Source organism: Amphibalanus amphitrite, unplaced genomic scaffold (assembly GCF_019059575.1).
Source record: "Amphibalanus amphitrite isolate SeventyFive unplaced genomic scaffold, NRLGWU_Aamphi_draft 001002F_arrow, whole genome shotgun sequence".
Taxonomy (NCBI): domain Eukaryota; kingdom Metazoa; phylum Arthropoda; class Thecostraca; order Balanomorpha; family Balanidae; genus Amphibalanus; species Amphibalanus amphitrite.
The window spans coordinates 40968-166560 of record NW_024882496.1 but is presented as its reverse complement, the minus strand read 5'-3'; the positions used below and the strand labels follow the sequence as shown (position 1 = coordinate 166560).

Genomic DNA, 125593 nt, shown 5'->3' with positions numbered 1-125593 from the left:
ATCATTTTTAACCACCCTCCTAGGAGTAAAGTTAAATTCCATTGCAGGTTAGTCGTACCCACTCTCAGCAAAAAGAAAAAAGGACTGATCCGGCTCTAACAAATTACCCGCGTAAGGCGTAGCGCATCACAACAAATCGACTCCCAGTTTATCATGTTTACACCTAATCCAAAATTTTCATGGCCCCACTCTCAGCGACCTTCACGTGTAACCTCTTTCTCGAGACAATGCCAGGACAGAATGGTGATTCGACGTCAATCCGTCCTTTCCATCTTCAGGATAGTTGAATTTTCCTCCACGCCTCATCCCCCTGTTCCGGGCTGGACCGGCAACGTATATCGCAATCGGGCAGCTCACATAGGAGCGCGCCTGTAGCCGGGTGCAGTGAGTGCTTGGTAGGGGGGAAGGGGATGGGTCATGGGTGGCGGCTGCCCACTGGCTGGGCTCAGTCTCCAGTCTACGATTGACCGTGTCTGGTCAGACAAATGTCTCCCCTAATTCCAATAATCCTGCTAGCTCTAAAAATGGTCTGATTAGATAAAAAGCCTATCAAAGTAAGAAAACAGGCGTATACTCCACATCAAGCAGCTTATGAATCTATGCGAGTTATGAATCCTAAAAATTATTATTTTCCCATGGGTCCGCCCTCATTACCCCTGCCGAAGGGCTCAGCTACCCTCAGAGGGGGCCTATCCCACTATTTGCCGACCCTCAGTTATCTTTTCTAACGTAAATGCTGGTAGTCAGCAGATTCTATCCAGAGAATGGCGATGCCTATCTGTCGCCTGATGCCAGAATACATCCCCGTTATTCATTATTTATGCACAATGTACATAGTACATCCAATTTCCAAAGGACCTAATTATCTCTCAGCTCCGTTAGCATCGCCGACCGTTTGATGCATGGGTCCTTTTCCTACCATGCGATTTTCAGATGCATGGGAACACATTGCTTAGTGAACGAACAGCCCGAGGCCGAAAATCTGCGAGAGAAAAAGAAAGAAGTGTTTGTGGCTGTTTGAGCCAGCAAATATGAAATGTGTCGCAACATTTTACGTGCGAACGCACCTTGCACTAAACATACCTATATACGTCCCTCATGGCATAGGCGGCGGAGCGGGGGGAGGGGGCACCGGGGCACCGTGCCCCCTTGATTTTGCCATTTTAACATTATCCCGATAGGCGTTGCATGGAAATGGAAATGGAAAGAATGAGACCAAAAGTCAGCAGTGCTCCCCCCCTTAATTGAAGATGTTCCGCCGCTACAGCCTCATGGCTACAAAATGAGAGAGAGAAAGAAAGAGAGAGAGAGAGAAAGAGAGAGAGAGAGAGAGAGGGGAGAGAGTTGGGGAACGAGGAGGAGAGGGAGGAAGATGGGGGAGAGAAAGAGAGAACCCACAGCGTATCACGAGTGCAGTCTACTGTTGATATTCATACTTCCGCTACCCTGCCAATGTGCCCATCGTTGCGTTTTCGCAACACCGCTGTCTTTCCGATGTGCCCTTCGTTGCGTTCCCGCAACGCGACCGTAGTCATATTTGAAAATAGTCACAAACCCTTTTTGTAGCATTATTTCTTAACAAAATGCATATCTACGCTATTGTAGGGACTCTGCAGAATATGTTTACACAATTTTCATTACGATATTATTAAGCACTTAGCCTACTTATCTTGGTTTTCGTGACGTCATCACTCACAAAACCTTCGACTTCCCTCTGGGAGCTCTAGGCAGTAACTTACTGGCCGCACAGACTTGTAACTGCGTAGTATCATGCGCACAACCATGCTACACACGCTGAAACTTGTCTCATCGGTTAGTCTCTTTTACACACTTCTCAAGCTTCGATCACGTCGACGCTTGCTTGCGTTGCGAAAACGCAACGAAGGGCGTAAATGGGGATAGGGACCACGCTGGTCCCACCCTGCAAGTAAAGGGAAGAAATTTCTTGAACACCATAAAGCTGCGGGGGTTGCGACCAGGATAAATGGTGGTTTCTGAGCCTGGCCGCAAACTTGGCTATCTCAACTCAAAACTAATGTTAAGGTGGGAGGGTCCCTTTAAAAAACACCATTGACTTGGAAATAAAAAATTGACCAAATAACATGCATCGCACAACCCTGGTAAAGTTGGGTTCATGTGCTGACCGTTGGTGACCTGACCTATGACCTGACCTGGTATTATCAGTGACCTCTTATAGCAACATATAGGGGAAAGTGGGGTAAGACGGTCAGGGTAGGTAAGACGGGCACCCCTGCTGCAGACCAAACCAATAGCGCTACGAGCGAGAAAAATTAGGACCAGAATTGCCTTTCCCACTAAACACCACCATTGAAGTCTAGTGAATTTATCTCAGTCGTTAATCTTTTATTTTGATTTCTTTAAAACACTCATTTCATTGAAAACATCCATGATGTAGGGGAAGTTGGGGGAACGCCGAATACTTTTTTTCTGACGCCCGTAACACGCAAGGTAGACAACATAAGTTATTCTTGTTGGCGTCATTCGAGAGGCCAGTCTTTTGCCTTTCAAACATACCAGGCGCATTTGATGAATTCGCATACCGTTAAGCGCACAAACTAAAAATATCAAAGAAGTGACTTTTTCGGCGTTGCCCCGGACTGCGGGGAAAGCCGAAAATGGGAAAAATGATCTACGGGGAATGCCGACATTGATGTTTTGCCACTTTATCTCAAACTTTATCCAGAATTTATCAAAGCTGACACGCGTTTTAAGAGCTTGAGGACGCTTGGTGCACACTGGAAGTTATAATTGTGTGATATAATAAAAAAAATGTCAGGTAAATAATTCCTTATAGGTAACAGGCCGTTGTGTCGGTTGAAAGCGTAATTTGTGTGACTAAAAATTCGCGTTGCTATTCTACAGCAGTAAAGTCCACGTAGCGTGCTTTAACGTGCGTAATTGCACGTTTTCGGCATTACCCCAGCCAGCCATACTTTCATTTGCAGGCCCATAACTTTTCAACGTGCCGTATAAATTTCAAATAGGCAGCACACTTATGCAAAGACATGCTGAAGATTACTTGACCGAATTGGCCAGACAAACGGTAGCATAATATATATTTAATTGCCCGGTCCGAACACTATACCAGACATTATTCGGTCGCTTTCCCAAGGGTGTTTTAAAATAATGTCCGAACGGAGTGAGGACATTATTTTATCGAAAATAGCGTCCGAACGGAGTGAGGATGCTATTTTCGAAAATTGCACGAATGAAATGAGTGCAATTTTCGCATTGAATGTGCGAGCCTGCGAGCACATTCAATGAAAACACCCTTGAGGAAAAGCGACCGTATCATGGCTGGTATAGTATTCGGACCGGGCAATTAAATTTATTATAGTAAATTTTTGGCACCGAGCACCAACGCATCTCTGAGAAAGAGTTCGCTTTTGGGCTTCGACATCAAGGAGGTGCACGGAAGATAGGGTGGGGGGGGGGGCAGCAAATGGGTAAAGCTTTGGGCGTATAATGAAAATTATTGCCAATGGCCTTTAACACACGATTGGCGAATAATGAAATTAATCTACCACTTGGTCTCCCTATACCTATACAAAATGTATATTGCCTACCACGTCGTATTTTACTCTAAATTCATCCCCGATTTCTCAGATATTTCCTGGTAAACATGCGAGACGCGTCTGTTACTTTTATTAGCTATCATGCTACGAAGTAATTGCGAGTGAGGAGTAGGCGTTGCGGAGACATGCTTTCAGCTTTGTCTTCATTAGTGGGAAATTGTCGTTGCGTTCTCTCCTCTTTCTTATATTTTGACATCCAATATCCATGAAGGTATGATAACAAGCGTCGATCTTACTACGAACACTGGCTCCTGGCAGTGCTGTTCTTCCCGTTTTGTAAGGGTCATCGTCAATGGCTCTTTTCACTGGCTCTTGAAAACTACATGTGCCTCGAAATCTGCCTTCTAAATTTATGCGTAACCTGCTAATCCATCTCTTTGAAATAAATTTGAAATAAGTCATCACATTAAGGCTGTGTTCTTGCCAATATTCACTTGTCCACCTGTTTCGCAATTCACTTTATTCCAAGCTACAAGCAAGCTACGAGCTTCCATGACCGGATTTTTATTGAGGTTTCAGTCATCGAACGCATTGTTCAACAGGGAGCTTTTGAAGAGAAGAAAACTGACGTATAATGAAATTAACCGCCGTGTTTTTATGCATGGGTTTTGATAGGCATTTCCGAGTTTTGGCATCGACTGAAATTAACCGTCTCTCGCGCTTCTGGCTTTCAGCAGGCCACCTTTATACAAAAATTTAACTGAACTTTTTAAACATGCGTCGGTGGCAAAAATGTACTATAATGAGTAAGAAATGCAGCTTCAAAGGCGCATGTAGTACAAGGAACGCGTACCTTGAAAACGCTCTTGGCGCCCTCACAGCCGAAGTATTCCGAATGACGACTCGTAACAAACATGCGATAATTGTAGTCACTTAAGCTTCAGAGCATCACTGACAGGTGGCATCCATGTCTTACGGTTTTCGAAATATCTCGAATTTCGGCTTTGCCCCAACTCCGGCATTGCCCCAACTTCCCCTATTGTGCAAGCTTTTGTGTGCAGCACTATAGAGTTAAAAACTCGCAATCACTTGTGGTACACTCATATGCCACTAGTGTTCATTTACCGCGGATTTTCTTTGTCTGCATCAAATTGTCCACAGAAAAAAATCGTGCTGAACTTCTGACATTGAGTTTGGGGTAAGAAGGGCAACTATGAATCAAATGGGTCTGTAATGGTGAAAATATTTTTGTTGCTGTAGGAAAAAAAAGAAGCATTTCTAATAAGAATATGCTCGATTCCGATACTCACAGACATGTTAGCAATATTCCTTCGGCACAGTTTATTATCGAATAATGAATGTGAAAAAGGTTCTAAATGGCTTCTGAGCTAGGGCCTATATACGAGCATACGCCTTCTGCACGAAGCTCGTATACATACTGCCATTCCGAAGCACTTGAGACCAACGAGCGACTGCATCAATGCGGCTAATCTCGGGCATTTGTTGCGAGTTGTGCTGGTCGGTGAAAGAAGCTGGCCGTCTTGCCCTACCCATGTGACCGTCTTACCCCATGGGGTGGGGTAGGACGGGTTTTTGCAAGGTTTTGCAAAAATAGCTGCAGTTTATTTGTTGAATCAGGTCTAAGTCTCATCTTCTGGCAAATAGAAGTAAAATGTCTAAAAAAGGGTTTCACTCAGTTTCCCGTTTCTATGATGTTTCTAACGGGCCGAAAAATGGCTCCAAAGTTAAGGTGCCCGTCTTACCCCACTTTCCATACTTGGCAGTAGGCAACTGACGCCCTATCGCTGATTTTCGACAAAATGCGTTTTACTCGATGTTATAGCGCATTCCCTAGAAGACCCGTGAACGGTGAAACATTTTATCTTTGACCTGACCTGTGAGTGACATCATCGGTGACCCCGAGGTCACTTGAAATTGGATTTGCTCCGACAAATTTGACATGCATGGGTTATCGAACGCCGTTTGAATTAATTCTACGGACCCGTCAAGTAGTTTCGGAGATACGGAGGGGGAGCAAACATGCCCCGCCCACCCCCCGCCCCCCGCCGCGCGAAAGGTGGCCGGGGCTGGGAGCCCCACCGCCTGCCGGGTTAAATGAAATGAACAGCAGGTAGCAACTTTCCATTGCAAGAGCATAACCCAGCTTCTGTTGACCACCATGAATTTGACCACCATGATACCATTTTTAGGTTTATTGTGAAACAAACCGTTTCCTTACAAATGAGTATGGAAATAGAGAAACATATTGACCGTAATCGGCGCGGCGTTTCCCTTTCTAGTTTCTACCTTGCTCAGCATGCACAAAAATGCAATGGGCATCGTTTCAGACAGGAACTTTTCGTATACCTCGCTCAAAAATACGCACGGCCAAGCTGAATTGCCCGTCGAGAAAGTGCAACAGCGCTTACAGCTGACAGGTTACTATTCTTAGTCTTCATAACGGTGATTACCTTCAGAATCACTTTGGTAAGCGCAGCTCAGCCCTCACCTTGACTCTGGACTGCTGCACCTCTGATCCCAGAATGACGTCTGTACCTGTCAGAGGCGTGGCTCATTTCGGTGTCAAATGTCAAAGGCTCAGCCGCCGGACGGTTCTCCGAAATCGACAGACCACCTAACGGTCAGTTGGGAGAAGGACTACCTTTTCTAGTAAATCGCCAGCCGTCTACTAGCAGCATATGAGCCCAGTGACGTATTTTGGTGAGATCGGTAGTTGGAAATTGAAGGTTCAACGTTCCGTGGTCCTGACTGAGATGCGGCAGCTAAATTTAAACGCCGATGCTGCACAATGAATAATTACGAGCGAGCGAGCGAAGCGAGTCTTTTCAATATAACGGAAAAATCTCAGTATGAGCGGCCCTATTTTGGAGCTATTTTTTACAATTTGGGGGTCAAAATCAAATCAATCTATTGTTCTATTAGAGACATAGTTCTATTATAACATATATTCCGTTTTTAAATTCTCAAAATTTTAGATTTTTTAACTGTTTTCCAAAAATATAGTTCTTGGAATTTTTAGGGGTGAACAACGCATTTATGAAAAATCTGAGATAGCCATTTTAAAGAACTCGTTGAGCTGCGTCTATTCATGTCCTTAATTTGCAATTTGCTTCTAACCTTGATTTTTGGCGATTTTTAAACATTTACCACTTTTTGACTGAAAACGCCATGTAGTTGCATCACTAAAATCGATGTTTTGGACAAATTTTCTTAAAAATTACACAGGAGACGTCAAATTGATGGGGGAGAAGGTATGCCAAGTTTCAAGTTGATAGCGTAAGCGGTTCATGAGTTATTCAAGAAAAACGGAGGGGGGGTCGGATCCGACCCCTCCCCACCCCCCAGGCGGTCGCCGGTTAAACGTTCGGCGAGTTTTTGGTTTGGATCTGTTCAGCCTCACGCGTTCAATACCTGGTTGCGTTTGCTGTTCCCCGCCCAGTGTCCATGTATCCGTCTGGCCTCAGAGCGCTCTCTGCGTGTCACCTGCGCACACAGCTCGGGCAGCTCGGACCGTCCAGGAGGCGTGTTTGTGGTTGGCCGCCGGCTCGGCCGCCGTCTGCCGACCCTGGTCGCGAGGGAAGGCAGCTGCCGGTACAGGCAGGCTGCCAGTCTGTCTGTCTGTCTATCCGGCTGTATCTGTCTGTCCGGCTGTATCTGTGTCTGTGTGCCTTCCCGTCCGTCCGTTTGCCTCTGTGTCTGTGTGTGCCGCCCGCCTGAGCAAACCCGAGTGTGGCGGACCGTCAGCCCCCCCCCCCCCCCGACCAACCGGGTCATTGCCAAGGTGTGCTGACATACTCGTAAGTCCGGCACCAATAGCCCCCGGTCAAGGCCCACTGGTGGGATATCACTGCTCGGCAGCAGCTCAGCCGTTTTAAGCCGCCGGTTTTTAAGAACAAATGCTCGAGAACACCGGAAGGACATCATCATTGCGTGTTTGTGGTTGGAAAATACAAGCAAGATAGCGCAGTGAAGCTGGAAAAGGACCAAGCATAGTATTGCAGTCAGCTATAATACAACGACTGTCTGTCCTCATGGAGCGGACATTCCGGCCTCATGTAACGGGCAGGCACTTACTCTGGCAGCCACATTTTACCGTATATAAGTGAATAAACATATGGTCACCAGTAAGTGAAGTTAGGATTGGATGGGTGTGGATTGAACTTGAAAGAAACGAGAACTTAACCTCAGAGGGACCAAATGAAACGTGTCTTAAGCTGTAACTTTCCCTGTATTTCAGTTGAGACAAGTATAATAACACGGAACAAAACCTATAGACGAACGCGTTTCGGCTAAATCGCCGTCATCATCGTCAACGCGTTCGTCTATCATTTTTGTTGCGTGTTATTATATGTAACTTTCCTATTGCCCACCCAATCTCCACATCCAACTATCGATGCCACGGTGTCCTCTGGGCCTCTCGGTTTGTCCGGGTCCTGAGGATCCACCTGCACTTCTGCAGGCACACTGAGGCGCAGCCTCGTGCAATGTTGAACAATGAACATCCAACAGGAAAACTTCATACATAATCAATGCATTAGATAATCAGCTACCCATTCGCCCATCCAACATGTTCACTGCAACAAAATTAGACGGCCTCTGAGTGACACAACAAACAATTGAGCTTGGACGAAGAACTAGGACAAGCAAACCCCACTGCCACCCGAAACTGACATAAATTTTCCCGATAACGTCTGTGCGATATTCCAAGTAAAATCACATGAATTATCGTCAAGGGGCCGGTAATAAAAGGAACAGTCACCATTGTGAAGTCGTCACCTCAGTCTTACGGCAGCGTATGCGGGGTTTTCCCGCGCTGTACCGCAGCGTTTGAACGTTCTTACGGCACATGTCAGCTGTCTTTGTTATCCTCAGTCTACAGATGTGTGACACAGGAATTATTCCAAAGAGGGACGTAACAGCTGTAATGATACAGGGCGCAACAATGATCACGTCGGAAGTCTGTTTGCAAATGATGAACCTTTGTCTTACAGCTGTACGGCTACTGTTGCCTTTTATTTATGTCATACCTACTTGTGATGCAGTGTATGTACAAACCAACCAGGATGAAGCACACCTCATATTTACATAGTCTGACGCCTATAGTCTAGTCTGATAGTCTGATTGATAAGGTTAGGTACTCGTTCTATCGCACGTTTTTGCAAGTGCAAGTATGTTGCATCAAATGTGCGTGACAATTTTGCTTTACCTTGACCATATTTTAATGCCTATTAACTTCTTTACCTGAAAATCCGCGATTAAAGTGACGGCGTTCACCGCAAGGCGACGGAGCTTTCCGGCGAACCTATATCGCGTGCTCTGGTGATTGGCAGCCGCCATGGCCAGGTCAGCGGTCGCTGACGTCATTGGCTGATCGGTGACGTCACCTGTGATCAGCCGGTGGTTGGCGGAGATCACATCAAGACAACCAAAGTCGGCACCTATAGCAGGTGAAAGCTTAGCCGCCGAGATAGTGATTCGATCGCAGAATACCTGGCACTTGCCTTCGCCTTCGAAGTAGAGATTATCCGCCAGCCAGCCACCACCTAGGCCCAGTTATTAAATGACTGGATGAATGACCCGAGAATGCCTGGCCGCAGTGCAGGTTTAACGAGTTATGCACGGAGCCTTCTACAGAACGTATAACAGCATCAAATTCGTCACCGTTTCTGCGTCATCGCTAAGGTTTCACCGAGAGCGGGGGCGGCCGGTGCGCAGCAGCTGCGGCGAATCGTGCGCACAACGGGGGCCGCTGGGATTACCTGCCGTCAACACGGAGCCCAGATTATAAACATCACCGTCGTAACCCATGGGGCAACTGGAAAACGGCATCGTTTTCATCCGAGCCTGCAGGCCTGAATTGTAAACCAGTAAACACATCGGTGGACCATAGACTTGACTGTGCACAAGTCTATAATAAAATGCCGCCATGAAAATACACCGGGTGAGAAACTTTCCATTTTAGGCCGTTAATTTTTTTTTCAAATTCCTATCAAATACATTTTGTATACAATAAAATCAACGTTTTTATCGAGTGTTCAACAGCACGAGTGGGCTGGAGTTCCCCATGCTGCATTAATTGCTGTCTCACGATTTAGGGAAAACTGCACCCTGACGGGACGGTGGGATGTTTTAGCACCCGGGACCGGTTCGTATTCTGCCGTGTCATTCTCAGGGCGTCAGCAAAATCGGCTGGAGAGGCGAAAATTCACCGAAAACTGTGAACTGAAACAGAGTACCTATACCATGAATCGGCTCAACATGATATCCGTAAACATTACAAGGCGCAAAAATACCATGGAGTGGATCGCTGACGCGCATAAATAGAGCACTAGGTTTTGTTTGAAAATTTATCGGTATTCGATGTGATCAGTTTTTGGAGATATTGTGGATAGCCGTTGTTTCTTTTCCTTTCAATCCCAACCCATGCACGTGCCACTGTACGAGTACTTTGGGAATCGGCCGTGGAGATCGGGATATGAGCCCCGCAGCTCCCCAGCAGGCAGCCACCGACTCTGTCCAAACGGCGGGGGTATAACAGAGCTGGCGACCGCAGCGACAGACGAAACGATAACACGAGCTGCCGCCGCACCGGGCGCAGCGCAGGAGCCGGCGGACTGAAAGGGCCGTGACGAGGCGGGAGCTGCAGTCACTGCAGGGTTATCACTGCGCCGGATGAATGCAGGATTAGCACTGGTAGCGTTACTAGGTGCTCGGCCCTCCCTGAACAGAGGGGCGCTGGCCTTCAGCAGTGTTAATTCTGACAATATCGATAACGATGTGACAGTGGGGTTGTCCTGATTGGTCAATGATAGATACATATGCGAAACTTGGCTGGTAGCGCTGGGCCGACTTCTTTATGGTTTGCAATCAGCAGTTCACCTTTTATTTTACTTCACACTAGTGGGAAACGTTTTTGGCTCTCATCTATCAGCCAATCTTTTTTGCGTGTGTGAAAAACTTATTTTAAAATGACCCTTTTAGACATCCCATGAAAACACTGTCCTATGTCCATCGTAAAAACGTAGAGCTACAAGAAGATTACCACACAGTACACATGTTCCACGTCAATTTGAAAATTCGCCATGCTTTTCTGAACATGATCAGATCAAGAACCCCTGCACCACCCTGCCCCCTATACCGCCGGTTCAGCTTTGAAGTTTGAACGTATCGGGTTGGCCCGCCCGCCGAGGCTCGGCTACAGGGCGGGCGCCGTCCGTGCGGTGCCCCTCCCCCTCCCATAGGGGTTTTTCGCGATAGCTCGGAACACGCTGGAGATAGAGAGCTGAAACTTGGCATACCCGACCCTTGGTTCAAACTGGATCTTGTGACACCAACCGCATTTTGCGGTCAGGTCACTTATCTATGACGTCATATGTGAACCTCTGCACGGTCCTCAGATGCTTCAACTTCGCAACGCCCTCAGTGCCAGAGCAGCTTTCACAAAGAAATGAAACTTACAGGACCTAGTACCTACTCTCCAGAGGTCTCACAGCTTGTATATCCCGGATTTTTCCTAAAGGTCACATGAGGTCAGGTCGGTTATGTGACCTCACCATTAGGTATGAGTCAAAAGGGAAAACGAAGCTGCTATTTTGGCACCGGGAACGATTTCAGACTATCTCAAGCACACAGAATCGTGATGTTATGCACTCCTTGCAAGTTGCGAGTTCTCATGCTTCAATTTTGCATTGTTGACCTTGCGTGACGTCATCTATGACTTCACTAAGATCACAAGCGTTTTCGTCAATAACTCCCGATCGAATTGAGCTAGCAAGTCGGGAAAGCCACCAATGGACTTGGGAAGACCTGCCGAATCGAATGATATGCAATATGACCTCCTTTGAATAACTTCGTAACCTGGGGGCTATGACCTAATCTTGACCCGCGGTCAACATCTGAACTTGATCTCACCCAAACAAAAAGTATACCATTGGACGCGTCTGAGCGAGGCAAACATGATGATGCTAAAATTGCGGCTCTGCGGTCATTTTTTGCGAAGTTATTTACCAAAAACCGAATCCGTACTTTGGGCCACTTGACCTGACCTCAGAGGTCAGCGGTTGACTTGAGACCTTAAAATCGGGTACCAGTCGCTGAGTCTCGTATCGACGCACACGCTCGTTTTTTCCACCAGGCTCTAGCTCCATCAGGGGCGAAACAGCGGGGGGTCGTACCAAGCCCCCCCCTCTTCGGTCGGCGCCTATGTAGAAAACGAATGGGTCCGACGAAGGTAAGGTGTCAATTTTGAAACCAGAAAAGCATTTTGCGTGGATCCGAGCGGCGCTGGGATTAAGTTCGCGCTAAAGTGGTGTTTGGCCACACTGTGCAGCTGACGCGGCTAGGCGCCGTTCTGAGCCGCAGCCGGCTGGCGGCTCCGGGTACCCGTCACGTCGGGAAACTCCACCCACAGACGACCGTGACGTCATCACCCTGAGTGGTGACGTCGCCGTGCAGTCCACCCGGCCGTCTGGCATCAGTTCGCCGTGTGAAAGAAATGGAAAACAACTAACCACAGACGGACAAGCACTTCAAATTGTTCCCAAGATGTATGGCACATTATCGCTCACTGGCCCGGGGAGGGCGTTTTTCGCCCCCTCCCTGACGAATATTTGTGATTCCCGAGCGCATAGGGATAGGAGCGCGAAGCTTTCACCTTTCCTCCCTTCAATTTCACATTTTTTTATAGTAAACAATTCGGACCTATCACCTATCCCCCTTGACGTCACAGGGTCGATTTTCTTAGACCCTTACACAGCAACTTTTGACATCACAGACGTGAGCTTCACATAGCTAACAAAAATAGGGTTTTAAAGGTAAATTCAAATTACGTACACGGTTTTGTAGCGTAGGTATGACGGAAAATGCAAAACATTTTTTTTTTGTAGCCTGACCGCCTGAGGTCAGAGGTCAGGTCAACGATCCCGAGCTGTTTTTTTCTCTCTCTCTCTCTCTCTCTCTCTCTCTCTCTCTCTCTCTCTCTCTCTCTCTCTCTCTCTCTCTCTCTCTCTCTCTCTCTCTCTCTCTCTCTCTCTCTCTCTCTCTCTCTCTCAAAAAACCTGCCTGTATTCTACAACAATAGTCCAAAAGCCAAGGCAGTGGTACCAACGCATTCGGCTTGTCAAGCCGCATTGAATGACATGTATTTTGTTTGGAATAGGTCAATTTTCATGTTGACCTCATGTGACCTCGAATGACCTGTAGTTGACCTTGACACATGATAGGTCTTAAATAATGTATTCGAAACCACTGATCACGAATCTTGAATCCATTCTGCTCGAAACATTCATTTTTTTAACCCTCGGGATAGCAAAAACAAAAATGGCTGAAATATCACGACTGACTGGAAACAGTGAAACAGCCACTAGGAAGGAGACTCTTGCGTTTGTTTTTTTAAGTGAGGAAAACGACTAAAATTTGCCCATTTCGGTCGCAGCGGGAAAGGCAACTCGCCCAAATGCCTCTCCCATCTATTGGTGGGAGATGCATAGATGCATAGATGCAGCCAGTGCAGTGGTGAGCCGTGAGGCGATCTCAGCGTTCCGTGGCCCTGTCGGCGGCCGGCGGTCCGGCGGCGCGGTCGGAGGAGCCGATATAACGGCCACTGGCCGGCAGACGGCACCAGTCGCCTGCCCGCAGTGCAGCGCGAGACACCAGTCGCGTACCCGCAGTGCAGCGCGAGGCACCAGTCGAGTGCCCGCAGTGGAGAGAGAGGCACCAGTCGCGTGCGCGCAGTGCAGCGCGATGCGTCTCCTCATTGTGAGTGACTGCGCCCAGCCCGCGGCCCGTAGAAGCCCAGACCGGCAGGATGGTAGCGCGCCGTGAATATTACGATCGTGGTGTGGTGCTAGTGAGCCGATACTGACGTGATCATATATGTTACAGGGAGTATGCGATTTCAGTTAGTTTGCAACGACCCTAGGGTGGTTGTAACCTCCCTGAACGATCAGTTTGTTTGCAACGACCCTAGGGACGTTACAAAATAACTGCTCGTTCCGGGACGTTGTAACGAAACTAGGGTCGTTGCAACCTCCCTAGTTAGTATGCAACGAACCTAGGGTTGTTACAAAATAACTAGGGAGTTTAAGAATTCATCGAGTCCCGTTTCCCGGAGGACCGTCAACAATCTTGTCCAATGAAAATATTGTTCAATCTACATAGTTCAGTTTAAAGAAAAGGAAAACAAAATTTGAACATTCAGCTCAGGAGCATATGCGGTGCCCTGCCGAATCGAATAATATGCAAGATGACCTCCTTTGACCAATTTCACGACCTAGCGGTCTCTGACCTGACATTGACTCGAGGTCAACACCTCAAGTTGGCCTCATCCCAACAAAAAGTATACCATTCGACGCGCCTGAGCAAGGCGAGCACGTTTATGCTAAAATCGCGCTCTGCAACTGTTTTTTTTTTAAAGTTATTAATCAAAAACCGAGCCCGTGTCTTGGGTCACATGACCTGACCTCAGAGGTCATCGGTTGTCCTGAGACCTTAAAATCAGATACTAGCTGCTGTGTCTCCTAACGGCACACACGCTCGTTTTTTCCGCGACGCTCTAACTCCAACAGGGGCGAAAAACGACGAGGGGGTCCGTACCAACCCTCCCCCCGGCCGGCGCGTATGTAAAAACCAACAGGTCCTGCAGGGTTAACTCTCGCCTTATTGGTGCTTTACTAGCTGCAAACGCACAGGGCGGGGTTAGGTTATTGGTTGACCTTCCAGGTCAGGCCAGTAAAAGTGGGGAAAATCGGGACCTATGACCTGTTAAAACTTTGGAGAGTTAGGTTGTTACGAGGTTTTTCGAGGCGCTGATCACGAGTTTCATGTTAGCTTTGATCACCGATGATGTTTTGATGCTTTTAGGCCAGGTCGGGTCAGGTCAGGTCAGGTCAACCAGTAGGCGTCTTGCTAGCTGTCCATAATAGGTGTTAACCAACACTGACAGCTTCGTGACATTGTACGAAGGCGCCAAAATTACTTCGTAAATGTTCAAATGGGTGCTAAATTCGAAGTCAGCTCCAAAAACTAGCCTAAAAATATATGAACCCAGAAGAAGTGAACTAAGGTCATCAAAGGTCAATGACCTTGACCTGACTTTCACGTGACCTTGACACCCACCATAATGCATGGGACCACCATCATTTCACATGTTTGAACGCGATCGCATAAAGACTGGAAACGAGTGGATAATAGCCGTTTTTACGAAGGGCTTCCTGGCGAATGCCCATCTAATTTGAACAAATCTGCACCAAACGTGCACCTAATCTGCACAAAATGTGTACTAGATGGCAGTCGTGAAATACTCCTGAGCTGAATGTTCAAATTGTGTTCCCCTTTTCTCTTAAACTGAACTAGATTGAACAAGATTTTCATTGGACAAGATTGTTGACGGCCCTCCTGTGAAACGAGACTCGATGACTTTCTAAACTCCCTAGTTATTTTGTAACAGCCCTAGGTTCGTTGCATACTAACTAGGGAGGTTGCAACGACCCTAGTTTCGTTACAACGGCCCGGAACGAGCAGTTATTTTGTAACGTCCCTAGGGTCGTTGCAAACAAACTGATCGTTCAGGGAGGTTACAACCACCCTAGGGTCGTTGCAAACTAACTGAAATCGCATACTCCCTGTAACATATACATAGTGAGCATTGTGCTTTGAGCCGGAAACAATGGGATTGCTGACTTGGTTGGTAAAATTGCACCCTAATTGTGAAACATGCGTTCCTTAGTGGTGGCCACTTAATAGCTGGGAAAATGTTCATTTTTAAAACAAGCATGCTAGAGACGGATCACATGCTCACATGATCACATGATCCCATCAGTACATGATGTTCAAGCAAAGCTCTCCATTTCTACGATAAGACAAGTCCCACTTTTTCCAATGAACGCAAAGTCGTCGTTTATCTTCCCTGTCCAACAATATCTATCTGTTGTTATAAAATGTGTTGCAGTAATGAAATAAGTGGATAATATTCAGGATCCACTTATTACCCTAGATTACTTTACTAATACATATACCTACCTGAAATATGTCATCATAGATCGCGAGATACCTAGTGCTCTTTTGAAACCATTTCTGGTGGCGCGGGAGATCAGTTTTTACTATTGTACCTATACCAGTGACGGCAGAACACCTTCAATTAAGGGGGGGAGGCACTGCCGACTTGTGGTCCCATTCTTTCCATGCAACGCCCATAGGGCTAATGTTAAAATGCCAAAATCAAAATGGGACACGGCGCCCCTGCCTCCCCCCCCCCGTGCCGCCACCCATGACCTATACGGCATTTTCATGTTTAGGTGTCGATCAGCAAGGGCGCAAGTGTTTATAGTCAGTTATACAGAAATTATGCCTACAGTAATAAATGTTTATCAAACAGCCCGTGCCTGCAATGAGAACGTAAACTACTAGACGTATGCAGATTGCTGCATAGTTGACCACTCATCAAACTGAACAGCATACAGTGTAAACAACTTCAGACGACCGTTCAGTGAGCTTTTGATTCCAAGGGGCAATTTTAACCCCGACAGTCTAAATCATTAACCCGAAACTTTGCTTGAATACCGCCATTAAAAGCTGTAATACCTGAGAATAGCACACGACTGATAGAAGGGGTACATTTTTTGTGTGCAAATAATTCAAATAGCTCGCCACGCTTCTGTGATATATTTCGGCTGTGCATTTTACCAGTCTTTGACTCGTTCTGACGTCAGTATTACAGCGATTAATTAGACAAACCCTCCGGGAATCCCCGTGACCACTGTCTCCGGCGGCGAAATCTGCAGACCAGATTCCGCAGAGGCATCCGAGCGTAGCACATGATCACGGCCCGTGCAGCTCAATATACCGAGGTCGTGCCGGTCTCCGTGTCTGCCGCGCAGCCCGGTCGGGACGGGGGGGAGGGGGAGGGTTTTCACGGCTCCGCCGCACCATCAGTTGCCAGCGGACTGGAAATCCCGCTCCGTTCGACCATACCGCCGCGCCCCGGCCTGCCCGCCAGCCGCGTCCACCGGGGCAGCGGCGGGCGGCCGCCGGACTGCCGTGACCCGTACCTCACAGCCCCTCCGTGACGGGACCCGGCCTCACAGACCCTCCGTGCCGTGACCCGGCCTCACAGCCTCTCTGTGGCGGGGTCCGGCCTTACAGCCCCTCTGTGGCGGGGTCCGGCCTTATAGCCCCTCTGTGGCGGGGTCCGGCCTCACAGCCCCTCTGTGGCGGGAACCGCGCATCTCTGGCCCCTCCGTGGCGTGACCTCTGCTTTACGAGGCCGGGGCAGGAGGGCGAGGGAATAGAGGATTACAGTGGTTGCTTGTGGCCAGACGGCACCGTTTTTCCACTGCTCGACCAGTACCTGGCGGATCCACTTATTCTTGGAACGGGGCTTTTACGAGGACTTGTGTGGATATCATTCATTTGAACATCACGTTCAGCGTGTTGGGTAATTCTAATACGAGGAAAACACAAATTGTACGTCATCTACCTGATCTGATGGGTGCCACGGACAGACGGGCATACCATTCGGATGACACATGCCACCTGAGACGTTGGCAGTGGAACGTAAAACTGGAACGGGCCTTCCGTGAACACTGACCTGTTCATTGTTTCTCCCTGAGCACTGATGCCCCGAGCACTGACACCCGATCCCGTCTCTCCGTGATATTGCATCTCTGTGACGCCTGCCGTTCGTCGGCAGCTGACGTGTCTGGTGGCGGCGGCCGGCCGGGCCTCGGGCCAGGTCTGCGTCTCGCCCATCGAGTGTAAGAGCCTGGACAACCTGCAGGAGCTACTGGCCAGCACCGGCGGCGCCGGCTTCCCGCCGTGCGACCTGTCCGACGGCTCCCAGGGCGTGCTGTGCTCCACGCCGGCCGAGGGCGACATCGCAAACAGGTGGGTCCCCGCCCGGCTGACCTGACCTGACCTGAACTGGTAGGTGTGCAGACGACTGCCCGATCTCCGGTTGACAGCTGGGGTGGCAGGTGCGCAGTAATGCGATAAGTTGCAACTCACAGCTGCAACATTGCCAACCATCTACATGGCTGTCACGACCACTGACCACCACTCTGTTCGGTCTCCAGCCTCACCGTCCGACTGTATGCCGCAGGTTCGGCGGCGCCGCGGCCGCCCCGGCCGCCCCCGGCGGCGACTCCATCTTCTTCCCCGGCCAGGGCCAGGGCGGCGCCAAGGTGAACGTGCTGGACGTGCAGCCGCTGACCAGCCGCTTCAAACAGCAGCAGGAGCTGCTCATCTCGGCCGCCCAGGAGGTGAGGGAGACGGCCGGCGGCGCAGCGAATAGACGAGTCAGGCGACGTCATGATCGATTCTCACCGCTATTCAATGTTCAGTAGCATCTAAATTTCCCCAGTAAAAAGCTAAAATACTTTTCGAATCAAGCGATCAAAAGTGATCCGGGAACATTAAAAGATCTCAATCAACAAAGTGGAAGGTGCAATCGAAACTGTTCAGCCGACATAAAAATGGCCAGTACCTCATCCAATACCAAGAAACAGCCTTCCTGCCAAGCTGTGCCCCTTCCTTCACACCGTACCCGCCGCTGACGGCCCTGCCTACCTCTGACCCGCAGGAGGCCAACCTGATCGTGACGGAGACGGAGCAGCAGCTGGCAGAGGTGGAACGCGAGGTCGCCCAGCTGTCGCAAGCGCAGGCCAACACGCCCGAGGGCCTGCAGCTGCTGTTCGCTAAGCCGCAGTCCAAGGAGGTCGGCGTCACCGCGCGCAGCTCCATCAAGGCCGTCCAGGTGCTCAAGAGTCTGCAGGAGAAGAAGAAGGTGGGCACCAAGGAGCTGCAGTTCGAGCAGCCGCTGTTCGGCGCCGACATCGCCAACCGCGGCAACTTCCAGCGCTTCCCGGCCGGCCTGGACCGCATCCCCGGCTGCACGCTGCCCGAGCAACCCGCCTGCCAGCCGCGCGAAAAGTTCCGCCGCATGAACGGCGAGTGCAACAGCGACGCCGAGCCGCGGCTGGGGCGCGCGCAGACCGCCTTCTCGCGCTTCTTCCCGGCCGAGTACGAGGACGGCATCTGGCAGCCGCGCTCCAAGGCGCTCAGCGGCGACCCGCTGCCCTCGGCGCGGCTGGTCAGCGAGCGCGTGGTGCGCACCACGCCCGTCATGGACCCCTGGAGCTCGCTCTCCGTCATGCAGCTCGGCCAGATCCTCAACCACGACATCATCTCGACGGCAGCCTTCACGCTGGAGAACGGCGGCGGCCTTTTCTGCTGCAACCGCGACAACACGATGCCGGCCGAGCCGCTGCACCCGCTCGGCTGCAACCCGATCCCGGTGCCGGCCGACGACCCGTGGTACGCCCAGTTCGGCCGCACCTGCATGAACCAGGTGCGCTCGCTGCCGGCGCCCTTCGAGAACTGCATCGCCGGCCCGACTGGCCAGCTGAACCAGGTCACCCACTTCCTGGACCTGTCCACCGTCTACGGCAGCAGTGACACAGACATGCGCCGGCTGCGCCTCAACGCCGGCGGCCTCTTCAAGATGAGCGACGGCAACCTGCTGCCGCAGTCGGGAGGCCGCTTCATCTCGGGCGAGGGCCGGCTGAGCGAAAACCCCGGCCTGGCGTTCATGCACACCGTCTGGACGCGCGAGCACAACCGGGTGGCCAACACGCTGAGCCGCCTGCACCGGCACTGGAGCGACGAGCAGCTCTTCCAGGAGGCGCGCCGCATCGTCATCGGCGAGTATCAGCACATCATCTACAACGAGTACCTGCCCGTCATCCTGGGCTTCAAGTACACCCGCGAGCACGGCCTGGACCCCGAGTTCGGCCACTCGTTCAGCTACACCAATGTCATCGACCCGCGCGTGACGGCAGAGTTCTCCACGGCCGCCTTCCGCTTCGGACACGCCCAGGTACGCGGAATCCCTGCAGCGTCGGGGTGTGGAACATTCGCAATGCTAACGGGTATAAACGTGCTTGAAAGTCCTAAAGATCTTATCCACTGGGATTCAAGATTCAAAGTCAAGTTCAGATCTGACCCTGATCCTTCATTAACTATAAATCACTATCACTTGTCAATGATAGAGCCATTATATCAGCTAAATCGTTGTTAATCCCAAAGAGTTAGCTACAATTAAGTGACGGACCGGTGGACCAATCCCAAAGCCGGTAGATAACCTTCGCCCTGGTGGGGGGGGGGCCATTTTGGCCCCCCCCTGTGGTTTTTCAGCGATAACTCAGAAACCACTTGAGTTAGCGCCCTGAAACTTTGTATAGCTGTTTATTCAACATTTTTACATCATGTCCTTTTTTGGGGGGTTCGGGTCAGGTCAGGTCAGGTCACAAGGTCACCAAAACTGACACCACCTCTAAAAAAGTTCAAAGCTCTCTCAAAGGCACAGCTTTTATCCGATCGATGTAAAATTTACAGTACTTGAAGATGTCGCCCAGCTCTACAAAATGGCTATCTCGGATTTTTTATAAATGTGACCTAAGGTCAGGTCAGGTCATCGCTGCTCCCCATTATAAGTCAATGGGAGAATCGAAAAGTAGTTGTTTTTCAGCTAAATCGGGCGTGATTGTTCCTATATTTCGTTATTGAAGTGTCTTGGGTCAGCAAATCACAGCCCATGTGAAACCATTTGCTTGTGACCTCGCTGAGGTCACGCTAGGTCATCTCCCTGGTCACCAGAGGTCACCAGCGGTTTTTCTGCACTTACTTGTTATTGAATAGAGATAGAGACTCCGTTCGACGTTTATCGTGTTTGTCTCGTCAATGCGGATCGAATGATATGCAGCATGACCTATTTCGGTAAGGTCATGACCTTGACCTGAGGTCAAATTTTCAAAATGACCTTTCGAGGTCAAACTATATATCATTCGACGCGTCTCGACGAGCCAAGCACGATGGTGCATGAATCGTTTCTCTATTTTCTCGTGAATGCATGCTATAGTTAAAAACATTTTCAACGAAATTTGCCAAGTTGACCTTGCATGACCTCTGTAGGCCAAACCGTTGAGCTGAGGTCAAATCTGACGAACCTTGGCGAAAGAGCTTGAAAAGAGCTATCGATTGCTTTTTTCCGCGGCTCTCTAGCTCTTCTAGTTTCCGAGCTACAGCGGAATATGTCCGGCAACACCGAAAACACTGAAATTTGACCTATGATGACCTCTAGCGACCTCAATATTGACCTTAGCGAAAAAATGACCGAAATACTTTCGAACGTACTTGTTATGGGCTTTCGTTTGCTTTTTTCCGCGTCTTCCTAGCCCTCTTCGTTTTCGAGTTAGACGGGGGGGGTCATTTTGCCCCCCCCCCCACCAGGGCGAAGGTGGCTCAGACCCACACCAGGGCGCGGGATAACGGGACCCTCACCTCACCAACACGTTCATAACACGCCGTTATTTTACCACCAGATCCCGGACGTCTTCCAACTGATGACCCAGAACGGCATGAACCTCACCGCCATCGCCATGGAGGACTCCTTCTTCCGCGAGGACATGCTGAAGCTGCCCAACTTCATGACCAACCTGGCCACCACGTTGACACGCCAGAAGCAGCGCATGGTGGACAACACCTTCTCGCCGGCCGTGCACGAGAAGCTGTTCGCCTCGGGACAGCCGTCCGGCCTGGACCTGATCGCGCTCAACATCAACCGCGGCCGCGACCACGGCCTGCCCGGCTACGCCACCGTGCTCGAGAACTGCCTGGAGCGCACGCTCTCCGGCGGCTGGGACGAGATGAGCGAGTTCTTCGAGCCGGACGTGCTGCGCCAGCTGCGGGCCGTCTACCAGAGCGTGTTCGACATCGACCTCTACATCGGCGGCGTCTCAGAGAAAAAGGTGCCCGGCGCGCTCGTCGGCCCCGCCTTCCAGTGCATCATTGGAGAGCAGTTCTTCGCCACGCGCTACGGAGACAGGTAGGTGCACGTGGAGGGCCACCACGGGGAATAGTCTGCCGGGATAGAGCTATTTTTTCGATCAGCGTGAAAAAGATGATCAATTGATCAACCATGATGTTGTCATCAATAATGAGCAAAATTAAAAGAGTTCGAAATGGCGCGTTACCAATCAACTCGCTACGCAATGATCGGAAGCAGGCAGCAGCAGCTATTTCTGATCGTGTACGCCGATCTGTCAATGCGCTGACGTCGCCCACCTCTGTTCTGCAGGTACTTCTACGACAACGGGGACATGCCGCACAGCCTGACGTTCACCCAGGTGCGGGAGATCCAAAAGGCCAGCTGGGCCAGGATCCTCTGCGACAACGTCGAGGACGTCAACGTCATGCAGCCGCTGGCCTTCTTCGCACCCAACCCGCTCTTCAACGCCGTGCGCCACTGCCGCTCATTCGCCATCCCCACCGTCGACCTGCGGGCGTTCTAAGCACGCTGACCTGTGCGCCTTCTAAGTGCTCTTCTAGGTGTGCCGACCGGCGGGTATTCTAAGTGTTCTGACCTGCGCGTCTTCTGGGTGCGCCGACCGGCGGGTGTTCTTGAGCAGCCTGAGCGCTTCAATGGCAGAGGTGCAATGTCTTATGAGCGACGGTTGACGTGTAGCACCTGACTGGTCAACACGTGGGTGTTAGTGAGCTCGAGGGAGGGCCTTCTAGTTGGTGGCGCCTGAGGTGACATGTGACAAGAGAGGAGGACAAGGACCTGCAGGGGCCGAGGTATGCGGAGGAGAGGGCATTGGCAATGAGGCGCCAGGCAGGGGGCGGGTGCGATTTCGCCGAGGATTGGGCCAGTTCTGGATTCGGTGAGATCGTGACGATGCGGATGGCGGATGACGGCGTCCCGCGGCCTTCTGTCACCCCAGGCGAGTTATCGAGCACGGGCAACGACCAGGCGTTGTAAAACCACCGCACAAAGAGCGATAGAAGGCCTTCAGGTTCAGCGTGGTACTGTGGGGTCCTTGTGAGTTGCCACGCCAGTTGTGATTAGGATGATATTGTGAATACATGCTTTTTATGACGAGGTGTTCTAAGTTCCTTGAGACAAGAGGTTCACTTCATAAGGCAGCGTTACGTATAGTTGACGTCTGCACAAAAAAATCTAACTTCAGTCGATGTGCTGAATCGTGATCAGTGATGATGTTTTCAAAACACATCGCATTTGTGTTCATTAGGAAATGTTGTACCTAAACGTTGTTCACTAGAATGAGAACAAAACTCTGCATTACATCGGGGAAACGAGACTACAATGGAAGGCAGAAGGCGAAAGTTCAAACTGGTGTAATTAGATACAAAGAAAATATTGAAGTATTACAGAAAATTGTCGTTACAAGTGATGCACATGTTCAACATCACCGTTACATGCAACAAACAGCGGTGAGAGCCCACACCCGGTAACCCTGGGCCGTCAGCGTTTTCAGGAACAGTGGAGCGCGGTGAACCGACGGCACGGCGCTGCACACAGATCGTATCGCCGTCACCAAATCCAATTAGGTGGCCGTCTCGCCACGATGACTGGTGAATTATGCGGCAGCCGATCGTGTGCAGCTCGGCCGGCTGACGTCGCCGGTATTTCCACCCGAGTCGTGACATTGAAATCGGCTAAAACTGTGGGCTGAATGACACTGGCACAGAGCGCCACACCGCAAAATACAATGGAATTAGCAACCGAGCATGCACAGCACAGCACGCACTCTCGGATAGCGTGCCTCCATTCACCTATAGGTGAAGAGAGCGCAAATGTCAGACCTCTGAGAACCATAAGCCGTCTTTCTTCGCCCGGCTGCGCCTGAATGTCAGGGTCTTTGGCTAGCACTATTCTTAGATGCTCACCGAATCCATGTCGCCATTTATATCTTGACGTCACGATAATGTCACGTTATGAACTCAATCAAAGCAGATTATAAATGCTGTCAAAAATCACTGAAGCATTGCAAACAAACATTGTTAAAGCAATAGTTATATTTAATCCACGCCAGGGCGGTAGTACGATCGTACAACACATTTTTTACGCATCCCAGTGTCGTTCGAAAGAGCGTCAACATGATCGGTCATTTTTCGCCACGTCAAAGGTACGAAACCAAATGGGGTCACATAAGGCAATTTTTTCTCAAGATCATATTCTTCGGCGAATTATTCCACAGTCCGTGAGCTCTTAGATCGAATGTCATAGAAAAACAGACTCGATATATCTCTTTTTGAAACATTGTTGATACCGTAAGGTGGGGCTATTTGAGACAGTGGGGCTATTTGAGACAGTATTTAAAATTGCTATAAAATAAAAACCGTTTGAAATTTATGCATATTTTTTCTCAGGGATTTACTGCTCGATTCCACACCTTCCTGAGCAAAAATATCACATAAAAATCAAACGCTCTTCATTTTATAGCGATTTTAAATACTGTCTCAAATAGCCCCACTTTACGGTAGCAAAAATGCAATCATGTCTGACCTCAGGTCAGTAAGATACAAAAAAGTAACATAAGACAAAAAGTGACAAAAAAGTCAAAATGGCCTACACCACATGAAATTTAGTTTTACCAGCATCATGTTTTCCTGGCGAGACGTGCCGAACAAATTATGAGCTGACCCTAAAAGGTCTTTTAAAAAAAGGGAAAAAAGTGTGAAATATGGTCAAAACCATGACCTAAACCGTAAGGTCTACTTGCAATCAGCCGGTTCGTATTTATTGCGCTGGACACATCGTATGTAGTAGTATGTATAGGTACTTCAATCGCTATAAGCGCCAAAAGCATGGCTCTACTGACAGTAAGGTATGTAAAAATCTTACCGGTGACCTTTTCCCGTATGCATACGGTGCAATACTGGATATTCAGCGTCTGTAGGCTGATCCAACTCCAAGGTTGGCCAATTCCGGTTTGACCGAGCGGTGAATCCGACCTTATCGAGATCTGGCCTCACCATACTGACGTCGAACGGAATGGATTAGTGATCAATTCCACCAGTAAACCGCTATTGAGATAGGTAAATATTATCATAGCCAACATCCTGCCGAAAACGGAGATTCACAGTCATCCACGCAGCATGCAGCATGGCTTATCGGAAGGTACAAAGTAGGTATGACCAAGATTACTTCACTGGTACGGCTGACAACATCCAACGTCTCTATTTCCAAAAATATGAAAACGAATAAACAAAACAGCTCCAGCAAAGCATCCTCATTCCGTTTGGAGGAATGTTTGCGCCTCCGTTGCTGAACGTTCCGCTGTTGAGGGCCGGCGGCCGGCGGAGGCGTTACTCGGGCCGCCAGAACCGGTCCACCCGAGGGGGGGGGAGGGGAGGCACGGCAGTCACGGAGCTGCATGGCCACGCCGGCAGAAGGGGGTGCTACACCACACCGGATGACGGCTGGACATGCGATATCGGGAGACACCATGGGTGGGTGTCAGGCGTCGCAAGGTACGGAATTCCCGGCTGCTGAAATATTTCCATCCGCCCACTCACAACAGCGAGTTCGAAACATCCCGCCTATGAATTCCGGCTAGGTCTTAACTGTAAGTATCTAACAGCGGAATAGCGAGCGAATTGTCATCGCCGAAGTCAGCTATTCCTCGGTCATCTTCTCTTGGCAGTCGGCAGTTTCACCGACTGAGCAATGTGTATATATCAGTCGGCGCGGCCTGCACTCCCGCGTCTGCTGCATACGGCGCCCGTGAACAGGCTGCTATGTTTGACACGCGCGGGTCCCCCGGCGGTGCCGGCTGCAGACTAAACCAGACTGCACGTGCAGGGCCGGGCCGCGAGCGGGCCGGAGTGGCAGCCGACCCAGGCGCCCAACCCGTCAGTGCCCGCTGCGGGCGAGTGTAAATGTTATTGCTGCCTCGTCTGGCGGCCACATATGGCCAGCCTTCCGCAGATCTAATCGGGTCGCGATCTTCTGTGACGTCTATTCGTGGAGTATAATAGTGACTAAATCAGAACAGTGACCTTCCCATATGACGGCACGCGCGCACGCGTACGCACCCGTGCACTACATACGTAACATAATCAAAACGAATGGGAACACGGCAGACTAAACTTAGAAAGATATCGAACGTGTGCGTACGTACATTTTCAAACATTCCAGATATAATTCAAGCAGAGCCTTATTAGCTTGCACAAAATTCCTCAAGGATGTATGTACCAGACTGCAATGACTGGAGCAAAGTTCGTTCCTCACCGCCAGTGGCAACATTCAGCAGAGCGCAGATCACGGCATTCTGCATCCCGCCAGACCAACGTGGAGACCAGTGGCAACATTCAGCAGAGCGCAGATCACGGCATTCTGAATCCCGCCAGACTAACGTGGAGACCAGTGGCAACATTCAGCAGAGCGCAGATCACGGCATTCTGTATCCCGCCAGACTAACGTGGAGACCAGTGGCAACATTCAGCAGAGCGCAGATCACGGCATTCTGCATCCCGCCAGACTAACGTGGAGACCAGTGGCAACATTCAGCAGAGCGCAGATCACGGCATTCTGCATCCCGCCAGACTAACGTGGAGACCAGTGGCAACATTCAGCAGAGCGCAGATCACGGCATTCTGCATCCCGCCAGACTAACGTGGAGACTAGTGGAAACATTCAGCAGAGCGCAGATCACGGCATTCTGCATCCCGCCAGACTAACGTGACCAGTGGCAACATTCAGCAGAGCGCAGATCACCAGGGCCTCGGCTAAGGAATTTTGACTACTGGGGCAAATTGTCAAAGTGTGTTGGCGCCCTGCTGGGGGGGGGGGGGGTGAACCCCAGCGGTTTTTCCTGCGGTTTTTCGCGGATATCTCAAAAAGGACGTCGCTCCATCATCCATCAATTCTACACGTGTTGCAAAAATTTCAGACCAAGGTCATTCAAGATCAGGTCACCAGGTCACTTCAAGTGACTTCACCTCATAAAATGTTTCAATGTATGCCGTAGCTACACCGAGTGAGCGATCGCTTTGAAACTTTCAGCGATTGATAAGATAAGGGCAACAGCATGTACACAATTTTTATCTCGGAATTTTCATATCGGTGACCTAAGGTCAGCTCAATTTTGCGACCTCTATTATAAGTCAATGGGAGAAAATTCAAAACCACCTCTTTTGGACGAAAGTCATTCTAAACACTATAAAACACTGTACGTGACTTTGACACACTGAACATGAAAATAGCACCCGTGACCCTTGTTTATGCCCCTGAGGTCATCTCAGTTCACGAATGGTATCTAACAGTTTTTCGCGAATAATTTTTGAAAGAGGCATGCTAGAGCGATGAAAATGTCTTAGTTGTTGTTTGGCTCGACGATGCAGATCGACTGATATGCAACATGACAATTTCCGGTCAGATCATGACCTTGACCTGAGGTCGAATTTTCAAGTTGACCTTCAAGGTCAAGCTGTAGTTAATTTGATGCGTCTTGTCGAGAGGAACACGATGTCGGTAAAAGAAAGCTCATGCAAGGCATGAGTCAAAAGTTATTGCAGAGTAACTGTTCCCGGAAAAACATCTATTTTGTTAGTTTTTGCCCCTTGCAGGCAAAACTGTTGACGTTAGGTCAAATCTAAGAGAAATAACCAGAAAGCAATCTAATATGGCTATCAAATGCGCTTTTTTGCGGTGCTGTAGCTCTAATTGGTTCCCGAGTTATGCGTCGGGCGGTCGGCATCTTGTAAACTGTCGATATTCGACCTGAAAATCGGCGAAATTTGGCCATCACCATGACCTGACCTCTGACCTGACCAAAAAAGTTGCCGAAGTAATTTCGTCATTATTTTTGACGCTCTTTCGAACGAAGATGGATTATGGGGTGCAAAAAGATATGTTTGCCAATGCACGCCTATGTTTTTGGATGGAAATTGAGGGTGCAGCTGCACACCGTGCACTCCCTCTTCCACCGCCCCTGATTTCTTGCCACAAACGTCTTCAACCGCTCCCGAATGAAAGAATGTACGGTAATACGGATATATTCTCATTTTGTGGAGGTTGGGCAAAGCCTGACCACTACTGGGGCATTCCTTGACTCTACTGGGGCATTTGCCCCAGAAGTTAACATGTTAGCCGAGGCCCTGCAGATCACGGCATTCTGCATCCCGCCAGACTAACGTGGAGACCAGTGGCAACATTCAGCAGAGCGCAGATCCTGGCACTCTGCATCACGCCAGACTTACGAAAGGCTGGTCCATAGACCATAGACCACTATGGTCTATGGCTGGTCATGCTGATATGCCGTAAAACGGCAAACCACAGCACAGCTATACCAGCAACTTTGGCAACTTTGCCAGCAACTTTGCTGAGACGAGTGAGTTGGGTAGGGCCGGGCCAGAAACCAAACGCCAGCCAGGCCAGCATTACCAACTAGGAAATTCGTCGACCGTTAGTATGTTTATTGTTTAGCTTAAAAGGTCGCTACTGACTTTGGCCAGCTAAGCAGCTAAGGCTAAAAAATGTAACCCGCTGATGACAAAAATTATAGGTATCAGTCAGCTGCCTAACTAATATACATGTACTTTCACATCAGTTGCTATCCTTTCGCGTGACTGGATAAACATTTGGAAATTTTTACAAACCAAAAATACCGCCATAGCGCGTTTTTTCTTGTTGGCAAAACTGGCCTCAGGTTATAAAAAACACACACAAGAACAAAGCAACATCAACATACAACAACAAAGACAAAAACTGCAAGCTTGGAATTATTAGTTCCTTTCCCATCCAGCGAAAGGTCGTTTGACGCTCGAATAGACTACCTACAAACCATAAAAAATCAGCAGTTATGTCGTATTAGCGTTATTTCCTTGCCAATAAAGGAAAGGTCACTTAATTTGAAACATCCCACACCTATTTATAAAACGGACAGCTTCCCCCGTCCGGTCACCACCGTTTCCCGCGGCCCACACTGCCAGTGGCAGTCCACACACGGGTGCTGAACTGCCCGGCGGTCTGTGAGAGCTCAGCTGACCCGCGGGCGCGCCGGCGCGGTACACAGCCACACGCCCGGGCCGCCGGCGCCCAGCGCGCCGTGACGTCATCAAAACATCCCAGTGACGTCACGCCACAGCAAGGCTGTACAGTATACACACCCCGGACCGCTCGGCTCGCTGATCTTTCCACATGTTTTCCGAGCCCGAGCGTTCCCCGCCGCCACTCGCAGGAAAATCGACAAATAACATCACGTCAGAGGAAAATATAGCGGCCCGCCAATTGGAAACAAGCACCGCCGCATGCCGTAAAGGTCAATTACGTCACGGGTCGTCGAGGAAACACAGTTCGCGAGCGAGTCATCTGCTGAGAATCGGCCCGATAATCACACGTGGAGTGCACACGTGTTGTCTGACCCGGCAGAGGCGCCACACCGACCAAAGGCCGCACGTGCACCCAAACAGTCTTGTCTACTGACAGGACATCCAAAGGAGAATAAACTGCCGATGTCTGCACGCAAAATTGGACAGTCATTGTGCATAGTCACCCTTGTTTGTACCGGCGCTTAAGCCTCCATTCGATGTTACTGAGCGGTGGATAAATGCTAAAATGCCAATAATTGGTGCCAAAATATGCAAAGGATTTACCTTGGAATAGGTATTTCTTCTCAGTAATATTGCCCACTGTCCACACAGTCTCCGTGAATCACGTTTCTGAAGAGCGACCCGAGCAGGCTCCACGCTTTTACATTCACCCGAGTAGGTATACTCTGCTGTCCTTTCGACTAACTGGTTTCCGATGCAAACTAACCCCGCGTTCGATGTCTCTCGGACAGGCGAAGATTCTACTTCGTCCCGCCAATCACGTTCCATAACCGCAGCCGAGCCCCCGCTGACCTTGAACGCGATGGGCCGGACGACGTAGAATCTTCGTCGTCCGAGAGACATCGAACGCGGGGTAAATAAAGACTGCGTAAAGTTGACCAGGGCCTAGCCACAACGATTAAAGATGATTTGAAATAACAAATCAGCTTGGTTTGTACCACTGTATTGTATTTTACACTGTTACTGAGCGGTGATCGCTGAATCACGGGCCTCATACAGCCTAAATCGCCAGTTCGTGTTTTGTACACGTCGCACCAGACTGGTCTCTAATTGAATTTTCATAGTTTACTCACACACCAGCGCGTATTTCGCTAGATAGCCGAGGGATCCGCGGGTCAACAGCAGACATTTGTATTTTGTACCCTGCTCATAGCAAACGGCAATGACACACCAGCCTAAAGTCGCGGAATTTCGGTCGAGCAAAGGCCAAAAAGCCAAAACACAAAAAGAGCAATGTGTAAAAATTGACAATGTTGGTTTCGGCCACACTTAGGTGTGGCGTCACTATGTAGATGCAGAGGCACTTCGGAAACATGTGAAACCAGCATTTCATCAACACAAGTAACAACATCCACAGCGAAATTCACACAAACAGAAAACAACGCATCCGGTCGCGATACCCCATCAAATTCCCCCTTATGAACAAATGTCCCAGCCCTGGCAGTACATTAGAACGTCCAGAGATGTGAAATGACGTCACACTGTGCCCAGTGCCCGCATAGTGACTTCACACTGTACCCAGTGCCCGCAGAGTGACGTCACACAGTACCTAGTGCCCGCGCAGTGACGCCATCAGCTGTGGTCGTCCGTGTCGTCGTCGTTATCGGCGGAGCTGCGCGCCACGTCGTCGTCTGACTGAAAAAAGACAAACAAAATTAGAATAGCACACACGAGATGTCGTCAAGCACAAGGCGTAGTGGTGGGAGACAGCGCTTAATGTAAAAGGCCATGCTGTCCCCAGCATTTGCCAACTTGTTTCCTTTAGCTTAAAACAACTTTGAGGTTAGTTCATTAATATTTTTAGTATAGATTTTGTCCGAACCTTTCCAATGGAAGTCTCCAACGGCAGAGCACCCACTAAAAGGAGCTTGTTGCGTAAGCCGTGCCCCCTACCTCCCGAATCGCGTAATTCCTGTCTATGGTAGAATTTAGAGTGTGAAGTTTAACGTACGCACAATGCCGCGTAAGGCTGGTCCCCCTCACTTGTAACTCGGATGTTGTACTCGTATAGTCAGCCTTCAAAGTACTGTGCATTGGTGCAATGGGTTCGTCAAGCCTGACCGAGGAAGGGCTGCTAAAATTGAGTCACCGAACCTATGGACCTGTGAGATGGATGAGAATCCCAGTTGGTTCAGTGACTCTCAAATTTAGCAGCCCTTCTTCAGTCGGGCTTGATGGATCCATCGCAGCGATGCGCGGTACTTTCAAGACTGACTGTGCACTCCGCACCTAAAACAAAACCACCGCTTGCCACTTGGTGCCTGCGGTGAGCTGAGCCCGACATGTAATCGATCAGAGAGTGTCGAAAATCGCATCTCTGTGACTTCCGGTTGAATCCAAAATCACAAGAATCATTTTAACGCTACATTGGGCTTTCATTCATTTTCAGCATAAGATTGTTCACTGTGCGCTAACGTCATAACAGCAAGAAGTGGAGATGCCGGGGATTGAACCCGGGGCCTTTCACATGCAAAGCGAACGCGCTACCACTGCGCTACATCCCCCGCGCTCAACACTCCACCGAAATGGTGTATAGGATGGAAACAAGCGTCTTACAAAATGTACCAGCGTTCCCTCTCACCAATTTGACTGCGGTGAGGCAGACTCCGTTCTCTACGTCTCCCGTCTGCCCGCCGGCCCCGGCGCACACCACGGTGATGAGACAGCGCTCCGGCGCGGCCCGGTACAGCCGGCGCAGGCGTTTGTCGAGCCGCGCCAGGTGGCGCCGCCGCCGGCCCGCCGGCCACGACCAGTGCAGCCGGTCTCTGAGCTCCATGTGACACAGGGTCAGGTCGGCAGAGCTCACCAGCCGGCCGGCCCGGTCACACGCCTGGCAGCCGAACACACCGGGGACTGTTAGCGGGGTGGCAGTTGGGGCACCACAGCGCGCTGACAGTGGGGCTACTACGTGTTCATTGGACATTACTTGAACGTTTCTTACTTACGATAGGTACCTACTTGACCGTTATTGAACATTAGGGTCGAAATGTGCTTATCATGGATAATGTCACGAGTCCATGGCATGATGATAGGTCGTGGATCGGATTACGGCTCAGGTAAAAGGTTAGGGCTCGTATAAGGGTAGTTGGTAGTTGACCCCAACGGACAGTCGACCGGTCAGGTCAGGTCAGGTCAGGTCGGAACTCGGAAGGTCCTTGAGTCGGGCAATATCTGATCATATCAAGATCCCGCCACCCGATCGAACAGAAGTCACCGCCCACCCCGCGGGCTCGGCTCGGGTACCCACCGCGGTCACCATTGGATGCCCGCTAACGCCGCCGCTAACGGCCGAGCAGCAGGAGGTGACGGCGGCGGTGGTAGGGACTCTGGTGAAACTAACATAGGCGCTGCAAGTGGAAACCATAGCCTCACCCATGATCTCAGTCATTAGATGATATACAGCACACGTTACAGAATTACAAACAGGTGATACAGGAGGTTTCCCTCACGAGGCACTACTGTTGTTCATAGTGGCTGGTCGGTTGTAGTCTATTTTAGGAGGGCAGAGAGCGCTGAACCGTCTATTTTTAGGGACACCGGTAGACACCTTGGAGGCCCTGCTGCGAGGAATCGGCGCTTCGCATCTGAATGGCATCAATACCTCATTGATAGCCAACAACTGGGATTGTCAGCGCACCACCGCACAAATATAGCCGGATGCTGTTGAGCCAGGCCGGCCTATCCCGAGGCCCGGCAGCCGCCCACAGGGCGCGGGTCTGTGTGCTTTCGCTGCCGGTTTCTACGGGGCGGCAGCTGCAGAGGCGCCGGTGCCACTTTCAGTCGGGAGATGGCCGCCGATCCCACAGAGCCGGTGTACGGCACAGGAATACTAACTGACCGCCGGCGGCTGTTGGCCGGGCTGACGGACGCCGGCCTCACGTGCAGGGGACTGCCATCAGCAGCAGTGCTGGGACAGGGGTGGTCAGGCCGGCCAGATACCTACCGCCAGGAACCACCGGGAGCCGCTGTAAACCACCGGGAGTCGTCTGTAACCACTGGGAGTCGTCTGTAACCACTGGGAGTCGTCTGTAACCACCGGGAGCCGTCTGTAACCACCGGGAGCCGTCGGTAACCACTGGGAGCCGTCGGTAGCCACCGGGAGCCGTCGGTAACCACTGGCAGCCGCTGCAAACCACCGAGAACCACCAGTAACGCCCGGACCAAAGGAACCGCCAGGTACCCGTTGGGAGCCGACGGAGGCCGGTGCCAGGCAGGGAGAGAGCACCCCAGGTAGCGGTGGTGATGGACCTACGGAGCTCCCCGGGAATACCGACAGATCGGCCGGAGGAAAGCGGACTGCCCCACCGCAGAGCGCAGATCACACCCAGCATGACGTCAGCTGCTGGCGCCAACCAATGGAATTGAATGGTAAACACACTTCCCAGTGCCGTCAGGTGCGGCGGGTTTCCCTCCCCAAATACACACAGAGCATGCATTATGGACGGAGCGGCTCAACACACGTCCTGGTGAGCACTCAGACACCGACTATCTGCCCGGCGCAGCACATGTTGTTGTTGTTGTTGTTGGTCTCCCCGGGTCGGCTCACGGCCGACCGTAGCCCAACGGCTCTTGGTGACTGAGGTAGCCGCGGCTCAAGGCCGCCACGGCCCCGCCGTCCCGAAGCTGCGTAGGGTCCGGTCTGATATTGCCGAGTAGGCGGAGCCTCGCGCCAGCCAAGCACGGGCACCTCAGCAGCACGTGCTCCGGCGTGTCTGGGCCCTCGCGACACACCAGGCAGCGCGCCGCCGGGCAGGCCAGATCACTGCACTGTGGGCAGTCGCGCTCGGGGCGGCGTCCGATTCTGTGAAGGTAGCTCTGCGAGCGGCTCCAGTGTCCCGCCCGCAGCTGGTGGACGTTGACCGCCTCGTCGCGAGACTCCAGGAGCACCGGCATCGGCATCCGGTCTCCCATGATGGTTTTGAAGAAGCTGTCTGGCCAGCTGCGACGCCATGCCTTGGTGGCGGAGCGGCCGACTGCCTTCACCATCGAGCGGACGTCCGTTGGGACGGCGTCTTGCGACAGGCTGGATGCCTCTTTAGCCAGCACGTCCGCTCTCTCGTTGCCGGGTATTCCGCAGTGCGCTGGGATCCACTGCATGAAGACTCGGCGTCCTCCGTCCGTGAGCGCCAGGAGCAGTCGCCATACGGCGGCGCCGAGTGCTGTCGCCTGGCTCCCAGCCCCACTCGCCAGTGTGGCGAGCGCCGCCTGCGAGTCGGCGCAGACGATGACCGGGCTCTCCGCCAGGCCGCCCTCCAGCCGCAGCAGCATCTCCAGTGCCCCGCGGATCGCCACCAATTCGGCGCGGGTGCTGCTGCATATCCTGCCCGCAGGGGCTCGGAGCTCGTGTTCCTCGCCTGAGGGGAGGATTATCAGCGCTCCACTCCCTCCGGCTGAGACACCTCCCTCCGCCGAGCCGTCGCTCCACACCCATACGGCGTCGTCTGGGAGGGTGGCCAGATGCTCCTCCGCTCTCTCCCGCCGGACGTCGGGTGGTGCTGTGCAGCTGATGTGGTTGCCGATGTCAAGTCTGAACTGGACCCTGGTGTCATCGATCCACGGTGGGATGGTGACGTGCAGGCGCTCCTCCACAGGTACATCTCGCACGCCCGCGCTCACCAGGGCGCGCGCTCCCGTGTCGCGCCAGCCGGTGGTGGTGCGGAGCCGCCGTGGGGCCGTTGCTTCGGCCACCGCGCGCAGTGGGTCGCCGCTTCTTTGTGAGGCTGCCAGACAGCTCAGTCTGGCAGCGAGCAGGTCCCGGCGTGCTCTCACGGGAACCAGACCGGCTTCCGCGAGGAGCGGGTCCCTCGGCGTGCTCACGGGGCACCCGGTGATAACGCGGGCTGCGGCGCGCATCTCAATCTCCAGTAGCTCTACGTGGGACTCGGACGATGCAGGGAGCCATGCAGCCGCCGCGTATTCCAGGGCACCGCGGATGTAGCCGTTGGCTACTACTCGCAGCTGTGGCTCCCGCAGACCCCAGGAACGCCCGGTCATCTTACGGAGCTGTGCGATCCTCGGCTTGGTCTTCTTCCGGACGCGCGCGCAGTGCTCGCCCATGTGAAGTTGCCGGTCCAGGGTTACACCGAGAAGGTGAAGGTGTCTCCCAGCGTCCACTCGTGCCCCGTCTACGTGGATGTACAGATCCCGGGCGTCGACGTAGTGCTGCGACAGGGCTAAAACTTGCGTCTTGCTTCCTGCCAGCCGCATCTTCCAGTCGCGGGCCCATTTCGCTATGGCATCCGCCGCTTGTTGAGCCCGGTCCCTGGCTTCCGCTATCGTACCGCCGGAACACAGTGTTGCGGTGTCATCGGCGTACAGGAAGACAGAGGTGCCCGGGATCCGCTTCAGCGCCGCCACGAGGTCCGCCGACCACAGCGTGAACAGGGTCGGTGCGAGGACGGACCCCTGCGGCAGGCCAGCTCGGAATGGGCGGTTCCGGCTCCGTGACCCATTGACCTCCGCGCAGGCGCGTCGGTCTCGGAGGAAGTGGTGAATCCACGTGACAAGGCACCGTGGAAGGTGATGGGACATCTTCAGTCGCAGCATTTGATGGTCGATTACATCGTAGGCGCGGGAGAAGTCATAGGCCGTCAACACGAACCTGGCGGCGGTCTTGCCGTCAGACGGGCGTCCCTTCGGTGGCGGCCGGTTCCACCCGTCCTGGACTTCTTGTATGAGTCGTCCCAGGTTCTCCTCTGCAGAGCGGCCGCGGCGAAAACCGACCTGCTCTGCGGGGATAATGTTGTCTCGCTCCAGTAGGTGCGTGAGCCTAGCTGCCACCATCCGCTCCATCAGCTTGGCGACGTGGCTGGTGAGCGATATCGGACGGTAGCTAGTGACCTCTTGAGGGTCCTTCCCGGCCTTAGGGATCGGTATGATGATTGCTCTCCTCCATACCGAGGGGACTTCAGCGGAGCTCCACGACTTGTTGATGACGTGCAGTAGCGCGGCCTGGGCCACCGGCCCGAGGTGCTTGAGGTGTTCCGCACATACATCGTCGGCGCCGGGAGCCTTCTTCATTTTCAGCTTGCTCAGCTGGGTCCTCATCTCTTGTCTGGAGAAGGGCTGGCAGGCACCATCGCGCTGTCCAGCACATGAGCAGGGGCGCGTCTTCACCACCCTCAGATCAGCCTTCACTGATCGATCACGCCTCCTGTGACGGGTGTGGCTGCTGACGTTTGCGTAGGTGCGGACAAACGCCTCGGCCTTGGCCCGGTCCTCCGCGACGAGTTGGCCGCGGTCCCCGTTGATGGCCTGGCCGGGGCAGGTGTCCGTCACCGCACCCTCCATCTTGCGCAGGATCTTTGTGACGCGGCCCAAGGCCGCGCGGCGGTTCAATTCGGTAGACGCGAAGTCCTGGAACGCGCGGCGCCTGGCGTCAGCCTCGACATCTGCAGCGTGCCTCTTCTTCTCTTTCCAGCGCGTCTGGTTTTCCGGGGACGGGTCCTCTTGGACCGCTGCTCTTGCCGCTTTCCGTTCCTCCACCGCACGCACCAGCTCCGGGTCGAGCGCCCACGGCTTGGGGTCCGCACGGGCGCCCCGGGGAACGCACCGCACGCTCGCCTCGATGATAGCATCGTTGAAACGCGCGGCGAGTCTCTCCACCGAGGTCTCTCCCAGCGTCAGGTCAGCCATCGTCTCCTCGCAGCGGGCCGTGAAAGCCGTCCAATCGGCTTTATGGAAGGCCCAGCGCGTCTTCCTGATGCGACGAGGCCGGTGTCCCGAGGTGGTGACCGCGACCAGCTGCGGGAGGTGGTCGCTCCCCAGATCGGTGCCGACCTCCCACGTGCAGCGCCGGGCCAGGTCACTGTGCGCCAGAGTGACGTCAGGAGCTGAGAGGCGGGCGTCCTCCCCGTAGCCGGCCCGTGTGGGGGTCCCGGAGTTGAGCACCTGCCAGTCGTGGCGGGCCGTCCACTCGTAGATGGAGTCACCGACCCTGTCCGGGTTTGAACAAGAAACATCCCAGACAGGGTGGTGGCTGTTGAGATCTCCCGTGATGATAGTGGCATCATTGCTCGGGAATGCATCCAGGCTGAAGAAGTCGACCCGCTCGTCCTGGGCGGATGTTCGGATGGGCGGGCGGTACACATTGTAGATGTCGAGGTGTCTGGAGTGTTGTCTTGCTGTGCTCAAGATGACACGGATGGCACAGCACTCGGTGGTGTCGTCTTGAGGCTGAAGGGGGGAGCTCCTGATGGTGGTGAAGTTCAGACCGTTCCTGACCAGGATTGCAACGTCCCCGCCGCGGACCGGTCCACCGTCCCTCCTGCCTCGGGCCCTTCTTGAGACTGCAGCCGTCTGATACCCCGGGACCGTGAGGGCCTTGCCAGCCAACTGAGCCTCCTGGATCGCCGCCACGTCCACCTTCGTGTCCGACAGCCAACGGCTGAGCTCCCCGATCTTCCCGAGGACCCCCTCCGCGTTCCAGCTGATCACCAGCAGTCGGCTTCGAACTTGGCAGTTGTGACGGTACCTCCGATTCTTGGCTCTCCGGCTGTGGCCTCCCCTGGGCACCCATGGGCCGCAGTCCCTCCTGCCCCCGCCGTCGGGCCTCACGGCGGGGGGCGCGTCGCTCACTTAGCTACGCGGGCCCGGGCTGCCGTCGTACGGCGCCCAGGCCCGCGGAGCTCCGGCGGAGATGGTGAGAAGTGTCGGTATGCAGCCTCGGGGCGGCGGGGCCGCAGGGCGTCGACCCCACGGCGTCCGCACTGTCGGGAGCATCTGGGTTCCATTTGGTGCAGCGCGCGTGGTCTTCGCACCGCGCGCGCCTGGGCCCTCGGATCGCCACCGTAGCAGCAGTCGTCGGACCCCCGCCGTCCACCGCGGGGAGGCGGAACCCGTTGGACGGCGGCGCAGCACATCGCTCTCGTGGCCCAGCCCAGTCGGTGAGAGCCGCCACTGCTGGTGACCTAGTCCAGACTCAGGGACGGCGACTGGTGGCCTGGCCCAGGCTCAGGGACCCGCCGCTGACCCGCCGGTTGCTGGGGACCTAGTCCAGGCTCAGGGGCCCCTTCTCACCTGCCGGCTGCTGGGGACGTGGTCCAGACTCAGGGACGGGTGGCTGGTGGCCTGGTCCAGGTTAGGGACGGGTGGCTGGTGGCCTGGTCCAGGTTAGGGACGGGTGGCTGGTGGCCTGGTCCAGGTTAGGGACGGGTGGCTGGTGGCCTGGTCCAGGCTCAGGGAACTGACACTCACCTGCCGGTTGCTGGGGACGTGGTCCAGGCTCAGGGACGGGTGACTGGTGGCCTCACACGCCACGCGGTAGATGTCCGCCCCCGGTCCGGAGGCCACGATCGACGCTGCGGACACAGCCAATGAGGTCAGTCGGGGTGTGGGCCGGGCGGCATGGGCTGAGGCGCGGTGACCATGCCGGTCAGTGTAGTGGAGTGTGAGTGCCGCCTGTTTGAAGTGAGACAGCTAGCCTGGCAGGCAGACTGGTATGGCAACCGGCACAGCTGGTTGATATCGCAGCCGTCCTAGACTCGGGCATAACCACATCAGAGCATCACACAGTACAAACATTCGGGCGCGGCGCAGCTGCATGGTGCAGCATGGATATAGAACTCCCGGTACAGTACAGTCTCAGCATAACGGCACAGCACGTAAGGTGTTAACATATATTACTCAATGGTGACGCCCACCTCCTGGACGCGTCCCAGCAGACTGGTGCAGTTACTAACACAGAGCTGGTACACTCACTGGTACCCGTCCCAGCAGGCTGGTATAGTTACTTACATAGAGCTGGTACATTCACCGGGTGACACCGACCTCCTGGACCGGACCCGCCCCCAGTAGGCTGGTGTGGTTATTAACACAGAGCTGGTACACTCACTGGTACCCGTCCCAGTAGGCTGGTGCCGCTACTAACATAGAGCTGGTACACTCACTTATAACAGTCCCAGCAGACTGGTGTAGTTACTAACATGAGCTGGTGCACTCACTGGTAACCGTGACAGCAGGCTGGTGTAGTCACTAACAAGGGGCTGGTACACTCACTAGTAACCGCCCCAACAGACGGGTGCACTTGCTCACATAGACTTGGTACACTCACTGCCCACTGGTAACGCCGACCTCCTGGAACCGTCCCAACAGACTGGTACAGTTACTAACACAGAGCTGGTATACTCACTGGTGACGCCGACCTCCTGGACCCGCCCCAGCAGGCTGGTGCAGTTACTAGCACAGAGCTGGTACACTCACTGGTACCTGTCCCGGCAGGCTGAGGTAGTTACTAACACAGAGCTGGTGTACTCACTGGTGACGCCGACCTCCTGGACGCGTCCCAGCAGGCTGGTGCAGTTACTAACATAGAGCTGGTATACTCACTGGTAACGCCGACCTCCTGGACGCGCCCCAGCAGGCTGGTACAGTTACTAACACAGAGCTGGTATACTCACTGGTAACGCCGACCTCCTGGACCCGCCCCAGCAGGCTGGTGTAGTTACTAACACAGAGCTGGTATACTCACTGGTAACGCCGACCTCCTGGACCCGTCCCAGCAGGCTGGTGTAGTAGCCGTCCATGTTGACGGCCGCCGGCAGCGCCGAGTCGTCCTCGGGCTCCGGACCGCTGCCGTTCATACAAGGCACGTAGCCGCCCTGGGCCGCGTCGCCGTACGTGTAGCCGCGCGCCAGTTTACGCTGCACCAGCCGCAGCGCGGCCAGGGCGTCCTCAGTGGCGTCGTGGCCGGTCACGTCGTTCTGCGGAGGGGGGGGGGCACCATCAGTGACAGAGGAACACACTGTGTCAGATACGTCGCCATTGTCGCCATTTTATAACCATCTGGCCGATGCAGCTTAAATAAAGGTAATGGACCATTGGAGGGCGACTCGGTACGTCATTTTGGTCGATAGTTGCAGTCCTCGACATTTCTAAAGTGCATTGGCAACACCCTTTATTAACCCGCGCCCCGCTGGGGGGGGGGGCAGAATCTGCCCCCCCCCCTCCCGTTTTTCGCCAATAACTTCTAAACGCGTTACGCCAGCGCCGTAAAACTTTCAGTACCTTATCATACATCAATTTGACACGCTCCCTGAATATTTGAGCGAAATCCGTCAGAAAATTTTTGAGAAATTGACGTTTTAGTGACGTCATGTTCGCCGTTTTCGCCTCAAAAACGGCAAAATTTCAAACGCCGCTAACATCTTCATTTTTAAAGGAATCAAGACGTAACAAAAAAGGTTATACGTGATTCTACTTTGTCTATCAAATGGCTATCTCAGTTTTTTGAAAATTTTTGATTTTGGCCAAAAATGTTCCAAAAAACTGACTTTTTTGGGAAAATATTTATAAAATCCAAAATCTTGGGTTTATCGAAAAAATCGGAATATATGTCAAAGAACTGGTCTATGTGCACCTACATACCAATGTTTAGAAGAATCGGTTCAAACATGTGGGAGTTATTCAAAATTTTATGACGTCACGACACACACAATTTTTGAAAAAAATGATTTTTTTGGAAGTTCTAGACCTCGTACGGAAACAAAAATAGCACCATTCGATTCGCCGTGAAAAACTGCATCGGATAGACACCTTTTTAGGCCTTAACAACCAACTTCAAAATTTGACCTCACTTGACCTGACCTTAACCTGACCTCGACCTGAAATTCATCCAGAGGTGGTCCACATCACTTATTGAGTGTGCCTATTGAATTCCATGAGTAAAATGACCCATAAAACATGTGTCGCACATGCCCTTTTCTATATTTTGTTTTTGGTGACCTGACCTGACCTGACCTGACCTTGACCTTGACCTTTGAATGACATTGTGTGCAACGAATATTGTCTTGGTAGTCTAAGAACACGTTTTGGGCAATCAGTCTCAGTCCATTCTTCGGCAACTACGGTGCAAGGCCGATACTGTAGAAACTTGCATTTTGTACCCTTGACCTGACCTTGACCTGACCTCTGACCTACTTAAGCAAAAAAATTTGGGCTCCTAAGATCCGCCTTGTTGAGAGCTTTCGATTGCCGTTTTCCCCGTCTTTCTACGACCATCGGTTCGGAAGTTAGACAGGGGGGGGGGCAGAATCTGCCCCCCCCCCCCCCCCCAGCAGGGCGCGTAAGGCTGAATAGCCCAGCGGGGCGCGGGTTAAATTGATCCGGGCCTGCGTCCTTTGAGCAAACTCGCGATGCCCCTGTCTATTTTTGGAGCATGTAAATTACGCCCATCACTAATTGATGTGCTACTCTCAAAGTGAACGAGTTCGTTTGCTGAGACTCCTAACTATAATATCGGGTGCTCACTGCTCAGCCACCCAGCCCAGGTGGCAGTCCCCGTTCCTCGGCCGTTACCTGGATAGTCTCTCCGAGAAACATGTAGGACAGCAGCGACAGCTTGGTCTTGCGGTGCCGCACCCCCGTCACGTTGAATATGACGCTCGTGTCGATAATGTACGGGTGCATCATCTGCGCCAGAGGGGGGAGGCAGGGAGGGAGGAGTCAGTTGGCGGCAGGCGGTGCCGTCTATCGGCCCCAGACGCACTCAGTGCTGCTAGGCGCTACCCCTGCATGTAGTGTTAACCTCCTCTTTAGATGAAAGTGAAAAGGTAACGATCTGTCGAGGAGAAAATTATGGATACAATCAAAATTATTAAACATCCAGAAGCTAATAAAGAAAATCGACGCCTTAGCTTGAGCTATGAAAATCAGGGATGCGGAGCCGTGGAAATTTCTGACGGCTCCGGCTCCGGCTCCGGCTCCGGAGAAAAAAATCGGCTCCGGCTCCGGCTCCGGCTCCGGGTGAAATGTCATGGCGGCTCCGGCTCCGGCTCCGGCTCCGAGTAAAATGATCCGGCTCCGGCTCCGGCTCCGGCGGCTCCGGCTCCGGCTTCTACTCAGTACATCCCCTATGCGATCAATTAAATACGGGTGGAAGAAAAAAGGCGATGGGATTTGTACCTACACGTTGCTTCTGTATTTGTATAACAAGGCTATTTTGAATACCAGATTGTTTTACGCCTTGTACTGTCAAACCGAACTAGGTAAATAATTGTTTCCTCTTAAGAAAAGGAGCCGGAGTCGCCCCCTTTTTTGACGGCTCCGGCTCCGGCTCCGGCTCCGGGCTATATTGTTTCACGGCTCCGGCTCCGGCTCCGGCTCCGGGCAAAATATGCCGGCTCCGGCGGCTCCGGCTCCGGCTCCGGCTCCGGCTCCGCATCCCTGATGAAAATGCATCAAAGAAGACAAATGAGAGGGACACAGTCATTCAGCGCATGAAGTACAGTAGCGGCACCGCGATGGCAGAATACCCCGCACCTCTGTGGTAAACACACTCAGACGCAGCTGCCTAACAATTACCAGATGGCATTCTCAGCTTCCACATGATGCTGTGGCTGGGCAAAAAGAGCCGCAGTATTGAGAAAAAGGGGAACAAGCTACAAACTATGTCACTAACTGTACAACTAGGCCTTGTTTCTCCCGAATCAGCCTGCTGGTAGCGAGACACTACCAGGGATACAAGCAGGTCAGCCCGGGTTACCTGCAGCTCAGCCCTGAGTTACCTACAGCCCAGTACGGCTTACCTGCAGCTCAGCCCGAGTTACCTGCAGCTAAGCCCCGAGTTACCTGCAGCTCAGCCCAAGTTACCTACAGCTCAGCCCGAGTTACCTGCAGCTCAGCCCGAGTTACCTCCAGCTCAGCCCGGGTGAACTGCAGCTCAGCCTGAGTTACCTGCAGCTCAGCCCCGAGTTACCTGCATGGCGCGCAGGTCGTGGTTGAAGCTCTGTCCGATGAGGATAGCGTCTGCCGGCAGCAGCTCCCGCAGCGCCTTCTGCACGTCCTCGAGCCGAGTCGTCACCCCCTGCGGGCACAGACAGTAGACACACCACTGGTTACACCCTCTGCAGGGAAAAACAGACTGTAGACACAACACTAGTCACACCCCCTGCGAGCACAGACAGACACTGGTCACGGCCAGCGGACACATCCACGAGGTATCAGTCGTATGACACTTCTTTTGTGTGCATCAAAAGTCTGCTGTTTCTGCTATAAGCGGGAAAAACAGTGCACATTGCGATACAGATACCCTCACGTACGGTTGTCCAATTTTGACAGCCACGCAGCACGCCCTCATCAAAGGCAGGCACCTCATTTACCCATCTTGTAATGGGGGGAGGGGAGGAAGCTAAAGCAGCACCCCGCCAACTGCACAGCACGCGAGGAACTAAAGACTGGAGATGCCGGGGATTGAACCCGGGGCCTTTCACATGCAAAGCGAACGCGCTACCACTGCGCTACATCCCCTGGCACACACGACTCCGACGTCGACGACGGAAAGATGGCATGCTCGCCTCGCGCTGACAATATGGGACAAATCACCCGCTTGTTGAGATTCTGGTCGAGCCTCTCAAAGTCCGCCCATCCAGCCCTTGGAGCCGTGTGAGAGGCCCCGGTCAGCAACGTATCATAACCGACTCCGGTGCCGGATCTGGGAGCCAGTGTAGGTCAGTGATTCATACCTTTACACTTGGGCACATCTTCAACGATCAATACCTGGCGGCTAGCATGGACCTTGCCTCCATAACCGCAGCCTCTCCCTCTCCCCCATCTCTAACCCTCCCCACTAGACAAAGCCAGCTCCACTCCACCCCGCAGCCTCCACAAAAGATTACTTCACTTACAGCCTCGACCGGCCTCCAGTCGCTCGGCGGTGACACCACAGCTGCACCCTCCGTCCCTCTCTGCACCCACCTCCAGTCGCTCGGCGGTGACACCACAGCTGCACCCTCCGTCCCTCTCTGCACCCACCTCCAGTCGCTCGGCGGTGACACCACAGCTGCACCCTCCGTCCCTCTCTGCACCCACCTCCAGTCGCTCGGCGGTGACACCACAGCTGCACCCTCCGTCCCTCTCTGCACCCACCTCCAGTCGCTCGGCGGTGACACCACAGCCCCTCCGTCCCTCTCTGCACCCACCTCCAGTCGCTCGGCGGTGACACCACAGCTGCACCCTCCGTCCCTCTCTGCACCCACCTCCAGTCGCTCGGCGGTGACACCACAGCACCCTCCGTCCCTCTCTGCACCCACCTCCAGTCGCTCGGCGGTGACACCGCAGCACCCTCCGTCCCTCTCTGCACCCACCTCCAGTCGCTCGGCGGTGACACCACAGCTGCACCCTCCGTCCCTCTCTGCACCCACCTCCAGTCGCTCGGCGGTGATGCCCGAGTATCGGGTCACGTAGTCGAGGATGGGGTTATCCGGTTTGACCAGCGTGCCGTAGACGAGCTGCTCAGACTCGTCCAGCACGGAGATGCTGGTCAGCTCGGAGCCGCTGCGCGTGACGCACATCTCGCAGTCGATCGAGTACATCGGGGACTGGTCCGTCACCTGTGGTACAGGTGGGAGACTGTGACATACACCTCACAGGACATCGGGGACTGGTCCGTCACCTGTGGTAGAGGGGGAGACTGTGACATACACCTCACAGTGACCCCGGCACCCTCAAATCCGGTCACTCTTCCCTCGCGGTCCATGCTTCGTCGCTAAAATCACTCGCCTTTTTGTTCGTTCGTGTATTCACATTAAATCCGCTGGTAGGCGGCTTTTCATTAATGCAATGTCAATTGATAAGATAAGAACAGGCTAAGACATACACCATTCATCGTATCACACATTCATCACAATGAATCGTTAAACCGTGTCTACCTACGTCTGATTTTGTAACAAGTGAAGTTTGACTGCTCGTTTAAAAGACACTCGCCCTTCGTAGGTGGCACAGAACACATTGTACGCATCGACTCCGCTATATAGCAGCTGCCTTCGTCCCGCCTCAGTGCGTATCCGAGGAAGCCTGAGTCGCTCGGCGTTACGGGTGTTGTGGCCGTGATCGGTTGCGCTTTCCAGGGAACTGGCAATAGCGGAAGGCTGGCCAGTCTGAGCAATGGCTCGCACGTTACATATTCTGTGGTACAGTACCAAATTTGTCGCGCTGAGCCACTTCAGATCTCTGAGGACATCGGTCACGTGGCTATACCTTCGCCGGCCACTTACAACCCGCGCACAAAAGTTAAGCACTTTTTGCACCCGATGAAGTTCAGTGGTGCCGCATGTACCATAGATCGATATACAATAGCGCAGTGTAGACACAACAAGAGATGTCACAATCGGTCTCAGTGTGGCAGGCGGTAGCACGTGCTTCGCATGGTTGAGCGCTAGAAGCGCCCCCGTGCACTTTGATACCACATGGTTGACATGGTCATGGTACGTAAGATGCTTGTCCATGATAACGCCGAGATTTTTAACAGTTTGGGACTCGTGAACGGTAGCACCAGCAAATCTAATGCATACGGGTGGCAGTCCTTTGAGCATCTGGCGTGTACCGAGCACTATCATCTGTGTTTTTGAAGCGTTGACTTTCATATTGTTGGAACAAAACCATGCAAAAATCCGCGACAGAGCACGCTCCATTTTCATGACTAGGTTGGTCAGGTCGGCCTTTTTTCCGGAGACGAGGAGCTGAGTATCATCGGCAAACTGCACAATCGTGACATCGGGCACATGGAGACACATATCGTTCGCAAATATGGAGAACAAAACACAGCTGAGAGAACCACCTTGGAAGATTCCCGATTCAACTGGCAAAGACCTTGAGAAAAGGACAGAACCATTGGTGTTTTGCACTTTGACCTGCTGTGAATGACCATCAAGGTAATGCCTAAACCAAGTGGTTTCGATGTTGTACAAACTGAGTTTTTCTAGCATCTTTTCATGACTAATGACATCGAAACATTTGGAAAGGTCTAGGAGCACAAGAACGGAAATTTCTCCAATATCCATCGCTCTATATACACTGTCGGTGATAACTGCCAGCGCCGTCTCTGTAGACCGACCCCGTCGGTAAACGTGCTGCGCATCCGTGAACAGTTCGTGCTCCTGGAAGTATTCGGTGAGCTGACACTGTACTACGCGCTCGACAACTTTCATGACACTGGGTAGCATGGAAATTGGTCTAGTGTTACACGGTTGTGAACTGTCTGCTTTAGCACCCTTGGGAATAGCCGTGACTAAAGCGTGTTTCCACGAAGTTGGCACTAATCCTGTTTCTAAAGAACTATTTACAATGTCCAACAAAACATGGCCCATACCGTAAAAGAACCGTTTGATCATGTCTATGCTGATTCCGTCAAGGCCGGTAAAAGTAGATTTTTTCATGCACTGGATGAGGCTGAACAGAGCGTCATACGATACAGTCCGTACACGGAATGCGCATGTGAGTACACGCGGAATCCTGACGGGTGGGACCGTCTCTGGTACGGGAACGCTAGCCACTGTAGTGGGGCCTACACTCGCATAGTAGGCATTGAGAGCATCCGGCGTGCAGGCCGGCACTGTAAGTGTGCCCTTTCCCGCTCCAACAACTGGTCGCAATACAGTCCACATTGTACATGTCCTTTTCGGACACTGAGCCCCTACCGTAGCCCCTGCGCTCCCTTACTGGTTTTGTAATGGTCCCCTACCCCTCTCACTGGTCTATATTTGTCCTGCTCCCTCACCGGTTTGTACTTGTCCTTGGTGGGCACGAAGCCGGCGAACTGTTTGCTGTACTGTCCGGCGCCGGGCAGCGGGTAGCCCTCGTCCATGAGCTGCGAGATATCCAGCAGCAGGGCGGTGCGACCGACGGCGGCCGGCTCCGGCAGGGTGCGCGGCAGCGGCGCGTCGGCGCCGGGGGACTCGGAGTCGCCCCACTGGCGGCGGATCAGACCCGCCTGCACCGCGCCGTCCAGACTGCCCAGCTCTGCCCGAACATGGCAATGGATCTCATCATACAGTGCTGTATTTCGAAAGTAAAGTTTAACAAAAATTAGTTTACAAATGTTGTCACGTCTGAAGGACTATGAAAACATCCCCGGTAAACAGGGTTGTGCTCGACTCAAAAATATTTGCCGACTCGACTCATCATTCAACTTCAGAAAGCTCTGACTCAACTCTGACTCAAACAAGGAGCTGATTTTTTCCCCTTGACTCGACTCATGACTCAAGCGGCTCAATGAAAATATGAGTCGACTCAAACTTGACTCAAATTTTTTGTTGAGTCAATTAAGTTGACTCAAAATTGACTCAGATAAAAAAGTTGTTTAGCGGGGGAGGGGGGTGGAAAAAATCCGGCAGCAGGGCCAGGGCTAAGTTGTTAAGCGCGGGGGATGAAAGGCTAATATGCAGGAATATATATATATATATATATATATATATATATATATATATATATATATATATATATATATATATATATATATATATATTCCTTCTAGAAAGTTGAGCCAGCTGACTCATGTTCCTAAATGTTTGACTTAACTCAATGTCAAAAGTTATATTACTGATCAACTCTGACTCAACTCAACACCTTCATATTTTTTGTATGACTCAACTCTGACTCAACTCAAAAGCTCAACATTTTATCCGACTCGACTCAAATCTGACTCATTTGAGTCAGAGTTGAGTCAAATTTTTGACTCGACTCATGAGTCAAGCACAACCCTGCCGGTAAATGCCTACAAATTACAGCCTATCGGTAAGCTAATATGCAGCTGGTACAGCAAGCAATGTCATCAAATACAACACTGTTATTGCCCCGGTGACACCAGCACCATTGAGCGAAACCGCCATCAGCACCCCGCACCACGGCATCACACCACTAACCGACGACAGGACGTCCTCTGCCACCAGCGCCGGGTGACAGCCCGTAATGGTGTGGAGTTGAGCGATCACTCCCGTTTAACCAGTGTTTGTGCCACTCATATTTGACCAGTGTTTGTGCCACTCATATTTGACCAGTGTTTGTGACACTCCCGTTTGACCAGGTTTGTGCCACTCATATTTGACCAGTGTTTGTGCCACTCATATTTGACCAGTGTTTGTGCCACTCACGTTTAACCAGGCGGTGTTTGTGCGACTCACGTTTGACCAATCAATGTTTGTGTGATATAACACTCCCGTTTGACCAGGCGGTGTTTGTGTGATATGTCACTCCCGTTTGACCAGGCGGTGTTTGTGCCACTCATATTTGACCAGTGTTTGTACCAGTTACCACTCATATTTGACCAGTGTTTATGCCACTCATGTTTGACCAGTGTTTACGCCACTCATATTTGACCAGTGTTTGTGCCACTCACGTTTAACCAGGCGGTGTTTGTGCGACTCACGTTTGACCAATCAATGTTTGTGTGATATAACACTCCCGTTTGACCAGGCGGTGTTTGTGTGATATGTCACTCCTGTTTGACCAGGCGGTGTTTGTGTGATATGTCATTCCCGTTTGACCAGGCGGTGTTTGTGCCACTCACGTTTAACCAGGCGGTGTTTGTGCGTCATGCTGAGCGGCACGTTCAGGATCTCCTCCGCCACGCTGGTGCCGTAGTGAGCCGGAGAGATCAGCTCCGTCTGCCGGCAGCGGGAACAGGTCACAGTTTATAGGTCACAGGTCAGAGGTCATAGGTCAGATGTCAGAAGTGACAGGTTCAGAGGTCAGGGTCCAGTTCATATAGAAAGGCCAGTCGGCAAGTGTCACTTTGCCAAAGTGCCACTTATCAAAGGGACACTTTTGGGAACGTTGGTGAAGGTGTGTAAGGGTAGCTATATGAAGCCATTTGTAGGGTCGCCCTTTCCAATAAGTGTCACTTAGCAGCAAAGGGACTCTATATGAACTGAGCCCAGACCCGGAGAGATCAGCTCCGTCTGACGGCAGTGGGCACAGGTCACACGTCAGAGGTCATAGGTCAGAGGTCATAGGTCAGAGGTCATAGGTCAAAGGTCAGAGGTCAGATGTCAGAAGTGACAGGTTCAGAGGTCAGACCCGGAGAGATCAGCTCCGTCTGACGGCAGTGGGCACAGGTCACACGTCAGAGGTCATAGGTCAGAGGTCATAGGTCAGAGGTCATAGGTCAGAGGTCAGAGGTCAGATGTCAGAAGTGACAGGTTCAGAGGTCAGACCCGGAGAGATCAGCTCCGTCTGCCGGCAGTGGGCACAGATCAGGGATCAGGGGTCAGAGGTCAGGGACCAGTGATTGGGACAGCTCCTGAGGTTGGCCACGGTTAGGGCTAGATGTCAAGGCATTTTTAGGCAAATTTGGGTGGGTCGTTGCATCCTAGGAAGCAAAAGTATGTTATGAATCATAAAATATTTCAATAAATCGCTTCTATAGCTGTGGCCTAGCATTATAACTGACAAAAGGAAGATCAAAGTTGGACGGCCACACGAACCAAAGGATTATTCGAGGCTGTTAACTCATGTTTTCTACGTCCAGTCCACCCATTCAACTCCCCCTCTCCACACACCTTCAGCCCGCCCTCCCCCTCCCCGTCACCGAACTGATGAGGGAACAGCGTCAGGGTCCCTCCCCACATACCTTACAGCGCTCTGTCCCTCCCCGTCACCGACCTGATGAGGGAACAGCGTCAGGGTCGACTGGAACACATCCCTGTGCTCCTGGAGCTCCCTCAGCGACAGGCCGTCCACGACCACGGCCAGCGTGCGGCGCAGCCGGTCCGCGTGAGACAGGTTACACCACCTGATACAGAGAGTCCGCGTGAGACAGGTTACACCACCTGATACAGAGTCCGTGTGAGACAGGTTACACCACCTGACACAGGGAGTCCGCGTGAGACAGGTTACACCACCTGATACAGAGTCCGCGTGAGACAGGTTACACCACCTGATACAGAGTCCGTGTGAGACAGGTTACACCACCTGACACAGGGAGTCCGCGTGAGACAGGTTACACCACCTGATACAGAGTCCGCGTGAGACAGGTTACACCCCCTGACACAGAGTCCGCGTGAGACAGGTTACACCACCTGACACAGGGAGTCCGCGTGAGACAGGTTACACCACCTGATACAGAGTCCGCGTGAGACAGGTTACACCACCTGATACAGAGTCCGTGTGAGACAGGTTACACCACCTGACACAGGGAGTCCGCGTGAGACAGGTTACACCACCTGATACAGAGTCCGCGTGAGACAGGTTACACCACCTGACACACGAGAGTCCGCGTGGGACAGGTTACACCACCTGATACACAAAGTCCGCGTGAGACAGGTTACACCACCTGACACACGAGAGTCCGCGTGGGACAGGTTACACCACCTGATACACAAAGTCCGCGTGAGACAGGTTACACCACCTGATACACAAAGAGTCCGCGTGAGACAGGTTACACCACCTAACACAGAGAGTCCACGTGAGACAGGTTACACCACCTGACACACAGGGAGTCCGCGTGAGACAGGTTACACCACCTGACACACGAGAGTCCGCGTGGGACAGGTTACACCACCTGACACACGAGAGTCCGCGTGGGACAGGTTACACCACCTGATACACAAAGTCCGCGTGAGACAGGTTACACCACCTGATAGAGTCCACGTGAGACAGGTTACACCACCTGATATACAGAGTCCGCGTGAGACAGGTTACACCACCTGATACAGAGAGTCCGCGTGAGACAGGTTACACCACCTGATAGAGTCCACGTGAGACAGGTTACACCACCTGATATACAGAGTCCGCGTGAGACAGGTTACACCACCTGATACAGAGAGTCCGCGTGAGACAGGTTACACCACCTGATACAGAGTCCGCGTGAGATAGGTTACACCACCTGACACACAGGGAGTCCGCGTGAGACAGGTTACACCACCTGACACACAGAGAGTCCGCGTGAGACAGGTTACACCACCTGATACAGAGTCCGCGTGAGACAGGTTAAACCACCTGACACACATAGTCCGCGTGAGACAGGTTACACCAGCTGATACAAAGAGAGGGAGAAGGGTTAACGGTCCGCGTGTGACGTTAGGCGGAGATGGAGTGTTAGAGCGGGTGCGAGCTGTGGTCACGACACACTGGTGATTTCGCCGTCTTGTATTGCATCCGTGACATTCCGTTTACGAGTGTGAACGGAACGGGAGCTTAACGGTGTGAGCCAGCTTATTAACGCTGATAAATAAGTTCACACATGGTCGACCTTTTACACAACTGTCAACTAAATTTTTACCATTAAGCACTTGAACTATAGGCAGTTACCATTACATAAACATGGAAAAGTAGTGCCAATGACAATAATTTCAAATAATTGGCATTACGATTAGGAAACGCACAGCCATGTGCCCAGGGCGTTGTAGTTGTACCCAGGGCGTGTGAAATTTTGCCAGCGCTTAATTTAACCGCGTGGGCCGCGTCCCTCCCTACCCCGTCTCACCGTGTGGGCCGGGGCGCCCCCTCCCTCCCTCCCCTCGGTCTCACCGGGTGGCCCAGGGCGCCTCCCTCCCTCAGTCTCACCGGGTGGGCCAGGGCGCCCACTCCCTCGGTCTCACCGTGTGGGTCAGGGCGCCCCCTCCCTCGGTCTCACCGTGTGGGCCGGGGCGCCCCCTCCCTCCCTCCCTCAGTCTCACCGTGTGGGCCGGGGCGTCTCCCTCCCTCAGTCTCACCGGGTGGGCCAGGGCGCCCCCTCCCTCGGTCTCACCGGGTGGGCCAGGGCGCCCCCTCCCTGTCCCTCGTCTCACCGGGTGGGCCAGGGCGCCCCCTCCCCCTCTGTCTCACCGCGTGGGCCAGGTCGCCTCCCTCCCCCTCGGTCTCACCGGGTGGGCCGGGGCGCCTCCCTCCCTCCCCCTCCCTCTGTCTCACCGGGTGGCCCAGGGCGCCTCCCTTCCTCCCTCTGTCTCACCGGGTGGCCCAGGGCGCCTCCCTCCCTCCCCGTCTCACCGTGTGGCCCAGGGCGCCTCCCTCCCTCCCTCCCTCCCTCGTCTCACCGTGTGGGCCAGTGCGCCTCCCTCCCTCCCTCTGTCTCACCGCGTGGGCCAGGGCGCCCCCTCCCTCGTCTCGCCGTGTGGCCCAGGGCGCCCCCTCCCTCTGTCTCACCGGGTGGCCCAGGGCGCCTCCCTCCCTCCCCCTCCCTCTGTCTCACCGGGTGGCCCAGGGCGCCTCCCTCCCTCCCTCCCTCGTCTCACCGGGTGGGCCAGGGCGCCCCCTCCCTCGTCTCGCCGTGTGGCCCAGGGCGTCCCCTCCCTCTGTCTCACCGTGTGGGCCCGTGCACGCCTCCCCCCTCCCTCCCTCCCTCGTTCTCACCGCGTGGGCCAGGGCGCGTGCTCGGGCACCACTGCGTTCAGTAGCAGCGTCTGTACGTCGCGCAGGAAGATGGGCGTCCGGCTGTGGGCGGCCATTAGCAGCGAGGCGTGGTCGCCCGTACAGGACAGTCGGAACTCGGGCACACGCTGCCGGCACAGGGGAAATGGTCGGCACCACCACAGGGGAGCGGTCAGTGGCACAGTCACAGTCACAGCTGTCAGTCCAGCGAGCAGACAATTGCATTCACATACATGCCTGACAGCACTGTTATAACATGACAAAAAAACAACATAATTTCATGCTCGTCTACGCCTTCAGATCACGAGTCTAGTTCGCTCAGATGTGCTGTCAATTATGAGAAGAAATCATTATGATTTTACTGATGAAGCCTGCACAAAACGTCATTTTTATGGTAACTTGAACAAACTTCACTTCGTTAAATGAGCTACTAGCGCTATGTCAAGTTGTGTCCCGATATGATCCATATTCATTTCAGCTGATCATTCAGTCACATGGAGCCTATTCAGTCATCCAGCTCCACCATAAATAGTACACCGCCACAGCCCGCTCCCTTTCCACGTCACCTGTACCTGTTTTCGGCGCTTCTTGCGCAGCGTCTGGCGGAGCAGCCGGTAGTCGGCGGCCGCGCCCCCAGCCTGGTCCTGGTCCTTCTGCTGGTCCTGGTCCTCCCGCTGCAGGGGGGGGGGGACGGAGAGAGGTCAGCCAGGAGCCCCGGTAGCGGCCCACACAGCCCACAGCTGCTGCTAGTCAGATCAGTACCGGCGGCTTATCAGTCACGGAGCTTATCACTGATGACACCTGATCGACGAAACAAGACAGCATCAAATTGACGGCGAACACAACATGTCAACAAACATGAATGCTAAATATGTTTAATAAAACGATGTTAACAAGTTAAAATGTGTGAATAAATAAGTCCACCACTAAATACAAGAGAGCGAGTTTGGGGCAGAATGAAAAATTTATGCGGAATTCCTCCCAAAGCAATAAACATAATGACCTGAAATTCAATCATTCAAGACGAGAGCCGATTGGAGCGTTCCAAAGCCGGTGGGCAGGTGACCCAGCTGCAGTGCCAGCCCCCCCCCCCCCCGGGTGTTGGCGGGGTGGTGGACGGGTGCCACGAGTCGTATACAGACCACCCGGTCCCCACCAGTCGCGGTGTGCCGTCGCCGCTCACCTCTGCGCTCGTGGTGTTGCCGGACAGCCGCTCCGTCTGAGGCGACTCCCGGCGGGCCTTCTTACTGGGCACCGCCGCCTCCCCGGCGTCGGAGGCCGCTGCCTGAATCCAACAAACGCCCGTCACATATGGGTACTCAAATATCGGTGACCCCCCCCCCCCCAGCCACCGTGGAAGCCCCCCCCCTCCTCCCCCCCCCCCCAGCGACTGTGGAAGCCCGAACGCACCAGACGCCCGTCCCATCACACCGGGGTGCGGCCTCCCTTCCCGGCGCCACCGGCTGCCTGAACGCATCACACAGCCGCCGGGTAACGGCTACATCCGGGCAGCTGCATACACCTACCCTATGCCGTACTCTGAGGAGCACAACATATTGGAAAAGTGCTTTCAACTATTAAACACAAACCCTCGCTTACCCTGATCGATCTATAAAAGTATAATCGCATGAATCAGTAGCAAAGTGTCACCAACCGGTCCTGTTCACAGCCTCACATCTCCCTGTCAAACCCCGCTCACCTTGGCTGAATCATTTCTGACGACCAGCTCCAGCAGGGCCTGCAGCTTCTTCCGCTTCCGCTCCTGGCGACTGAGCGCCCTGGAGGAGGGGGCGGCCTGGGTCGACTCTGCTGGAGAGAGGGAGGGGGGAAGGGGCAGAATATAGGTCACGTTCGGAGTGGGCGCCCTGGAGGAGGTGGCGGCCGGGAGCGACTCTGCTGGGGAGATGTACAGACGAGAGGTGCCTGGGTTGGAGGGAACGAAAGCTCCTCTACATTTCACTGAAGAAAGGCGCTATTGGATAGGCTGGATGGTGTTGACGAATTACAAGCGAGGCCACTGTGAGCACCCCATGGTAAACATGTAAACCGTTAACCAAATATTCATAGTCCATACAAAATGGGATTTAACCCAATCATCTTCAAAGGCTTGGCTTGGCTAGGCATCGCGAAAGTTACCACATAGCAACAACAAGATTAAAATCACTGCCGTGCTTAGCAATAAAACTGTACAACTGTAGTGCATAGCAATACGACTAAAATCAGACTAAAATCAGACTAGATTCAGACCATGTTCAGACCACTACCGGACCCGATCCCGGCGCCCACCTGATTGCGCAGAGTGATCGGCCGCCGCTGAGGACGCCCCCTCCGACTGCTCCTCCGACTGGGCCGGCCCGCCACAGGTATCCGCGGCAGCTGAGACGCCCGGCGACCTGGCAACGGACGACCAGGCCAAACGGCCGTGTTAGTTATATGGCATTGCATTGACAGGCTTTTGGATTGTAATCAATCAGCTCACATTGGCACTTCAATGTTTCAACTTTACATTATCACAACGAAACAGTCAACAATGTCACCACAAACCAGAAACCAGACAGCACAACAACGTTAGTATTTAGCAGGGCTCACGGCACAATATGCACAATGCACATAGCAGTAGCACAACTGCTAAGTATTCAAAGTCTTCTGAAATATTTCATTTAACCTCACCTTCCCTCGTCTGCTGTGAGCTTCTTCACAGAGTTGGGAGACATCAGGAAAAACAGCGGGTTGTGCTGAAAGAAAAATGTGTTACTTATACCACGTTGAAAAAATGAACATAAAAAAGGGTTCACAATGCATCGATTGAAAATGTTTTTCCCGGTCATAAAAATAAGTCCAACCTCATAAGCAATATTTAAATTTATATATTTAATTATTATTCATATTTAATAAGAATTATTATTAGAATTATTATTAAAATTAATTAACAATTAAAAGTAAGACACACTGAACATCAAAATGGTGTCCGTGACCCTTGTTTATACCCCTGAGGTCATCTCAGGTCACGAATGGTATCTAACAGTTTTTCGCAAATAAATTTTGATTTTTGAATGCGACATGCTAGAGCGATGAAAACGCCTTAGATGTGTTCAGCTCGACGACACGGATCGACTGATATGCAGCATGACCATTTTCGGTCTGAGACCTCTTGCACCAAAATCCTCTTGCACCAATGCTTGGATTATTTTGCATCGTATACCCAGTCCAAGTCTCAAATGTAACAATTTGCGTGCAAAATTTAGCAAGCACATGTAGGATTATGTATTGGGCTATTGCAAACAAATTTACCACCGTTAGATTAGCTTATTCTAAAACCGGTTTTTCGATTTTACCTAGCTCGGTAGTTTGGTGCAAGAAGCCTCAGGTCATGACCTTGATCTGAGGTCAAATTTTCAAGTTGACCTTTCAAGGTCACGCAATAGTTCATTCGATGCGTCTTGACGAGAGGAACACGATGCCGGTAAAAGTAACCTCGTGCAAGGCTTGCGTCAAAAATTATTACAGAAGAACTGTTTCCGAAAAAACGGCTATTTTAGCAGTTGCCCCCTGCAGGCAAAACCGTTGACGTTTGGTCAAATATGAGAGAAATACTCAGAAAGGGCGTTAAAAGGGCTATCGAATGCGCTTTTCTGCGGCGCTGTAGCTCTATTTGTTCCCGAGTTATGCGTTGGCTTGTTGGAAATTGTCGACATTCGACCAGAAAATCGGCCAAATTTTACCTTCAATGACCTCCGGTGACCTAACCTTTGACCTGACCAAAACAAGTGACCGAAATAAGTTCGTCATTATTTTTGGCGCTTTTTCGAACGCCGCCTTCTGCGTATCGCTACGTGGCCCAGGAGCCGAGTTAGAAGGGGGGGTGTTCAAACACCCCCCCCCCCCAGCAGGGCGTGGAAATCCAGGACCCCCAGCCGGGCGCGGATTAGCCCTCTTTCCGGAGAGTGGCATCGGGGCCCTGTTTCACCGGTGATAGCAGCACGCTGCTATCACACGTGTCAAATTGGGTTTCCATGGAAACCTCAACAAACCATGACGTCGGCAATCTGTGTGATGTCATCAAATATTGCTGCTAACATCTTCACGGCCGTGCGAATGTATCAAACGCATTCAACGAGACAGCAACTCTGTTCCAAACGCAGCTATGAAAAAGCCCACGGATTACACGAAACGTCATTAGTGTGACGTCATCACATTACGTCAGCTCGCGCAATTTGATAGTAGCGTGCTGCTATCACCGGTGAAACAGGGCCCACATTTCACCTCAGGTCAACGAACACTGAAAAAGCGGTATTCACGAAGCATGTTTTTCTTCACTAACTTTTGACTCAAAAGAGTCACGACATTATTTTTTTACCAGCATCGTGTTTCCCTCGTCGAGAGCGTCGAATAAACTGTAATTTAATCTAGAAAGGCCAACTTGAAAATTTGACCTTAGGTCAAGGTCATGACCTGACCGGAGAGCTGCTCACGGGCGCCGCAAACTGCTGAGTGCGGTGTGTGCAGCAGGCGTGAGGGCAGGGGATGGGTAGGTCAGTATGACGTCCCACGGCTGCATGCAGTGGACCGCACACAGCCATCGCTGTGGCCGGTCCCGAGTCCGACCGACCACAGCGGTCGCTGTGTGCGGTGACGGGAAGGGACGCAGTGGGCGGAGCTTGGAGCCTCTATACGGTCCTATCGCGCACAGGGCCCGTGAACAGCTCTTGGAAAAGGTCATATCAGTCGATCCACATCGTCGAACCGAAAACATCTAAGGCGATTTCACTGCTCTAGCCTACCTCTACCAGAGGTTATTAGTGAAAAACTTTTAGACACCATCCGTGACCTGAGATGACCTCAGGGACTTAACGAGGGATCATGGGTGCCATTTTCCGGTTCAGTGAGTCATGTTTACTTGTAATACGGTGTTTGAAAGTGTTAAAAATGGTGTTCGTCCAAAAGAGGTGCCTTTCAACTTTCTCCCACTCCCATTGACTTATAATGGAGAGGTCTTATCTAGCTCTTATCAATTGCTGAAAGCTTCAAAGTGATTGGTCACTCGGTGGTCGGTGTAGCTATGGCAGGCATTGAAACCTTTTAGCTGAGGTCACTTGACGTGACCTTGTGACCTTGGTCTGAAATTTGTATAGCAATTTTTGTAGCATGAGAGCAGATCTGGCTTCATGTCAATAATTTGGGAAAAAGTAAGCTTTAAACATGAAATGACATTATGATTATGAGCAGTTTATTTTCTCTAAAATACCTACCTAACTTTTGACTTAAAGGGAGATAATGACCTTTTTCCACAAAATCTGAGTTAGGATCATTTTCTGACAAAACACAACAAGTTATAATGTAAATTAAAACCATTTTGCTCAATGCGGTACCTTGCCGCAAATATCTCAACTTGAAGTCACGTTAGCGGGGAGCGCTGAAAATGACCGTTGAATAAGTACTTACATCACTTTTTGGTACTTGCATGTAATTTTGTAAAATGAGCGTATTCCTTACATTTGATCTTCATCACATCTAGTTAGTTAATGGTCGTCTATAGTGCCTTCAAAAGATATTCATGGTTTGGGGGTGGTTTATGTCTAAATTTACGCAACTATTTTTCCTGTTCATCATCTGAGGCCATATGCTGCTATTTTAGTAGCAACGACTCAATTTTGAATCGGTCCCGCCGACTGCACAATAAAAGAAGATAGATACAACACTTTTGCGGCATCACTGAAAAACTTATGCAGTACTGTTATCAAAATTCCCATAACACCGTTCGACAAACCTGAAGTCTTTTTGAAATAAATATGCTTGTATTTTTCGCTTCAGGCTCTGAGGCCAAAATAATGAATTTCGTAGTCGCAATCGCAAGATTTGGCTGCGTTTCTGGCGCATGCCGTTCATTTGTGGCGCAAAATAATACTTGGAAACAAAGAAGAGTAGGCACTATGTACGAATCTAATTAATTCTAAACCGAATTAACTCTAATTCAAATTAGAATCCTTACAACCAAGCAACGACAAGGCGATAACATAAACAAAAACCCAAGCGTCGCTGTTTGAAACAAAAGCGCCATATACTGCGACTTTTTTATAGAGAAGGACAAGAAGGACAACGCATTTCGGTGGGTGTTACAAGTACTGCAAGTACTGCTTCTTTTTTGCAAAAATAAAAACCTTTTTCACATCCGAAAATGTGCTAGGAAATTTTCATATTTTATAGAAACTACAGTAGAAATAGTATAGATGTCGAGTAATTTTTATTAAAGAAAAAAGAAAGCTCATTATCTCCCTTTAATCACTATAAACAATTCCTGCACCAGCATTGAGTCTGTTCCTCCAATGGTAATGCAATGATTTGACCTCAGGTCAGGGTCATCATGACCAAGCTAGAAAGGCTAGATAGGTCAATTTAGGAACAGCCATGTTGAAAGGGCCAAGTTGCATATTGGTGCAATAATTGTTGACACACAAAATGGAACATGAAGCATTAATGTGTGGTAATTGGTATCCTCACTGGGGAATATAGGCTGCAGGTGGGCATTCTCTTAGCAGACGTCACTCTTGCTGCCATACCTAGTTAGGTAAGTTGTAGGTTGGTAGGTTGTAGGTAAGGTTAGATCAGGTTAGATTATGTTTTATTATATATTTAACTGTAAAAAGGTGATTGCGGCACAGCGAGACCTAGATATGGTAGCAAGGGCAACGTCAGCTAAGAGAGTACCCTGCAGGTGTGGATTGTGGTGCCAACAGCTGATGGACGCCAGGACAGGGCGCCGGAGGGTATACTGAGTCACGTCACTATCAGGAACTCCTCCCGCTTTCAATGCCTTTAAGATGCTGGATGCCACATGCTTTAAGCAAGTGAATTTCAAGAGCCTTGATCAAATCGCCCCAGGCACCCTGTTATCACCATTGTCCCAGCTGATCCAATGCATGAAAATGGCTTACCCTCAAGGCGGCTTCTAGAACCGAACATTTTGACATTATGACTGCTCCACTGAACTTGGGGTTAGACCTGAAAAATATCATGCATGAAGAATGGGGTTGCATCAGTACAAAATTGAGTGTGCACATTTTCAGCATATTGATCTCATCAAAATCTAGTCAAATGCAAACTTCCAAATAATCAAGAGTTCAAGACAATAAGTTTATTGTTCTATCATCTCGACTTCATACCACCTCCCTTAGCCGGCACCGTGCTAGGCAGTAAAACACTTAACAGACCTTCCTTTTTCCTAGCATTTCAATTTTGTGACAACATTTGTATTCATATTAGCATGCGAATCACGACTGTTTTGACAATTTTCTGGGCCAAATTACAGTTCAGTAATTGTTGAGTTCCCAAGTCCTGACCAAATGGTTTGTGTATTTTGTTTTGTTCACTTATGGGACATTTTCCCAGGCCTTTCAAAACGAAAAAAAAAGATCTAGAACTGCAAGAATTCAATGCCTTGACGCACCAACAATCACATTCATGCACACACACGTACACAAAACACACGTGAATGATGTTCAAGGTTGAATATAAGTCAAGCCTTTGAAGGCACTAGGCATGCAAAAGGTATTATGACGTCACCAGCTCCTGACAAATTTCTGCAAAAAAAAAACGTTTGTTACATTCTCAGGACCACCTAAGTTTACAAAACAACCAGCACTTATGCATAAATATGTAATTTTCATTGTTCTGTCGGTGCGCTAGCCAGGAAGCCAGCGATTTGCAGCGCGAAGTTATCTGCAGATGGGCCGAGAACTACAGCTTCCCGTCAGCCCACTAGATGGCGTCATCTACGGCAAGAGCTCCATGGAAGATCTCATTCATTGGGGAACGATTCCGAACCAGCAAATCAGGGAACAAGGCCATGTGTGAATGTGATACCCATATAATGAAAGGAATCGCGCGTCCAGTCGTTATTCAGGGTATATTGAGTGAAGTCGTTATTAGCAGACCAGAGACCATCAGCAGACCATTGAATGCCTACCGATGTACCGAAGGCTTATGCACAGTGACAGTCCCCAGCTGTAATGTCAGCGACGCCTGGCCCCTGGGTAGGACTCAGGTGCAGCCACCGTCATGGGACGGGGCCGGCCGCTACCCCGGGCCGGCCACGTCACATGCTTTCGCCTCGGACCGCTTAAAACGTAGCGCTCGCCGTCTATCGGGGCGCTCCGTGGCTGGCAGCGTCCGAGGTAGGTGACTGCTCCTGTTATTTGGCTTGAGGGTTGAATTCCCTCACATCGGGTAATTCTTGTCCAAATTTTAGTTGCGCGTCTATTCTTTAACTGTTGCAGTCTGTTTGTTGTTTTGACCCTATGTTGTTTTGAATAATAACGTCTTCTAAATCTTGTACATCTTTTACTACGGAGAGCCGGGAGTATGGAAGTATTTGACGGAGACGCTAAATCTCGCACGGTTCACCGTTTATATTTGGCTTAACCGGAATTAGCTGTTAAAGAGCCTGAGAACTGACACCAGCCCGATGGGACCGCGACCCACCGCGTGGTTCAAAAGGCGCAGCATCCCACTGGAACCCGAACCGATCGATTGTTGTGCACTGCACTGGGTGGCAGACGGTGCGGCACACACTGTTATTAGAGTTGCGGGCGTGTCCTAGACATGAGCCTCGTTTAGCAACGACGTAGTATGGTAGGAACCCACCTCTCGTGTGATTACACAGCTTCCTTAGACAAAATTGTGCCTACGTCTTGCTCACTCAGAAAGTGATCTAAATCTGGGCCATTTCTAGTTTGTCTTTAATTCTACAGGGACTACCTATAGCAGCAGCATCCAAGGAGAGTTGCATAACTTTTCGGCGAGTTTGCCCCGTACGCCCAGCGTCCCAAAAAAGCTGAATCTCCTTTTGGCATCAGTCAGTGCCCCCAGATGGCCTCTACCCCATCGACACCTCCGCAGGTTGATAAGAATTCGGCCCTAGAACAAAGCAAATGTTTCCATTCCGGAACCTTTGGCATGTACATACAAAGGATCGGAAACCCCAGACATGATGCAGAAAATAATTAATTTTGATATAAATTTGAGTTAACTATAACTAATTACCTAACCTAAAACAGACTACTTTTTATATTCTAGTTTTACGTCGTATTTGTGTTCCGATTCGATGCACAGTCCACTAGCGCAAAGACAAACACCATCAGTCACATCGCAGCCACCAACGCCGCAAGCCAAAAAAAAGTAATATCGCTCTCACCCTAAACAAGGCGCGCAGACATTGGTAATGACAGACGCCGGTATAAGATCCCTGACCCTACGTCGTCTGAGTGGCGGCGCCGGCTGCACCCAAGGTAACCTACACATCAACCCTGTCTCGCTCAGACCTTAGAACATCACGCAATGTCGCGCACGCGGTGGAAACTGCCGTCCGTACTGCCGTTTGTCGGTGTATTTGTCATAGTGGTCACAGTTGGTCACTGGCGCAAATGGAACAGGCGCACGGTTCGGAATGACCGATACGAACACTGCACAGTCACACTTGCACTATGAAGATGTGTTCAATGACGTCGGTGAAGAAAACTGAAAACTGTATGTGCTGTTGAAACTAACCCAAACTTGAACTGTATTAAGAGATGTAAAAAACCTTAAAATATGCCTCCTTCGTGATCAATTACAGCCAAAATGACTCAACACTAATGACTTAAGTTCGAATCCCAAAACCAAACGGGAAAAGTGTTAGCAAATCAAGTTCGCCGCTCGCTGCCCCGCTGAACCCGGATGACGTCAAACCCCAGTCGGTGAGCGCTGGCCGGGCCCTGGGGCGCCGTGTCCGGCGGGCGGGCGCCGCGCGGCGCGCGCTAAGGACGGCCGCCTCAGATAAGCAGCTTCTCGATCTGCAGGTGCAGGCTCTGGATCTGCGGCTTCAGCTGCGAGCCCTCGTCCACGGTCACGGCGCAGGCGATCACGGCGCGCGAGACGCCGCAGGCGCGCCCCAGAGCTGCCAGACACAGAACACAACCGGCCGTCAGCGGTCAGAGACACACACAGAACCGGCCGTCAGCGGTCAGAGCGCGCCAAAGAGCTGCCAGACACACACACACACAGAGCCGGCCGTCAGCGGTCAGGATCAGCTCGGACGGTCATTTGGATAACCCTGTGGTTACATTCAGGGGGACAGAGTGGGAGCTCGTCGGAATCGACGGCTCTGGCCAGAGTCGGAGTTCACAGAACCAAAATCTCACCCAAATACAGAGTGAGACGGCCATAATAGCAATCAGTCCGTGTGGCCACTTTGGCCGACCTCTTCCTGTTTTTTAACGTTTGAATTGCTGACGTGCGATTGTGAAAAACCATGTGTGATAATGTGGATCTTTCGCCAAATAAATCTGAAATCTGAAATCATGCCACGGGATAACTTGTCGCCTATAGGGAAAGTACGGCCGTATCGGGAACGAGTACAATAATACCGACGGTGATTCATCGGTCTAGAGAGCTAGAGGCGATTTTGCACCAGCCAAATGTTGTCTTTCGAGATGCGCTAGATGCTTCACATTCATGTAAGTTAGTACATCATTCGATCAGCAAGCACACCATTCTGCACATCTAGACGTGACAAAAAGGTGATGGCACAAAATCCTCACTCTGCATTTCCGCTGCCATTTTTTTGTGCCCAAATTGATTGTGTGAAAGTTAAAGTTCTTGTGAACGGATCTGACCATGTCTTCAACCTGACCTCAAACTTTTTTTTCACAAATTTATTTACATAACTGACAGTCTTTTTACATAACCATAAGTCTGTTTACATAACCTGACCTCAGACTTAAGAGGTCAAGAGATTGCCTGATATATCAAAATTGGGTATAAAACCTTGCCAGGCCAGGGCCTTTCTGATAACGCGGACGGCCGGGAGAAGGGGGGGGGGGGGTTAACTCCCTCGCACCATTGTTGAAGTCCTATCTTCATTGTGTGCCAAGTTATTAGCAGAAACGTAGCTTCGACCTCAGTTGACCCCAGTTGACCCGACCCTAGCGTTCTTGCAGAATGCAAAAACCAAGCAGATGTAAAATAAGCCAGTACAAAAAAAAACACGTTGAAATGGAGCATAAATCTCTTATAATTTTACAATTGGAACCATTCGGGCTTATTTTCTTAGAATTTGTCGTGACCTCTAGATAACCTCATCCGAATTAGAAAAAAAAAATCCGGGATGTGTGCCATGCCACTCGGTGATATTAGCATATCCTGAAAGTCTGAATAAAATCGATGAACAACTGTAGAGTCTAGATCTCATGAAAAATGGTGTATTTTCATGACTAGTTTGACCATGTATCGGTTTTTGTGAGTGACCTGACCTGAAATGACTGAGGCCTGACATTTTTCAGGGAAGGAGTCAAAAGGATGCCCCGGAGGGTATGCCAGATTTGGCGGCGCTACGCGCTGCCGTTTTTACGCTGTTTGCGAAAACCTTAGGGTTTTGCATAAGTACCCCTGGCTTGGCGAGGGTTAATTGCTGTCCCTAAAAATGTCTAACACGTTCGCAAAGTTCCAGCTTATTTAACGGCGGAAAGGCCAAGTCCCCGTGGTATTACGAAACTTCGTAGAACTGTCGGTGGTTAGAATGTGTTTTTACAACGGGGAAATATTTAAGGAAATACGAGTACAACAAAAATAGCATAACAAACGTCAAACACCACACTACCATGACAGCAGAGGACATTAAAAAACAACCTTTGAAAGCTGCAAGGCAAAACTGCCAGTCAAAACCTTAATTTTGTCAGACTCGCGGTCACCGATGATGTCACAAGTCAGGTCAAGGTAAATTTCCTGATCAGTATTAGTAGGCTGTTCACACTAAAGGCTCAGGCCACTTTTGAACAAAGCACATCAAGCTCAGCTAGGTTTTACTCACAACTTAACCCGCGCCGGGCCGGTGCTCCGAGATTTCCGCGCCGGGCCGGGGGTGGCTGAACACCCCCCCCCCCCCCTTCTAACTCGGCTCCTGGGCCACGTAGCGACACGCAGTAAGCGGCAATCGAAAGAACGTCCAAAATAAGGACGAAAACACTCTTGTCATTTTTTGGGTCAGGTCACCAGAGGTCACCAAAGGTAAAATGTTGACTATTTCAACATTTTGGAAACTGCCGACGGCTATCTCGGGAACCGATAGACCTACAGCGCTGCGGAAAAGCGCATTCGATAGCCCTTTTACAGACCTTTCTGAGTATTGTTCTCAGATTTGACCTCAGGTCAACGGTTTAGCTTCCAGAGGGCAAAAACTCCAAAAATAGCCGTTTTTACGAAAAGCGTTTTTTTTTCGGCAACAACTTTTGACTCAAAAGAGCCATGGCATTACTTTTGCCAGCATCGGTTTCCTCTCGTCGACGCGTCGAATGAACTATAATTTGACCTTGAAAGGTCAACTCGAAAATTTGACCTCAGGTCAAGGTCATGACCTGACCGGAAATGGTCATGTTGCATATCAGTCGGTACGAAACGTCGGGCCGAACACATCTTAGGCGTTTTCATCGCTCTAGCATGTCTCTATCAGAAGTTATTAGCGAAAAACTGTTGGATACTGTTCGTGACCTGAGATGACCTCGGGGACATAACGAAGGGTCACAGATGCCATTTTTCGGTTTAATGTGTCAAATTTAACTCCATCTCGATGCTTGAGAGTGTCTAGAAATGGCGTACGTGCAAAACAGACGCTTTTCAATTTTCTCCCATTGACTTACCTACCTAATGGAGGCCGCAAAATTGACCTGACCTTAGGTCACCGATATCAAAATTCCGAGATAAACATTTTATAGATACTGTTACTCTTATCAATCGCTCAAAGTTTCAAGGCAGTCGCGCGGTCGGTGTAGCTATGACGAGCATTCTTATTTTATCTGAGGTGAGGTCACTTGGCGTGACCTGGTGACCTGACCTTAGGCGACCTGGGTCTGAAATTTTCAAAACATGTGCAGAAAAGATGCAAGAACCGGTGAACCGCCGCCGTTTTTGAAATATCTGCGAGAAACCGCAGGGGGGTGTTCAAACCCCCCCCCCCCCCCGGCCCGGCGCGGGTTAACACTTGCCACACAAAAGCCACACAAAGGACATTTGATAAGGTAGGAGAAACAAAGCTACGTCACGCATTTGGCACTTATCAATAACCAGACTGTTGGTCTTGTCACTATCAAACATCTCCCACACTTCGACCACCCTCTCGCGGCCGGCCGCTTACCCTGTTTGCTGCGGACGAAGACGTACGGCACGTTCTTGTCCTCGCAGAGCAGCGGCAGGTGGAGGAGGATCTCCAGCGGCTCGGCGTCGGCCGTCATCACGATGAACTCGGCCAGGCCGCGGTTCAGCGCCTTGGTGGCCTCGTTGGCGCCCTTCTTCAGCTGCTTGTAGTTGGCCGCCTGCTGCACCAGGTTCAGGATCTTGGCCGTCAGCGCCGCGTCCGCCAGCGGGTACGCCTTGGGGTTCACCTCCGGCTCGGCCTGCGGCAGCACGTCAGGTAGGTACATTTCTATCCTGATTTTTGCTAGTCTTAGCTCAGGCCACAAAACTGCTAGTCCAGTTCAAAGCTCCATGTTAAAGGTGACATACTTCCCTTAACTTCGAAATCTGTGCTGAGGCTGACATATCAAACAGCCACTCATAAAACAGCGACAGATAACTGACAAACAGGGACTCACTCAAAGCCACGACCGCGTGTGAACAGATATCCGGAACAGCCACTTACATCTTTGAGCGATTATTTGAAGCACTCGCGACTCGGCGCAGAAGTCGCGGTGCATCGACCCGGCGTGGGTTTAGAGACTAGAGAGGCTAAAAATCGAGTAAGAAAATTTAAAAAATCAAGATGTTGCCGAAGCGTCATTATTCCTTTCCTCAGGTTAAAAGATCTATAAAAAGTTACTTGTTTTCAAAACGGGCTTCGCTGAGGAAAACTAAATATTATAACCAGTATAACGCCTTTTGGGGCGACTAACGGAGCGAGCGAGAGGGTGGGCCTTGCACGTGCGAAATTGCGAGGGGGTACCTCCAACTAACTTGTGCACGGCACCCTACTAACCGGTCTCTAGCGACGTGCCAAATTTGGGCACAATCGGCCCAGCCGTTCTCGAGATCTGGAAGCGGCACCCTGCACGTGCGCACGTGCAAAATGGGTCCCAACTGACTTGTGCACGGCACCCTACTAACCGGTCCCTAACTGTGTACCAAATTTGAGCGCAATCGGTCGAGCCGTTCTCGAGATCTGGAAACGACCCCTGCACGTGCGCACGCGCAGCAGCACCCCAACTCTGGCACATGGATATGCAGTGCCTAGTGGGTGCCTACCTACATGCCAACTTTCAGCGAAATCGGCCAAGTAGTTACCGAGATATTGCAACAATTACAAAACTGACACCTCTTCGTTTTGCACGTGGCACGTGCATAAGGGGTCACCCACATGCATCGGGAATAGTCCAATACTTGGTAGAAGGAATGAAGCTACCCTACAAAAATTACCGCGTGTAAATCGGTCAAGTGGTTGCTGAGATATAAGCCTCGCAAAAGCGTGACCACGGCCGGCCGGCCGGCCGCTCATACTCAGAAATTTCCGTTAATCTAAGGAACCAGTATAACGCCTTATGGGCGACTAACGGAGCGAGCGAGAGGGTGGGCCTTGCACGTGCGAAATTTCGAGGGGGTACCTCCAACTGACTTGTGCACGGCACCCTACTAACCGGTCTCTAGCGATGTGCCAAATATGAGCACAATCGGCCCAGCCGTTCTCGAGATCTGGAAGCGGCACCCTGCACGTGCGCACGTGCAAAATGGGTCCCAACTGACTTGTGCACGGCACCCTACTAACTGGTCCCTAACCGTGTACCAAATTTGAGCGCCATCGGTCCAGCCGTTTTCGAGATCTGGAAACGACCCCTGCACGTGCGCACGTGCAGCAGCACCCCAACTCTGGCACATGGATATGCAGTGCCTAGTGGGTGCCTACCTACATGCTAACTTTCAGCATAATCGGCCCAGTAGTTACCGAGATATTGCAACAGCGAGGCAGCCCTCTCCGTTCCGGCCCCCCCACAGGCCACGGTTCAACTTCTGGCCACCCGATTCACCGCAGCAGTCCAGGACGCCGCGAAGGAATTCATCCCCCGGGGAGCTAGGAGAGACGCCAAACCGTGGGCACTCCACCCGGATCTCCAGCTGGCGATTCAGGAACGCCGGGCAGCCAGAGACAACGTGAAGTCGGGAGACCCCCAATCGAGAACCCGCTGGATTGAGGCTAAGCGCCGGGCCAACCAGGTGGAGAAGCGAGTTACCAGGGAGCAATTCCGGGACTTCGTTACCACCGAGCTGAACCGACCTACCAGCGTGGGCCGAGTCTCCCGGCTCCTGAAGAAGTGGGAGGGTGCCGTGGACGACGACCACCGAGAGGGCGAGGCGATGCGGATCGGAGACCGGTTACTCGTAACAGCCGAGGAGAAGGCCAATGCGTTCGCCGCCCAGTACGCCCATGTCTCCCGCCAGGTGAGGGCGCCGAAGATCGACCGAGCTGCGCGACGACGACTGTCGGATCTCAAACCGCGTCGCTGCGCCGACTGTGACGGCGACCACACCGGGTGCTGCTCGCCATTCTCCGAGGAGGAGCTGACCAGAGAAATCCAACTTCTCCAACTGAAGAAGTCACCAGGACCAGACGGGATCACCAACGAGATGATCAAGTACCTCGGTCCGGTGGCGCGCAGAGCCCTTCTCCGCGTGATTAACCTCTCGTGGAGAGTCGGGGAAGTCCCCCGGGAGTGGCGCGCGGCCACCGTGATTCCGATCCCCAAGGCCTCCAAGGACAAGCGTCTGCTGACGAGTTACCGCCCGATCGCGCTCACAAGCAGCGTCTCCAAGCTCGCCGAGCGACTGATACTAGCTCGGCTTGCGTTCGTGGCGGAGAGTCGCGGCCTTGTCCCTGACGAACAGGTGGGCTTCAGAGCCAAGCGGTCTGCAGAAGATAGCATTGGCCGGCTCGTCCAGAACGTCCAAGACGGATGGCAGCGGCCCAAGCATGACAGGCGTGCTGAGCGACCGGACGGCAGCACAGCCCAGAAGTACCTCCTCACCGCGTACGACTTCAGCCGAGCGTACGACGTGGTAGACCACAAACTTCTGAAGCTGCGCCTCCTCGAGCTGGGCCTCCCTCTGTGCCTGGTTCGCTGGGTGTGGAGCTGGCTACGAGACCGTCGAGTGCGGGTTGAGGTACAGGGTGCGCTCTCCAAGGAGCGGATCTTCCGCGCGGGCCTCCCTCAGGGAAGCGTCCTGTCCCCCCAGTTGTTTTTGTTATGGGCGGCAGGACTAGCCGAGGCCCTCCGCGCACCTGGCATCTCACCGTACATATACGCTGACGATACTGCTGTGCTCAGCTCCGGCAACACTCTGGAGACGGCGATACAACGCGCCCAGACAGCGGCTGATGCTCTAGCCGCCTGGGCACACCGAAACAAGATGTTGGTGGCCGGAGAGAAAACCCAGCTGCTAGTACTGTCGCAGAACGCCAAGGACGCCGTCGGGTGCACCATCAAGGTGTCAGGGAAGACGGTGCGGGCGGGCGACTCACTGGTGCTCCTCGGCATCGAGTTCGACCGCCGACTCCAGTTCGGAGCACACTGCCGCCGTCTGAGAAGACGAGTCCGCCCCCGCGTCGCCCACCTGAGACGCCTAGCCGGCCGCAGCTGGGGGCTGGACGAACAGGCTCTAAGAACAGTCGCCAACGGATATGTTCGGGGGGCTCTGGAGCACGCTGCCGCTGCATGGCTGCCCGCAACCGCGCCATCTCACGCCGAGCTCATTGAGCGCGAGATGAGGGCGGCCGCGCGGATCGTCACCGGATGCCCCCGCTCCACGCCGACACACGCGGTGATGGCGGAGGCGAGGCTGGCCCCCATGGAGGAGCGGAAGAAAGTCCTCGCCGCTCGGCTACTGGGTCGTGCCCTGGCGTTACCGCCGACCGACCCCCTGCGCAGGACAGCTGAGGCCTCGGCGCCCTCGCGGCTGTCTTCTGTGCGGGGGTGGCGAACGCTGGGCCGCCAGATGCTGGCTGAGGTGGAGGTCACCGCACCGATCGAGCCGGTGCTGCCTCCTCGCATCCCGCCGTGGGAGCGCGGAGGAAACGTCACCTTCTGCCTGGACGTGGGGCCACTACGAACCGGTGCGACAGAAGGAGAGAAGATACGGGCTGCCACCCGTCATCTTGCCGCTCTACCACAGAGAGCAACCTGGTTGTGGACGGACGGCTCCGTGGAGGGTGGCGTCAAGGACGGAGGCTCTGGAGCAGTAGTCATCTGGTCGGACGGAGAGGAGGAAGACCTGAAGACACCGGCCGGACGACACTGCTCCAGCTACCGAGCAGAGATGCTCGCCCTGGCGTCCGGGCTTGAGCACCTGCTCGACAATCCACGAGACCGCGACATCCCCATCGTGATCTGCACGGACAGTATGGCCTCCCTGGCTACCCTCCGGGCGGGGCCTACCGCGCAGACGTCACCGCTAGGCGTCAGGATCTGGCGGGCGTTCTCGCGGCTGTCCCGGGAGGGTCACCGCCCGATTCACGCTCAGTGGGTGCCTTCCCACTGCGGGATCGAAGGCAACGAGCGGGCAGACACCATAGCAAAGGAAGCGGCGGAGCTACCACAGGAGGACATCCCCGTCGACTCCAGGACCATCTGCCGAGCAGTAGCCAGAGCCGCCAGAGAGGCTACTATCAAGAACTGGCCAGCCGGGTGGTTCCGGTCCGTGATGGGCGACCGCCTACCGCCCCGAGTTACCGGCTTGGAGCGGTCCAGCGCGGTGGATGTCCACCAGCTGAGGGCCGGGCACTGGTCTGGTGCCCGGTCCTACCTGCACAGAATCGGTCGCTCCCCGTCTCCGATCCCAGGCGGATGCCAGGGGTGCAACAGAGATGACTGCAGAGAGTCCTGGTGCCCCCTGTGCCGGGAGGAGCCGGACAGGCCGGATCATGTCCTCCTCCGCTGCCCCGCCCTGATGGGGACGAGATCAAGGACGTGCTACACCATCCACCCGGAACCGGAGGAGGTCCGGGAGACCGCCGTGGTGGCGGCCCTGGCGGCGGCCGCCAGAGGCGCCCAGAGCCGACAGGCTACACTTCATTAGAAGCGGAGGGAAGAACAACAACAACAACAGATATTGCAACAATTACAAAACTGACACCTCTTCGTTTTGCACGTGGCACGTGCATAAGGGGTCACCCACATGCATCGGGAATAGTCCAATACTTGGTAGAAGGAATGAAGCTACCCTACAAAAATTACCGCATGTAAATCGGTCAAGTGGTTGCTGAGATATAAGCCTCGCAAAAGCGTCCGCACGGCCGGCCGGCCGGCCGGCCGCTCATACTCAGAAATTTCCGTTAAAGGAAATAGTTCACTTTTTAATATTTGATATTTGGACGGAAGCGCTAAGCCACAGCTTACCAGTGGATGTTGTGTTTCTGGACTATGCCAAAGCGTTCGACACTGTGCCCCATGAACGGCTTCTAGCCCAGGTCCAGGCTCTAGGGGTGAATGCAAAGACTCATCAGTGGATAAGGAGTTTTCTAGCAGGCAGGCGGCAAAGAGTGAACGTCAATGGATCACTCTCAGACTGGGAGTTTGTAACAAGTGGAGTGCCGCAAGGCTCAGTGCTCGGGCCTCTCTTGTTTTCCATGTTTGTCTGTGATGTTCCCGATCTCTTAAATTGTCATATCTCTATGTTTGCGGACGATACCAAGGTCTACCAAGTCATCAACGAGCGTGATGGTGAACTTCACAATCTGCAAGAGGACATCAACTCTTTGCAAGATTGGGCAAAAACAATGCAGATGATCTTTCATCCACTCAAGTGCAAGGTCATGCATCTCGGACCAACAAATCCTGGAAGTAAGTATACCATGACAACTATGGGTGGAGACAAACATACCCTTGAAGCAGTCTGTGAGGAAAAGGACCTGGGAGTCACTATAGACATGAAGCTATCCTTCTCAAAACATGTCACTAACCAGATTAACAAGGCCAATAGAATTCTTGGTGCAATCAAGCATACCTTTGCAAACATTGACAGCGACATTTTCAAAGCCTTGTACAAAAGCATTGTCAGGCCCCACCTCGAGTATGCAACTGTTATATGGAGTCCCAAGTTCAAAAAGGACAAAGATGCACTCGAACAGGTGCAGCGGCGGGCAACAAGGCTGGTGAACGGACTGTCTCACCTTTCATATTCAGATCGCCTCAGGAGCCTTAATTTACCTACTCTGGAATTCCGACGGAAACGGTCGGACATCATCGAGACCTTCAAAATTTTGAAAGGCTTCGACAAGGTGGACTTCCAAAGAGAGTGCCCGTGTTGTCACAACAGCATGTTCAAGAACTCTCTCAGCCGTGTCACCCGAGGTCACGATCAAAAACTTCAAGTTCAGCATCAATTGGGACCCAGAAAAGCCTTCTTTGCGGCACGAGTAACTCAGACATGGAACAAGCTGTCAACCCACACCATCGATGCTCCAAATGTCGATGTGTTCAAGTACAGACTGGGGAAGGAATGGAAGGACCACCCTGAAAAGTTCAACTACAAGTTCTCATACTAATGATCATCGTGGCCATCAATGTATGGCCTCACCTAGCATGGCAGCCTACTCGTCTTCGTCAGAAGAAGAGGAGGCATCTCTTGAGTAAAGGGTCTGATTACTCGAAAGGGTACCTAATGACCTTTACTTAAGGTAAATACTTAAGGTAAATACTTAACATGGGTTTTGAACTGGAATAGCAGTTCCGTAGCCTGGGCTGAGACGAGCATAAATCAGGAGCTTTTACAGCCCAACGATCACCCTAGGCAAAGATATTCTATTTCTCGTCCCGAAAAAGGTGTCTTGCGTTGAGGATGTGTGCCTTGCATATATTCGCATCCAGTATGAAAAGAGCATGGGTACCGAAAATTCTTCAGAAACTAGAGAAATTATCTACGAGAACTCTAGAGAAATTCTCGTACTGATCAATAAGGACATTCAGCAGCAGCAGATCACCCAAATGCCGGTGGCCGCGATAATTTCTCTAGTTTCTGAAGAATTTTCGGGACCCATGCTCTTTTCATACTGGATCGCCTGTGCCTTACAGAAACTGAAAAGTCCTTCCTATATCAAAATATAGAAAATAATCTTTTGTTATAAATAGGTTTTATTTTCTTTGCTGATCATTTTGAACATAAAAAATCATAAATCCATTGCAAAAAAAAATAATTTCGTGAAAGTGAACTATTTCCTTTAATCTAAGGAAAGACTACGCTCGCTTCGCTCGCTCCGTAAAGACTACGCTCGCTTCGCTCGCTCCGTAACCAAATATTTCGGCTTTATTGATCAGCCTTGTTCACTGTACAAGGCGAAAGCCGAAATATTGGTTATAATGTAAGCCGAAATATTTGGTTATAATATTTAGTTTTCCTCAGCGAAGCCCGTTTTGAAAACAATTAACTTTTTAGAGTTAAAAAATCAATTCAGAAAGTTTTTTTTTTCGTTAAGTTTTCTAAAGTAAAGCCATTGGTCTCAAATTTGTTATATAGATGCAAAACCTTTAGAACAAAAACATTTTTTACTGTGAAAATTGAGGCATTTAGGATTATCTTTATAACATCTATCTTTTATTTTTGGGGGTCAAAATACAACAAAAAAATCGAAATCTCAGATAGGTACCAATTTTGTATCCCCGTTACTTCTACACCTTTTTGTGCTGGACATCTTGATCTTCAAAACTGTAGCTTGGATTAGGTATTCACAGGACACTCCGCCGATTTTCCGACCATCCAATTCAACGACGGCAAGGGCGTAGACGCCAATTTAGCATTGCGTGCTATGGGCGAACTGTGTCTAGTTTTTGCATACCTTTGTCATTTGACATTTATTGCTTACTTGTGACCAACTTTGATGAAAAAGTTTTGTGAATCTGGTAGCATGGGAATTGGGGAACGTTTTGAAAATATTTTGCAATAACATGAAAATAAGGCGATAATTATATTAATTCACCTACAAGGACTTGTGTGATTGCTCAAGAACGATGATATTGACGACAATTTGCATCGCCAAGTCGAGAATATCGGCCCAGCTTATGGGCATCGGACAATGGATACACAATACGCATGTGATAGTGACTAAATAGAGCCGTACCAAAGTGACCCAAAATTCGCAAGTTTGGGTGGGAAGCGACACCCAAATGAAAATAATTTTCCACTCTCACCTCCAATTTTCCAGAGCGATTTTTCACTCCCTGTTTTACCAATCGGGAGCATCCGCGTGGTATGTACCTTTTACCTCTCTCCATATCTTGTTTAATCGTCCTATAATGCAGCTCCCCAGAGCACCCTCAACATAAACAAATAAATTGTTTATCTCTGTTTTCAACTCTTTTTAGTGCCTTTCTGACTGGCAATTTTCCACTCTCAGCCCTCTTAGTATTGACAAATATTCACCTCCGACATCCAAGCCAAAATATATTTTTGGGACGCTGCCGGGCGGTACCAACTATAGGAAGGGACTAGAAATATGTCAAAAGTGTCTAAAATCGTGTCTTCCGAGCTAAAATTCGCTAACCTTGCTCTCCGCTACCGCATTTTTAGCATGCCACACACTGCGGCGGCCGCCGGTGCCCTGGCCTCCGATGTTGTCAATTTCTTGACCTCCCATTATAATTCAATGGGGGAAAATCAACTCCCAGTTTTTCCACTAAAACGCGTCAGAATCCCCCAATATACCATAAATGACTTCAGATACGATCAACCTTGACTACCTTCAGGCCTGTTTTGCTCTTGAGCAACTGTAAGGTCATGTGATGTCAACAAAGGTTCCAAAGAGTTTTTGCTAATATGTCACTCCTTACAGGAACGCTATACAGCCGCGCAGATGGTCTCGTGTTCAGCTCGTCAAGGCGCACCGAATGATATACATGATGACCTCGAGGTCACGTGACCTGAGGTCAACCTTTGACCTTGACCTTTCGAGGTCAACATATACATGATTTAACCCTCGCATGTGTGCGGCGTTTGCCAGCTTCTAATGTGTAGGGGGGGGGTCGGTTGGACCCCCCCCCCCCCTTGCCGTTTGGCCCCTGATCGAGCTAGAGCTTCGCGGAAAAAACGAGCGTGTTGCCCGTGACGAGAGGAAGCCGATGATACCCAATTTTAAGGTCCTAGGTCATTGGTTGACCTTCCAGGTCAGGTCAATGACCCAAAGTCGGGAACATCGGGACCTATTAGAAAGTCGTAAAGTGTGGCTGCTAAGGGGTTTTTCGGGGTGCTGATCACGAATATCGTGTTAGTTTTGATCACAGATGATGTCTTTAAGCATTTAGACCAGGTCGGGTCAGGTCAGGTCAGGTCAACCAGTAGGCGTCGTGACGGGTATTCGTAGTACGTGTCAACCGCCTCTGACAGCTTCGTAACATGTTACGAAGTCACTAAAACTACTTCGTAAATGTTCAAATGCTTGCTAAATTCGAATTCAGCTCCAAAAACTAGCCTAGAAACATGTAAAACTCGAAAAAAGTGAACCGAGGTCACCCGAGGTCACCAAAGGTCAATGACCTGACCTGACCTTCAAGTGACCTTGACAACCACCCTAATGTATGGGAGCAGCATCAAATCACATGTTTGAACGTTTGAAACCACGAAAAGCTAGCAAACGCGCGGCTAATGCGAGCCGACATACGCGAAATCGCGATTCCGGCCAAACATGGTCTCGGAAAAGAGGTCACAGGTCAAAGGTCATTTGGGTCAGAGTCATGAAATTTTCAGGGTAGGTGTAAAATTGATCAATGCGAGGGTACTGAAAGTTTCGTCGCGATCGGCCGCTTTTTACGCGAGTTATTCGCGAAAAACCATGGGGGGGGGGTCCATCCGACCCTCCCACACACATGCGAGGGTTAACCCTCGCCGGCCGAGGGGGGGGCGGGTGCCGCCCCCCCCATAGGGTTTTTTCGCGATAGCTCCGAACACGCTGGCGATAGAGAGCTGAAACTTGGCATACCTGACCTTTGATCCAAGCCGCATCTTTTGACACCAACCGCATTTTTGGGTCAGGTCAGGTCACTGACCTATGACGTCATAAGTGAACCTCTGCACGGTCTTCAGATGTCGCAACTTCGCAACGCCCTCACTGCCAGAGGAGATGTCACAGGGAAATGAAACTTGCAGGATCCAGTATCCATTATGAGTCCCACAACTTGTATATCTCGGATTTTTCCTAAAGGTCATATGAGGTCAGGTCATTTTCGTGACCTCACCATTATAAGTCAATGGGGAAAAATGAAAACTGCTATTCTGGCGCCGGGAACGATCTCCAACTATCTCAAGCACACAGAATCGTGATTTGATGCACTCCTTGCAAGGTTAGATGCGTCACTTTTGCAATGTTGACCTTGCGTGACGTCATTTATGACGTCATCAAGGTCATATTAGTTTTTCGTCAATAACTCTTGATCAAATTGAGCTAGCGCGTCGGGAAAGCCACCAATGGACTCAGGAAGACCTGCCGAATCGAATGATATGCGACATGACCCCTTTCGACCAACTTCGTGACCTGGGGGTGCTGACCTGACCTTGACCTGAGGTCAACACCCCAAGTTGACCTGACCCGGACAAAAAGTATATCATTCGACGCGCCTGAGCGAGACGAACACGATGCTGCCAAAATCGGCGCTCTGCGGCCGTTTTTTGCGAAGTTATTCACCAAAAACTGAACCGTACCTTGGGGCACTTGACCTGACCTCAGAGGTCACCGGTTGACCTAGGACCTTAAAATCGGGTACCAATCTCTGCGTCTCGTAACGGCGCACACGCTCGTTTTTTTCGCGACGCGCTAGCTCCACCAGGGGCGAAACGGCGAGGGGGGGGTCGTACCCGCCCCCCCCCCCCCCTCGGCCGGCGCGTATGTAGAAAACCAATAGGTCCGGCGAGGGTTAATGCGGATTGACGAGAGGATCACGATGGTGCCATTAGTTTGTTCCAAGCTTGGCTACTTTGAAAGCTATTCGAGAAAACTCCTCATATCTAGCGCCACCATTTTGACTATTTACCCGTGACTTCATTTTTGACCTGACCTGAACATGACCATTGTAAAAATTGTAGACCTTGTCCGTGCGCATCCCTGCCGTTTACCGCTTGTCTCTACCTTGCTTCGTTCTCGAGATCTCAAGGGGAGGGGCCGTCAATCGCCCCCCGTCGGTTCTAAATTGGCGCGGACCTCCGTCGGTGCCCAGGTTAATTACGAGCGAGCGAGCACAGCGAAGTCTTTTCAATATAACGAGAAAATCTCAGTATGAGCGTCCCGGCCCCGCCTGTAACGCTTTTGAGAGGCTTACCTATATATCAGCAACCGCCGGACCGATTGACCTGCGGTCTTTTTTGCTGGGTATCCCCATCCCTTCTACCCCGTAATTGACTACTTTTGATACATCTCAGTGACTGTCGTGGCACGTGCCACGTGAAGCTGCATCCCTTCCACCAAAGGTCGGACACTCTTGATCTACGTGATTGACCCCCACTGCACGTGCAAAATGCAAAATGAAGAGGTACCAAATTTATTCCCATTTCAATAAGTCGGTAATTACTGGGGTGATTTCTCTGAAACTTGGCCCTACAGGTAGGCAGCCACCAGGCAATGCATTCCCATGTGTTGCGGTTAGGGTGCTACCATGCGCACATGCAGGGGGCGCTTCCAGATCTCAAGAACAGCTAGGCCGATTGCACTGAAATTTGGTACGCAGTTGGGGACCGGTTGGTAGGGTGCCGTGCAATATGTATTCACTATATGTATTCACTCAAACTTGGAGCGCATTGCGTGGCGGATGGAGTACGCAGTCGGTGAGGAAGTACGGCAGTGTCGGTAAATATTGTATTGGTGCATTCAAACTTGTTTGTGCCATGAATAACTATCAGCTATGCAATCAGGAGGTCAAACCATGTCATGTGATATGCTTCTTACTATCACTTGGGGTTCCCAATGAAAGTAAAGGCTGCCGGTCCTAAAGTAATACCAAAATCAGTAGGTAGGTATAAGGTTTGATCATGTTCTAACCATTCCGCTCATTGTGTATTCATCATCCCACCTACTGTTTCCCTATATTTTTTATTCTTTTACACAAGCTAGGACAAAGAAATGTTCAGGGTGGTGTTTAAAAAAAGTAGGCAAAAATGACCAGAAGAAAAAAGCAGACTGGGATAGAAAAATATACAGGAAAAAATGTTCCCACAACAAAGTGTAACAAAAAAAACTGCCGACAAAAAATGTATGGCTCAAAAATATGAGATGAATTAAGTTTGACATAAGTCTGCGGACAAAAAATTAGTCGCTCTTACATAGCATTTTTGATGACGCTCTAGCTCGTTTAATTGGCGATAATTTTGATGCAGTGGTCTTCAAATGATTATAGGGGATCATTTTGTTAATTGGTCGGCACATTGGCATCTTTTGCAACATCATGGATGGAGGTAAAAGCTTGCAACAAACCCTATGTTAACGCCTCTACTGTCAGACGAACATCTGCTAAAGAAAAAAAAATGTCATGGAATCACCGAGAAGTGAGAGCTGATGATGATTGCACAACATTAAAAGCCTTTTGAAAATAACTTTAATTCAGAAACCATATTTCTATTATTTGCTTGCATAATTGCTAGCGGAGCAATCTCAACCCGTAGGCAAAATTGAAATCTAGGCATAAAACGCGCCATGTCGAACTACTTACCATGTTTTGCAAATGTCTTTAAATATGTAATGAATGGCAATGCTATGATCAGGTACTGAAAAATGGGATGTAAAATATGAAAGCCTCTCCGCGACAAATGCCGCTTCACCGAGGAAAATGGAAAAGTTTCGAGCTGTACCCGACCTCCGAGCCTCCGAGCACCACGAGGTCGTGTGGTATATAGGGCCTTGGGTCGTGTAACAAATGGACCGAGTTGGCCCACACGGGCCACGTGGGATTTTATGTTTCAAGTGTTTAAAAAAGAGGAAAAAGATATGTAAAATATGACGTCATAGGCACGAAGACGGGACTCGGGAATCTAGCGAATGCAGAACGAGCGTCATAGAAATAATGAAAAACCCGGAACAAATAGTGCATGGACGCGTTTCGATACGCGTTTTCGATACGCGTTTCGTCTCGTGGCCCCACCATTTATACCTAAGTCAATGGGGAAAAATGAAAACTGCTATTCTGGCGCCGGGAACGATCTCCAACTATCTCAAGCACACAGAATCGTGATTTAATGCACACCTTGCAAGGTTAGATGCGTCACTTTTGCAATGTTGACCTTGCGTGACGTCATTTATGACGTCATCAAGGTCATATTAGTTTTTCGTCAATAACTCCCGATCAAACTGAGCTAGCGAGTCGGGAAAGCCACCAATGGACTCGGGAAGACCTGCCGAATCGAATGATATGCGACATGACCTCTTTCGACCAACTTTGTGACCTGGGGGTGCTGACCTGACCTTGACCTGAGGTCAACACCCTAACTTGACCTGACCCGAACAAAAAGTATATCATTCGACGCGCCTGAGCGAGGCGAACATGATGCTGCCAAAATCGCGGCGATCTGCGGCCGTTTTTTTGCGAAGTTATTCACCAAAAACTGAACCGTACGTTGGGGCACTTGACCTGACCTCAAAGGTCACCGGTTGACCTAGAACCTTAAAATCGGGTACCAATCCTTGCGTCTCGTAACGGCGCACACGCTCGTTTTTTCTGCGACGCGCAAGCTACACCAGGGGCGAAACGGCGAGGGGGTCGTACTCGCCCCCCCCCCCCGCCCTCGGCCGGCGCGTATGTACAAAACCAAAAGGTCCGGCAAGCAGAAACGGCCTTTCTGAAGAGGTAACAAATTCAACAGATTTTACTGCCAAAAATGTAACAAAGCATTAACCCGGCACCGCCTGGGCTATTTCCGTACCCACGACAGCCTGGGGGGGGGGGTCGGATCCGACCCCCCCCTGTTATCTCGAGAACCAATGGTCGTATCGAGCCCCGCGAGGCGGCGTTCGAAAGGTCTCTACGAGACCTTCCCAAAGCACTCTTAAGATTTTAAGATTGAGGTCAACTTTCGGGTCAAGGTCAGGTCAAAGGTCAAATTCAGGGGTTTTGCATGATTAGGCTTACAGACAGCGGAATCGATAGCTGCTGCTCGAAACTCACCAAAAATGACCTCAAAGGCCTAGTGAAGGTACCATGTGCGTATAGGGGTCATACTAAGTACGGGTCAAGGTCAGGTCAGGTCACGAAAGGTCACGGTTTTCACTTTCTGCTACATGGGCGTGCGACACATGTTTTATGGCTTATTTTTCACGCCGAATCCGATGGTAATGGTCATATGTAACCCCAAGTCACTGTGCTGGTGATAAGTGTGCATTGAAAGCATAAAAAAATCGTTTATACCATACATAACTAAACGAGGGCTAAGAAAAAGTCAATTTTTCAACTTTTTATTTTTGACATAAAAATGCACTTTTCTAGACGAGCTTTGTCCCAGGAATCTAGTGGTGCCATTTGTTTTCACATGCGATGTTCAGAACTGCCTCTAATTCACGAAAAGGCTTATGACGTCACCATGCCCTATGCATGTTGGAGCTATTTTTTACAATTTGGGGGTCAAAAATCAAGATAGAAAGTTGAAATTTGGGGCATCTAATGTTCTAATAGAGCTCTACAACATATTTTCCGGTTTTTCGAAATTCCCAAAATTTTGGATTTTATTAGCTGTTTTCCAAAAAAATATAGTTTTTTGAATTTTTAGGGGTGAAAAACGCATTTAATGGAAAATCCGAGATAGCCATTTTGAAGAACTCGTTGAGCTGCGTCTTTTCATGTACTTAATTTGCAATTTGCTTTAAACCCTGATTTTTGGCGATTTTTTAAACATTTACCACTTTTTGACTAAAAACGCCATGTAGTTACATCACTAAAATCGATATATCTCAAAAATTTTTGGATATTTTTTTCTTAAAAATTGCACAGGAGACGTCAAATTGATGGGGGAGAAGGTATGCCAAGTTTCAAGTAGATAGCGAAAGTGGTTCATGAGTTATTCAAGAAAAACGAAGGGGGGGTCGGATCCGACCCCCCCCCCAGGCGGTCGCGGGTTAACCCTCGCCGGCACAGGGGGGGGGGTGTTGATGCAACCCCCCCCCCCCCCTAAGGCTTTTCGCAAAAACTCGCGTAAAAAGCGGCCGATCGCGACGAAACTTTCAGTACACTCGCCTTGATCAATTTTACACCTAGCCTGAAAATGTCATGACCCTGGCCCCAATGACCTTTGACCTGTGACCTTTTTTCCGTGAGCATGTTTGGCCGAAATCGCGATTCGGCGTACCTATGTCGGCTCGCATTACCCGCGCGTTTGCAAGCTTTTAGTTGTTTCAAACGTTCAAACATGTAATTTGATGTTGCTCCCATGCATTAGGGTGGGTGTCAAGGTCACCTGACGGTCAGGTCAGGTCAGTGACCTTTGGTGACCTCGGTTCGCTTTTTCGAGCTTTACATGTTTCTAGGCTAGTTTTTGGAGCTGAATTCGAATTTAGCAACCATTTGAACATTTACGAAGTAGTTTTGGTGCCTTCGTAACATGTTACGAAGCTCAAAGCTGTCAGAGGCGGATGACAGGTACTACGAATACCCGTCACGACCCCTACCGGTTGACCTGACCTGACCTGACCTGACCCGACCTCAGGGCGTATTTTAACATGTTAACTGGGTCGGCAATTGCCGACCCAGTCACGGAGAATGCCGACCCAGTGACAGCCGTTTGCCGACCCAGTTGCCGCCCCCTCTAGGATGCAGCACGCACATGCAGGCTAGGTGCCGTCATTCATAGTGAGGCTGCTGCCCTCCGAAATGATAATGCCGCCTCTTAAAGTGAAGCAGCCGTCTATAGAAAGTGATGATCCCACAACTCAATGTGACAGTGCCGCCCCTAAATCTGTTAGTAGTCCCACCCACTCAATGTAATGGTGCCGCCCTCCTAAGCATCTGTGGAGCCCCTCAATGTGATGATACCGCCCCTCAAGAAGATGATGCCGCCCCTTTCAGTATCGGTGGCGCCCCTCAATGTGATGGTGCCGCCCTCAAAGTGCCGGTGGCGCCCCTGAATGTGATGGTGCTGCCCGCCAACGAGTCGATGGCGCCCCTCAAAATGATGCTGCCGCCCCTTAAAGTGTTGGCGCCGCCCCTTATAGTGTCAGTGACGCCCTTCGAAGTGTCGGAGGAACCCACCAATATAATGGTGCCGCCCCTCTAGATATCCACATAGCCCCTCATTGTGATGGAGCCGCCCCTCAAGCAGATGATGCCGCCCCTGAATGATGGTGCTGCCCGCCAACGAGTTGGTGGCGCCACTCAAAATGATGCTGCCGCCCCTTAAAGTGTTAGTGCCGCCCCTTATAGTGTCAGTGACGCCCTTCGAAGTGTCAGAGGAACCCACCAATATAATGGTGCCGCCCCTCTAGGTATCCACATAGCCCCTCATTGTGATGGAGCTGCCCCTCAAGCAGATAATGCCGCCCCTCAAGAAGATGATGCCGCCCCTTTCAGTATCGGTGGCGCCCCTCAATGTGATGGTGCCTCCCTCAAAGTGCCAGTGGCGCCCCTAAATGTGATGGTGTCTCCTGTCAACGAGTCGGTGGCACCCCTCAAACTGATGCTGCCGCCCCTAAAAGTGCTGGTGCCGCCCCTTACAGTGTCATTGGCGCCCTTCAAAGTTTTGGAGGAACTCATCAATACAATGTTGCCGCCCTCTAACTTACTGTAGCGCCCCTCCATATACATAATGGTGCCGCTTCTCAAACCATCCGTGGCGCCCCTCAAAGTGATGGTGCCGCCCCTTACAGTGCCGGTGGTGTCTCCTCAAAAATCAAGGTGCCGCCTCTCAAAGAAATGCTGGTGTCCCTCGAAGTGTCGGAGGCGCTCCTCAATGTCATGTTGCCGCCCCTCAAACCTTCCGTAACGCCCCTCCACGTCATGGTGCCGCCCCCCAATGTGCTCACGGCGCCCATATGTGATAGTAACGCCGGTCAAAGTGCTCCTGGCAGTGTCGGTGGCGCCCCTTATAGTGTCGGTGGCGCCCCGAACAGTATCGGTGGTGGCCCTCAAAGTGATGATGTCACCCTCAAACAAACGGTGGCACCCTTCGAAGTATCGGAGTCCCTAAATATCATACCTATTGCCGCCCATTAACGATCTGTAGCACCCCTCCATATGATGGAGCCGCCCCTTAAAGTATCCATGGCGGTCCTTAAAGTTACAGTGCCGCCCCTTACAATGTGGGTGGCGTCCTCAAAATAAAAGTGATGTTGCCCCACCCCCCCCCCCCCGAAGAATGTTGGCGTCTCTTTCTTCTTTAACCCTCGCCGGCACAGGCCATTTCGAGTCCTTCGACGGCACAAGGGGGGGTTGGTACGACCCCCCTCGCGTTTGGCCCCTGATCGAGCTAGAGCTTCGCGGAAAAAACGAGCGTGTTGCCCGTCACGAGAGGAAGCCGATGATATCCAATTTTAAGGTCCTAGGTCATCGGGTGACCTTCCAGGTCAGGTCAATGACCCGAAAACCGGGAAAATCGGGACCTGTTAGAAAGTCGTAAAGTGTGGCTGCTATGTGGTTTTCCGGGGTGCTGATCACGAATATCGTGTTAGGTTTGATCAGAGATGATGTCTTTAAGCATTTAGACCAGGTCGGGTCAGGTCAGGTCAGGTTAACCGGTAGGGGTTGTGACGGGTATTCGTAATACGTGTCAACCGCCTCGGACAGCTTCGTATCATGTTACGAAGGCACCAAAACTACTTCGTAAATGTTCAAATGGTTGCTAAATTCGAATTCAGCCCAAAAAACTAGCCTAGAAACATGTAAAACTCGAAAAAAGTGAACTGAGGTCACCCGAGGTCACCAAAGGTCAATGACCTGACCTGACCTTCAGGTAACCTTGACACCCACCCTAATGCATGGGAGCAACATCAAATCACATGTTTGAACGTTCAAAACCACGAAAAGCTTGCAAACGCGCGGCTAATGCGAGCCGACATGCGCCGAACCGCGATTTCGGCCAAACATGGTCACAGAGAAGAGGTCACAGGTCAAAGGTCATTGGGGTCAGGGTCATGAAATTTTCAGGGTTGGTGTAAAATTGATCAATGCGAGGGTACTGTAAGTGTCGTCGCGATCGGCCGCTTTTTACGCGAGTTATTCTCGAAAAAACCTTAGGGGGGTTACATCAACCCCCCCCCTGTGCCGGCGAGGGTTAAGTATCGGAGGCGCTCCTCATTGTCATTTTGCCCCACATCACTGCTCACATGGCGCCCTTCAATGTAATGGTGCCACCCCGCAACGCTCAAAGACATAATTGCGCTCCTCACAGTGTCGGTGGCCCTAAAAAAAAATTGGTGGCGCGCCTCAAAAATCAAAATGATGCTGTCGTCCCTTAGCATATCTGCAGCGCCCCCAAAATGATAGTGCCTTCCCTTAACCGGCGCCGGGCTGAGTTTGTTTAAACCCCCCTCCCGACCCCTATAACTTGGCTACTTAGGCCACGTAGCGACACGCGGTAAGCGGTATTCGAAAGAGTGTCAAAAACTGCTTGGGTTAGTTGGTTAACCGTGCTTTGGTTAGGTCAAGTCAAATGTCAAATATCAGGTGACCAGAGGTCATCAAAGGTGAAATGTGGGTGAAATGTTGTCTGTTTCAACATTTATTGACAAACTGGCGCATAAATCGGGGAAGAATAGAACTACAGCACCGCGAAAAAGCGCATTCGATAGCTCTTCAACGTTCCTATGAAGTCCTCAGACTTGACCTAACATCAACGGCTTAACCTACAGAGCACAACTTGTTTAAAGGGACACTCCCACCTTAACATTAGTTTTGAGTTGAGATAGCCAAATTGGTGGCCATGGCCTGCAAATACCGGTTTGGGCACTCACAACATCGAAAAATGCTTTAATTCGAAGATATGGAATTTCAAACTTGCAGTTTTCGGATTCTAAGGGGCTAATGCATTGGAATGCCCCCTTAGAATTTGTGACGTCAGCGGAGATCTAACGATTTTTAAATCTTAGACTAAAACCATCGTTAACACGTGGTGGTATACGCTGCTTTGCGCGCAACGTCTGCCGCACTTTAAGGCTGCCAAATTATTGCTTCCAAATAAAGTCGCTAGTAACAGGGGAGATCCCAAAAAGTAAACAAAAGTAAAAGCCTAATATCTTGAAAACCAGTGAATATTTTTCGGTGAAATTTGGCAGATATTCGTTTTCGCTCTTTCTGAACCAAGGGATATCACTTTCATGCCAATTCATTAACTTTTTTGAAGGTGGGAGGGTCCCTTTAACCCGTGCCGGGCCGGGGAGGGTTGGAGGGGACAGTGGACCCCCTGCGCCCCTCTACTGAGCTGTTTTAAAGGGACCCTCCCACCTTAACATTAGTTTTGAGTTGAGATAGCCAAGTTTGCGGCCAGGCTCAGAAACCACCATTTATCCTGGTCGCAACCCCCGCAGCTTTATGGTGTTCAATAAATTTCTTCCCTTTACTTGCAGGGTGGGACCAGCGTGGTCCCTATCTCTTAACCATTACAGGAATCTGATGACGTCATCAGGCAGTCGAACGTCCGTTAAATGTTTGACTTAAACGTTTTGTAGCACGCGGTGGTATATGCTGCTTTACGCGCAACAAATGCCGCACTTTCAAATAAAGTCGCTAGGAACAGCGGAGATCCCAAAAAGTAAACAAAAGTAAAAGTCTAATAACTTGAAAACCGGTGAATATTTTTCGATGAAATTTGGTAGATATTCGTTTTTGCTCTTACTGAACTGAGCGACATCATTTTCATGCCAATTCATTAACTTTTTTGAAGGTGGGAGGGTCCCTTTAATGAAGAACCTTTTTACTGTAGGTAATAATTATTGACTCACGAAAGTTATGACATTGTTTTTTTTTCAGTACTGTGCTCCTCTCGTCGAGATGCGTCGAATGAACTATAATTTGACATTCAAACGTCATTTGGGAAATTTGAGCTCAGGTCTAGGTCATGACCTGGCTGGTAAAGGTCATGTTGCATATCAGTCGATTTGTACCTATCGTCAAACTGAAATCATCTATGTAAGGTGATTTCATCGCTCAGGCATGTCGCATGTCTCTATCAGAAGTTATTGGAAAAAAAAACTGCTGGAGGCCTACCATGACCTGACATGACCTCAAGGACATAACGAGGGGTCGTGGGTGGCAATTTTCCGATTAAGTGTGTCATTTTTAATTGTTTTCTGATGTTTAAATTCGTTAACTTTGACATTTGTCTACCTATAAAAAGAGGCACATGCCCTGATTTTCTCCCATTTCCTTTTACCTAATGGAAGGGTCGCAAAATTGTCCTTACATTTGGTCAGAGACATCGCAATTTCGAGACTTACATTTAACCCTCGCCGGTTGACGCAACCACCCTAAGGTTTATCGCGAATAACTCGCGTAAAAAGCGGCCGATCGCAACGAAACTTTCAGTACCCTCGAATTGATCAATTTTACACCTACCCTGCAAATTTTATGACCCTGACTTCAATGACCTTTCACCTGTGACCCCTTTTCCGTGACCATGGTTGGCCGAAATCAAGATTCGGCGTATGTCGGCTCGTATTAACCGCGCGTTTGCAAGCTTTTCGTGGTTTCAAACGTTCAAACATGTGATTTGATGTTGCTCCCATGCATTAGGGTGGGTGTCAAGGTCACCTGAAGGTCAGGTCAGGTCATTGACCTTTGGTGACCTCGGATCACTTTTTCGAGTTTTACATGTTTCTAGGCTATTTTTTGGAGCTGAATTCGAATTTAGCAACCATTTAAATATTTCCGAAGTAGTTTTGGTGCCTTCGTAACATGTTACGAAGCTGTCAGAGGCGGATGACAGGTACTACGAATACCCGGTACGACCCCTACCGGTTGACCTGACCTGACCTGACCCGACCTGGTCTAAACGCTTAACGACATCATCTGTGATCAAAACTAACACGATATTTGTGATCAGCGCCCCGGAAAACCCCTTAGCAGCCACAATTTACGACTTTCAAACAGGTCCCGATATTCCCGATTTTTGGGTCATTGACCTGACCTGGAAGGTCAACCGATGACCTAGGACCTTGAAATTGGGTATCATTGGCTTCCTCTCGTGACGGGCAACACGCTCGTTTTTTTCTGCGAAGCTCTAGCTCCATCAGGGGCCAAACGCGAGGGGGGGGGGGGGGGGGTCGTACCAACCAACCTTGTGCCGTCGAAGGACTCAAAATGGCCTGTGCCGGCGAGGGTTATATATACAGTTACACACTGTTTGTCTTATCAATCGCTGAAGTTATAAAGGGATCGTTCAGTCGGTATATCTATGGTGAGCATTTGCCTGTTCCGTGGCTCAGTTGGTAGAGCACCGGACTCCCCGCATTGTCTTCGCTTGCGTTTTGTCCGCCGGCCGAGCCGGAGAGAAAGTTACCGAGTGAAGGTCATTCAAATTTCAAAAACTCAATGACAATGTCACTGGGGTCACGAAAATGTTTGAGTAGGTAGGTATAACATTCATTAACCTGGGGGGGGGGGGAGGGATGAACGTATCGTTGCAATACTCTGTTCATTACGCGAGTAACTAATAAATAAAAAATGTATGAGTTAATCCTTACTCCACACGCTCTCCCTCTCCATAAAAAAGAGAGTTAATTGTGTTGCATTTTATTTATACCTATGCAGAAAAATAGAGGCGTCAAAGGATATGGCCGAATATCAGCGACCCTTGCTGTGTAAGCAATGGGGTATGACAAGTGGGGGTAATGGCCCCGTCCAGCGCCCATAAAGTGGGCACACTCGTGCGACCTGCCGACCACTGTTCTAGATAGAGCCATAAAACGCCGTGAATATTTTAAGCTTGACGATACGAATCGACTGGTATGTAACATGTTTACCTCAGGTAAAATTTTAAAATTATTTTTTGTTAGGTCAAATTATAGTTCATTTATCGCATTATGATGAGAGAAATACTATATCCCGGAAAAATAAACGTAATACCGCTGAGCTTAGGTTGAATCTGAAATCATTACTTAGGAAGAGTTATAAAAGAACCGTCGAACGTGTCTTTTTTGGTCATTAAATATCAGTAGGTATGCCGCCCCCTCAGATGCCAAGTGCCGCCCCTATGAGTGCAAAATGCCGCCCCTAATTGTGATTGCCGACCCAGTGAAAATCCCTTAAAATACGCCCTGCCCGACCTGGTATAAACGCTTAACATCATCTGCGATCAAAAATAACACGATATTCCTGATCAGCACCCCGGAAAACCCCTTAGCAGCAGGGTTGTATACCAATCAAGTCGATTGAATTGATTGATTTGATTCAACGCGTATTTTGAGTTGATTGGATTGAGTCGATTGACTTTTCGAGATGACTGGTTGACTGACTCGTTTGACTTTAGCGACTGGTTGACTGATTTGATTCCCGAAAATTAGAGTGACTCGTATGATTGAGTCGATTGAATGGAAAGTTTAAATAAGTTTTAGTTGACGAAAAATAATGACACCAATTGATGACATCAAAGATCACAAAACTACACTGAAAGCTGCTTGTCATCACAACTGCAATATGGGGTAGATGGCCAAATAAAGAACAGGGCCTAAACATGAACAGACAACTTTGACTTTCAACTGCAATAACTGCTCCAATCCTGTGATAGAACCTGGCGATGCACCTACCTACCTTTCTGCACTCAGCAGGAAACTTTTTTTTTAATCCAGATGATAAAGTGCAAGGCCCTATATACTAATAAAGTGTGATTAATTAATAATTCACATCTCCACATCTCCTCAGAAACAACCCACTGAACTCTATAAATATCTGAAACCCCTACAAAAATAACTGAAACAAAAGCGTCGTTTTCGTCTCGCTAATTACGTTTACGTAAATTAACCCGGCAGTTGCTGGGGTATTTCGCCACCCACCGTTTGCTGGGGGGGGGGGGGGGGGGGGGCGTTAAACGCCCCCAGCCGATAACTCGAGAACCAATAGGCGCAGCGAAACGCACGAGGCGGCAAACGAAAGAACGCGACGAGACGCTTCAGATGAGTACTTTAAAGTTGAATTTTGAGGTCACAGGTCAGGTCAAGGTCAGGTCAAACACCTGAAATCGGGCTTTCAGTAGCATGGACTTCAGGACTTCGCAATGGGCGCCTCTCGTCATAAACTCTGTCAAAACGGTGCACAATCCATCATATAAGGCCTACAAGAGTGTCAGCTCCATGCAGGGGTCAGTCAAGCATAGGTCAGGGTCAAGGTCAGGTCAACCGGGCAGGCACATATCCCCGAAAATAAAAACTGATATTCGCAGCCTGTGACACATGTTTTATGGGTAATTTGGGGCGTAGAACATGATGGTGACATTCATTTTATCATATGTGTACGTGTTTGGCTAAAAAAGTTCAATTTAAGAAATTCATGTATCATGGCCGTGAAGTAGTCACGAGAAATTGCCAAGATTCAGTTCAAGATTTTGGAAAATGCGGAACGATAATCAATAATCGAAGATAGCCATTTGATTATCCATGGTATTGGCAGTCTAATGGCGTTTACGGCATGTCTATATGTCTATTCTGTGATTTTATATGATTTTTTGAACATATGCCGTTTTTGGTCGAAAACTCAGAAATCATGACGTCTCTAAAACCTCGATATCTCAAAAATTTTCCGGCCGATTTTTTTTAAACTTTGTCACAATAAACTTCAATCAATTCCCTACAGGTACCCAAAATTTGGCGCGCCTGCGGCGCGCCGTTTTTATGCTATGGCCCGGCGAAAAAAGTGGGGGCGTTTAACGCCCCCCCCCCAGCAACTCGCGGGTTAATAGCTAATTTGCTGCATTGTTTAATTTGCAGCAGAACGTTTGTTGATCCTTTTCCCCTGAGAGCCTAAGCATAACATCTTTAATATATTTCATTTTCCTTAAAATATTTTACCGAATATTATTAAGTGGTTTTATTTCAAATGAAATAATGATTAAAACGAAATTGGTGTTGTACAACCGATTTATTTTATGATGATCTACCATACTACATGATGATAACCAATGACGTCATCTTACCAAAAAATCAAAAGACGGAGAATACTATCCCCCAGTCCTAACAGTTTCAAATTGTATTGCAATAAAATGTTTTGAATTCTTCACATATAACCTATCTACCTTCGTTGGTACTGTTGGTAGCCAGTGACACATCTAGGCAGGTAAGTAGGTACCTACCTGCTTTCCTGCTGTCTTCATAAAGCATACCTAATGAAGTTGTCAAATTTGTAGCACATTTTCAACACTTTCATATGGTGTCAGTGTGGCATGAAACCTAGCTAGGTTCATTATGTTCAGGGTTCAATTCAGAAATGCTCCGCATAACTCACATAAGAGACAGACGGGGGCTTTACATGGGGTAGATGGCCTGATAACTTAGCTGGAATATGGCCAAAATTAAATTGACAACTTTTAGGTGAAAGATGGTGATTTGGGTTAAGGGGCGTTTGTTGAAGTCAACTACTGGGTTATTTTGAACCCATTAAATGAAACTTCTGCTCCAATTCTACCCATTGAACCTCAATATCATGATCCACCTGTCCATCACTAGGTCTCCTTCCTTATTACATAGAAACTTTGAATGGCATGGCAATTTATAATTTTAAATGACAATATTTTTATGTTTCTTCTGTAGGTAGGTAGGTAGGTAGGTACACCAGACTGTTATGCACACTTTTCCAAGTTGGTGGGGCAAAAAACCTAATGTATATCTTGGTTTGAGTCGTTTGATTGAGTTGATTGATTCCTTTCATTGTCGCGTTTGAGTCGATTGAATCAATTCCCGAAAACTGCTCTGACTTGATTGATTTGATTGGTTTCCCAAATTTGTCGTGATTGAATTGATTGCTATTGATTGAGTCGTATACAACCCTGCTTAGCAGCCACGCTTTACGACTTTCTAACATGGTCCCGATACTTTTTGGGTCATTGACCTGACCTGGAAGGTCAACCGATGACCTAGGACCTTAAAATTGGGTATCATTGGCTTCCTCTCTTGACGGGCAACACGCTCATTTTTTCCGCGAAGCTCTAGCTCCATCAGGGGCCAAACGCGATTGGGGTCGTACCACCCCCGGCCCCCCCCCCCCTTGTGTCGTCGAAGGACTCAAAATGGCCTGTGCCGGCGAGGGTTACAATCATCTTGGCCAAACGGTGGAAAGTTCAACTAAAGCATGTTCACTCTGTGGGCACATACGCATTAAAAGAGCGAGATTGGAGGCACTAGCAACCCACTCAGAACAAGTTTCCGGTTTGATTTGACCCCCCACCCGCCCAGTAGCAATAGCGCCACTAATGCGCCCTCGCCCCATCCTCTCACATATGTAGTGTCGGGAGCGCTCTCCGATATGCCGTATGAAGTACGTGCAGTGTACACCTCTCGAGTATTGCCGATAGCTCTGGGGGCCGCCGGGGTATTATACTATCGTCGGCCGGCACACAGTGGCTGGCAGTGCCGAGTGCGCCGCGCCACAGGCTGCCGCCATGTCCCGGTCCGACATCCAGCGAAAGGTGAGTGCCGCCCCCGCCCCGCCCCCTACACTCTGAGCTCCAGACTAGTGCAGCCCCCACACTCTGAGCCTCGGACCAGTGCCACTTCCCCATCCCCGCCCCTACACTCTGAGCCTCGGACCAGTGCAGTGCTGCTCTCCCCGCCCCCTACACTCTGAGCTCCGGACCAGCGCAGCCCCCCACACTCTGAGCCTCGGACCAGTGCCACTCCCCCTGAACCCCGCCCCCTACACTCAAAGTCCCGGACCAGTGCAGCCCCCCACACTCTAATCCCCGGACCAGTGCCGCTCCCCCCGCCCCCTATCGAAAAGTAGACATAGGTAGTTAAATGACGACAGGCACAGCTATGGCTCACTTACCGTTTATTACATGTATTACCATCAAAGAAATGTGAAAATAATGATGTTGCATGTCTTCCTGAGAAAATTGTTCCATTTGTCGAAAATAGTGATTATATCACTATTCCGTGTAAGGGAAGCACGCGCTCTACTCTCTAGTTTCTCTCTTGGCTTGAAACAGAGAATACAACGCCTCTTTCTATGTCTGATGTCCCTGAATCTTCTGGCCCTCGCCCGCACATGGGGGGTGGGGGGGTGGGGGTGGTTGCCACCCCCCCAGGCAGTCTTTCTGCTCTGCACTCAACATTTTTAGAGCTAGAAGGCTGATTTTTCGTATAGCTACTCGTCTATCCTTTCTTGATGTCCACTGAAAATTTCAAGTTTCTGTGATTTTTTGTTTCGGAGATATGACCTTGTTTTTCAGGTCATGTCATGACCCAAATGGCCAATTCTCAACATCTTGCGTTTGCCATGGGCCTTGTGAGCTTTTGACACCCTGATTTCGGCCTTTTTTGCCAGTCTTACCTCCCACCTATCATGGAACATGTTGTTCGACGATGTACAGGGGTCAAGGTCAGGGTCAAGGTTAACCTAGGTCATCTAAGATAATTGCGTTTTAGGCAAGCCGAATTTACTTTTTGTGAAGTTTTTTGACTGCATTTTTCGTAAAAGCTTCTCAGATCATGATTTCATGTAATATGGACCAAAAAACAATCGGTGCACACATCAGTATACACACAGACACACACAGACATACAAACACATATAATTGACCTTGACCTAACTTGACCTGAAATGACCTCAGCAGCAAAATTCTGGTCGGGTAGTGTGACAAAGAGGTTCTAGCTGGCTTGGCACCAGAAAACAGCATCGTCATCGGTATTTGATAAGCAGCGCACTTGATATCCAACGGTGACCCAAAACAGCAACATTTTTTAGTTTGACCTGACCTGGAAGGTCAATGACTGACCTGAGAAGGTAAAACTGGGTATCATTGGATTCGTCTCTTCCCAAAGAATCTTTTTGGTCTTTACTGCTAAGCTCTATCTCCAACAGGAACGAAATGGCGCGGGGGGGGGGGTGGCAACCACCCCCCCCCCCATGTGCGTTCTAGGATGGGAAAATGGCATGTGCGGGCGAGGGCTAGATATACCTAGATCTGGCAAACAGTGGAAATGTTCGCATTCTTACCTTAGCGAGAGACGACAGGTTCATATTTTTTGTATAGGTATATTCTCATCCATGGCGCATACAAATATATATTTGAAGATGCTGCTCATCTCTAATGATTCGATTTTGTCCCAGCGGCCTTCGACCGTCGACCCTTAGTCTTAGTTAATTAACCTTCGCCCCAGTGCACAGTGGGGATTTTTCCGACCTAGCACGTATTTATTCGTAGAGGGCAAACCATAGGTAGAATTGTAGCCAGATTGTGCACAGATGTTGGCTGGTGTGTCCTGGTGAGAATTTTACCTGTAAATGTGCATAATCAACATAGTATAGGGGGTTCAATTGGACCCCCCGCTCAGCCGTTTGGCCCCTGATCAAGCTAGAGCTTCGCGGAAGTCAAGCGTGCTGCCTATGACGAAATGAGGCCGAATATATCCAATGCCAAAGTCCAGGGTCATAAGCTGACTTTCCAAGTCAGTTTAATGACCCAACTAAAGTTGGGAAATCGAGACCTCTTGAAACTTCGCAATGTTAGGGTGTTACGGGGTATTTTGGGGTGCTGATCACGAATTTCATGTTAGTTTTGATCACAGACGATGTCTTTATGCATTTAGGCCAGGTCGGGTCAGGTCAGGTTAGATCAATTAGTAGGCGTCCTGCCGGCCATCCATAGAAGTGTCACCTACTACTGATAGCTTCGTAACATGGAACGAAGGCACTAGAACTACTTCGTAAATATTCAAATGGCTGCTAAAATCGAAATCAGCACCAAAAACTACCCTAGAAACAAGTAAAACTCGAAAAAGTGAACCAAGGTCATCAAAAGGTCAATGACCTTGACTTGACCTTCACGTGACCTTGACACCCACCATTATGCATGGCACCAACATCATTTCACATATTTGAACGTTTAAAACCACAAAAAGACTGGAAACCGCGGATAATGTGAGCTGGCATACGCCGAATCGCGATTCCGGCCAAACATGGTCTCGAGAAATATGCCACAGGTCAAAGGTCAGTTGGGTCAGAGTCATGAAATTTTTAGGTTAGATGTAAAATTGATCATCTCGAGGGTACCGAAAGTTTCGGCGCGATCGGCCGCTTTTTGCGCGAGTAATTTGCGGAAAACCATGGGGCTTTATCCGACCCCTTCCCCCTCCCCCTCCCCACAAGTGCGATGGTTAATAAGGTTACGGTATGTATAATTTACGCTTGTCATCCTATTCCTAATGAATGTGTCTCAGAAAATATGCATCATATTAATCACGAAGTAAAATTATTCGCCTATGGCCGGAAGATACCTATATCGTGCTGTTTGCCCTAGCGCTCCTCGAGTGGGGTGTTAAGATGCTCTAATGTGAATATTCCGTGTTCAGGCAAGTTTCGGCAGCCAAACTAGGCGTTGTCTTGTGCAGGAGAAAGTGGCAAATTCGATAGGATATATTTCGGAGTGGAAAAGTGTGGAGAACATTGTTGATTTCCTACATTTATTTAGAATCCCATTCCTTCAATATGGTGTCTGTAAGGGTTTTTTTTTGTAAAGGGCATTTTTGTGACCTTAGTAAGGTTGTGGCATACTTTCTGTTTGCCATTCTATTTCTAATAAAGGTGCCTTTCAGACGATATGCAACTTTAAGACCTCGCAAGATTAACCCGCGAGTTGCTGGGGGGGGGGGGTTAAACGCCCCCACTTTTTTCGCCGGGCCATAGTATAAAAACGGCGCGCCGCAGGCGCGCCAAATTTTGGGTACCTGTAGCAAATTGATTGAAGTTTATTGTGACAAAGTTTATAAAAAATCGGTCGGAAAATTTTTGAGATATCAAGGTTTTAGTTACGTCATGATTTCTGAGTTTTCGACCAAAAACGGCATATATTCAAAAAATCATATAAAATCACAGAATAGAGATACAGACATGCGGTAAACGCCATTAGACTGCCAATACCATGAACAATCAAATGGCTATCTTCGATTATTGATTATCGTTCCGCATTTTCCAAAATCTTGAACTGAATCTTGGCAATTTCTCGGGACTACTTCACGACCATGATACATGAATTTCTTAAATTGAACTTTTTGAGCCAAACACGTACACATATGATAAAATGAATGTCACCATCGTGTTCTACGCCCCAAATTACCCATAAAACATGTGTCACAGGCTGCGAATATCAGTTTTGATTTTCGGGGATATGTTCCTACCCGGTTGACCTGACCTTGACCCTGACCTATGCTTGAGTGACCCCTACATGGAGCTGACACTCTTGTAGGCCTTATTATGATGGATTGTGCACCGTTTTGACAGAGTTTATGACGAGAGGCGCCCATTGCGAAGTCCTGAAGTCCATGCTACTGAAAGCCCGATTTCAGGTGTTTGACCTGACCTTGACCCGACCTGTGACCTCAAAATTCAACTTTAAAGTGCTCATATGAAGCGTCTCGTCGCGTTCTTTCGTTTGCCGCCTCGTGCGTTTCGCTGCGCCTATTGGTTCTCGAGTTATCGGCTGGGGGCGTTTAACGCCCCCCCCCCCCAGCAAACGGTGGGTGGCGAAATACCCCAGCAACTGCCGGGTTAAAACCAACAGGACAGGACAATGAAATTGAGCAATACTTTCGGGCCTTGCTGAGCCCATTGAGTAATCACGCATGAGTGAGAACTTTGGGCGCATTTTTCCTAGTTTTGCTGTGGACATACAGATAAAACAATGCCATATATGAAAAATTCAGACATTTCTTAGCCCTACTGACACAAAAAAATAAACAAAAATCCAAAAAAGATTTTTTGAATTAATAGGCGCTAGATCGGAAAAATCCCCACTGTGCAGTGGGGGGTGGGCATATGCTACCACCATCTCGCGTTTTGCTTTGCGTGTGAATCAAAAACTGCGGTGCATAACCCCGCGCCGCTTGGAGTATCTTTCTTTACATCAATTTTGGACAATGTGTGAAATTTTTGACCCCAGGTCATGTCAGGTCAGGTCACTAGGTCAAGCTGACCCGCGCCGGACGGGGGGGGGGGGGGTTGAACACCCCCCTGCGGTTTTTCGCAAATATCTAAAAAACGGCCGCCGTTTTTGGCACACCTGTTCGTGCATCTTTTCCGCACATGTTGTAAAAAATTTCAGACCCAGGTCGCCTTAGGTCATGTCACCAGGTCACGCCAAGTGACCTCACCTCAGAAAAAATAAGAATGCTCGTCATAGCTACACCGACTGATCGATTGCCTTGAAACTTACAGCGATTGATTAGAACAACATTATCTATAAAATGTTTATCTTGTATATCTCGGAATTTTGATATCGGTGACCTAAGGCCAGGTCAATTTTGCGGCCTCTCCATTTTATAAAATGGAGAGGGGAGAAAATTGAAAGAACGTCTGTTTTGCACGAACGCTATTCTAGACACTCTCAAACATCGCGATGTAGGTAAACGTGACACACTGAATCGGAAAATGGCATCTGTGACCCCTCGTTATGTCCCCGAGGTCATCTCAGGTCACGAACAGAATCTAAAACTTTTCGCTAGCTAACTTCTGATAGAGGCGTGCTAGAGCGCTGAAAACGCATTAGAAGTGTTCAGCTCGACGTTGCGGAGCGACTGATATGCAATATGACCTTTTCCGGTCACGTCATGACATTGACCTGAGATCAAATTTTAAAGTTGACCTTTCAAGGTCAAATTATAGTTCATTCGACGCGTATCGACGAGAGGAACACGATGCTGGCAAAAGTAATGTCAAGCTTTTTTTAGTCAAAAGTTATTGCAAAAAACGCTTTTCGTAAAAACGGGTATTTTTGGAGTTTTTGCCCTCTGGAGGCTAAACCGTTAACTTGAGGTCAAATATAAGACAATATTCAGAAAGGTCTGTAAAAGGGCTATCGAATGCGCTTTTCCGAGGCGCTGTAGCTCTATTGGTTCCCGAGATAGCCGTAGGCAGTTTCCAAAATGTTGAAATAGGTAGTCAACATTTTACCTTTGGTGACCTCTGGTGACCTGACTTTTGACCTGAGTCCTGACCCCAAAAATGACCGAAGTGTTTTCGTCTTTATTTTGGACGTTCTTTCGATTGCCGCTTACTGCGGATCGCTACGTGGTCCAGGAGCCAAGTTAGAAGGGGGAGGGGTGTTCAGCCACCCCTCCCGGCCCGGCGCGGAATCTCGGAGCACCGGCCTGGCGCGGGTTAACTGACCAAGCCAAAACAAGTTTGCAATCATGTCCAGCCTGCAGTGTTTGTAAGAGAGGTTTTAAACTTGGTGGATTGCATGATGTTATGGGCACCTATAATTTGCATATCTCGGTTTTTTATATCCGTGACCTAAGGTCAGGACAGTGGCGTGACCTTTCCATTATAATAAGTCAATGGAGAAAAATGAAAATGCCTCTAGATCCTTGTGTACGCATAGGAACAGTCCAAGTATTTCAGAATCACAATGGTTTGGACCATCCGTGACGACCAAGCTGTCTTTTTTGCTGATAGCCTCTAGAAAGGTCATCCGAGGTCATTTGAGGCTACAAACAGCTTTTTGCCAACAACTCCCGATTGGAAAGAGATAGAACGCTGGGGATGGCTTCATTGTGTTTGTCTTGCCGAGACGCATCGAATGATCTGCAACATGACCTATTTGGGTCATTACGTGACCTTGACCTGAGGTCAAAATTTGACCTTGACCTTTCCAGGTAAAAAATATATGTTTCGAAGCGGCTGAAAGAGAAAAACACGATAGTGCCATTGCCAATTCTTCATCTTTTCTGGCTCAAAAGTTATTCGTGAAAAAAGTGTTATCCAAAAAAAGCTATTTTCACAATATTTGACCTATGGAGGCTTAACCGTTGACCTGAGGTCAATTTTGATGATGACCTTATCAAAAGAAGAGTTCAAAAGCTATCGATTACTTTTCAATTCGTTTTTCTAGCTATCATAGTTCCTGAGATAAATGCATGTTTTCTGAACAATATAATGACATTTGGCAAATTTTGACCTTTGATGACATCCAGTGACCCCAATATTGCTCCAAAATGAAAAATGACTGAAATACTTTCAAACGTACGCATTTAGAGCTATCGACTGCTTTTTACCGCGTCTTTCTAGCCCTCTTAGTTTTTGAGTTAGAGGTGGGTGGTAACATATGCCCCCCCCCCCCCCCACTAGGGCGAAGTTGGCCGAGACCGCCACTGGGGCGCGGGTTAAGGTAAGGTTTCCCTTTTTCCTGAGTTACGTGCTCGACGTGTTCAATTTGTTGGGCTATATACCTACCGCAGTTCCGTCGGATTTCAGGTGTTCGAGTTCCTGAGGCTGATGCCGCAGTTCGGCCGTGGCGGTGATGCGCGCACAAAGATCGGCGACAGCGTGGGTAAAATTGTGGACCTCTACGAGGCCATAGAGGCCGGCGACGATCAGCAGCGGGCACTGCTGCGCGAGGTAGCGCAGCTTCTGCAGCTCATCGCCAGCGTATCGGGAATCAGCGTCCTGTACCCACAAGATATCAACAAAATCCACAATGGTAAGGGAAAGGTAGTGTTTCAGGGCTGTGTACGTGGTGAAATTTGGACTAAAAAAGTGTACAGCCCTTAGCGCACTGCATGGTAGGTATTCTGTTTTCGACAAAACCGATGATAACTCAAAGGCTATGTTATCAGTCGGTCGGAAATCATTGCACATGGATGCGTCATGCTCCACTCCTTCGATTGGGTCTATCACTAAGCAAAATATCCGCCATGTGTGGCAACAAAAAACAAAAATCTGTTGTTTTTTGGGGAGGGGGGGGCAAATATACTTTTCTGTATTTTTTTTTTTTTTGCACATCCTTCCATGCAGGCATAGTTATTTCAGGATGGCACATGATCAGGGAACCACTATGCACAATGCACATGCACTTTCCTCGAGCCGCGTTCGAGTTCACTAAAGAGGAGAAAAAGAAAAACAGGACCAAGACCTTAGACCACTTCAGGCCAGCATCAAACTATACATTTCGTGGTGGCCTGATCGCCCGCTTAAAAGCAAATATGTTGGACATACCTTGGATCTCTCGGGGCAGCCGGTTCCATGCCGAGCCAGCCCTGTACATGAAGTGTTTTTGAGTGGCAATAAGCCGCACTTTTGGTAGGTGCACCTGCTCTGTATCTGTCAGGCGCGTGTCACGAGTCGCCACATCACATCGACGTTTGAACATGTCTTGTACCACGGTTGGTGCATGGGGATCGCAGATTGCGCGGTGCACCTTCAGTCGATCACGCTCCTCCACCAGCTCGCCAATCCGTGACCAGTGGAGCGACTTAAGAACTGGTGTGATGTGATCACGGCGCTTCGAACCGGTCACCAAACGAGCCGCAAAGTTAACCGGCGCCCTGCTGGGGGGGGGGGTGTTTGAACACCCCCCTTGTGGTTTTTCGCGAATATCTCAAAAACGGCGGCGCGGAGCGCCGCCGTTTTTGGTATACCTTATCATACATCAATTCTACACATGTTGTGAAAATTTCAGACCAAGGTCATTCAAGGTCAGGTCACCAGGTCACTTGAAGTGACCTCACCTCATAAAAAGTTTCAATGTCTGTCATAGCTACACCGAGCGACCGATCGCTTTGAAACTTTCAGCGATTGATAAGAGTAACAGTATCTATAAAATGTATATCTCGGAATTTTGATATCGGTGACCTAAGGTCAGGTCAATTTTGCGACCTCCCCATTATAAGTCAATGGGAGAAAATTGAAATGCGCCTCTTTTGGACGAAAGACATTATAAACACTCCCAAACACTGAATTACAAGTGGTTTAGACACACTGAACATGAAAATGGTGTCCGTGACCCTTGTTTATGCCCTGAGGTCATTTTAGGTCACGAATTGTATCTAACAGTTTTTCGCAAATAACTTTTGATAGAGGCATGCTAGAGCGATGAAAACGCCTTAGATGTGTTCAGCTCGACGATACGGATCGACTGATATGCAACATGACCCTTTCCGGTCAGGTCATGACCTTGACCTGAGGTCAAATTTTCAAGTTGACCTTTCAAGGTCAAGTTATAGTTCATTCGATGCGTCTTGACGAGAGGAACACGATGCCGGTAAAAGTAAGCTCGTACAAGGCTTGGGTCAAAAGTTATTGCCGAAAAACTGTTTCCGAAAAAATCGGCTATTTTTGCAGTTTTTGCCCCCTGGAGGCAAAACCGTTGACGTTAGGTCAAATCTGAGAGAATTACTCAGAAAGGGCGTTAATAGGGCTATCGAATGCGCTTTTCCGCGGCGCTGTAGCTCTATTGGTTCCCGAGTTATGGGTTGGCTTCTTGGAAATTTTCGATATTCGACCTGGAAATCGGCGAAATTTTGCCTTCAATGACCTCTGGTGACCTGACCTTTGACCTGACCAAAAAATTGACCTATGTGATTTCGTCATTATTTTTGACGTTCTTTCGAACGCCGCCTTCCGCGTATCGCTACGTGGCCCAGGAGCCGAGTTACAAGGGGGGGGGGTGTTCAAACACCCCCCCCCAGCAGGGCGTGGAAATCCAGGACCCCCAGCCGGGCGCGGGTTAATCATTTTTTTGCAGTCGCTTAAGTTCTTTGTCGGCAGCTCCGCCCCAAACTAGTAAGCAGTAGATAATTTGAGGGAAGATATGAGCTTTGATGATAGTAAGCAGGGCCTCGGTAGTGAAGCTACGCCTGAATCAGTAAAGCGAAATCAATATGCTGTAGCAACGGCGCACAACTGATGAGATGCGTTGATTCCATGTTAACGTCTGGTCAACAGTTACACCAAGAAGTTTGATCGTTTTTGAAGAATGAAAGGTTCTGTTTGACAACGTGAAAGCGAAACCAGATGCTTTTTGAAGCGAGTTTTTGGTGCCAAGGAGGATGAAATCTGTTTTTGATGCATTCATTTTTAGAGAATTACTTCTAAACCAGTTTTGAACATAAGCCATTGACTTTTCTATGCGCTTTCTGAGCTGTGACAAACTCTCACTGTCTGGAGACACCAAACGAGCGAGGAGCTGCGTGTCGTCCGCATAGAAAACCAAACGGCCGTAGGGAAGATGTCCCGGAAGATCTGCCACAAATATGCTAAACAAAATAGGTCCCACAATAGATCCCTGAGGAACACCGAAGTTCACAGGACAAATCTTGGACCCACCTCGTACCATTTGCCCCCGTCCGCTTAGGTAACTGTCGAACCAATGTGAAGGCACACCCATCCATGCCATTTTCTTCAAGAGGACGCCGTGGTCAACACTGTCGAAGGCCTTACTGAGGTCGATCGTCGTTATCGACGTGAGCTCACCGTTGTCGATCTTATCAACGGCCCACGATACTGCGTCAAGTTGCGTCGAGTTGCCAAGCTAGATGGAACCCTCCCCTGAGATCTCGAGAACGAAGCAAGATAGCGACAAGCGGCAAACGACATGGGGTACGCATGTATAAGGTCTACAATTTTTTCTAGATCATTACCAGGTCAGGTCAAAGATGACGTCACAGGGGTCAAAAAAGTCAAAATGTTGGCGCTAGATATGTAGAGAGTTTTTCTCGAATAGCGTTCGAATTAGTTAAGCTAGAAACAAACTAACGGCATCATCGTGATCCTCTCGTCAATCCGCATCGAACCATCTATATGTTGACCTCGAAAGGTCAAGGTCAAAGGTTGACCTCAGGCACGTGACCTCGAGGTCATCATGCATATCATTCGATGCGCCTTGACGAGCTGAACACAATGAGACCATCCGCGCGGTTGGTCATATCTTGTTCCTGTAAGGAGTTATTGGCAACAAACCGTTGGTGACCTTTGATGACGTCGCATGACCTTAGAGCTGGCCAACAGCAAAACAGACCTCAAGTTAGTGGAGGTTGATCGTATATGAAGTCATGTAGGGTATATGGGGCCATTCCGACGCGTTTTAGTGAAAAAAAAAACAGGGAGTTGATTTTCCCCCATTGACTTATAATGGGGAGGTCGAGTAGTTGACCTGACCTTGGGTCATCGATATCAAAATTCCGAGATAAACAAATTGTAGCCACCAATGACCTGATAACATTCTGCGACTTTCAAAGGCCTACGTCATCTACTGTATAGCTCTGACACTGTGGCAAAGTTACAAAATAGTGACTTGAGGTTGGGTCATTCAAAGTGACCTGGTGACCTGACCTTAAAAGTTAGGAGGTTCAAACTTGCACACCATATGTAAAATTGGTACGAAAATAGTCATGCCAAATTTTTTATGCCAAGTTTTTCCGCTATTCACGAAAAACCTCAGAGGGGGATAACCGGCCCCCCTTCGGTGCGCGGGTTATATTATATCTTTGTTTTTCTTTTTGGGATAAAGTTAAAATTAATAGTAAAAAAAAAATCAAAAATACAATTTTGGAGTGTTCGTCTTAATTATTTTTACAATTTTCAAAATTTTCAAAATCCGCGATTGCAGTTTGATAGCCCAGTATATCTTAACCCGCGCCGTGCTGGGGGGGGGCGTTTTTACGCCCCCCCCCCCCCCTCAGGTTTTTCGCGAATATCTCAAAAACGGCGGCGCGCAGCGCCGCCGTTTTTGGTACACGCGTTCCTACATCATTTCCGCACATGTTGTGAAAATTTCAGACCTAGGACGTTCAAGGTCAGGTCACCAGGTCACGTCAAGTGACCTTACCTCAGAAAAAGTTCAAAGGCTCGCTATAGCTACACCGACTGAACGATCACTTTGAAACTTTCAGCGATTGATATGAGTAACAGTATGTATAAAATGTATATCTCGGATTTTTGATATCTGTGACCTAAGGTCAGGTCAATTTTGCGACCTCTCCATTATAAGTCAATGGGAGAAAATTGAAATGCGCCTCTTTTGGACGAATATCGTTCAAAATGCTCTCAAACATCGGTTCATAGGTAAACATGACACACTGAATAGGAAAAATGCACCTGTGACCCCTCTGTGTGCCCCTGAGGTCATCTCAGGTCATGAACGGTCGCCAGCAGTTTTTTGGCTATAACTTTTGATAGAGACGTGCTAGAGCGGTGAAAACACGTCAGATGTGTTCAGCTCGACGATACGGATCGACTGATATGCAACATGACCCTTTTCGGTCAGGTCATGACCTTGACCTGAGGTCAAATTTTCAAAATGACCTTTCAAGGTCAACAAATAGTTCATTCGACGCGTCTCAACGAGAGGAACACGATTCTGGCAAAAGTAATGTCATGGCGCTTATGAGTCAAAAGTTATTGACGAAAAAACGTTTTTCGTAAAAACGGCTATTTTTGGAGTTTTTGCCCTCTGGAGCCTAAACCGTTGACCGGCGCCCCACCCCAGTGGGGCGCGGGTTAAAGTGACCATCCCACCTTAAAGGGACCCTCCCACCTTCAAAAAAGTTAATGTTGGCATGAAAGTGATGTCCCTTGGTTCAGAAAGAGCGAAAACGAATATCTACCAAATTTCACCGAAAAATATTCACTGGTTTTCAAGATATTAGGCTTTTACTTTTGTTTACTTTTTGGGATCTCCCCTGTTACTAGCGACTTTATTTGGAAGCAATAATTTGGCAGCCTTAAAGTGCGGCAGACGTTGCGCGCAAAGCAGCGTATACCACCACGTGTTAACGATGGTTTTAGTCTAAGATTTAAAAATCGTTAGATCTCCGCTGACGTCACAAATTCTAAGGGGGCATTCCAATGCATTAGCCCCTTAGAATCCGAAAACTGCAAGTTTGAAATTCCATATCTTCGAATTAAAGCATTTTTCGATGTTGTGAGTGCCCAAACCGGTATTTGCAGGCCATGGCCGCCAATTTGGCTATCTCAACTCAAAACTAATGTTAAGGTGGGAGTGTCCCTTTAACAAAAGTTTTGAGGTGAGATAGCCAAATTGGTGGCCATGGGCATGGCCTGCGGCTGCAAATACCGGTTTGGGCACTCACAACATCGAAAAATGCCTTAAAGGGACCCTCCCACCTTAACATTAGTTTTGAGTTGAGATAGCCAAGTTTGCGGCCAGGCTCAGAAACCACCATTTATCCTGGTCGCAACCCCCGCAGCTTTATGGTGTTCAAGAAATTTCTTCCCTTTACTTGCAGGGTGGGACCAGCGTGGTCCCTATCTCTTAACCATTACGGGAATCTGATGACGTCATCAGGCTTTCGAACGTCCGTTAAATGTTTGACTAAAACGTTTTGTAGCACGCGGTGGTATATGCTGCTTTGCGCGCAACAAATGCCGCACTTTCAAATAAAGTCGCTAGGAACAGCGGAGATCCCAAAAAGTAAACAAAAGTATAAGTCTAATATCTTGAAAACCGGTGAATATTTTTCGATGAAATTTGGTAGATATGCGTTTTTGCTCTTTCTGAACCGAGCGACATCACTTTCATGCCAATTCATTAACTTTTTTGAAGGTGGGAGGGTCCCTTTAATTCGGAGATATGGAATTTCAAACTTGCAGTTTTCGGATTCTAAGGGGATAATGCATTGGGATACCCCCTAAGAATTTGTGACTTCAGCGGTGATCTAACGATTTTTAAACCTCATACTAACAGCTTTGTGAAGCAGTGGTGGTATATGCTATTTGCGCGCAACATCTGCCGCAAACGCCGCACTTCGAAAATGAAGTCGCTAGGAACAGCGGAGATCCCAAAAAGTAAACAAAAGTAAAAGTCTAATATCTTGAAAACCGGTGAATATTTTTCGGTGAAAATTGGTAGACATTCGTTTTTGCTCTTTCTGAACCGAGCGACATCACTTTCATGCCAATTCATTAACTTTTTTGAAGGTGGGAGGGTCCCTTTAACCCGCGCCCTGATGGGGGGGGGCCATTTTGGCCCCCCTAAGGTTTTTCTTAAATAGCGAGAAAACGGCGACGCGCAGCGCCACCAAATTTTTGGGTACCTTACCGGATATCAATTTGACACCTTCACACAAAATTTCAAGTCACAGGTCACCTCAGGTCAGGAGTTATTGAGGTCAAACTGAGGTCATGTTCGAGTAAAAATGAGCAAAAAACATGACATCTTGAAACGCTCACCAATTCTACAGTTAACAAGCAATTTTAAAGTTCTTTATGTGGTTGTGTAGACAAAAGACGGCGCTACAAAACTGTTATCTCGGATTTTCTAAATTTTGGGATTTTGACCCCCAAAAATCAAAAAAATTGATTTTTTTTAGAAAAACTCAAAAAATTTCCAAAACATTTTCGAATTTCGAAAAAACCGGAATAAATGTGATAGTCCCTGCGCTCTTCGATATACATACCAAATTTTAGATCGATACCTCTTTTTTTGGCCAAGTTATAGCGAAAAAACTGTTAAAAATTGATGACGTCAAATTTTTGAACTCAATTTTTAGCAATTCTAGACCTCGTAGCGCAAAACGGAGACCACCATTGAACTCCCCGAGACGAGCTGCATCGAATCGATACCCATTTTATGCAAAAATATCAACTTTGAAATTTGACCTAATTTGACCTGACCTTGACCTGACCTTGACCTGACCTTGACCAAAACGTGACCTAAGCTGGCCCTAAAGTCTGTCTGACCCACATAATCGCATTTGTCATGTAAAATGGACCATAAAACATGTATCACACGACACTTTCATATTGTGACCCCCCAGTGACCTGACCTCTGTGACCTGACCTGGTATCAGTGACCTCAAATAGCAAAATATGTGTTTGAAGAACATTTCCCCATCGATGATTTTCAATGAAATGCATTTTACACGATTTTACAACGCATTTCTTGAAATGCCTGTAAACGGTGAAAATTCGACCTTTGACCTGATCTGTGACGTCATCGGTTTGACCGAGGTCAATGAAATTGGGTCACAAGGTAGTTCCCCGTTGGGGCTATCCAACACCGTTTACCGCTTGTCGCTATGTTGCGTGGTTCTCGAGATCTGAGGGGGGGCCAAAATGCCCCCCCCCCCATCAGACCGCGTTGCTCGGCAGACCCCATCTGGGCGCGGGTTAAGATTGGGTAGCATCGCCGCCTCTCGTTACGGGCAGCACGCTCGTTTTTTTTTCGCGAAGCTCGAGCTCGATTCGGGGGCCGAACGACAAGGCTTGCCCTCTCCCTATACGTTCCGGTTCGCGGCTGGCAAAACATCAATACGGGCGGTGGCTAACACATATTATTAATTATACCACGTCCTGTTTTTTTTTTTTATTCAGGCCTCCCTCCAACGGGCACTTGTGTCCCATTTACAGGAGGGCTCCTCCTCCTCCTGGCCCTTGTTCCCCCACCGCCCAGGCTACGGCTGAAATGAGAGCCTACCCCACACCTGGTGACACAGCCGGGGACGACGCCCTCGAAACGGGCGGAACCGGGAATCGAACCCGAACCCGGCACCGCCCGCACCGCGGGTCGACGCCTTAACCGACTGCGCCACCAGGGCCGCAAGGGTACTTTTTTTAAGGGTACTTCACCGACAGCCGTGGCGAGTCTGACATTGCCCTTTTCGGACCATATCCCAGGCAGAGAGCGGCGGCGCTGTGGGCCGCGTGACCGCGCTCCCCGCCTGACGATCCGATTCCCTTGGCAGGCTCGGTGCGGGACGGAGCCGATCTGCTGCGGAGCCGCATCGGCGTCATTGCCAACATTCTGCCGCCCGCCGGCAGACGCGATGTCAACGATGTCACGAACCTGCTGTACGAGGCTCTCACGGAGTAGGACTGGCAGGCCGGCAGGTCAGAGAGGTCACCACTGAGCTGCGGCCGGCCGATCACCGAGTACTGGACGGACGCCAGAGCTGACAGACGCAGCGCTGAGAATATGGCCCGGTGTTTGTAACGCCGGTCTACGTTGGTGACGATGGTCGTGACGAGGTTGTTTGCCAGATAACATTGCTATGGATCACATCATCACAGTGATTATCATGCTTGACTGTGTGATTGCACGATTTGCTAAAAGCCCAACTACAGATGAATTCAACTGCAGACTCATCAGTCTGTGAGTCAACACACACACATACTAACGCAATGATAACACTAGCGTCTAGCACTATATAATGATATCGATTATGTACGTACATACGAGTGGCGAACCCCGGCACCCGTCGCCCGGACCGGAAATGAGTCATGCGTGTGTTTGAACGTCTGATAGCATAACGTCTGATAGCCTGACACTTGATAGTTACAGACAGTGCTTTCCGCGATAACTAAATTTCGGACCTGCGATAACGATAAAACGATAAGTAAGGTTTGCGATAACGATAAACGAAAAACGATAAAAATTTGCAAAAAATTAACAGCGATAGCGATAAAACGATAACATGATAACAATAATTGTTTTTAACAGCGATAACTAAACGATAAACGATACAACGATAACGATAATTGTTTTTTAACAGCGATAACAAAAGCGATAAGAAAAACAGTTTAAATAAGTGCACTTAAAGTTTATTTGCAGATGTATACACTTGGCAGATGGCAACAGGTTGCGCACACAAGTACTGTCGCGCGGCATACACTGTCGATCGTCTTCCATTTTTCCATCATCCCGTTTTACATTTTATCGTTTATCGTTCATAATTGTTGTAACTTGCGATAAGTGGATGAGCGATAATTTTGAAAATTTAGCGATAAACGATAACGATAGTCGATTTACTTAACAGCGATAATTATCGTTTATCGTTTATCGCTCATCCTAACGCATGCGAAAACCACTGGTTACAGTATATGATGTATATGTTACAGGGAGTTTGAGAAATCCGTGAGTTTGCAAACTCCCTAGTGAGTTTGCAAACTCCCCGACCCATCAGTGAGTTTGCAAACTCACTAGGGAGTTAACAAATTCACTAGGGAGTTTGCAAACTCACTGACCGGTCAGGGAGTTTGAGAAATTTCAGAGTGATTGGGCCAAATAAAAACAAGTGTGTGGGTGGCATACGTGCCGTCCGTGATGTTAAAACAAAGGAGGCTAGCTCTAAGGCCTCGCACGCTGACAAAAACCTTATAGATCATATGCACACCATAAATACCTTTTTTATTTTAAACTGCTCAGTGATTTACCCATGCATGTACCGCCGCTTTATTTAGTTATACACAAGCGGCTGCGCCACTTGCTTCGCGGCGTAGCCAGAAAATGCGGCACCAGCCAATTTGCTTTCGAATGGTGTTTGATTTAAATCGATCTGCCGTCTGGAAGCAATATGGACTGGAATCTGGTGTTAGGGGCAAAGCAATATAATCTGGAAGAAATATGGACGGGAACGTGCGGAGGAAATTTTTGAACATAACTATTCTGAGGGCTTAGTTGGATGAAATTTGGGTCATACGGGGTCAAGTCAGGTCAAGTTGGTCATCTTTGGTCACACTGGGTCAGGCCATGTCACCTTCGGTCAGGCCAGGTTGTATAGGTTACCACGTCACATTGGATCGGCCTGGGCCATACTTCTAAGTTGCTTCTACCCATACCACTACTCCTACCACTACCCCTACCACTACCCCTACCACTACTCCTGCCACTACCCCTAACACTACCCCTACCACTACCCCTACCCCTACCACTACCCCTACCCCTACCCCTATCCCTACCCCTACCACTACCACTACCCCTACTACTACCCCTACCCCTAACACTACCCCTATCCCTAACCCTACCCCTACCCCTACCTTTAACACTACCACTACCACTACCCCTACTACTACCCCTACCCCTACCCTTACCACTACCCTACTACTACTACTACTCCTACTACCCCTACCACTACCCCTACTACTACCCCTACTACTACCCCTAACACTACCCCTAACACTACCACTACCCCTACCGCTACTCCTACCAATACTACTACCACTACACCTACCACTACCACTGGGTCATGTGAGGTCACAGACCATCAGATAAACTGATAAAATAAAAAGAGTTCCTAACCATGCTCCTACTCGCGTCATTCCATTATTCTTAACCGTATTTGATGGAACTGGCGCCTTGTGACAAATGTGGCGCGTTGCGACACACGTGGCGCATTTGTACCTGTCATTTTGTCATGCATCCTTCCACCGAATTGCACCTTTATCGGACCATATTTGACAAAGTTGTGCGATTTGCGGCAAAAAAAGCGCATGTGCACAAATGTGGCGCACTGCGGCAAACGCGGTGCATTCGGTTAAGTGCATTGAAAACTGTCTTTATTTACCGAAAATCAAAACCTTCATTCGCCTCTGTTTATCAAAATAAATAACTTGGACAATCTGCAAATGAGAGGCACCCGCCGCCGATCGTCATGCATTTTATTGTCAAAGGCGATTGAACCCGGCTGCACCGATGCCTTGAAGCAAGCTTGAGAGCCGAGCAAAATTAAGAGAAAATGCCCCTTTTTCCAGGGCGTGTCACGTGCCACCCACCCACCCCCTGAGACTCGAAACACGCCACTGCACGTGCCCGTGACGTCATCAACACCCTGCGAAAATTTCAGCCCCCTCGACCGCACCGTTTGACCTGCGCATGGCGTCAAAGCACCCCTCTGCACGGTGCAAACAGACAGAGTATCATTTCACAAATAGTATAGTAGACAAGCGGCTGCGCCACTTGCTTCGCGGCGTAGTAGCCATAAAATGCGGCAGCAGCCAATTTGCTTTCGAATGGTATTTGATTTAAATTTATCTGTCGTCTGGAAGCAGAAATAGGTACGGACGGGAACGTGCGGAGGAAATTTTTGAACTTGGGTCATACGGGGTCAAGTCAGGTCAAGTTGGTCATCCTTGGTCACACTGGGTCAGGTCATGTCACCTTCGGTCAGGCCAGGTCGTATAGGTTACCACGTCACATTGGATCGGCCTGGGCCATACTTCTACTACTTCTACCCATACCACACTGAGAAAAAAAATTATTCCCCAGGGGTGTTTTACGGGTGTCAGACACCATTGGAGGTGTCATCGAACACCCAGATTGGTGTTGAAAAATGCTGTTTAGGGAATCATTAAGGTGTACAACACCACGATGACACCCTTTCAAGTGTTCGTTCGCATGCGAGCGTTTAGATATACCTTAATGGGATTCAGCATGACACCTTAATAGGTGTCCGACACCCACACCCATCCGGGTATCAAACACTCTAAGGTATCAAACACCCTAAAAGGTGTCAAAAATGTTCTTTTAAAAGCATCTGACACCCTTATGATGCCTTCACAGGTGTTGCCATTTATTGAAGCGGAATGTTAAGAGTGTCCGACACTGCTAGAGGTGTCACATTGACACTTGCAAAAGTATCTGACACCAAAAACAGCGTGAAAAAATGAGGAAAAATATTCCCATGGGGTGTCTCACGGGTGTCGGACATCATTGCAGTGTCATATATAACGCCCAGATTGGTGTCAAAAATGTTGTTTTGGGAATCATGGAGGTGTACAACACCACGATGACAACCTTCAAGTGCAACGCGCTTTTAAACACACCATGATGGGATTCAGAAAGACACATTAATGGGTGTCCTACACCAACATCCATTCGGGTGTCAAACACCCTAAACCATCAACACTTCAAAAGGTGTAAACAAAAATGTTCCTTAAAAGGGATCTGATACCCTTGTGATACCTTCACGTGTGTTGTCATTTGTTGAGGAACATTCCAGCATGAGTCATGAAATGTTTGAAAGCTGTCGTGTATTCGAACCTAAATCATCACATAAATTGTTCTGACGTCACTTGTGTTAGGAACCAGGGATGCGGTGTCTAACGGATTTTCAGTGACTCGCACTCCCGCTCTGTCTTCCAAAATGGACTCCTATTCCGGCCAGAACTGCCAACTCCATCAGACTCCGACTCTGACTCCGTAGCACTGCTAGAAACCACAGCAGGTCCAGTGGTTTGAATCATTACCCAATCAGCAAGCTTCATTGTGTGACGTCATTTGTGTGCTAGTCACGGCGTCAACCATGCGAAGATCAAAAGCGCCACCTTGCAGGAAAGCCGTTAGATTTCAGTTGGCGGCGGCGTGCCACGTGGTGCGTGTGCGGTGTGAGTGATGGCAGGGCTTTTTTTGAATTTATGTGGATATAGTGGCGCCGAACGTTGTTCGCAGTGTACTTCTTCAAGTGATTGTGCGTTAATGATAATGTTTAGCTTTTATTTGTAGCTTGCTCCGTGTTTATTCAAATGACGAGGCGGGCGGTACTCGGTGAAATTTGAAGTCTGGAGTGAGGATGACAACACAGCATTGCACCATGGAAACGAAAGCAAGTGAACTGCGGAATAACATCTGGTTGGAGATAATCGACGGTTAATTATCATTGCTGAAATGCGAGCAACTTCTCACTGTGAATGGACCCGATGTGTTTCGGTGAGTTTTCATTGGATTTCTCCGTAAATATAGGGCCCATATTTTTTGTACTTTATAGTTTGTTGCTGTATACAAGATAGGAATGCCATTGTATGCGATATGCCTGTTTGAACCAATAAATGTAAGAATGTGTCGACACCTTTTTTGGCATCCAATGGACACTCTCGTAACACCTTTAAGGGTGTGTACCAAACTGCACCTCGCTGGGGTGTCAGACGGGTGTCACTTTTGACACCAATACAGGTGTCATTGGGAATCAAACACCGGGTGTCTGACACCCTTTTGGGTGTGCACCCAAAAGGGTATCAGACACCTAAAAGGGTGTCAGACACCCGGTGTTTCATTCCCAATGACACCTGTATTGGTGTCAAAAGTGACACCCGTCTGACACCCCAGCGAGGTGCAGTTTGGTACACACCCTTAAAGGTGTTCCAGGGGAATAATTTTTTTTTTCTCAGTGCACTACTCCTACCACTACCCCTACCAGGGCAGGACGAGGCTCGTGGAGACGGCCTCGTCCTGCCTCCACGAGCGAGTGTTTTGAGTGAGTGATTGATTGATTGAGTGGTGATTAATTGCATGAGTGGTTTCCTGACTGCGACTACGAGTGGCTCCCGTCACGTTTGTGCCGAGTCGTCGTCGTTATGCACCGTGACCTCGCCCGTCACTTGGTGTTCCTGGCGTTGACTTGCCTGCTGGTGTCGGCTGCCGGGTCTGCTTCGCTCGGTCGCCGCTGGGCGGCTCCGCCGCCACCACTGCTCCACCGTCACGACGTCGCTGATCGATGGGCCTGTCGCTGTGCTGCGCAACGTCCGCCCCCGCCACCGCCCCCGCCGCCGCAGACTGGCTATGGCGGCCGCGGCCTTGACCGGCACCCGGGCGGTCACGTGACCCGGCGCGGCAGGCGCGGCGCCAGCGCCAGGCGCCGGGGGTGCAGAGGGGGCGGCACGTGGCGGCGCTCAGGCTCCGGTGGTCGCCAGCGGAGCCTACTTATGGGACTCATCAACATACAGTCCCTACTTCCCAAGACCGTATCGCTGCAGCACGACCACCTCAACAGGCTCGATTACGACGTTTGCGCCATTACGGAGACATGGCTTCGGCCCGCCACTGCGTCCCGGCTGGTCACCTTCCCCGGGTACGCGCTGTACCGTGCCGACCGGACCGGCGGCGCGGGTCATGGCGGGGTGGCCTTACTGATACGCGACCATATCACGGCGTCTGTCATCTCTCAGCCGGCCTCAGATTGTGACGACTGTCGACTGGAATCGCTGTGGGTGCGCGTGAAGCCCGACTCCGGCCGGCACTTCTGTGTTGGCGTTGTGTACCGGCCTCCGAGGCGTTCGGTGTCTGCAGTGAACGCGGATATCCAGGAGCTCGAGATGCAGTTCCAGCGGGTTTTGCTGCGACACTCCGGACCTGTATTTATAATGGGGGACTTAAACTGTAATTTACTTGACACAACGAGCAATGCCGGAAAAGACCGTCTTTTAGAAATGTTTCAGTCGTTCTTATCGCAGTTTGTGACGCAACCTACTTTTTCCTCAGGCTCGCTTTTAGATGTGGTGATTTGTAACTCTAGTGACGTCGTAAAACGTGTTCACGCTTTTAAGTGTACTTTTAGCCCTCATTACTTTGTCCGGATACTTTTACATTTACCGAAACCCCGTAAACGGCCAATACGCATTCAAACGCGTGTTCTGAAACGCATCAATGGTCGAAGTTTTCATCATGCTTTGCGCCTTGACTGGTCGGGTGTTTTTAGCTGTGCATCTGTTTCTGACAAGTGGTTTTACGTAACTCAGCGTCTTTTACCGGTACTCGATAGGTTTGCCCCGTTGAAAACGGTATCGATCATGAACCCGCGCGCGCCACCTGTCACCCCGGCGACCCTTGACCTGATGGCCCAGCGGAGGGGCGTGCTGCGCCGTGAGGGGAGGTCATCGGCTTTCCGAGAGCTTGACCGGCGCGTCAGGTCGGCGATCAGGCGTGACAGCCGAACGGACATCGAGGAGAGACTGCGAGAGCAGGGGAGCAGCGCTCTGTACCGTACCGTCCGCCCGCTGATCGCCAGTAAACGGAGCAGCACTGCCGCTCTGCCGACTGCTACACCAGATGAACTGAACTCGCATTTTGTGAATGTGGGGCCCCGTGTTGCTGCCGATCTTTCTAGCCGCGGGGTGCCTCCCGATGTACCTTGTCGCCTACCGCGAGTTGGTGCCTGCGGCTTTCGTGTCGCTGCTGTCACGCTGGCCGAGCTGCGGGAGGTAGTGTTCTCCATGAAGCGTTCTGGTGCGTGCGGGCCTGATGGTATATGTATTCGCATCCTTCTCCTTTGTTTTGATGCCATAGGTCCCATCCTACTCCATATTGTCAATACCTGCCTTACCTCCTGTGACTTTCCCGATTCCTGGAAGCACTCCCTGGTTCATCCTATCTACAAATCCGGTGATCCTACCCTTGTCTCAAACTACCGTCCTATATCCATTGTTCCCATCATGGCAAAAACAGTTGAACGGCTGGTACAGCGGCAGCTGTTTGCCTTCATGTCCGATAACCATCTCCTCTCCCCGTCCCAGCATGGTTTCCGCCGCCACCATTCCACTGAAACCGCACTCCTTTCCGTCACGAACCGTATCTTTTCGAACATGGACCACGGTCATGTCTCACTGTTGTGCCTCCTCGACCTCAGTAAATGTTTCGATGTTATCCCTCACGACCAACTCCTAACCAAACTTCAGCTTTATGGTATCGATCCTTCATGGTTTTCATCTTATCTCAGTGGTCATACTCAGTCTGTCTGCATCTCTTCCTCTACCGGTGACAGAGTAGTTTCCAAGCCTCTTCCCAACACCATGGGAGTCTTCCAGGGATCCGCCCTTGGTCCTTTGTTGTTCACAATCTTCTCCAATGATCTCAGCTTGCACGCGCCGGACGCTCATGTGACCCAGTACGCTGACGACACCCAAATCCTCCTATCCGATGTCAAACGCAACCTTCCTGATCTCATCCTGCGCATGGAGTCCACCCTGTCTTCTTTAGCATCGTGGTTCCATGCCCACGGCCTTAAGCTCAACGAATCCAAAACGGAAATCCTTCTCCTTGGCACCCGCCAGAACACCCGTAACCTACCACCTGTCAGCGTACGGGTCGGTGGCGAGACCATTCAGGAGAGCCCTAGCGTTAAAAACCTCGGTGTGACGTTTGACCGTCACCTCAGCTGGGACGTTCACGTCAGTGACGTGGTTCAAAAGTGCGTCGGCCTCCTGATAGGTCTCCGCCACCTGAGGCACTTCCTCCCGCGGCATGTGATGTTAACCATTGTGCAGGGGCTGGTCATCTCGCGCGTGAGATATTGTATCTCGGTGTATGGCAACGGCTCGTCTAAAAACGATACTAGACTGCTTAAAGTAGTCAATTTTGCCGCGAGAGTGGTAACGGGGCTAAAGAAGTTCGACCATGTGTCTCGCGCGCGGGATGACCTGCACCTGCACACGCCTCGGCAAATGTGTGATATGCAGACAGCGATTGCTGCTCACAAAGCCATTTTATATCAAGAACCCGCCGAGCTTGCCATGCTTTTACATACCCATGCTGACACTAGGAATGATGAGCGTTCGACTAGACAGGACAACTGTTTGCGCCTCTCAGCCGTGCGCACAGCGACAGGGCAGCGCTGTTTTCAGTACCGCGCTGCTAGTCTCCTCAACTCCATGCCGGGAGACGCGAGAAATCTAGACCCCGCGGCATTTAAACGAGCTGTGAAACGTATTTTTACTCGGCGATGACTTGTATGCGTGACTGTGTGTACTGTGTGTGCGTGTGTGTCATTGTGTGTGTGTTTATGCGACATCATTGCCTTGCTCTTTTATTCATCTCTGACTAAGGACACGTAAAAGCTACGCGTTGCTGTAGAGTGTCTGCTATTGTCAAATACAAATACCACTACCCCTACCACTATCCCTACCACTACTCCTACCACTACCCTTACCCCTATCCCTACCCCTACCCCTACCACTACCACTACCCCTACTACTACCCTTACTACTACTACCCCTACTACTACCCCTACCACTACTAATACCCCTGCCACTACCCCTACCACTACCCCTACCACTACCCCTACCACTACCCCTACCACTACCCCTACCACTACTCCTACCACTACCCCTAACACTACCCCTACCACTACCCCTATCCCTACCCCTACCACTACCACTACCACTACCCTACTACTACCCCTACCACTACTACTACCCCTACTACTACCCCTACCACTACTTATACCCCCACCACTACCCCTACCACTACCCCTACCACTATCCCTACCACTACGCCTACCACTACCCCTACCACTACTCCTACCCCTACCACTACCCCTACTTCTACCCGTACCACTACTACTACCCCTACCACTACCCTACTACTACCTCTACCACTACCCCTACTTCTACCCCTACCACTACTACTACCCTTACCACTACCACTACACCTACCGCTACCTTATTACTACCCCTATTACTACCCCTACCACTACCCCTACCACTACCCCTACTACTACCCCTACCACTACCCCTACTGCTACCACTACCCCTACCGCTACTCCCACCACTACTATTACCACTACCACTACCACTACATACACCTACCACTACCACTGGGTCATGTGAGGTCACAGACTATCAGACCTGACAAACTAAAAAAAAGAGTTCTTAAAACTGCTCCTACACGTGTCACTCCATTATTCTTTATCGTATTTGGTGGAAATGGCGCCTTGAGACAAATGTGGCGCATTGCGACAAAAGTGGCGCATTTGTACTTGTCGTTTTGTCATGCATCCTTCCACCGAATTGCACGTTTATTGGACCATATTTGACAAACTTGTGCGATTTGCGGCAAAAATGGCACCTCGTGACAAATGTGGCGCACTACGGCAAACGCGGTGCATTCGGTTAAGCGCATTGAAAACTGTCTTTATTTACCGAAAATCAACACCTTCATTCGCCTCTGTTTATCAAAATAAATAACTTGCCAATCTGCAAATGAGAGGCACCCGCCGCCGATCGTCATGCATTTTATTGTCAAAGGCGATTGAACCCGGCTGCCGATGCCTTGAAGCAAGCTTGAGAGCCGAGCAAAATTTGGGGAAAAAGCACCTTTTTCCAGCGCGTGCCACGTGCGAACCATCCACCCCCGGGACTCGAACCTCGACACTGCACGTGCGCGTGACGTCATCAACACCCTGCGAAAATTTCAGTCCCCTCGACCGCACCGTTTGACCTGCGCACGGCGTCAAAGCACACCTCTGCACGGTGCAAACAGACGGACAGACACACAGAGTTTCATTTCACAAATAGTATAGTAGACAAGCGGCTGCGCCACTTGCTTCGCGGCGTAGCCAGAAAATGCCGCACCAGCCAATTTGCTTTCGAATGGTGTTTGATTTAAATCGGTCTGTCGTCTGGAAGCAGAGATATGGACGGAAACGTACAGAGGAAAATTTTGAACATAATAACTATTCTGAGGGCTTACTTGGATGAAATTTGGGTCATACGGGGTCAAGTCAGGTCAAGATGGTCATCCCTGGTCACACTGGGTCAGGCCAGGTCACCTTCGGTGAGGCCAGGTCGTATAGGTCACCACATTACATTGGATCGGCCTGTACCACACTTCTACTACTTCTACCCATACCACTACTCCTACCACTACCCCTACCACTACCCCTACCACTACCCCTACCCCTACCACTACTCCTACCACTACCCCTACCACTACCTCTACCACTACTCCTACCACTACCTCTACCACTACTCCTACCACTACCCTACCACTACCCCTACCACTACCCTACTTCTACCCCTACCACTACTACTACCCCTACCACTATCACACTACCCCTACCACTATCACACTACCCCTACCACTACCACTACCCCTACCCTACTACTACCCCTACTACTACCCCTACAACTACCCCTACCACTACCCCTACCACTACCCCTGCTGCTGCCACTACCCCTACCGCTACTCCTACCACTACTACTACCACTACCACTACCGCTACCACTGCACATACCACTACCACTGAGTCATGTGAAGTCACAGGCTATAAGATAAACTGATAAACTAAAAAAAGAGTTCCTAACCTTGCTCCTATCGTGTCATTCCATTATTCTTAGTCGTATTTGATGGAAATGGCGGTTTGTGACAAATGTGGCGCATTGCGACAAAAGTGGTGCATTTGTAATTGTCGTTTTGCCATGCATCCTTCTACCGAATTGCACCTTTATACCGGACAATATTTGACAAAGCTGTGCAATTTGCGACAAAAATGGCGCTTTGGGCAAATGTGGCGCATTACGGCAAACGCGGTGCATTTGTGTAAGCGCATTGAAAACTGTCTTCATTTACCGAAATTCAACACCTTTCGCCTCTGTTTATCAAAATGAATTAGCTGCCAATCTGCAAATGAGAGGCACCCGCCGCCGCTTCCCATGCATTTTAGTTGCAAAGTGCATTGAACTCGGCTGCCGATGCCTTGAGATCCGAGCAAAATTAGGAGAAAATGCACCTTTTTCCAGGGCGTGCCACGTGCGACCCATCCACCCCCCGGGACTCGAAACACGACACTGCACGTGCGCGTGACGTCATCAACACCCTGCGAAAATTTCAGCCCCCTCGACCGCACCGTTTGACCTGTGCACGGCGTCAAAGCACCCCTCTGCACGGTGCAAACACACAGACAGACAGAGTTTCATTCTACAAATAGTATAGTAGATTTATTTAGTTCACGTACCAATTAGACCCGTTCCACTCAAGTGTGGCTATTCCAGAGTCGGGCTAAATATATCAAAGTAGAAACAGCTCACTGTTGGTCACTTATGCTAAAGTACAGGCACACGCACCGATTCACGCCCATTCCCACTCAGCCATAGACATGTCATCGAGAGCCGGCGCTGCTGGCAGCCAGCCCAGCTGCGACTGGCGCACGCTGCTTGTTTGTTTTTGTTTTGTTGGGTTAGGCCCTTTCGGTCTGACAAGACCATTTCAGAGTCGGACGAATGATAGGAATTATAGGGGGAGACATTGGTCTGGGCAGACACCCTATATGCAGAGTCGCCGGGGCTGAGCCCGTCCGAATTGACAGACCGACCAGCCCCCCAAGCACTCTTTGCACCCGGCTACGGAGTGCGCTCCCTCGGGAGCAGCGGTGCCGCTCCAAGGGAGCAGCCCGCATGAGATAAAGGTGCCTGTCCAGCCCGGAGTGGGGGTTTCGGCGTGGACGAGAAGGATTTCAGTATCCTGATTCCTGAGGATGGAAACGACGGAACGGAGGAGCACGTTGCTCCGAACCTCCCCTTTACATAGCCGCGAGTAGCATTTTTTTCGGTAAAACAATGAAGGATCTGTAAGCTTTTTTGTCAGCGTGCGACGGTTATATAGGCCGTACCACTAGTCGTTTTTGTTTTAACCCGCGCCCCACTGGGGGGGGGGGGGCTATTTATAGCCCCCCCTCCCGTTTTTCTGCAATAACTTCCAAACCGCTTGACGTATCGACGCCAAACTTTCAGTACCTTCGGCTGCATCAATTTGACACCTTGTGTCAAAATTTGAACTTCGTAGCTACCTTAGGTCGGCCGGAAATGACGTCAGAGTGACGTCATGTTCGTCCGATTTCGACGCAAAACATTGAACCACGGCAATCGCTCCCAAGAGCTCAGTTTTTAAGCTAGATCCAATTTCTTTGCATGAAAGGACTCAGAATTGACCGCGCTATCAAACTACTATCTCGGATTTTCAAAATTTTGAAAATTTCGAAAATTTTATATAATAATATTCAAAATTTATATTTTTATATTTTTTTCAAAAAGTTTTTGACTTTTCGAAAAAACCGGAATATATGTGACAGAACGCATGATTATGACTAACTCTAGCAAGTTTTAGCTAAATATCTTCAAAAATGGCCAAGTTATACGCATTATTGCCAAAAATTCACAATTATTAATTTTTCAAATCACTTTTTCAGTACGTATTTGACATCGTACACCAATATAAATGGCACCATCGTGTTCCTGAGCTCAAACTGCGTCGAATAGACACCTTTTTTGTTGAAAAATTTTAACTTCAAAATATGACCTTTTTTGACCTGAAAGTGACCTGACCTAAGCTAAATTCGACTCAAAATGACCTCGAATGACACAGACGACATCAAATTCGAAATCTATGGCCTAAATGGACCATAAAACATGTGTCACGTGACCGATGCATGATATAATATTTTCGTGACCTGTGATGACCTGACCCTGACCTGAAAATCAAAGTACAAGTTTGGTACCCTCAAGGTATCTAGAGCATCTGTTCACGAGTGTGGAAACCAAAAATGAGCCTGATCTGACTTGTAAGACGGCGGCCAGAGCCCAAAATGTGAACAAGCCAAAGTGCTAACAGTTTTTACTTTGACCTGACCTGTGACGTCATCGGTGACCTCGAGGTCAATGAAATTAGGTTTCGCTCGACAGTTTTTCCGGGGCTATCAGACGCCGTTTGAATTTTGACGATCGGCCCAGTAGTTTCGGAGTTAGGAGGGGGGCTATGAATAGCCCCCCCCCAGTAGGGCGTGTTATACACAGACCCCAGTGGGGCGCGGGTTAACATCACGGACGGCACGTATGCCACCCTCATCTTACACATTTGATTTTATTTGGCCCAATGGCTCTGGAATTTCTCAAACTCCCTGACCGGTCAGTGAGTTTGCAAACTTCCTAGTGAATTTGCAAACTCCCTAGTGAGTTTGCAAAGTCACTGATGGGTCAGGGAGTTTGCAAACTCACTAGGGAGTTTGCAAACTCACGGATTTCTCAAACTCCCTGTAGGGGAAGTTGGGGCAATGCCGGAGTTGGGGCAAAGCCGAAATTCGAGATATTTCTAAAACCGTACGACATGGATGCCACGTCTCGGTGATGCTCTGAAGCTTAAGTGACTACAATTATCGCATGTTTGTTACGAGTCGTCATTCGGAATACTTCGGCTGTGAGGGCGCCAAGAGCGTTTTCAAGGTACGCGTTCCTTGTACTACATGCGCCTTTGAAGCTGCATTTCTTACTCATTATGCTACCGTTTGTCTGGCCAATTCGGTCAAGTAATCTTCAGCATGTCTTTGCATAAGTGTGCTGCCTATTTGAAATTTATACGGTACATTGAAAAGTTATGGGCATGCAAATGCAAGTATGGCTGGCTGGGGTAATGCCGAAAACGTGCAATTACGCACGTTAAAGCACGCTACGTGGACTTTACTGCTGTAGAATAGCAACGCGAATTTTTAGTCACACAAATTACACTTTCAACCGACACAACGGCCTGTTACCTATAAGGAATTATTTACCTGGCATTTTCTTATTATATCACACAATTATAACTTCCAGTGTGCACCAAGCGTCCTCAAGCTCTTAAAACGCGTGTCAGCTTTGATAAATTCTGGATAAAGTTTGAGATAAAGTGGCAAAACATCAATGGCGGCATTCCCCGTAGATCATTTCTCCCATTTTCGGCTTTTCTCGCAGTCCGGGGCAACGCCGAAAAAGTCACTTCTTTGATATTTTTAGTTTGTGCGCTTAACGGTATGCGAATTCATCAAATGCGCCTGGTATGTTTGAAAGGCAAAAGACTGGCCTCTCGAATGACGCCAACAAGAATAGCTTATGTTGTCTACCTTGCGTGCTACGGGCGTCAGAAAAAAAGTATTCGGCGTTCCCCCAACTTCCCCTAACATATTCACTATACATCTGTACATGCATACAAATGGCCTGCATGCGAAGGTATAAGGACGGGCTATACTGGCTGTCCAGGAGACTCCAATGTCACACATAAAATAATCGCCAGCGGCAATCCATGTCACACGGCCGGGCTGTACGAGTAACGTCGGCTCAGCGCTCTCCGGCGGCACATACGTCTCTACAGGCACGTCTGTGTCCCGTGTACGGTATAACTGCGGACCGGAGTCGGCGCGACGGACCGCTGAGCTGAGCTGATGGCCGCGGCCGCTGAGCTGGCCTCTGAGCTGAGCTGATGGCCGGTGTCGAGGGCAGCCTTATCTCGACGGCATATATCCAACCTAGCCCCGTATACAACGCACGGCATCAACTGCCCATGCAGACAGGGGAGAGGGGAGCGTGTTCGCGACGGGAGGTACTTACATATGTAGGTACACTGGTGCCTCCGCGCAGTGTAGGTCATTTCAACATGCAACGAAACCACAGGCTTTAGCCTGTCTTTTTAGTCGTGTCTTACAGTCGTATCCTACGAAATATGAAGCCTTTCTTCGCTCTTAGTTCGATTGTTTGAAAGGACGGTTTGACAGAGCCGGAGCCAACGATGAGCGAAGCTTTGTCACGCAGACCCCGACCGCTACCATCCGACCGCGCAATTCCGGGTAACAGGAGAATTTAGATGCCAAAGATTAGCTACCCATCAAAGCCCGGCATGGTCTGTCCCACTCAACTGACTTCAACTGGTTGATGCTGCTCCCACCAATCGCAGACCATCACCGTCAGTGGCCGTATTGACAATCACGGGTTAAGAGTAAGGGAGTAAAGAGTAATAACGGGATATTTTCTGGGGCTCGTTTACTCTCAACTTGAGTCCGTATCCGCAAAGAAATGCAGTGAAATTGAGCATTCTGCTTGTTGCATTTGAAATGGTCAGCTAGGTAGTATAAGGCTATAATATCCGGCGGCGGCGACGGCTCTGTGTTAACACGACTCGACAGTCGACACGACACGTTAACACGATGCGTTAACTAACACGACTCGGCTCGACACACAGTCGGACGGTGCCGCTCGACAGCCGGTGCTGGCCGGCGCCGGGCCCGCTGCGGTCACATCGTGTTACCGGGGGTGTGGCGACTCAGGGTTGCTCCGCCAGCAGAGGGGCGGTTTCCGAACACTCTGGGACCCGATGCTTCACTACTGTCACAAATATTTTTTTAAATATTTTTATATTTGCTTACAAACGCCAAGTGCAAAAGACCGCCGGAAATAGTAAGGTAGGTACCTACCTACGAGGCGGTGAACATCTAGATAAATCAAGAAACAAAACCGTTAAATCAAATAGAATCAAGAACAACAGCTGAAAGGAGCTATAGCTAACTGAACTATTCAATTCCGACTATAGTACAGTGACGACAAGGCGATATAGAATAAAACTCGAACTCAGGTACGACAAAAGCGAAAAAGTGCACTTTTAAAGGCATGCAGCTGCATAATTTATGAACATGAATAAAAGGTTACCTGTTAAGGATATTGAATATGAACGGTTTCACAGCCGACAGATAGATATAATGCATCCCTCATTTTCTAAAGGCAGGAAAGAGCAGAATACACTAAAACAAGGTAACCTGAGAAAGGTTACCAAAAAACATCTTTGTAATTTACATGTTATAGAAATATGTGCTGTTTCTTAGAGAAGTTGAAAATGATTACTCACGTATCAAACAGCCCCACCTTTCGGTAGGTATTTGAAGTTTCGCACTCCTATTTCTTGGTGTTCGAAAACTATCACAATATTCGTCAGAGGGAGGGCGAAAAACACGTGGAGGTTAAAAAATAAAGCATGAATTTGAGAGGAGCATTGAGTTTTTATTTGTCAGATGTGAGGTGAGTATTTCTTTAAAAGTCAGGCACTTTTATCACACGACAAGCAGACAGAATTCGGCAGACGCCGCGCGCAGCGTTATCACCGCCACTGTCTGGCTCTTCTTGCCATTGCGGCCCCCGCCCTCTGCCTCAGTCCTCCGGCCCTCTGCCTCCGTCCTCCGCCCTCTGCCTCCGTCCTCCGGCCCTCTGCCTCCGTCCTCCGGCCCTCTGCCTCCGTCCTCCGCCCTCTGCCTCCGCCTCCCATCCTCTGCCGGCGGCTAGCGCGGCTACTTCCCCGGGCGGCAGAAGAAGCCGAAGCACGGCCGCCGGCCGCCGCCGGAGCTCTGGTTCGAGTTGGCGTTGGTGTTGCTCTGCTGGAAGTTGCCGAACGGCGTCTGTGCGTTCACGTTGGAGGCAGAGGCAGAGTTGGTAGAGCTGGCGCCGGGCCCGCGGACCGAGCCCTGGAACCAGGAATTGAAGCCACGTCACATACCTAAGTACAAGTCTCGCGGGTTTTGGCGGTATGTTTTGCACCTAAAAAAATTAGTGTACTTCAGCTGGCTATATCTTCGTCGTCTTAAGCTTTTAAGTTTTGAAGCTGCGATCGACTTGTTGGTTCACAAGCCGGCCCTGATCGTGTAAAATGGCTTCATCGTAGATCGATTAGTTTCTGAGATATAACCGGAAATGTAAAAGTGCAAAACCTACCGCTTAATCTCGCACGAGCCGTATACCTACCCGTGACCCACTACATTTTCCAAACATGCATGCTTACCTGTTCTACATGCTGCTATCCCTAGTCACGATGGTTCGTATTTGGGGCGGTGTGAGATGGGACTCATACCTTATTCCCCTATGTAACCGTTGGTACAAAATTATACATCAGCTCCTTTTAACGACGAAACACTGGGCATCTATTTTGTCCGTTTGAACCGTTACCGTTTCTTTCCTGAGAATAGGGGCTCCGCCACAGTTTCAGGATGGGGGATGCACAGTGCACACCCTTGTTTGCCTGCCTATCTGTGTGTCGGTCCGTCTGCCCCCCCCCCCCGGTATGTAGTTACTCACGCCAGCCTCGGCGGAGACCTGTGTGACGGTACTGGTGCCGCCGGGACCGCTGCTCGTGCCACTGACCACGTTGCCGGCCGCCGAGCCGGTGGCCTGACCCGGCCGATTGAACTGGAACTGACCCGGCCGGAAGAACTGGGGGGCGGCAGCCGCGGCGGCCAGCAGACAGCACAGAACCAGAGCGGCCCTCATCTCTGCAACCACACACGGAACCGTCAGTAGCTGGAACCACACAGGGGAACCACACACGGCGGCTGGAACCACACGGGGAGCCGTTAGCAGCTGGAACCATACGGGAGGGGGGGGGAGGTGTCAGCGGCATCTGGAACCACACGCTTACAGTAAGGGAAGGCAGCGTTTGGAAATCAAACATACCTACTCGTACATGTACGAGTATGCTACGAATGCTAACAAATGCAAATGCTAAAAGCCAGATGTCATCCGGCTATGCTAAATTATTTTACAGCAGCTTCTTGGTTAAGTTTCAATGAATTCGTGCGCATCTAATTTCCAAGTTTGTGCAGGTCCGCAGGAACAATGCCCTGTTGCCGCCCCTCCTACCCCCGCCAGGTCAGTACTCAGTAGCCGGGGCCCGATCGGCGGGTTCAAGGTCATCGCTACTGCACCAGAGGTCATGCTCATCACCCTCCGTGTCGCAGACAAACGTGAGCTGACTGCGGAACAGAGCTAATGTTTAGACTTCCTCCACCTCCCAAGGACTCAGCACGGACCCAGCACCCCTGCAGCCACCCTCCAGTCCGGAGTTTTTCCTGCCTGAACTAATGCTTCCGGCCCCAAGCAGATTAAAAAGTTGCGGAGCGAGCTCAATACCCTCGATGAACTGAGGGTTGTCGTGAGTCCTAGACGGTTTTGCCCGTATGATGGTCGGAGCCCCAGCTGAGACACTGTGTGCGGCACACCCGGCGACGGGCCGAGCGCTGCGGCGCAGAGAGGGGAGGTCACTTCGGGCCCCTCAGCTGTAGATAAACGAGTCGTCAAAACTGACTTCCGTTTATGTAATGTCAAATGTCCAAAAATTATCGATCTAACGGTGTGCTGTTTATGTGTTAAAATTCGTAGCCGTTTTCACGACGGGCTATCCGGCGAATGCACCTGATTTGACCAAATATGGTGATGAATTTAATTATTTGATCATGGCAAAACCGACCATTCAATACCTCATGATTTGACCAAATCTGCACCTAATTTCGTTTACAGCAAATATCTTCATTTTATGAATTTATTTCAGTGTTTTAACCCGCGCACCGACGGGGGTCTGCGCCAACTTCGCACCGACGGGGGGGGGGGGTGGATGACCGCCCCCCCCCTGAGATCTCGAGAACGAAGCAAGATAGCGACAAGCGGTAAACGGCATCGGATACGCACGGTCAAGATCTACAATTTTTACTCAGGTCATTTTCAGGTCAGGTCAAAGATGACGTCACAGGGGTCGAAAAAGTCAAAATGGCGGCGCTAGATATTGAGAGAGTTTTTCTCGAATAACTTTCGAACTAGTCAAAATAGGAATAAACTAAGGGCATCATCGTGATCCTCTCGTCAATCCGCATCGAATGATATATATGTTGACCTCGAAAGATCAAGGTCAAAGGTTGACCTCAGGTCACGTGACCTCGAGGTCATCATGTATATCATTCGATGCGTCTTGACGGGCTGAACACAATGAGACCATCCACGCGGCTGTATCTTGTTCCTGTACGGAGTTATTGGCCAAAAACCTTTGGTGACCTTTGATGACGTCACATGACCTCACAGCTGCCCAACAGGAAAACAGACCTCAAGGTAGTGAAGGTTGATCGTATATAAAGTCATGTATTGTATATGGGGCCATTCCGACCCGTTTTAGTGGTAAAAATAGGGAGTTGATTTTTCCCCCATTGACTTATAATGGGGAGGTCGCGAAATTGACCTGACCTTAGGTCAACGATATCAAAATTCCGAGATACACAAATTGTAGCTACTAATGACCTAATAACACCCTGCGACTTTCAAAGGTCTCCGACATCTACTGTAGCTCTGGCACGGTGACAAAGTTGCAAAAAAGTGACTTGAGGTTGGGTCATTCAAAGTGACCTGGTGACCTGACCTTAAAAGGTAGGATGTTCAAACTTGCACAGCATGTGTAAAATTGATGAGGAAGTAGTCATACCAAATTTCGCGGCGCTACGCGCCGCGGTTTTTCCGCTATTTGCGAAAAACCTCAGGGGGGGGCGGATATCCGCCCCCCCCGTCGGTGCGCGGGTTAATCGATGATGCCCTCTAATAATATGACAAAGCAGGCATATAAGCAATTAGTGCAACCCTAGCTGATAGCTGCTAAGAGACACACTGAACCTGATTTGACCAAATCTGCACCTAATCTGATCTACATTTGTGAAATTTTTACTACAATGCGTATAAGTTGGCCATTTTTGAAGATATTCGGCTTAAACGTTCCAGAGTAGGTCATCAATGGGTGGCCTATTACATATATTCCGTTTTTTTTTCGACAAGTCAAATAGAAAATCTTTTTTTTTGCAAAGTTATGAAAATATATTTTTCTTGAAATTTTCAGAATATAGAAATTCCGAGATTGCAGTATGATAGCCACGTTTATTCAAAGTCCACTTATGCAAAGACTGGATCTAGCTAAAAAAAAAAAACTGAGCTCTTGAGAGCAATTGCTGTAGTTCAATGTTTTGCATAAAAATCGGCCGACATTACGTCACTCTGACGTAATTTTCGGCCGGCCTGCGGTAGCTAGAAAGTTGAAATTTGAGCAAAAGGTGTCAAATTGATGCTGCGAAAGGTACCGCAAGTTTCGTGTTTATACGTTGAACGATTCGGAAGATATTGCCGAAAAATGGGAGGGGTTCTGTAGAGCCCCCCAGTCTTGCGCGGGTTAAGTTGCCCAGTCGTGAAAATCAATGTTTTAAACACTACATATATCACGGTCACGCTTTCAGATGAACATCAAATCCGAGTGCCATATGACGACTGTTCATACCTGCTGAGAGTGTGAGTTGATGAGCT

The 125593-nt window shown here is 50.0% G+C and overlaps 5 protein-coding genes and 2 non-coding genes across 10 annotated transcripts in view; 2 read left to right on the top strand and 5 right to left on the bottom strand.

Moving 5' to 3' along the window:
- Positions 1 to 13083: 13083 nt before the first annotated feature.
- On the top strand, positions 13084 to 22492 carry LOC122369057 (peroxidase-like). Its single transcript, XM_043343438.1, has 6 exons — positions 13084 to 13313; positions 17245 to 17438; positions 17653 to 17812; positions 18133 to 19428; positions 20933 to 21435; positions 21688 to 22492. The coding sequence occupies exons 1-6, from the start codon at positions 13299 to 13301 to the stop codon at positions 21899 to 21901; spliced, it is 2382 nt and encodes a 793-aa protein (XP_043199373.1). The 5' UTR covers positions 13084 to 13298; the 3' UTR covers positions 21902 to 22492.
- A 6904-nt stretch (positions 22493 to 29396) lies between these two features.
- On the bottom strand, positions 29397 to 59219 carry LOC122369056. Of its 4 annotated transcripts, none has more exons than XM_043343434.1 (18): positions 58993 to 59219; positions 58481 to 58547; positions 54219 to 54283; positions 53835 to 53941; positions 53248 to 53357; positions 52732 to 52833; positions 52121 to 52222; positions 51531 to 51676; positions 48843 to 48972; positions 47749 to 47845; positions 45961 to 46202; positions 43607 to 43795; positions 42163 to 42270; positions 40764 to 40877; positions 38938 to 39169; positions 37665 to 37768; positions 31051 to 31299; positions 29397 to 30104 (listed from the first exon to the last, which is right to left on the bottom strand). In XM_043343434.1, the coding sequence occupies exons 2-18, from the start codon at positions 58514 to 58516 to the stop codon at positions 30042 to 30044; spliced, it is 2196 nt and encodes a 731-aa protein (XP_043199369.1). In that variant the 5' UTR covers positions 58517 to 58547; positions 58993 to 59219; the 3' UTR covers positions 29397 to 30041. The 4 variants fall into 4 exon arrangements, with proteins under 4 accessions (XP_043199369.1, XP_043199370.1, XP_043199371.1 ...); XM_043343435.1 differs by having other exon boundaries at positions 59023 to 59041; XM_043343436.1 differs by having other exon boundaries at positions 53248 to 53354; positions 58993 to 59033.
- Positions 30902 to 30973, bottom strand: Trnaa-ugc. Its single transcript has one exon. It is a non-coding gene; the product is annotated as a tRNA-Ala (tRNA).
- Trnaa-ugc lies at positions 42642 to 42713 on the bottom strand. The gene has a single exon. It is a non-coding gene; the product is annotated as a tRNA-Ala (tRNA).
- Positions 59220 to 60910: 1691 nt separating the features above from the next.
- Positions 60911 to 77585, bottom strand: LOC122369053 (NHP2-like protein 1). The gene is made up of 3 exons (XM_043343431.1): positions 77240 to 77585; positions 64711 to 64969; positions 60911 to 61479 (listed from the first exon to the last, which is right to left on the bottom strand). Exons 1-3 carry the CDS (start codon positions 77240 to 77242, stop codon positions 61355 to 61357), a joined length of 387 nt encoding a protein of 128 aa, XP_043199366.1. The 5' UTR covers positions 77243 to 77585; the 3' UTR covers positions 60911 to 61354.
- Positions 77586 to 89933: 12348 nt separating this feature from the next.
- LOC122369054 lies at positions 89934 to 105520 on the top strand. Its single transcript, XM_043343432.1, has 3 exons — positions 89934 to 90116; positions 96899 to 97124; positions 105127 to 105520. Exons 1-3 carry the CDS (start codon positions 90090 to 90092, stop codon positions 105252 to 105254), a joined length of 381 nt encoding a protein of 126 aa, XP_043199367.1. The 5' UTR covers positions 89934 to 90089; the 3' UTR covers positions 105255 to 105520.
- Positions 105521 to 121477: 15957 nt separating this feature from the next.
- LOC122369055 overlaps positions 121478 to 125593 on the bottom strand; it is a 4232-nt gene continuing 116 nt past the window's right edge. The window contains exons 1-3 of the mRNA XM_043343433.1: positions 125568 to 125593; positions 122564 to 122757; positions 121478 to 121956 (exon numbers count right to left, since the gene is read on the bottom strand). The exon at positions 125568 to 125593 is cut by the window's right edge and continues 116 nt beyond it. Coding sequence (XP_043199368.1) covers positions 121783 to 121956; positions 122564 to 122755 — 366 coding nt within the window. The 5' untranslated portion in view covers positions 122756 to 122757; positions 125568 to 125593 and the 3' untranslated portion in view covers positions 121478 to 121782. The remainder of the gene's footprint in view (positions 121957 to 122563; positions 122758 to 125567) is intronic.

What these genes read in the sequence shown, in the direction of transcription:
- LOC122369057 (XM_043343438.1), top strand. An exon ending in TCCGCTTCGGACACGCCCAG is followed by an intron (nt 19,429 to 20,932) that starts GTACGCGGAATC and finishes TTTTACCACCAG; the next exon opens with ATCCCGGACGTCTTCCAACT. An exon ending in GCCACGCGCTACGGAGACAG is followed by an intron (nt 21,436 to 21,687) that starts GTAGGTGCACGT and finishes TCTGTTCTGCAG; the next exon opens with GTACTTCTACGACAACGGGG.
- LOC122369056 (XM_043343434.1), bottom strand. Translation starts at nt 58,516, where the DNA reads ATGTCAAAATGTTCGGTTCTAGAAGCCGCCTTGAGG. An exon ending in CTCACAGCAGACGAGGGAAG is followed by an intron (nt 53,942 to 54,218) that starts GTGAGGTTAAAT and finishes GTCCGTTGCCAG; the next exon opens with GTCGCCGGGCGTCTCAGCTG. An exon ending in CCAGGAGGTCGGCGTTACCA is followed by an intron (nt 37,769 to 38,937) that starts GTGAGTATACCA and finishes CTGTGTCCGCAG; the next exon opens with CGTCGATCGTGGCCTCCGGA.
- LOC122369053 (XM_043343431.1), bottom strand. An exon ending in CTTCGTCCGCAGCAAACAGG is followed by an intron (nt 61,480 to 64,710) that starts GTAAGCGGCCGG and finishes TGTGTCTGGCAG; the next exon opens with CTCTGGGGCGCGCCTGCGGC.
- LOC122369054 (XM_043343432.1), top strand. Translation starts at nt 90,090, where the DNA reads ATGTCCCGGTCCGACATCCAGCGAAAG. An exon ending in GGTCCGACATCCAGCGAAAG is followed by an intron (nt 90,117 to 96,898) that starts GTGAGTGCCGCC and finishes GTCGGATTTCAG; the next exon opens with GTGTTCGAGTTCCTGAGGCT. An exon ending in TATCAACAAAATCCACAATG is followed by an intron (nt 97,125 to 105,126) that starts GTAAGGGAAAGG and finishes TTCCCTTGGCAG; the next exon opens with GCTCGGTGCGGGACGGAGCC.